The 144,179-nt window shown below is 45.5% G+C and overlaps 1 protein-coding gene across 1 annotated transcript; it reads left to right on the top strand.

Moving 5' to 3' along the window:
• Positions 1 to 42,247: 42,247 nt before the first annotated feature.
• LOC146171869 (low choriolytic enzyme-like) lies at positions 42,248 to 110,521 on the top strand. Its single transcript, XM_084586274.1, has 7 exons — positions 42,248 to 42,409; positions 75,052 to 75,089; positions 88,928 to 89,018; positions 91,302 to 91,337; positions 97,831 to 97,945; positions 104,146 to 104,330; positions 106,811 to 110,521. Exons 1-7 carry the CDS (start codon positions 42,283 to 42,285, stop codon positions 107,065 to 107,067), a joined length of 849 nt encoding a protein of 282 aa, XP_084442400.1. The 5' UTR covers positions 42,248 to 42,282; the 3' UTR covers positions 107,068 to 110,521.
• Positions 110,522 to 144,179: the final 33,658 nt, after the last annotated feature.

Raw genomic sequence — 144,179 nt, 5'->3', positions numbered from 1 at the left:
CTTCGTTAAAGACCGCGTCTCGACGACGAAACAAAAGACAGATTAGAACTGGACATAACAGAATCGGAGGTGGAGCATGCAACTAATAAATTAAACCCCGGTAAATCCCCTGGACCGGACAGGTTCAGTGCGACTTTTTATAAAGTACTTAAACACGAAATATCCCCTGCTCTTTGCAAGCATTCACACGCTCGCAGAGACATGCAAACACGCACATACACGAGCGTGCGCGCAAGCACACACACTCACGCACGCACACGCGCTTGCTTGCTGACCGACGGTCTTGCGATGCCAGCGATCTTACATTCCGAACTCAGGTTGGAAGCCTTGGGTAGCAAAAAAAGAAAAAAAAACGTGGTACGCATGGCGCTGCACTGACAGCACACTCTCCAAAGCAAGACTCCGTCCATCGGAGAGTTCGTCGCACCGTCGCTATGTTTGCTGCTGGTTCCCGAATTAAACAGGCGTGGGAACAGCTAGTCCGGCAAGTAAGACGCGTCTTCGTGCTTATTCTTCGCCGGCGTTGCACGAGGTAAGAAGCCGCCAATTTCCTTCAAAGTTTAAGCGCAGTTTGCTACAAAGTTCACTAGCAATTTCAGTCCCAGTTCAGTACGCTAATGAGGTGCGCTGAGTAGCCACTTCAGCCGCGTTTACGACTTGAACCGCTGCCGTCGCGGTCAAAAAAAAAATGTCAATATTGCGAGCGCAGCGCGTGAACTTTCACCTCTTTCATCTGTATAGATCCATCATCATCATCGTCGCTGACTGCTGCTCGGAGCGTCGCGCGATGTGTGCCAGCTGGTTCTGGAAAAGAACAAACGTTTGTGCAAGTGCTGTCCCACAATATGTTGACCTGTAAAGGCTATCCAATATGGGCGGAGCATTGTAGACGGTTTATCACTGGTTTTGCGCTGAGAGCGGTACGTATTGGCCCCTGGTCTCATATTTTTTGCACGGAAGTCTCGTCGTCGTTAGCCCAATGAAAGCTGTATTCACAATCTGAAAGGGACACAGGAACAAGTATATAATCCGCTAAGTTCCGTCTTTTCTTTCTTCTAACCTTTCAGCGCCCGCCATTCGCATGCATTGTCTCCGTATCAGTGCAACAACATAGACGTCGTTCTCTCTTTTGAACAGCGGGTGCAATAATATGTTGTCATTGAGGCAGATAAATGTCAAAGTGTGAGTTGAGGAGCGCTGTTTCTCGCGCATATTTATCTGCAGTTCAATTTTACAATTCGCATTTTCTCCTTTGCAATAGTGGGCAGCTGTCGCCGCAGGATTCCACGTCCCACTTCCCCTTCCTATCCAGCCCACCTGCACCAGCAGCCACGCGTGAAACCGTTCTCCAACCCATTGAGGCTTGCACAAGGCTTTAGGATAAAAAGGAGTGCGCCCAAAGCTGAGGTCAGGCGTGGCAGAACTGGAAGTTGGCACGGGGGAAGGCACTCGCTGATATACACGTAATTCACTGACAACGCAGCGCACTGGCAAACGAGAGTCGTCTGGAAGAGAGGAAAGGAGGAAACATCGCGCAATGCGAACCGCTGGCTGCAATGCACGCTGCCTAGGAGCACAAAAATCAGCTTCTCTCGCGACCCAATGTAATGAGCTCGATCTGGCGCCGCGATATCAGCCGTGTACCAGGCGCCCAGCAGTGTTTCCATGGGTCGCTGCGCCCTTGAAAGAGACATTCGCAATTTTGGTCTCGCGTACGGGTGCTCAGAGTTCGTTGCTCTAGTTTTCATTATGTTTTTCTAAATTTTCCTCGCCGGCAAGCCGCCTAAGTGCTGTAATGCCGTAGCTTGAAGGGAGGGAAAGGTGCATGATTCCGATCGTCGATGACCGGGGTGGTCGGCTGAGGTAATTGCACGGCGGCAGTGTTTATCACTCAGAGGAATTGCTTGACGTTAATTCCGGAGCGGTTTGTAACATCGCTTCAATGTGACATTGCTGACTTGTTTTATTGCAGGTTGCCCTAAGACATCAGTTATGAGATGGGAACCAAAGTTTCTTGGATTTCATCTCTGAGACCATGCGACCAGATACGCCTAAGAAGACGCCTAGACCCTTCCGAAAATGCCGCGCCTAGGTAATGCAGTGGTTAGGGCGCTCGGCTACTGTGCTCAAGGATGCGGGATCAAATCCCGGCGGCGGCGGCCGCGTTTAGATGGAAGTGAAAACCTAGGTACCCGTGTGCCGTGCGATATCAGTGCACGTTAAGGAACCCCAGAGGTCGAAATTTCCGGAGCCCTCAATCACGGCGTCTTTCATAGCCCGAGTTGCTTTAGACGCTAAACCCGATGAACCAAACCAAATCTTCCGCAAATCTATGATCGGCTCTTCATAACATCCAAAGCGCTCTTTGTTTTCCTGTATCCCTTTGAACTCAGTATGCGCGCTGCGTATAATGCTGCTGAGAATGCAACTGCGCTGCCTTCAACTCAACCGTATTTCATAATGCAGTATTTTCAGAATTATTAAAAAAGTTTATACTCGCAGTTAACGTTGTCGTGAAGGGAAATGTCCATATTGTGTCAGATGCAGAATGATCTTTGAGGGCGATCCTTCCACTTCATGAACGGGATTGTTCGAAAAAATTTGGAGGACGCTTAAGCTTCGCCTTCAAGAGTGGGACGCGATAGCGTTATTGCACCTCGTTCGCACCGCCCACTCATTCGCTCGGTATGCTCTTGAGTCACACAAAGACATAAGACAATGCGCTACGGCGCAGCAATGACTGATGAGGCGCCCCGCGTCGGACTTAGCACTCACGAATCACGCGGTGAGCGCCGAGACACGCAGCGTTCGGCGCGGCAATGAAACGTGCGCCTGAGCAAGCGGAACGAACCAAGGAACTCGGAATCTCGGAGGAAGAAAGCCGGGCAGCGACGCGCCATGAAGGCGGACGCGATCATGGGGCTGACGCCTTGATGGGGTCGTCCTCTATTTCGCTTGGGAGCACCACGCAGAAGCATGATTCCCCGGAAGCAGCTCGGCACACATCACAGGGGACGCTTTAACAGCAGAAGCGCTACAGCGCAGCGATCACGTCAGAGGCGTCCGGCATCAGACGCTGCACCTAGCAATCGAGCTGTGAGCGGAAAGAGGAGCCGCGTCGCCTAAACACCACTGTTCGAGTGACGCACGCTGGATGTTGGAAGGGGAGAGAGCGAGAAAACTTATTAAACGCAAGGGTATTGGGGCATCCTCGCACCGGTACCCGCGCGGCCCGAAGGGGAGAAGCGGGGGAGCGAAGATAGTGATCTAAAGAAAGAAAAGACGCTTGATTCTACAACCCGTGAGGGCATGCACGGAGAAACGTCAGGGGCGAGTGGCGCGCCACGTGTCGGGGCAGCGCCGCACATTGCGAGGAGGGGTTCTTCTGTGTTTGCCGCAAGATGGCTCTGCATGTGCGCAGAGCGCAGAAGAAATGTAGCGGAAACGTACTTCGCTACTCGTGTAACTGCGACTTCTGTAACAAGCTCATAATTACCGATATACACCGCAGTATAACGTTCTACGCCACGTTGCTAAGGCAACACCGCATTCGCTAGAAGCGCTTTTGTACCGCTTTCAAGAATCGCACACGTGGCCGAGTGGTAGCGTCTCCGTCTCATACTCCGGAGACCCTGGTTCGATTCCCACCCAGCCCATCTTGGAAGTTGCTTTTTATTTATGAAGTGCATGCCGGGATTTATCGCTCACGGCCAACGCCGCCGACGACACCGGCTTTTCTGCGACACGAGCTCCTTAACGCTACCGCGTTAAAATTCCACTTTGTTAAAGGCCGCTGTACGGTCACTATTTGGGCGCTGCGCCCGTCCGCTCGAGGACGCATCCGCCAGGTCCTAACAATGGGGCGGACGGAGGCATGCGTCCTCCGCCCGGCTGCCGCACAGAGTTCGTCAACTTCAACTTTTGTCGCATGCGTTCTGGAGGCGCATCGCAAGCTCCTCTTACTTTTTCAAAGATGGCCGCCGACCGAGCGTAGGCGAAGCAAGGCCTAGGCGGACGGTGCCTGTCGATGAAAGATAGACTTCATGTCGCTATTGCTCGTTTATTACGATTATTCAAAGCGACTTGGAAGTTTGCCTTGCCATGTGCACAAGCATCGAGTGACAGTTCCCCCAGTTGAGTTGGCCTGCACCGAGTTGACGAGTGGCCGACAAACCTACGGAAGATTTACTACTACTACACAGTTCCGGTGCCTCGACGTGTTTATTTGGAGCCGTTTGTGATTGCTGCAGGATTTTCACGGACAGCATCAAGAAGCAGCTCCCCGCAGTGAATTAATTCCCTGTGCGCGTATACAGTTTCATAGCAGCGACAATTAGTGCGAGTGTAGCGAAAGTGATACGTTCGGAACGACTGCTGTTTTGCCAAGTTGGTGAAATCGCCTGCAAGTATATCTGTTACGAGTGAAAAGCTCACTGCACACGCTTTGTTTTCCGAATGTTGATATGAATTTTGAGCTGTGCTAGTCGCATTCATTCGTCTACGTGCAGCGATCGCGAGCAATCACTGATATCGTGTTTCGTGTATGTGCTGTGCTTCAGAACTGCCGTGGGTGTGAAGTGCCCTTTCTGAAAACTGTGTTTTACGTGCGCGAAACGATTTTGGCTGCACGGAGAAGCGTCGGGAAGCCGGCACCAATCTGCTGCTTGATGCTTCGTGAAGTATGTTTGCGATGGTTGCTTGTTATCGTTGCTTCGTGTGATGTCTTGACAGATGTGTTTATTGGGATTAATCGTTGTACTCCGAATGCTCTCATTACAACCGTGCGCGGACGGCATTGTTAGTGTTCTTGGCCTCTTTATATATAGGTATGAGTTGTGGGCACACAACCACGGCGGGCTTGTAACCAAGTTTTAGTGCCGAGAAAAAAAAAACAAGAAAAAAAAAACAACGCATTCTTGTTCTGTGAATGGAACGATTACCGTAGAAATGGCTGAGAAAGCTAAGAAGGTGTGTAAGATTTTTTAGGACAAGTGTAATAGATTGGGCAGTGTTATATGGTACAGGAAGAAAAGTACAGACACAATCTGAAATGAAATGCCATCTTATGTGTTATTCAATTTCCCCATTGCAGCAGTATAAGGTTAGAAGGATGGAAGTTTTCTGCACATTGTGCAGGACAGTCCTCATGATATTCTCATAAAAAAACTCGCACTGTGAGCCATAATAATGAAGAGTAAGAGTACTTGCAAGCAAGGTCTCAGTAGAAAACCACCTCCACGAAAGTGTATGGATTCAGCTTTATCATGCAGCTCACAGAGCATAGTGTGAACCTTTGGGTGCAAATACATGGCACAAGGCAAATGTTTAAGCTGCATGCAGTAACACTTCATGAGAGTGATGAATGCTGGTACTCTCAAGTATGACTCAAGGAGCAAAGATTTTAGAGATATTCATAGCAGAAATGAATGAGTAGAAGGTATGTAACACGGTGACACAAACACTTTCGATCCCCATTGAACTCGATCTGCATTCGACTCGTGCAATCGTGCCCGAGCCTGCTTGGATCGAAGCTGTTTCTGAGCGCTCTTGAGTTTTGAAGCACATCCGAGAGCGGGTGTCGCCACCTTCGATGTCACCTAACGCACACAAAGGAAGCTTCTCAGTGGTCATTCAAAACGGCCGTGCAGCACCGGATGCTTCAATGCTTCCTGAAAACCTCAATGAGGATCACAAGTGTTCGCGTCGTAGAGGTGTAAGAAGGAGCAGGTAATTTCAGACTGAGTTTGCTAAGAAATGGGCTGCTACCACACTTCTTTCAAGTGCATTACAATGAAAAACCAAAGGTATATGCAGAAAATAGCATCTCATAAGCTTTTGTACTCTCAAGACAGGCAGTTTGCACATGTAAGCACTTCAGACGTCACGTGAAATCCTGTGAACAGCTGACCAGCGGCATTGTTTTGCAATATACATTTCCCTCATTGTCTTATGAACAGCCAAAAAAAATGCTTTTCATAATGGCTATAACATGCACCTATTATTTACTGCAGATTTCCTGCTCTCATTGATTAATTTTTTTTAATTTTTACTTTTTAATTATTTCGTCGTTGAAATTGCCTGCAAGTATTTGATTCGTTTGAAAAGCTCACTACACATATCTTGCATTCTGAATGCTGAAATAAAGTTCGATCTGTGCAGGTTGTCGTGTTTGTTCTTCCCCCTGTAGTGACCATGCATGCACGGCTTTTTCCTGCAACGTGTCCATCATAAATATTGATTGTGGCTCGTGTGTGCTGTGCCGGAAAACAGCCTTGGGTGCGATGTGACCTTTCTGGAAACTATTTTGTAATAATGAAATGATCTCCACTGTTTGCCTTCTGATGTGACTACAGAAGCGTCGGCACCACTCAGTGGCTTGATTCTTCATGAAGTATAATTCTTGCAATTATAGCTAGATTATAGCAAGCCTGTCTTGTCTGTGCCACGTCTTGTTCTGATTAATCGTTATGTTGTGGGTGCTGGGCATCATGATGGTGCGCCGACAAAACTGTTAATTTTCTTGCCTCTCTGAAAAGGGTACATATCTATGATGGGTACCGAGGGTTTGGTGCTGAGCCAAACACAAGAGGAGAGATTCATGTCCCAATAGAGCACGTGCCGTGTAATCAACTTCTGTCGTTCTATCCTTAGCTCAACAGGTCAAGATGCCACCAAATGAATGGCTAAGAAAGATGGTAAGGCCCATTATAAGACTGTAATGAATTGGGCAATATTATGGTGCTGAATGAAAAAAAAAGTACAATCTGAAAGGAATTTTCAACTTGGCTAAACATTCTTCCAGTTGCAATGATACAACAATATACAGGTACTTGCACACTTTTACCCGGGCAAGGCCCTTGATCACACTGAGGGGAAGATGAATTCAAATAACGAGTTGCAACTGAGCAAGATGAATTTTCAAACAAGTTTCCTTGAGACTAAACCATGAAGGTTCGATAGTGTCAATCCTCTACAGCATGATAATCTGATAGAATCCCGTCGCACAACCACATTACCTTGCATTGCCTTGAGCTGCATAAAGTGATGCTTCTTGAGAATGTTAAACGCTGCTGCTTAGTGTAGCAAGAAAATGGAAATTACTTGGCAAGAACCAAATGTTGAGGAGAACCGGAATGGGGAGGATAAACATTTATTTTCTGGCTTCAAAGACCACTATACAGGTAACAGATGCGAGATGTTACAACTGGGAATATGCATATAACAGCTTAAGTTTGCTGCTACAGACAGGCAACATTCATTTTTTGTTTTTGGTATAGCATGCAGAAATTTGGATAAAATATCCTTTGCTTTGTTGAATTTCTTGGCTTCAACCAGAGCAGTGCAGCATTACTATCAGGCAACACAAACAGCTTGAAATATCAAAAATGCCATGTTACACACATCTAAAATCACTGGAGTGCTTCTAAGTACTCCAGAGATATGGTTGTCAAGTGAAAATTCATGCAGTTGCGTCAGCAGGTACCTAATTAGCAATCTCGGACTGACCGAAAGCTTAGTGCGCTTCACGACTTTGGAACACAGCACCTTACAGCATGTTATGTGTCCTCTCAGAGCAATGTACTTCTCTTTCCCTGTTGAGCTCAGTGGCTATTTTTATAATGTCCCCCTAAATGAAGCTGTCACTGTATACACCCATTGGAAAGACCCCTTTGTATGGAAAATTCCACAGAGCCTGTCTCCACATGCAACACTGCACAAGTGTGAAGAAGTAAGACTACAGTACAAGGCTGCATGCTTGAAGAAAACACAATTGTAATGAATGAGCAAGAGTAGCGCTTTGCCAACTTATCTGTTTATTCAATTTGTCGGGGTGGCGCAGTGGTTACGGCGCTCGACTACTGTTCCCAAAGACGCGGGATCGAATCCCGGCCTCGGCGGCAGCTTTTCGATGGAGGCGAAAAGCAAGGCGCCCGTGTGCTGTGCGATGTCAGTGCACGTTAAAGAACCCCAGGTGGTCAAACTTTCCAGAGTCCTCCACTACGGCGTCTCTCATAGCCAGAGTTGCTTTGAGACGTTAAACCCCACAAACCAACCAACCAACCAATTTGTGATAGAAAAGAACCCAGCAATATAGTCATCCATACTGCTCAAAGGCAAAACAGCATTGTCTGCTAGTCTACAAGGTGCGATCATCACTTATATGTTGTGCATACCACTGTGTATCACTGCTGCATTACAATAGTACCCCCCCCCCTCTCGTCTACTTGAGGACTACGCATTAAAGCAGACAGGATCTCCCAAATGTGAAACTGCATGGACTAGTTTCTATCCAGCTTTAAGGGGAACAAAGTGGAAACGAAAAGCACAAAACCAAGGCGCACAAGAAGCAGTAGGGCTGGCCAATGTTATTCGACGCAGCCCAAAGGCCTGTAGAGTGAATGAAGGGAAATGACATTGGCAGAGAAGGAAATGAACACACTAAAGCGCAGGTAGGAACGCATCCACAAAGCTTCACAGGAATTTGTGCATGATCCTGGAAACATCTAAAAAGTAACATTGAAACACAGACAAAAAAAAATCAGGAATGCATATAGAAACCTACACGCATCTAACACGGGACAGGATGACGTATCATGCAGCATGAGCTCTTCAGGCGAGCAGAATCTGGTGGGGCGATCTAAACTAAGGGCTATTGAACCAGGCACAGACTGGAACCTTCCAGTGGCAGTGAAGCGAGGGCGCCGTTACGCATTCAAGAAATAGTAACTGATCAATAAAACGGCACAAGAACACGATCACAGGAAAAGAAGAGGGATTGAAAGGCGCTCTTTCTTTCCATCTTCTTTTCCTGTGATCATATCCTTGCGCCGCTCAAATGGTCAGTGTGAACCAACTAGCATTACAGCAAGTACTACAAGCATAAAATGGTCAGCACATGTAGCATCCTAGTGGCATGTTTCCATTGCAAGGAAGATGCTGTTTGAGTTACTAAAAGGCACATATGGATGAGTTGCGAATGACTATTACATATGCATGCATCCTCTGGTAGGTATGTAAAGCCTCACTGGTCCATACATTTACATTCAATGCTTTTGTAGAGACAGACTCCCTGACGAAGGATCCTGCAGCGGTTGACCAAAGCATAAAATGTGTTTTTTACGGTACACCTGCTGCTTGGTGATATTGTCAAATGACTCAGAAGCCTCCATATGTGCCTGTAAATACACAAAATTCAGTGAGATGAGCAATCCAAAACACAAAGCTACATTAGATGGGTTTTTAAGCATAGGTAGCATTGAGGAGAAAAAACACTGCCAGTTTCAGTTGATTAAAGAAATAAGTAAGTATACAAAATGCAACCATAATTTCAAACGGTTCGATGGTGGGCATAGCCAGCATTTTTTTAATCAGTCTCAAACAGGCCAGGTGATTGTAAACTGTCAATAAAAGCATTTTTCTTGGATTGTCAAGATTATCCAGCAGCTTTCTCACTATATGCAATTATAATATTGACCTAGTAAACATCTTGCAGTTCAGTGCTGCTTTCCTTGCCTCTCTGTCTTAGCATTCGTTACTTGTTACACGAGCCACCGAGTATAAAACATCTGGGTTTGCAAGGCATTTAGCCTCCCGTGGCAAGGACTCCTAACATCCACACACACTCGCTTTCTTCCATTTTTCTTTTATTTGACAGTTCAGAGTTCCAAGCACAGTTTTCTTTCTCAGAAGAGTATTGAATTCTCAGAGGGGATATTTTATTCGATATCACAAGGTGCAGTTTTGTTGTGACTCTTTTGGAGAACTGCACTGTGTTTACATGCCACTACAATTGGTTTCTGTTCTTTGAATTGTATTGAGGATCTGTGTATTTACTCCACGATGAACTTGATGTATGGGCTTGCAGGATAGTTATGTAAACAAAGCAAAGGACTCGGGTAGGTAAGTACACTAGTCATAGAAGTATAGTATTTCATGTTCACAGACAAGTCAAAATTCTATCAAGTCTGCATGCTGTCCTGGCAACTAAGTGACATGCCATTACACTTGGCCACTGTTCTACAATTAGCCTCTAGACAGTTTTTCTCTACAAGTGGGGACCCTTAGCTGATGCAAGGCAGTGGGCGCTAAGTATTTCTTGATCCCAACTGACCGCTCCGGCCATGCCCTATTACTCTGTCGTGCAGTGATGCAACTTTTCAGTGCTTACTCTTAGCTGTATTGTTTTTAAGTATGAGAAACAGTGAAATAAAACTACAACAGAAGAACAAAACACTCATTCCACACAAAACATCCAATATATACATATTTGTACTTAGAATAGTCATTTCATATCATGCAATGTTTCGAAAACTTTATGGACTCTTCCTCAGCAGCAGCACAATTGTGCCATAATTCTTGTTTATTTGTGCTCAGCACTAACTGTACAAATATTTCACTTGAAATTTGACTGGTAGAGGCTGTCACAATTGGTAACAATTCTTTTTAGTACATGCCGCAGCTGAGTAGCTTGAGCTGTGTTGCATGTTAACACTCAATCGCCAGATTTCATTTGCTACTTTCTGTGTCTGAAATGACAAAAGCAGAGCACACACATGAAACCTAGGAAGACCAAATGGCAAAGGTCAAGAAAAGGAAGTGTATGCTGCACTTGACATGAAAGCACTTATTAATATAGGCAGCACTGAGCACAGAGATGGAGAAACTACTCTTACGTAGTGGGGGGCATGCGAATTGTAGTTTCGCCAACCAAACTGATTATGAATAGCATAGTCTTGCTGCTGAATCAAATATGAATAGTGCTTATAACCAAACTCAATACAAATAAACTAGTTGAGCAGCTATTTTAAATGTATTTGAAGAAGAAACACATTGAATTTTAGAGATAATTTGAACATGCACTGCTTGAATCATTTCCTATGGCATGGATACCATAACAAATGATTCCATGCACTTTTAAAGATTTGTTACTGTCATGAACCTCAACACATTTTCTGCGTGCAAATGCATCTCATATGCAACATCACGGCTGTACGTTGCAGCCAGAAATGAGGATTACGTGGCGAAATGTACGCCACTAAGAGATTGCTACCACCGGGGAGAACCGCACGGAAAACCGTGCTTCTGTACATGTTACAAATGATGTGCATGTTTGTTTATGCTTTTCAGTCTATTTTCTCACAGTAAAACAGGCGTGTTGTAAAATGTGTTTAGGCTGTAATTTCGGATGAAAACATTAAATGACCAGCTCCTGCATCTTTGCCGCGAGTGGAACACAGGCAGGGGAGATATGAATATCCTTTCAATGTATACGTCCGGGAGTACTTAAAAAATTCGTGCCGTCTTCTCCTCATACTAACATAAACACAAGTAGACGGCGAAAGCAGGTGCCGCTGGGGCATGCGTGCGTCTACGCTGTTGCTGGATGATTGCATTGCCGGCGACTTAATCGCTCTACTAATGGTCAGTTCATACTGTTTGTGCTGTATATGCGGGGGCTCAATAACTATACAGCTAGGGTGCAAATTAATTTGATAGCCGACGATCGAGAGCCACCGTTAAGAGGAAAAGGTTCCCCAAACCAGCGCCGCAGCCGTCATATGCAGCGTTGCGACGTTCGAAGCAGCGCGCGCCGGGCGCGCCAATCTGAGCGCTGGAGAAATCCGCCACCCAAAAGATGCCCAAAAGTGACCGTATAGCACCCTATGCGCCTCCCGTTCCGACCGCGTCCGCCAGCTGGCGGAAGGCGGACGAGCGCAGCGCCTCTAAAAACGACCGTACGAGGGCCTTAAAACAGGCCTGCCTTCAAGCGAACCGTGTGTCACGCGACCGTCTGCTTGATCTCGTTAACATGTTGAAAGCGGAAGTAGGTAGCTTTACAATCTTTTGAAGTATGCTGTGGGCGTCCGATAATGTTTGAGTGTGCGCGCAATCACGAAATGCGTAAGCTTCGTACAGCTTCTTTTCTTCTTGTTTTGCGCATTGGAAGGGCTGATCATGCGGCGTCACCGGCAGTGAAACCATACATAGTCTAGACCAGAAACGTATCGGCAGCGCCTTGAGATACCAATTCGATTTTTTTGCACTGTTTTGTTGCAGTAGGTGCGTTGCGTCCCATGTATTGAACAGTTTGATTAGTATTGAGTGCCGACCTCCTGCCTTTTTATCCATTCTGTTTCTTCCATTTTTGCCATCAGTCTACCTTATTATGTATAATTGAACCATTCCGTAACCCGGTGCTCCCAAACTAGCAGTAATTTTGAGAAAGATGAGTTTGTAGAGTTGCCAGAGCCACGTATTCTTAACAAAGATGACCAAGCATACCGGCAGACCGCTATCAGGATACGAATGCACACCGCCTTCACGGCTTAAGGCCAGATGCCACGATTCCCAGGCTGATACGTGCGGAATGAGCAGGTCGTGAGAGAGTATGTCTGTGGGGCTTTACATTGGCAATAAGCTTGTATGGGCCAAAACAACATAGTAAAACAGAATACAATTATGCTGTATTTGGTGCAGTGCAGTCACTATCAGAGCTCGTGTATGCGAAAGCGTTTGACTGCGTAGATCACAGCAGATTGTGGCAAGCTCTCCAAGAGATGGGAGTTCCAATTCACCTCATCTGCCTCCTCAGGAACCTGTATGAGGGGCAAGAGGCCACAGTCAGAACTGGGCATGGTCTTACTGATTGGTTTCCGATTGAGAAAGGAGTGAGGCAAGGCTGCATACTGTCGCCCTGCATATTAAACCTATATGCAGAGTGCGTAATGAGGAAGGCCGGTCTGGACGAGTCTTCAGCTGGAGTGACGATTGCTGGAAAACGTATCAACAACCTTAGATATGCGGATGATACCACTTTAATGGCAGAAAGTGAAGCGGAACTAAAGAGACTTCTGATGCACGTACAAGAAGAGAGTGAGAAGTTTGGGCTTAAACTGAACATTAAAAAAAACAAAGATCATGGCGTCTTGCCCTATCAAGTCCTGGAGCATCAAGGGACAAGAAGTGGAAGCTGTGACAGATTTTCTCTTCTTGGGCTCCAAGATTGCCTCGGAAGGAGACTGCAGCCATGAAATTAGGAGACGCCTGCTTCTGGGAAAGAGAGCAATGGTTAGCCTTGACCGCCTAGTAAAGAGCAGAGACATAAGTCTGCCAACCAAGATCCGTATAACTCGTGCTATGGTCTTTCCAGTTGTGATGTATGGATGCGAGAGTTGGACTGTGAAAAAGGCTGACCGCCGAAGAATTGACGCGTTTGAATTGTGGTGCTGGCGAAGACTCTTGAGAGTTCCTTGGACTGCCAGAAGATCAAATCAGTCAATATTGTCGACTATAAACCCTGACTGCTCATTGGAGGGTCAAATTCTAAAGTTAAAGCTCAGCTACTTTGGTCATCTGATGAGAAGAGAGGAGTCGCTGGAGAAAGATTTGATGTTGGGAAAGGTTGAGGGTCGCCGGAGAAGGGGTAGGCAGCGAACGCGATGGTTAGATGGCATCCTCGAGGCACTGCAGATGAAGTTATGTGATGTTAGGAAGATAGTGAGAGACCGGAAAGCGTGGCGTGACATGGTCCATAGGGTCACGAAGAGTCGGACACGACTGAACGACTGAACTGAACTGAGTCACTATCAGAGCTCGTGGAAGCGATGAAAGCTTGTGGGCGATGCACATAAGTATGCGGTTCGGTTTCTTTCAGAGCGCAGCGCATTAACGCCCGTTCATGCGTTTCGCGTCGTCATCGCCGTCGGCGTTGTCCCTCATAACCGCAGCCGGAGCAGCGCGCGAGTAGGCTTTGACATGACGGCGGGTCAGCGACCCACCGTCATGTATATATATATATATATATATATATATATATATATATATATATATATATATATATATATTGATACGCCCTTAGCGTCGCGACCGAGACGTTCTAGCGGGTTCAGTACGCCAGGTACACACGGCCAGCGGAAAGCAACACAGGTGCCACAAGACGAAGGTCGAACGGGCGCGCACACTTCTTCCTCTTCTTTCTTTCCTCCTTCATGCTGTGCTTGAGACCATGTCCGTAACACTTCCCCCGTCGCAGGCGATACCCTTTGGGCGAGTCAATGTTCAGCACGAGGATGACAGGGTTTCAGACGCGCGACGTGAACAAACTCAGTTCGTGAAGAACATCGGCCACATTTGGCGCGGTGCGCAATTCGAGAGGTGAGGTCACTAATTTTCTCGAAGATAGCATAGGGACCGACAGAGTGCGCGAGCAGTTTCTGACTTAAGCCATGCTTTCTTAGTGGACGCCAAAGCCAGACCATCTCGCCAGGGAGGTAGGTGACGTGGCGATGGTGGTCGTCGTAGCGGGATTTCGAGTGCTTTTGTGAGGCAAGAGTTCTCAGGCGGTCTATCCGGCGGGCTTCTTCAGTCCGGCAGAGGATCTCAGCAATCTCAGGATCGCCGTCTGTGGAGAACGAGAGGATGGTGTCGAAGGTATGTCGAGGAGACCGGGCATAGAGGAGAAAGAATGGACTGTAACTTGTTGTTTCCTGTTGGGCGGTGTTGTATGCGTACGTTATAAATGGTAGCACAGAGTTCCAGTCCTTGTGGTCGGCGGCGACGTACATTGAAAGCATGTTGGTGAGTGGGCGGTTTGTTCGCTCGGTCAACCCATTTGTTTGCGCATGATAAGGGGTGGAATGTCGGAAATGCGTTTGCCACAAACAAAGGAGTTCTTCGACAACATCAGCGATGAACTGACGACCACGGTGGCTGATCAAAACTCGGGGAGGCCCATGGCACCGTATAACAAAGTGCCGCAGGAAGAGGGAGACTTCGTGTGCAGTAGCAGATGGAAGAGCTACCGTCTCACAGTAATGAGTGTGGTAATTAGTGCAGATGACGATCCAGCGGTTGCAAGAATGAGACTTGGGAAAGGGAAAGGGTCCCAAGAGGTCTACCCCGACCTTCTCAAAAGGGGATCTTGGAGGCGTTACAGGATGAAGGAGACCAGGAAAAGTGCCGTTGTGGCGTTTGTGACTCGCACACTGAGCACAGCTAGCCACATACGTCTCAGTGGTTTCACGCATGCGTGGCCAGTAGAAACGTTCTTGGATGCGATAGAGCGTCCGCGCAGATCCCAGGTGTCGCGAAGTGGGTTCGTCGTGCATAACGCACAAAACAGAGGAGCGTATACACTGACGGGCACCACCAGAAAGTAGCGTAGACCAGTGGCAGAATAGTCCTTTTTGTAGAAAAGACTACCCCGTATACAATAGGGACTCGAAGCTGTAGGGTCCCCTGCAGCGGTAAAGAATGGTTGGAGGTTCTCGTCCTTCCTCTGCTCAGTGCAGAAATTACGGGTATCGGGGATTGGAGCTAAAACCACAGCGATGTAATGATCAAAAGTGTCGGCGTCACATTCCATCGTGAGAAGCGGTAAACGTAAGACAGTCCGCGTCAGCGTGCCGGCGTCCACTCTTGTACGAAACTGTGTAATCGAACTCTTGCAAACGGATTGCCCACCATGCAAGACGGCGAGATGGGTCACGGAGGTTTATCAGCCAGCACAGGGAATGATGATCAGTAACCACTGTGAAGAGTCGCCCGTATAGATAACAGCGAAACCGCTGAACGGCGAAATCTACAGCGAGGCATTCTGCTCAGTGATTGTGTAATTGCGTTCAGGTTTGCTTAAGGAATGACTTACGTAAGCATGCAATAACATGTTCCTTGTCGTCGTAACGCTCAATCAGCACAGCACCAATGCAAACACAACAGGCATCCGTGTGCAGTTCCGTTGGAGCAGAAGAGTTCAAATGCCAGAGAATCGGATGTGATGTTAGTAAAAACTTGAGCTGGCGAAAAGAAGAGTCACACTCTGATCATCTGATGTCCACTCGAAGGGAGCGTCTTTGCGGAGAAGGCACGTGAGCGGGTTAGCGATGTCAGCAAAGCGGGGTATGAAGCGGCGAAAATATGAGCACAGTACTAGGAAACTTCAAAGTTCCTTCACGTTCCGAGGTGTTGGAAACCATGCAACGGCCGCGGTCTTTTGAGGGTCAGGTCTGACGCCTTCACGATCAACGAGGTGTCCTAGTACCATAATCTGACGCTCACCGAAACGACACTTCTTTAAATTAAGTACTAAACCGGCATTTTTGAAGCAAAGCAGTCCGGCACGAGAGCAAGGCGTTCCTTGTGCTCATTGACTGTCCGGCCAAAAATGACATCATCGAGGTAGCACATACATATTTTCCATTTTAGCCCACGTAGGATCGCGTCCATAAATCTCTGGGAAGTTGCAGGAGCATTGCAGAGCCCGAAAGGCATTACATTAAATTCAAGCAGGCCATCGGGTGTGATAAAAGCCGTTTTCTCCTTGTCGTCAGGGTGCATAGGGATCTGCCAATATCCCGATCGCCGATCGAAGGATGCCGGACGAAGGATGAAAAGTATGATGCGGAGAACAAACAATATATGGCGTCATCGATCCGGGGAAGGGGATACACGTCTTTCTTTGTTGCAGCATTCAGGCGGCAATAGTCAACGCAAAAGCGCCGTGTACCATCTTTCTTCTTGACCAGAATTACAAAGGGCGGCCCAGGAACTGCATGACTCTTGAATAACACCCTTTTCCGGCATTTCGCGAACCTGCTCACTGATTACCTGGCGTTCTGTCGGCGACACACATTATGGCTTCTGTCGAATTGGGTGTGAGTAGCCTGTGTCAATACGATGTCAGGTACGTGTCACGGGAATGCACCGTAAACCGCTGGACTCCCAAAAATCAAAGATGGAGGAATACTTGACCAATAAGGCCTCTAAAGCGTCACGCTGTTCACTGGTTAGAGAGCGGCTTATCATCCGATGCAGTTCTGAATCAGGGGCTGGAGCGGAAGCAACTTCACCACGTGCATCAGTAACCAAAGCCACCGACGGGGCGTCGCCTTGGCTGCACGTCGCAATCTTCCATTCACAGGCAAAACTACAGGTTGCGAAAAACAATTGATGGCACACAGCCGTGAGCAGCCCTTGACCACCGACAGTAGGCAATGAGGAACCAGAATGTATATATTTGCACAGTTAGAATGAAGCGGTGCCACCGTAGCGTCGAAGGTTTCGGAGGCACGGCTGGAGTACGAAACTGGGACGCACACCATAGACAGGGCTGGCACATTGGTATCCTCTGTTACGCAGAACATATCCTCACGCACGTGTGGCTCCTCTAAAAGTCCAGAAGGAAGGGAACCATAAACGCAGAGTGCCCCAGAGCGGCAGTCGACCGTAGCGCCACACATTCTCAGAAAGTCAATACCTAGAAATATGTCACGCGTGCATCGCGGAAGCACTGCAAACTCCGCTGCGAATACCGTTCCACCTAGGGCCACCGAAGCACTACACATTCCCAGGGGACTGACGCTGCGAACGAGATGAACGCTGTTCCACCAGGTACTCTTCAATAACGCGGGGTCGTTGACCAAACCGGGGAGGAGGCGAGTCGATGCGGAAGCCGTGAAGACCGAGGCGTCGATAAGGACAATCCCGGTAGAGATGGCCTGGTTCACCGCAGTGGAAGCAGAGTGGACGGCGGTCAGGCGCGCGCCAAATGTCGGCTTTGCGTCGGGGCAGGGGACGTTCTTGAAGTACTGCACTGGTTGCACCGAGGGCAGCGGAACTGTAGGCGGCACGGGAATGGGTGGCGGTGGAGGGGGAGCCTGACTCTGCAGGACTTCCGCATATGTGGGACGATTTTCGGTCCCCGACAGCAAAGGCGGGCTCGTAACTATAGGCGAAAGAGGGTTCTTGAGCGCCTGTCGTACCTCCTCCTGCACTATAGCCGAAACGGAAGCTGGCGATTGCTGAAGGGGGTTCCAGAACCTTCTCAGTTCTTCGCGCACGACACTGCGAATTAGTTCACGCAAAGCATCAGGACGCCGCTCGGAAGATGCAAATGACTCTGCAGTTGTGCCAGTATGGAGAGGTCAGTTATAAGCCACAGCACGTTGTTGTAGCACCTTTTCCATTGTGGCGGCCTCCGCAAGGAATCCGTTTACGGTCGAGGGTGGGTTGCGCACAAGGCCTGCGAACAGTTGCTCTTTCAAACCCTGCATCAAGTGCCTGACCTTTTTTCCTCGGACATGGCGGGATCGGCTCGCCTGAACAGGCGCGTCATGTCCTCGACGTACGCTTGGACACTCTCATTCGGCATCTGGATGCGAGAGTGAATGGCACGTTCTGCATGTTCGCGACGATCCGCGCTAGTGTAGGCCTCGAGCAGTTGACGACGGAATTCCCGCCACGATGTTAACATTTGCTTTCGGTTCTCGAACCAGATCCGGGCGCCATCCTCAAGGCTGAAGTAGACGTTCCTTAGTTTGGCAGTATCGTCCCGCTGGTTAAAAGCAGCGACACGTTCGAACTGAAGGAACCAGTCCTCCACATCCTCAAAGAGGTCACCGTGGAAAGACTTCGGTACCCGAGGGGCCTGCAAGGTGTAGTTACAGGCCGGTGCGACGCCCGTTACCTGCTGAGCAGAAGCACCAAATGTCATGGCGGCGGGTGATGGCTGAAACTCCGGAGACAGTCCCTGGAGCCGTCGACTGGAGCGATGCACGGGGGTGTCCAATGGCACAGGGCTGGCGCGACGTCTTTCAGATGGAGACTCTTGCATAGGTGATCTTACCCCGCACCTCCACCAGAATGTCACGTACAAGGTGATTGAGGATATCAAGAATAGGGTTATCTCCGATACAACAGCGGTGAGCAGCACAGACGCAAAACCCGCAAGCGACACTTCGTCGTCCTTCACTCAGTCATGCGCCACCTGGCAACGCTAGGTGGCAATATTATCTATATGGATTAGCTGACCGGCTCTCTGAGACCGGTCTCTCATTTTCGGTGTTGTTGTTTTTTGGAAGTTTTATAGTATTCAGTGTCCTTCTGGTTTGTGTCCTCAACGTGCGACGACCTGGGGGTCCCTGGCCACCGGCGGAAGCATGTAAAGCGACCTCCTAGGCGCTCTGCGCCGTATCCACGCCGACACGAAACACCACCATCAGCTGAACTCCACGCTGCTGTGATGCCAGCAGAGCCATCGGCTAGTTGAGCGCCCCCTGCAGTGGCGGCAGCAGATCGCGGCCCTGCGAACAAGAGACCTCGCGAAGAACAAGACAGCCATGCGCCTTTGGGTGACCATGCAGATGATATGGACCAGGCATCCTTCACGGTTGTCTCTTACAAGAAAAAGAGAGCTACTGGTGTTCCGGTTGTCTTCAGGCCCACCGAGGTAGGAGGCAATCTATGGAAAGCGAACCTTAACATCGTAGCTTCGGCAGTTGTAGCATCGGCTCAACAAAAAGTTTTTAGTCATTGTCTTAACAAGGACGAGAGCTTGATAGTTACAGTATCGAAATTGCCTGCAGCCAATCATTTGCTCACAGTAACTAAGCTAGCTGGAGTGGCCGTATAGGCCTGGGTACCATACTCTTACACAGCCAGCTTCGGCAAAATTCAGGACGTGCATGTAACTTACTCAAATGAAGATCTGCATGAGTATCTACGTGACTAAGGTGTTCTTTAAGCAAGGAGGCTAACAAGTTACATTCCTGAGGACGATGGCAAGTTCAAAGAGGTACGCCGGCGATCTGTTATTTTAGAATTCTCGAAAGATGCACCATTGCCTAAAAGAGTCACGCTTGGTTTCTGCGGTTACCCTGTAACTGAGTATGTCGGACCAGCAACACAATGCTACAAATGCCAGAGGCACGGCTACATATCGAAACATTGTCCCGTGCGATGCAAAGTGTGTGCGGGCCCCCATTCGCACAAAGAGTGCACCTCGAGACGCTACCTAAATGCGAAAACTGCGATGGGCCACACCCTGCTTTATACTGAGGGTGTGTTAAAAAGAAAGCTGCTACACTTGCACGCACAGTGGATCAAGCACCAGGGAAACCGATTAAGTCATGATCCACCACCAGCTCCGACGTTGTTTTTACGAATACGTTAGAACTATCTCAAAATCAGCCACCACAACGTGAAAAAACATTTGATGACACATACGCGGCTGCAGCCAAAAAGAAGCGTGGGAAGACCGTGGGCTGTTCTCCTTCATCGAAACCGCAGCAGCATTCCGCACAAGACACAACAAACAACCCCTCTAGTTCTCAGGCTAAGGCAGTGAAACGTAACAAGAATATCAGCGAAAAGCAGCAAAGTGGAAGCACCGATCAAGAAATCACATGCCTACTAATCCCTATGTTCTTTGCCGCCATAAAGGCTCTTGTCTGCGCTAACTCCTCGTCTCGAGGACTCCCAGAAGTAGAAGCTGTCCTAGCAATGGAGCCGTTGTTGTCGGTCTCTAACGCTTCGCAGGGACGTAATATCTAACACCTGTAATCATAGCCCCAACAGGAAGAGCTTCACCATAGGTCACTATCCATAACAACTTTTGCACATGCACCATTTTCCAGTGGAATTCTCGCGGTTTACGCTCGAAACACTGATTTTCGGCACCTTGTGCGAGCGTACCGCTTCCCTTTCATAGTCATCTCTGAATCGCGCGTGGAGGAAACTTTCAGACTAAACGGATACTATTTTCGTCATTCACAACGACCAGACGACGTCAGCAGATTGTTGATAGGCTTTCGCAAAGATATCCCGGCCTCCTTGGTTGAAGTCCTGCCTCACGATGATAACGAATATGTGTGCGCCGTAACAGTAATTGGGGGACAAGAGTACACTCTTATTGGAGTATACCTTGAGCCAGGCAGCCCTTTCGATGCTTCGAGACTTGTAAACTTCATTATAAGGACGCCCAGTCCACATAATATTTGCGGAGACTTCCATGCTCACAACGAAATTTGGAGAAGCTCACACACATGTGCCCGAAGTGCCAAGCTCGCAGACATTCTCGCAAAACATTCAATTGAACCGCTAAATGACGGCAGCATAACCTATCTCCGAGCCCTGACGACTGCCAATATCATTGACGTGACCTTTGTAACAAGCTCAGCTGCCCACAATTTTGGCTGGTGCGCCGATCTGGAAACACATGAAAGTAACTATTACCCAGTCCTCATATCAGCTGTCTGTGCGCAGAGAACACCAAAAAAATTTCTCATACATTCTACAGACTGGAATGCATAAAAAGACGCTGCAAGCAGAGGAATTAAGGCTGCAACTCGAAATGAGGAACTAATGTCGACAAGTACTTATTTCATAAGACAAGGCACACGAATCACAGCTAGCTTACCCTCTAACGACGAGACATTTCAAAGGCTCTGCGCTATTCGCAGGCGAGCTGAAAGGAAAGCTTTGGCACAAAAAACCTTAAAGACCTTCGCGCCTGCCGACGGGCACAACGTCACATTCGACGATGCCTGGATAAGATTAGTCGGCCGAGATAGCGTGATTTGCGCCAACCAGTAGTCAAAATTTGGCGGATAATTCGCGGTATGCGCTCGCCCCTCCAACAGCTTCATCCTTTCACAACACTAGCTCTTCATGAACGAAAATTAATTAAAGAAGTCTCAGAAGAATACTGCAGACTACTATCAACGGAGTCAGGGCCTTCCGCACACTCCACAGATGGTCAGTCAGACATCCCTCAGGCACCAGTGCCAGCGATGGACCTACCTTTCACATTTGAAGAGTTTTCCTCAGCTATCGCGGAATTAGACAGACGTCTCCGGGTCAAGATGAAGTGACCTATGACGCAATCGCAAAGGTACCTCGCAATTCCCGCCTTCGACTTCTGGAATATTACAGTTCTTCCTGGATGTCTGGCGAGGTCCCCACGGAATGGAAGTTGGCGAAAATTGGGCCTGTTTTGAAATCTTCTAAACAACCAACAAGTTACGCATCCTTCCGACCCATCGCCCTAATGATCTGCGTCGGTTAGCTTATGGAGCGAATAATCTGCAAACGCGTCACCTGGTTTCTCGAGAGCCGGAAAGAGTATTCTCAAGAAATGAACGAGTTTCGCCAAAAACGATTTGCGACTGATAATGTCATCGTTCTTGTCTCATCACTTGAAGAATACCTTCACGTTGGTATTCCGACAGCCGTTTTCCATGACATCAAGGCTGCTTTTGGCTCTGTGTTTCATCATGCTATTCTCGCAGCCCTGGCCAGCCTTTGCCTTGGTGGAAAGCTTTAAAACTGGATTGGACACTATTTACAAGAGCGGCATATTTTTATGACCACTCCACATGGTCCAACTCTCTTTCACGCAGAGGGGTGCATCTCAGGGAGCTGTGTTCAGCCCTCTCCTGCTCAATATTGCCCTTGTATATATAACAAGAAACCTTCCATGAGGAGCACGCAAAACAATGTTTGCGATGATATATGCATCTGGAGTGCATCATGTTCGCGTTATACTACGCAACAACGAATTCAGAAAGCGTTACTGCACATCTCAATGTACTTGGCTCCCCGTGGTCTTCGTTTCTCATCAGAAAAGAGTGTGGCTATGGCTTTCACAAGAAAAAGAATTACTCGATACCCGCTCCTTTTGGGTGGACGTTCACTGTCGTATGTACGATCACGCCGATTCCTGAGTATCATCATTGACAGTGACCTCTCTTGGGAACCACGGATTAAACAACTCCGCGAGAGAATTACTGCAGCAGCACAGGTTTTCATATTCATGGCGGGAACACGATGGGGCAGCAAGTGCCGATCGAAGGTACTGCTTGAAAAGGCCTACGTTGAAGGAACGTGGCGCTACTATTTACCGATGCTTCAAAGATTACGTCCAACAAGCCAAGATTCTTGAAGCTGCGCGTTGACACTGCTGACGAATATGCCTTGACCTCCCAAAGGAATCCTCTACATCAGGAACACTTGCAAAAGCAGAATGTCTCCCGTTAGATTTGATTGCTGCTCAAGAAACTATGCTCACCCGTCTCCGACATATCCTTCAAGGGAAGAAGCACTTCCTAAACCGTGTCCACATAACTCAAGGTAACTCTGGCTTTGGTCAAGCTATACAGCTTCTGCCCCTCCCTACTATTACTCAGCCACGAAATCTACTACCACTCACTTTTCCCCCATGGACATTATCGCATCTAAAGATGAATATGTGTGTTCCTGGCGTGGATGCGAAGACCCGCATGCCACAGGCAGCACTTCTGCAAGTCGCTCTCGCCTACTAAGCCAAGGACTATACATAGTACACCGACATATTCACCGACGGTTGAACTATTCAAGACACTTCTTCCTGTGGCCTTTATGTGTCCTCAACAAACCATGTCCTGTCTTACCGGCTGCAGCGGAAGACATCATCTACGACAGCTGAGCTCCATGGCATCAAAAAAGCTGTTTCCTATATCCTGCTCCAGACCCCCGGCCGATGGGTTATCTTCACTGATCCCATAGCATCTCTGCAAATCCTGAATAACCTGCTGAAGAAAACCAATCATCATCCTGTTTTCCTTAACATCGGGTATCTACATCATTTGGCTATTGCCGCGGTCCACTTCATAACATTTCAGTGGATACCAGCTGCCTATGGCATAAAGCCAATAAAAAAGCAGACGAAGCCGCTCGTAAAGGCCACCAACATCAAAGATACACTCGGACCTTCTTCACGAAATCTGATGCATTCCAACTGGCGAAAATATTTGCTACCGAAGCAACGTATCGACTTTGGAGCTTGCCAACAAATCACTATCAATTTCTTTACTCCACTGACCCACATCTAAGGTCAAGACTCCCTCCGAAATTTCCTCGCCAACTAGAAACTCTTTACCGCCGACTCCGCCTGATCTGCGCATATACAAATAGCTTGCCATACCGTTTTGATCAAATGAGCAGTCCACTTTGTGACAACTGTGGCTCGGTTGAAACTGTGCAACATATCCTACTTGAGTGTCCTGCGTGCGCTGACGAGCGTGCGTACTACGAACATAGCATGGAAAAGCTCTCCCCAGTGCCTTTAACAATGGACATTGGTTTAGGTTCTTTAGCCTGCCCTAGACAACAGAGACTCTCATTGAACTTTTTATTTACGCATTTAAAAGACATTGGACTTTTAGACAAACTTTAAGTTCACCTTGAATGTCACCCCTCGGCGTTTTTTCACGCTGTGAACTGTATAAGCACATTTATCGGACTATGCATTTCATCATGTCATTTTATACCATTACTTCACGATGCACCTTAGAACACATTTATTGGCCGAATTTGATCTCCCCCTTCATTTCTTTTAATCTCCTCACGATTCTTTTTCGTTCTTTTCCTTCCCAATTCCCTTTCCTACACAGAGTAGCATGTCAGCGAAATTTAAACGCCGGCTAAAACCTCTGTTCTTCATTAAAGGGTCTCTCTCTTTATTTTTTATTGTACTCTATTATTATGCAGTGTAATTCGGACTACTATCTAAAAATATTCAATTCTTTGTAAAAGAAAGTGGCCTCCTTGAACTTATTCCTCAATCACACATCGACACACGTACTTCACAGGTTGACCGGCCTAACTTTTAAATGTGCTCTCAAACCGTAAAGGGGATCCCGGTCCTTTGTTGACCGTAAAGGCGGGGGTTTATGACAACTTGCGACAGTGGCATTCCAGGTCCCACCGCCGGCCCACATATACGGAGGTATTGTCTCACAGAAGCCGTAGATGGGAGCGTCCACAACAAGTGTCGCACCTCGCACAGTTCATTCTCTTTACTGACAAAAGTTTCTAACGCTACCAGTGATACGCAGAAGGGATAAGAGCCGCTCCTACCGAATACAGCGCACAGATACCTCTTGCTCCCCAGTGAGACTATGAAGGAGAGGGTATGAACACGGAGAAATTAGAGCGCTTGTTCTCTGGCGGAAAGTTTGTTTCTCGGAAAGACGGAACAAGAACGAATGTGGGGGAAAAGGAGAAAGTGTCCAGCTGTCTGTTGTGTCACGATGTCAAGATATGTCACTGTATCCACTTGAATATTATGTGAATCGTGAGCAAGGCCGCGGGCCTGTAATGTGGAGTCAGTGCAAATATGAACAATATCAAATATGGGTACGAGCGGAAGGGAGGCAACTGCACTTTGTTTCGCCTGAATCCTCAAGGTAAGGGGGGGGGGGGGGGGGCGGGGGGGGGGGTCATTTGTCCGGGCATATGTCCCACAAAAGTTAAGGTGAGGAAGAGAGGAGGGACCGTAGGGAGGGGAGTCGTACTTCCCCGCTGGGCTGAGTGTGGCGCGTCGGTGTATGTTATGCTAATGCCCCTTTTTATTAGTGGCTTTATATTGCACCATTGCGGTAGATGCGCGGCTGATAGCGGCGGCGAAGCAGTGGATTAGTGGAGAGATTTGAAGTTCAAGAAACAGTTGCTTGGTTCGCCTCACGCTGGTGGGTGAATTCAGTGACTATTAAATTCAGCGTACTCTTGAAGCATGAGTATGGGTGTAAGACGGAGAAGATAGTTTTGGGCACGGGTAGCTTTATGATAGTTTTATGTGCGACTCGCGACTCGGACTATGAGAGACGATTTCAAAACTGGAGTGACTGGGCGTGATAATAGACATTTAGTTTAGCGCTGCCACTAACCTCTACCGTCTACCTCTACCGCGCGAGCGTCAGTAGGCATGCGCAAATAACCCTGAACACGAAATATGGCGTCCCCATCAAATTCAGGAGGATTCGGCACGCAGGGGCCAATCAGTGCCTGCACCAATGACGGCGCGCGGTAGCTGCGTGTAGACGCTAGCGGTAAGTGGTATAGTCCACAACTAAAACTCTGTAATGTTGCGCAAGTCACGTGAACTGCTTCTGCGACATAAAATACGCAAACGGATTCCGTATTTGCTGCATTATAAATGTGAGCAACGCCAAATTGAAACGAGGCTTACCGGAAGCTAACTTTCCGGGCTAAAAAACGCGCACTATGTTTCACGCAAATATTTCGAACTGCATTGGCGATGAAGAAAATTTAACAACGGGACTAAACCTTTATGTGGACGGGTTCGAATTTCTTAATATAATGTTGCCCTTAATGTCGAAAGTACGAAAGTTTAAATTAGGTAATTTTAGTTAATTAGTCATATAGTCACTGACCTCTATCATATACATAATATCAACCTTGCTGTACAATTCACCTATGCCGACTGTACCGATGTATTCGTCGTAGGCTTAAATAACTATCTGTAAACAGTTGAGAAAAAAAAAACTAGACGTGCACGAACGTAAACGTGCGCGCGCCGGTCCTTCGGTCGCTACGGCACTGAACTGTTAGTGCCAAAATCAGAGGCAAAATCTTTCTCGCTGAAATGCTTTTTGAATCATGAGGATGATGACCAGTCGCTTTGTATTCCATTCGCAGCTTGATTAACCAATCTTCTTTCTACTTATTTTCGTGTAGAACTGGAAATATACGCCGTGTTCGGCCGCGTACGTCCGACATTGCGATATAGAGCAGTAACAGACCATGGCAGTAGCTTAAATAAACTGCAGCAAACGACGCAGAATCATAATGCTCGATGTTGGTACTCGCTGACCAGCAAACATGCAGAGAAAAATGCTGATTTTGGATTTTAAAACGCTCAAAGTCAATCGAGCGCCCGCATTCTGGAATGTGGCTTCGAGTGGGTTTTTTTTTTTTTTTTTAGGGTGGGGGGGGGGGTGATCCATTGAGATATGCACTAGTAGCGCAGACAAACACGGACAGGCGGAAGGAGCAGTGTGTAGCTGTGTTCGTCTCCTTCCCTCTCCGTGTCTGTCTGCGCTACTGCGCATATTTGGAATGTGCCCACGAAAATCTCGATTTCGCCTCTATTAAACACTTTTAGTAGACCGTATTACGTGTTGCCGTCGGCGTTATTGGAGTTGCGGGACCAATCCCACGGGCAGTGCGCACGCGCTCAATTAGTCCCGATGCAGGAGGCATTCGCTAAGCTGACTAAAGCTGACGACGGCCAATTAGCGCCATCTGGCGCCCTCAAGGCGAGCTGCCACATGTCTGGACCAACGAAGCGCGTGCTCGTTGGCGGTGGGAGGGATTTCGCAACTCCAATAAAGCAGACGAAAACACGCAACACGGTCTTCTAAAGGTGTCTACTCCACCAATTTGAAAGAAAAAAAAAATGTAAAACCCGAAAACGAACAACCCTAAGAATAGGTAATGCATTCCCTTACATCGTTTCAGACTTAGTGCGTTCAGTTCATGTTGCCTAATTAGGACCGAACATCCTGCAGAAAGGCAACAAAAGCATGACTGTTCGCTTCCTTTCCGTTATGGGGTAAAAAATATTTTGTTTCACTTTATTCGTCGAAAACTGGTAAACCTGTTACTGCCCTACACTCTGCATTCATCTCTGAATACAAATATCGCCGCATGGCTCACTGTCACAAAGTGGACGCTGAATTATCAAATCTCGAGCGTCCTATTTTGTGACTACGCACAGCCGGAAGGCGAGCTCCCGTGCCAATTGCACGCAGGCGTTCAGGCGTTACTCATACGCGACACGTGTCCCCAACCCGTGGCGCAGAGTCGTAGCCATGGTAGGTCCGGACGAAATAAGTAACGGCTGAGCATGCTAGGTAACAGTTCATTAACCCTAATGTAATCAAAACACACACTGCGAAAGAGTTCGGGTGGCTCAACTAGTCGTCGTGGTCGTCCGCCGGGCAGGGGAAGGGCAAGGTGGTCCGCTCGAGGGTCTCGGGAGCAGGCGAGACAAGAGACACCCTACCACCGCCAGCACCCGGTTTTATCCCTCTCGGCATTGCATACCGAGCAGTCATCGGTTGCTTCTCGTGACCAGACAGCGAGAAGCAATTAGTTCATATTCGCGTTTGGAATGCACCCTTTCCTAAGTGACCAGCCCGAAGCCGTGACGTCGCGACATTGTATGGAGAGCGAAGAAACGCTAAGTGCCTTCTCCTCCACCCTCTCCTGACGGGCGCCCGTCGTCTCGTGACCCTTCCGCGTTCGTCGCTGGCTAGAAAGGAGAGCGGGATACACGTGTATCCCCACAAAACATCTTCCCGGAGATCTAGCTCATAATAGCGATAACCAATTTTCGTTAAGCTTTAAGTAACTTTACATACTGTGGCACGCTGAACTGGTAAATCGGAATAATATTTTCACCTTCCTCTTTTGTCGCTTACCATCTCTGATGTATACTACCATGGGGTTAAAATAAGTTTCAGAGGTAAAATAAAAAGCAAGGCGGCTCATATCAAGGGATCTCACGGCACGAATACCCCGTTTTGGTCGTACATACTAGCTGGGCTTGCTAAACATTGCTTCTAGCCCTCTGACAGAGACAATAAGAAATTACGTCACGAACATCAAAGCTGGTCCCGCAACAAAGACTGTTCAGCGGGCCGTTTTAGTTCTACTCACGGATAAAAGGCATATGCATTGGTCACATAAATATTGAAGAGCCCACCAATTGTGGCCATGGAGAACAGTTCGCTTGCCAGAATTATCAATCACTTTTCGGAGCACAATGCAAGGACGCTGTGGTCAGCTCGATGCTTACTCTGCAGGGCTTGTCAGGCTGACGCCCCTGAGTGGTGACGTCTGGCACAAGTTTTCCGTAACCTTATATTTCGGCGCAAAACGTCAACAAGGTGAATTCGTGAAGGTTAGGACAAAGAGCCCGAAACGTCAAGCTATACAGAACAGCAGAGGGCATTCAAACTTGCTTTTCGAGGCATTTCCTTAAACTCTATTCTAGTGTGGCGGTGTCATTAGTCGTGGCAGTGCGCGGGGTACGCTTAGCACATTGACCGAAATGCTTCCAAATAACTTATTAACAATAATGTCTTGGTGTTCCTAGTACACGCAACAAGATCGTTGAAGAGGTCGGTCCATCTCTGGTATCGTTGTCAGTAAGAATCCGCAAGACGAATTAAAACGGGCATTTAATCTGACTACATAGTGCATGGGTTTAACAGATAAGTAGATGTCTAAGAACGAAAATTATTATTGTTGTAAAAAAAAAACGATAATTTGACAGACAAGGAGCAAAATCCCCACACCGTCCCCTGGGGAACCTAACAAACACAATACAATAGTAATAGTTACGGGAAACTTACAAAAAGAATGGCAGTGTGTATTTCTTTATACGCGCTACATTCTCTCTCCTTAAAGTATAATAAGAAAATGTATGGGCACTGATCTTTGACTCAGGTACAGCTGTGTCTTTGTTCTGAATATCGCTAGAAAGGATCGTACTGTTCTATTCTTTTCATGTGAACTTCCAGCGACAAAAAGGGAGGGCAGCTGTAGACTTCAGTCGTCGCATGGAGTAGCATGAGCAGGGATATGTAGCATGGGACGCGTCTGATTTCAGTATATTTTTTATTTATTTATTTATTTATTCATACTGTTGGCCAGAGGCCGTTACAGGGTGGTTACAAAAAAGTACAAAATAGCAGTACTGCTATGCTTAAATCAGGTAATACAACATGAATATTCAAGAAATGGAACAACTACAAAGGAAGAAAAAAAAAAGGAGAAATTCATCAAGATGTAATCTTTCTACAGCTGCAAATTAAAACATACATTACAATTAAAAACAAATATACATATTGAAAATAAACACACCATCAATTAATTGTTAGCTGCGCATTTCGAGCCACTGAAAAAAGATCATTCAAACTGGATTCAAATTTATTTATAGTATGTGCTGTTAGTATTTCATGAGGCAGTGAGTTCCACTCCTTTTTTTTTTTTTTTATGCATACAATACCCGCAGCGCCAGTACTTATATACGAGTACTTATATGTATCAATTCGTGCTGACATGGGTTGGATTTGGTCTTGGTGGCTGCTTCTGACTATTCGAGACATGCGCTGCTTTATGTACTATTGTGTGTCCAAGTTGAATGTGTTGTGGCGAACGGGATAGAGAAATTTTAACCTAGCTATTTTTCTGCGTTGAGAGAGTGGCGATAGGTTAAGTTTCTCCAGCATTTTAGTTACTGAGTCGGTTGAACGATATTGGGATAAGATGAACCTCGCTGCTCTTCTCTGAACGTTTTCAATTCTCTCTATGTGGTTCTTCCTGAACGGGCCCCACACGACGCTCGCGTACTCTAATGTCGGGCGGACAAATGTCATATATGTGGCTAATTTTGTTTTTTCAGGAGCGAGTTTCAACTTTTATCTTAAGTACCAGAGCTTTTTTTCAGCTGCACAGCATATGTTATTTATGCGTGCTTTCCAGCTGACGTCATTGGATATGTTTACACCTAAGTACTTCATGTGATTAACACGGCTTATGGGCTTACCATCTATCTCGTAATCAAGAGAGTAGACATTTTATTCTTTGTCACTCTCATGTACATAGTCTTACTGTTGTTTATTTTCATTTTCCACTTGGCGCACCAGTCACTAATAATTTGTAAGGTTGTCTGTAATGCAGTCTGGTCGTTGTGGCTGGCTACTTTGGTGTAAATTAAGCAGTCATCTGCAAAAAGTCGAACCTTGATATTGGAGTCAATCCTGTCAACGATATCATTTATATAACTGAGAAAAGACGGGGCCTAGCACTGATCCCTGAGGGATCAGTGCTAGGCCCCGTCTTTTCTCAGTTATATAAATGATATCGTTGACAGGATTGACTCCCTGAAGTTACGGGTAAAACACCGGATTTTGCACCATTTACCTCCACGAACTGTGTCCTGACTAAGTATGATTGAATCAATTTGATATTTTTTTTTTGTTCCCACCAAGATTGAGCAGTGTAAGTAGCAAATCAGTGTGTGGAACATGGTCGAACGCCTTGGAAAAATCGAGGCAAATAGCATCTAGCCGACCTTTCTCATTAGGCAGACTAGAAAAATCATGTATAGTTTCGGTGAGTTGTGTAATTGTTGACAGTTTCTGGCGGAATTCATGTTAATTGGGTACAAAAATGTTTGCATTCTCAAAGTAGTTAAACAAGCTTTTTGATATAACATGTTCCATAATCCTGAAGCATGCGGAAGTAATTGAAATAGGCCTGTAGTTTTCGATACGCTGTTTGTCACCAGACTTGAAAACAGGAATTACCCTGGCGGTTAGCCAATCAGATGGTAATTGGTGCTGCTCCAGGGATGCAGTGAAAATTATGCAGAGATACTTGGACATTCACTCCGCATACCAGTTTAAGAATTAATTTGGAATACGATCAGGACAACTTTGCATCTAGGTTGAGCAGTAGGCCAAATATTCCCTCCTCAGTAAAAACAACATCCGGCATACACGGCTCCTCAGTGCGCTTCGCGTCGAGGTTTATTGAGAGCGGTTCCGGCGGAAGAAACACAGAATGAAAACATTCATTAGAAAGCTGAACAATTTCCGTGCAGTCGCTAACTGCCACACCAATCGCACTGATCTTTTTTTCACCTCTGAAAGCAAGCGTCCGCGTCCTTGGACGTGGCCGGCTGCTTTCCCCTTCGTTAATATATAGCTTTACCAGGCGAATTATAAAGACTAGGCCAAATGGAGTACCATCACAACGATGATAATCATTGGTCACATAGACGGAATAACACTAAAGAAAATGAGCTTTTATCACGCAGCACATCGCGCAAAAAAAACCTGCCCATGTACCGGACAAAGGATCGTGGCTAAGAAAAGGCGGGAGAGGCGGGAAGTGAGTAAAGGTGGTCAGAAAAAAAAAAAAAGATGGAAACAATTCAAGGCATATTTCTTTAATATCCATCTGGAGCAAAATATTAAATCGACAGCGGCAGCAGGAACTGCTCGGCTAAACTGCATTGCAGGTCTGAGTGCACTTGGTAACTTATCCCTTCCAATACCAGTGAGCTTTCGCCGCGGTTGCTGCCAACTGTCTTGAGCATCCCTAGTGAGATAAGAAAATTGCCTCGTCAGCTGCGGAAAGAATTTCGCGCTGGTATTGCAGCGATGCGCAGTGTAATCGAAAGGGATTTACGTAAAGAAGCCCGTTAGCTATAGATGAAGCAGCGTTGACTTCTGCAGCAAGAATTATGATGACATGTCTGCGCAACTCTCGCCACTAAAGGAAGAAAACTGAAAGATAAAAGCAGAAACCTCTGAGCTATCTATTGAGCGCGACAGCTTAAGGAACATGCCCTTTGCTTTTGAGCTGCGGCTCACTCGCTTTGAGCAATACTCTCGAAATGTTGAAATTAAAGGATTCCTGAGACCGATAATGAAAACCTTCGCGACATACTCCAAAAAGATTACAGAAGTAATCGAAGAACATATAAAACCTCGCGATATTGAAGCCTGCCACCGTATTCCGACTAAAAAGCCGACACGCCCGAATGTTTTAGTGGCGTTTCACAACCGCTCCCAGTGTAACGCTCTCCTGATTAGATCAAAAGACGCCAAAGTTACTACTACCGGGATCTTGTCGCACTGAGAGCGCTACCGTCTATATCAATAAGTACTTAGACCCGGCTCTGAAACAAAAACAAAAAAAAAACTTTCAGTCTGATTGTGGTGAGAAGCAAGGATCCAAAATAGAAGTTTGCCTGGACCTTTAAAGAACGGTAAAATTTTTGCCAGACAAAACGAGACTTGCACGGCTGTGCGCATCACCTGCGCGGGCGATTTAGACAAGATTGTCTAAGGCACTGGTGCTAGTTACACAAGTGATTAATGCCCTCCTCAGAACATTATGGTATAGCCGGAAAACTTTGCTTTGCAATATTTATTTAAAACATCTTACTCGGAACGCTGTTTTCGCAGTCTCTGCAAATGCGCGATCTCTTGTATAAAAACAAGGACATGTTTCAAACTTCCTCAATGAGTGCTGCATCCAGTTCGATTTTATAATGTTCACAGAAGCCTGGTAATGTTTGGACAGAGGAGAGGAGGTGACGCTTCGCGGATATAAGCGCGCTTCGCCTCGGTGGAATCAGCCTGCCATGGCATTTGAATTCACGTTACCCCTATGCCGCGGGCAGGAGCTGCCAACTCGAGTCGCTCCTTTCATATGGGAGGATGATATCACAATCAGCCTGCCAGAACCGCTTGCATTCTCTTTACCCCTACGACACGCAGGCATGTCCATATACGGCTTGATTGAAGCGTAACTTTATACGTGGGCTGGTAGCTTACGCTCTCGCGTCATACCCTTAAAGGATGAGTTTTTAAGTGTCCCCAATAGTGTAGCAGCTTACACTGATAGGGCGTGATAGAGGAATAATGTAGCTGGCAAAAGAAGCTTCCACCGTTGCTAGCGCAATTCAACTATGGTTAACCAGAGTTAAATCCCAACTAATTTTTTTTATTAAAAAGGAAACCAAACATGTGCCATGGTCACCTTGCCCCAGAGAAGGATATCGCTGTTCGAGCCTGAAGCAGAAAGAACTTTAGGACGTTGCCGGACAGGTGGAGCTAGGCGTGGGATAAAAGTCTAAAGTACACAGTAAAAGGAATATTAAACCTTAGCACGCTTTTTATGTAACTACATTGAGTGCAGAGTACACGTTCTTCCATAAAAACGGGCAGACTGAAATTTTTTTTTTAATTTTAGGAAGGCCTTGCACAGAGTTTGTCACCCGTTGCTGCTTCACAAACATTAAAAAGCAAATGTGAATCGAGAGGTGTGTAAATGGATCGCCAGTTACTTACTGCAGCGTTGTTATTGCGCTATAGTGAACGGTGCTACTTCTCCTCTGATCGAAGTCACATCGAGTGTTCCTTAGGGCTCAGTTTCAGGCCCGCTATTAGTTCGAGCTTTTAGTAATGATATTCCTGCCGAGATATTTTTACGTTTGTAGGCCGACGACTGCGTCATGCACAAAAAATAGATAAGAAAATAACAGGATTATCTTGATATACAGACGGACCTCTGACATCAGTGGCATTTTCTCATGATGTGGGAAATAGAAAACGCAACAAAGCAAAAAATGTGTCCACCTGTCCACGAAAAGGAAGAAAAAAATAGTAACCCGTTTCTTTCCCTTTTTCTTTTTTTGAATGCTATCATCCCTAACCAGCAATCAATCTATAAATATTAAGATGTGACTGATGGTTTTAGTGATTGTTTCTAGAATACCTACGTCTATAATGTTTCGAATGGCAACCAGAGCGGAAACTTTCATTGAACAAAATCTGAAATCCTCGCCTCTTGCTCTAAAAAACACTCCTCATGTTTCATTCGTTCGACCGATCTTGGAGTACACGTGTGTGAGACGCTCACAAAAAAAAAAATGCATTCACCAAATTCAAAGTACACAAAATAGAACAGCAAGGTTCGTTCTAGAGTGCTACAAGCAAGGGGAGAGCTACGCGAGATTGAAAAGCGAGCCGGAATGGGAGGCATCCTCCTCACGCCGAAGAAATATGTGCTTCAAAATATTATTTCAGATATATATATATAACATGACCGGCATTAACAAAGACACTTATTTTTAACATCCGCACTACATATACATATAAAGTAAATTATCACGACTGTTAAATACAAGAATGTCGGAACAGAACTAGCCTTTATGCTGATTTTATTTTGCGAGAAATGTAACAGGGTCGAATAGTTTTTCCTGTAAACAAATGTGATGCAATAACGAAGATCTGTTTTCTTTTTCATGTATTAACCCCCCCCCCCCCCCCCCCTTCTTTTTCTTTTAATTGTCCTTGGGTAAGGCAGCAAAGCCGTTCGAAGCTGTCGAACATGGACATCAAGCGTTACCTCGAGGTCCTTTAAGCATGATGGCATCTGGATTCGGATCCCAGTCGCGGCAATGTTTTTACAAATCTTTTTTTTTTTCCCGGCGATGTTCACGGTACGTTCGGCAATGTTGTCAGTCCGCCTGGTGGATAATGGAGCGGCGCAGGTGAAACTTCATGAAGATGACAATGTTCACTGCACAGCTCCAGAGAGTGTAACACCTTTGCTCGAGGCGAGATGAACTTTTCGTGTCCTGGCATACGCTGATGATGTTGCTGTCTTCTGCTGCAATCATGAGAGCGTTTTGGAAGCTGTTAGTATAGTTAAAGCTTTCTGCGAAGCAAGTGGTAGTGCGGTGAATTGGGGAAAGTGCATCGTTATTGGCCTCGCACACAGAGTGTCTTCGCTAGTGTATCGTGGATAGCAAATTCACATAAGCACTTTAGTGTTCCTCTTGTATTTTACGCCGATAGTGAACCATTTTGGCAAAATAAGGTTGCAGAATTGAGAGGAAAAAAACAGCAGGATTTCGTGGATTCAACCTCTCAATGTTTGAACGTGCCGCAGTGTGCAATATTTTCTGGGTCAACAAGCTGTGGTACGTGGTGCAAGTGCTGCACTATTCCCGTCTAAATGTACAAAAGTTGCATAGGATGTTGTGTTTATGTGGGGTTCCTCCTGGGAAAGGAAAAGTCGTACCAATCTGTTTTGAAGCATGCGCGCTGAAGGCCTTGCTTAATGCCACTTATTTGCAGGGCAGTTAGTTAACCACATATGTTTTCTTCGGGTATCCTAAGGACACCTTTTTCTGCATGTTTTTATTCAGTTGAGACTGGGCACATTTTTGTCTGAATTTGTTGTTACATCCCGTAGTATTCAAGGAGTTATCTGTGAGTGTTTCCGAAGAGTTGTACAAGCTTCTCGTTTTCTTCATATATAATTTTCATTGAATTGCCTTAGTCATGTTACAAGGGAAAAACTTGGAAGCGATATATGTGACTCAGTGTTCTCTCCACCATTGTATTGGACTACGTGCAAAGATGTTCGAAAACGAGCTTTAAAAATGGGCATTACACCTGCAGCCAAAACATTCCTTTTCAGACTACACAGTGGGACTTCGCCGGTTAAAGCGTGGTTGAAAGAGAAAGGAATCGTGTCTTCTGGAGTCCACTGTCTACTATGCAAATAGGATGAAACCATTGAGCATATGTTTTCTTGGACTGCTGTGACGCAGTTTCCTTGTGGGACTTCTTCCAACGGACTTTTAAGAAAGATCTTCCGCTTAACTTTCTCGGTAGCAGGTATCTCCCTATTGAAAACAAGGATGATATTCTTTATGATCTTGTAATGGCGTTACACCTGCGTAGTATATGGAGAAGTAGGGTGGCGGTGAGTCAAGCAGATATTGACACATGCCCATTGAGAGAGTACATTAAAGAATGCACTGTGCAGGTATTGTGAAGTTATAAAACGTGTGGAAAGGATTTAAAGTTACGTTACCTCTGTCAAATAGGGCTCACGATTCTTGCCTAAATATTGTCTATATTAAGCGCAATAAAAAACAAAAGTAACGACAATATAGTGCTCTCGTTCATGGGCCGGGGAAGCTAAAGTGTTCGTTCTGGCGAGGGCTCAAAACCAGGCCAGCCGCGCAACGTTTTTTTACGGAAGGTTTTTTTTTTTTTTCGTCTTTTTTATATTCGAGGTCACGTGGCATGCATGCTTCGTTATATGAGTGGTACAGCGTTACACGGGTGGTCACGTGCTCGATACGAGAACAACGCGAAACTCGCAAATGAACGCAGCAGACCTAACGCTCTAGAACTCGCGCGATCTGTGCATGTACTAGATGGTGGTCTATCATTGGAGCTCAGGTGGCGGCTGGCTGCAATTTTTCATTCAAAATATTGTGTTCAATTAAGACTACATGTGGCACCTACCTATCATTGTCCGCACCCTCTCGCTGAATGCTCAGTCGTGGTGGCGAGCATGGCACGAGCCTTTAAAGGAATGCAAGTAGCCTGATCGGCAGAGAGGCAGCCGCGTGGACACGCTGCTTTTCCATCCATGGTATCAAAACTGCCAGGACCGGTTGCCTATGAGTGATATAAGCGGACAAGAAGGAGGAATAAACTTTATTGAAAAAAAAATGAAAAAAAAAAGCGCTTGTATCCTGGGAGGGCTCTTAAAGGTCCAGGAGCCCTATATATGGCCTCCGCCTCACGCCTCGCTCGGGTGGCCAGTCTTCGCTGGTTTATCAGGTCGGCGGCCAGCAGAGCGTCCTCCCAGGAGGGCAGACAACAATGAGGGCAACGAGGGCTTCGCTTATGGTAGAAGTCCGAAATCTTTTTAAAAAGAAAAGAAAACACTCGAGAGTACCTTTATAATTAATTTGTGTGCTGAATGAAAGAAAGTAATTGAATAACCAGTTACTTACCAGACAGTTTTACAGAATACTGGGGTTTAAAAACATGCAACAGGTTGGACTCGCATGCCCGACACTGACATACGAGGAGGTTGTCTTGTTTTTCTTTTACTTTCAAGCACATCAGCGGCTTAACGCAGTGGCTTTGGTTCGCACGCACGTAGAAGGCACAAGCTGCTGTATGTGTCTTTAGTACATGAGAGGAAGAAGTGTGTGACCTGTACAACAGAGGTCTCTTCGCCCCTCTGGTGCTTTACGGAAATTTCGTAATAATAAAAGCAATGTATCTTTTCTTTTCGCAAAGCAAGTTGTTTCTTTAGCAGTCTTGAACGCAGCGCAATTTCAGCAACGCTCGACCAGCCGCATGCATTTGCGCAGTTATGCGACAAGAGCTGGAGGTCCAAATACCTACGTTCGGCATAGCTCCTTGCAGCTTGCAGTGGCCACATACTTCAAAAAACCTTGTTCATCTATCTTACTCTTCCCTCCCGCTGTCACATGGTTATATTTTCATGCAGCGTGGGTTTCCTTTGTAACGCGAAAAGAAGGCCTACATTAAGCATATCGCGCAGGAAAAAAAAAATATATAATAACCTGAAGGCGCTCTGCAACCTTCCATATCACTTTTAGGATCTGCAGACAATATTATTTTTAAACTGGAGTACTTGACCATAATTAAATAAAAAGTTAAAGAGAAAGCAAATAATAGATTGTGTTATTTTACGCTATTGCCAACATCTTGAATTCGATTCATTTCACGCACGAAGTGCCTTTAACTTCTCAAATTTGGGCTCAAGTTACGTAGTGCAACTTGTATTTCTCTTAAATGCATGCTATAACGCCGACTTTACGTCTGTAGATTGCATTGGAACTTGGTGATTTTTCTTCCTATAAAGGTGGCCGCCTATTATTGCTGTTTCGACAATCTTTCTAACGTTATGTACACTGTGCACTCCGCCCAGTCCTTGTAAAATATTGCAGTATAATAGATACTGAAAATATGTCTCCTGAAAATGACAGCGAGTGAATATTATTTAGAAAACATGGAAAATCAGCACAAAGTGCAGCGCTCATTAAAGAACGAAATTGAAAACCGAACGCCTCCAACTCCGGAGTAAAGAATAGGTCATTATTCCATAATAATAGAGTCAGAATTGCGCACCGATATTTCGTTACCTGTTATCTTGAAATTTTGCTGAAATGTTTAAAATATACCTTTTTGTCGCCCACTGTATAGCCGACATGTCAAAATGAGCCTTCACACTAAGAGCATTACCCTGCGCGGCGTCTGTCGCTCCCCCGTGGACAGGTGCCCCTTCTGACGGTTTTCTTTTTCCCCAATGCACCATTGTTTCCACAGACTCTGCTAGTCACCCTGACATCTGGAGTCACCTTGGCAATGTATAAACACTGCCATTTTGTCGCTCTCTGAATCGTTAGCTTTCAGCCTTCGCTCTTCCCTTGTTCACACACCGTTGCAGTCTTGCAGTTGAAGCCGTTATACAGAGTAAGTAAAGATGATGAGCAAACGATGAAGAAACCATAATCGAGAGAAGGTTGTTTTGTGCCCTGCAATGCAAAAGGTTGGCGAAGAGGAAGGGGAAAAAAAAGAACCAAGCTAAACACGTAGAATAACAAGTGGAGGTGTGCCTAGACCAATGTCATGACCTGCCACAGTCACGACGCCTCTCGAAAAACAGAGCAGCTCCTAGAATATCTTCGGGGCGGTGGATCGCTGTGGCCACTTTACAAAGATTTTTATCTCCGTCACGCAGCCAGGATTAAGGTGGCCCAGAGGAAAATGCCAGGCAAGCAGGGAGTACGTGTTCTATCCTCTTGTCAAAGCTACAGTTAATATAGGCAAGGCTACCAGTCATGACGTGATGTAAGCGCAAAAGCCGGACGATGTATAGAAGAGAAGGCACGCAACACATTCACCAGCGCTACTACCAACTGGTTTGCCCTTCTTCACATCGTGGAACACCAACCAGCCCGGCAGCATGCTCTGAAGAGTTATCAGCCGTACCAATGAGGAACAGTACAAGACCGTGAACACAACTTTCAGCCACAGGCGACACAGCTTAACTAATTGAAGTCACAGTATAGGCATGGTGGAAGTCCGGGCTATATAGTCCCAGGCACAGAAGCTGCAACGAAAGTTTGGAAACGCGCAAATTTCTGCACGGGCTTCGCGGCATCAACTCGCGGAGGATGTGTATAGCGTTTACAGCAGACGCTTGCAATACCGTTCACTCCTTCCTTTTATGACAGGACCTGTGGATTACAAAAATTAACAAACGAACATAGTGAAGGCAACTTTTTCAGTCTGTCCCACCATAAGAGTTTGATAAAGTAACCCAGGAATAAAGCAAATCAGGGTGTCGATGAGCCGTATGTAAAAGTACTTAAAAAACATTTAGTGGCTACACAGGAAACATGGCTGTGCTTAAAGAAAGTAACAAAATTCCCATAAAGAAAGGTGGTAGGCAAGGAGGCACGATCTTCCCAGTACTATTCACAGCTTGCTTAGAAGAAGTATTCAGGAACTTGGAATGTGATCAGTTATGTACCGGTTGATGGTGAATACCTCAGTAATCTGCGATTCGCTGATGATATTGCCTTCTTAAGTAACTCGAACGAAAAATTGCAAAGAACAATTGATGACCTAGACAGGAGAGCAGAAAAGTAGGCCGAAAACTTAATATGCAGAAGACCAAGGTAAGGTTCAACAGCCAAAGAACAGACGTTATACAATAGGTAGCGAAACACTGGAAGTAGTAGGCGAATACGTATACTTAGGACAGGTAGTAACCGCAGATCCGGACCATGAAAGGGAAATAACGAAGAAAATAAGACTACGATGAAGCACATTTTGCAAGTACTTGCAGATTATGACTAGCAGCTTACCGGTATCGCTCAACAGGAAAGTGCACAACAGTTACCTGTATTCACCTATGGGGCTGAAACGTGGAGGTTAACGAAAGGAGCTCTCTTAAGCTGAGGAAAAGGCAGAGAGCTATGAAACAAAAAATGGTAGATGTAAAGTTAAGAGGTACGAAGCCTGCATATAGTGGGTAGAAGAAATAACTCAAGTTATTGGCATTCTAGTGGAAATCAAGAAGAATAAATTGGCATAAGCAGGACATGTAGTGCGAAGAGAGAATAACCGATGGTCGCGAAGTATAACAAATAGACCGATCCCACCGGCCAGTTTCACGACGCCGCCGCTGCCGCGGTGCATGCTGGTAGATGTAGTCATTCGGCCGCTCCGCCCGCCTGGAGTGCCCGCGCACCGCGTTTCCGATCGGTTTTTAAAAGCTCGTGTGTATACCCGAGTGCATTGGGAAAATTCACCTGTTACGTTCCTGGATGTCATAACAATAGCACAAGGGAAAAGCAACTCTGGTTTTAAGTGTAGCTTTTCAGCTCGTTCAATCGAAAAGCCGTCGGCGCCGTCGTTGTCGTAATAATAGTCGACAGCTCGTGTTCTTTTTTTTCAATTTCAATCTTTTTATTCATCAATCACACACTCTAAATTTTCTTAATTAGTCATCAAGCATTTACTTTTCAATCCAAGAAGTTTGACATCTTTGAAGCCCCGGTTGTGCACTTTTTCATTTTTCCAACTATTTCAATTAATTGATCAATTACGCACTCTAAATTTTCTTTATAATCATAAAGCATTGGCTTTTCATTCTCAGCATTTTAACACCTTCGAATCCTTTCTCCTATTTTCACTTTTTTAGATTTTCTAAGTAAATAATTGATTTATTAAGATGATTGAAGTAAACAAATGATTAAGATAATATATAGAGCGTGCAATTTCACGCTCTATATTATCTTAATTACAATAATCATGCATTGCTTTTTCATTCTGAGGATCACCCTCCCTTATCTCTCAATAAAGTTTTTCCGTCAGCCAGTCACAATTCTGAGCATTTGACACCTCTGAACCCCCTTTCACCAATTTTTCATTTTTCAATTTCTTGAATTAGGTTATAAATTCCACACTTTGATTTTCTTTATGAGCATCACTAAGGATTGGCTTTTCATTCTGATAATTGCGATGCGTTTGAAAGCCCCTTTTTCTATTATTTGTTCATTCCTCATTTCTTTAATTCGTCAAATAACCAGTTATTACAAGTATTTCTTCAACTCACCATAGCCTATTACACATCAATCAGTTATCAATCACTGGAACTACAAATTGCCATGATATGATATTTTTACTCAGCTCCTGATTATTTGCAACATACGGTGCCGACTATGCTGTCGGCTTTTCTACCATACGAAGTGTATATGTCGTGGCTAAAAGAACAAAAGGACGATTCGAACATTTGCCATGCATGTAACAGTCAGCGCAATTTTCTAAAATATTGATGAATTTTCACGGCGGGGAAGTCTGAAAAATGTGCGATAAGTTCATGTGAAGAGGTGATTCCAGGAGTGCAGTGGCATGCGCGCGCACTGACCAGTCGACTACAACTAACATGGCGGCGGAGAAACCTCCGGGAAACCGGCGCATGCGCAGATCGCTTGGTGGGATTGGTCTATTGGATTCAAAGGAAAGGAAAGCCTAGAAGCTGGGAAAGCAGAAAGTTGGGTGGGTGGAAGAGGTTAAGTTCGCAGGGGTCAAGTGGGTGCAGCTGCGGGTTAGTTGAAGTGATACGAGAGATTCTATGCTGCAGTGGGTATAATCCTGCTGGTTATGATGACGATGATGATGATGATTATGATGATGATCACAGGGAAGTCCTATGGACCTGCGGCTCTCCCCTGCGATCCGCCTCAGATCCGACAGCGTTGTGAAAGTTATGGGCGATAAACTTCCACAATACGTTCTTCGAGAAGACTTTTCTTTTTTATTTTGCAACAGATATTACCCCGTCAAATCATACCACTTCCTTCTTGTCTTTTCGATTCTCGGAAGCCATACATTACACAGACCCAAGGTGAGCATTGCTTATCCCTCTCCTTCTGCCGCTATTCTAACGCAAAGCGTGACATCAGGGCCTGAAATCAGAGCGCTGCCGTTCTTTCATTTTTTTTTTTTTTTGTTCATAACGCGCTGTCAAAAGCGCTACCTGACACCCGCTCTTCACAGACTCGCGGCCACAGAGCTGCGCTAGGCCGGCGTCGGCAACAATGCTGCGCGTGGTCTCGGATAACGTGCCGGCCGGGCCCTTGCTATCTCGCCGCTAATGCACGCGACGATTGTCGTGACGTCACACGGCCATGGAGATTTGAGGCATTGAGTGACGCCCCCGGCTCGGCATAAGTGCAGCCGCCATTCGCTCCTCCGGTCGGTGACTAGAGCGCCCGCGCCGATGGCTGTGCTCCGAGCTTGTGCCTACCTGTACGTCGCACTCACGCTACTCAGAGTTATGTGTCTGGTCGCCGGAAGACCCGTGTGCGCTCGGTCGCGAGTCTTCGAGTACAACCCCGACAACGCAGGTGAGAGCCCGCGTCGCGCGCGTGCTTATCGCGCAGCCTTGCACGTATTGCGGAAGCACGCAGAACGTGAAAGACCGCGCTTCAATGATCCTGATGTCCTCGTGTGTTGTGTGAACTCCCCCCCGCCCCCCCCCCCCCCCACGCGCGCTTGACTTTCACTGTCAAAGGTACTGTCCTGGACGCTTGCCGGCATTGCTCCTCTCTATTTCATTCTTTGTGACCGCCGCAGACTCGAACGATGATTGTCGTTCGCTTAGCTCACAAAGGGCCGACATCCCGGAGAGACGTTGCATGGAATTTGCACAATGCACCTTGTATTCACGCTAGCATTTAACGTTCTTGTCATTTTTTTCTAGGCGCTCATACGCACCGACTCACCTTGAATTCGCACTTTCACTTTTAGAATACCTGCCGTTTATTTCGTCATGATTCGGCGGTGACGGCGGTACAGCCAAAATTCTCGTTTAAATTTGCCGCCATGCAGACGGGCTCTGGTCTCCACCGAAGTACAAGAGTGCTGCTTATAACAATAACAAAAACGTTTCTATCAATGCGGAAAAAATATCCTGTTAATTAGTCCTTGCTATTTGGCAATCGATAAAACATCATCTTAAAGCCTAATATAACCGGTAAAGCGTTACTGTGCGGTCCACAGATGCCACAATCTGCAAATGTGCTCCATTCTTTGAGAGATCTTTCACACATCTGTTGTCGCATTTCGATATTTTAGAAGAAGAAAAAAATGGTTAAAGAAAAGAGCACACTTCAGCAGTGCATTTTGTGTCCGTCTGATTAAGATGTAACTACGATCAGGCGTTGTTGTGTACTGTTGCTTGAGACAAAAGAGAGCCTATCAATCTGCAGGTCAAAGTTCTTAGCGCAATGCGATCTGCCCCTTGTTCACGGACAACAGTATTACAGACTGCGCAAATTCATTCATATCTTCCTCCTCTTCAGGACTGCGTGCCCCGAATGACGGAAACAAATCCATTCCGATTAACATTCACTTCACAAGCAAAGCATACTGATGTTTTGTGAGTGGTAGAAATCCTGTGTACAGGGAATGCTGGTCTCATCGAGTGGTACTCGCAAATCTGCACTTAAAGGGTGTGTGTATGAGTATAATATTAAACAGCTCGGACACAGATGTAAATAAGGCGTCACAGGCGACTACAAGCTAAAATACTGTTGCCTTTGCATAGATTCAGGGCTAGCCTAAACGCACGCACACGGAGGACTTGCAAGAGAAGCATCGAGTGGTCTAGGGAAGAATGAAAAACTGCTAACAAAATACCATCTTTTAATGTGTTTGAGGTGCCACACCCTCACCCTTGCACATATTAAATCAAACGAACCGATCAGTCCGCATTAAAATTTTCACTTGTTATTTATAAGCAATCTATTGTATATTTGCAGTAGTGAACAGCAAGATAAGGTATTTTCAGTTCTTTTTGGCTTAAATATAACATATTTCAGAAATGAAATGCCTGATCATTGTTCCTTACTATATATTGATGCTATAGTGCCCTCTTGTTCACCCTAGAGGCGCTGGAAGCGGACCTGTTTGGCTTCAGTTCGTTTTTTTCTTTTCCTCTGCTTTTATGAACGCCTCCTTCTGTTCTAAATGATTAAATTCCATGATTCTATTGGGACATATATATATATATATATATATATATATATATATATATATATATATCATTACTGCCTTGCTACGAATATTACTCTATCTGTCAACCAAAAGCGTCATACGTGAAGAATTTCTCTTCTAGGGTACTCTGAGTCGAGCACAGGTCAACGCAGAAGGTGTCCAGAAGTGTGAGCCCAGACATCATCAATTTGGCTTTGCAGCCCTGTATTCTTACGAACTACAAGCGAGGCAATCATCTTGACCTTTTTCGGCAATAACCACTGTTCTTAACCCCTCCGCAAAGTACCGTCTTACTTGTTTGACTTGATCACTGCGCTGAGAAACAATCATGATGTTTAACTTTGGTTTCATTGAAACAAATTTTCTTGATGTTCAGCCCACACATTTTACACGTGCGTTCTCACATTCGTTGCAGGGGAAAATCCGTAATCATTTTTACGGTGCTTCCATGCTGTCGTTTTTTTGTTTTTTAACAGTAATCTTTTCGCGCAGCGGCTTTATACCTCGTCTTTCTCATTACGTGGTATATTACGACTACATGATAATGAAAATGTGTCAGATAATAGAGGCACAAATTAAAGAATTAGTGTTTAGGCAAGCAGCATGTGAATGGACGGTGACGAAAATCTGCAATGGGAGCCTGCATATGGGAGCCATAAACGCTGTCAAGTTATGCCCTTATGGCGAGGCTTAAATGTTCCCCGATTTCTTTTTTTCAAGAAAACGTTCGACAACTACTTTGTGCCATTAAGATCGCCTTTCTCCCAGAGATTCTACGAATCCGCCCTTCTCATGACCAAGAGCGCTACGTATTCAGGGAAACGTTAGAAAACCGTGCAAACAGCGCGACTACACCAAAAACATCAGTTTTAATGCTTCTTATCAGTAAAATCTTTTCCTTCTAGTATTGCGCCAACACCAACGGCAGCCCGATCATCCGTTCTTCTCTGTCAGATGAAATGGCGAATGTACGCTACGCGACCCCCTCTTCCATGTGACCAGTTATTGCCATCAAGGAGTGCGTATACGCAAAGCTGTAAACGCTGTCTAGAGCGAGCACAATCCCACATAGAACGTGGATTAGACCGACACGTTGACCTAGGGCTGATAAGGGCCAATAACAAAATAAAACTCGCTTCTTGGGCTCCTTGAACTGTAGAAGGAGCGTGAGCAGACATTTGTAGCAGCGAAATGGCCTAAATATCTAGTCGGAACTGTCTGTTGGCACTATAAGCCGCCTTTCTTCAAGGATTGTTGGATAAATTTCACCAATTCCTCGTCCCAAACCGGTAGCTTGGCTATGAGGGTTGTATAATCAAGGTCTGCAGCAGGTCTATCTCTAATGTCACTAATATTTAGTAACACGCTCATAAGTTCGCAAAATAAGGGATAACTTTTCCCTGTCTGTTTTTACCTTCGTATCTAGATTGATACTAATAGAAAAGAACCCTGCGAACACTATCCACAGTTAAGCGCAGACTCTACGACTACGCCCCGCTAAATGTGTCGCGGTCCAGCAAAATGCACTGCCTTTCATGGTACTTGTTTGAAATAAAATTGTATTGTATTGTATTGTATTGTATTGTATTGTATTGTACCAGATCGATTCATTGGCTCCGCACATGCTTGTCTCGAGAGCACAACTCACCTGCTACCCCGGATAAGAAGGGCGCTTACAATGACCAGTGTAATTAGTAAAACGAGCACTTCCTGCACTTTAGTACAACGAAATTTTGGGCAAGTTGGTTACTCTGCTTCCACATAACTGCAGCGCGGAAAAAAGGCGAGCACGAATGAAGGAAAACACGCGACACAGACAACATTGATGCATTGTTCTTCGAAGGAAGAGGCTCATAACGCAGCTAATGTTTAACTGTCAATGTGTCAGCTCGGCAAGCGCCTTCATATTTTCCACAGATGCTGTCGTCTCCTACGCCTCCCCCAGCTCAAAGTAGCGGGTCATGATATTCAACATTGTATCCGATATTCTGGCATTTCGAAGCAATTCGAACCTAAGATTAGCCACACTTATATACAGCGCTCGCAATGGTGACCTTGTCATTACTGCGCTTCCGTCATCTTCCCTCACAAACAGTTACCTGACTAGATTTTCGCAAAACGACAATTTGCTGCTTCCCAGAGTTAGCACTAATTATGGTAAACAAACCCTTTTGTTTTCAGCTATAACTCTATGGAATTCACTGCCCTCATATGTTAAAACGGTTCGGTCGTATAGGCTCTTCACTAATAACATCAATAACATCGAACTAATTATAACCGCACAGTTATGTTTTTCTTTTTTTATGTATTGTTGTTCTTGTTGTTCATGGATTTTAACATATTTTAATGATCAATTTCTGCCATATTTGTGAATTTGTTTTAAGCATTTTGTTATAGGAGGTCCCCCTGACAGCTTCGCTTTGGGACCTTCTTCTGTACCAAATAAATCATACTAATTTGTGTAATACATTTCTGAAAATAAAAAAACCTGAAACCTTAATAAATGTAACTGTCTCTCCTCTTCATGATCCGGCGCTTGGTATAGTCATGGTGCACATTAGTGTCGCGCTGCGATGTCCCAGAAACATCGCGATGTATTGGGGACCTTTGTCAGCCGCCCTCCGGCGTCGCCCGCAGAAGTGAAGGGGCACAATGGGGGCACATCCGATGGTGCATGCATACACTTTCCTGTTGGCGTGCAAGCCGGCGGTGCCAAGGTTGAGCCGCATGAGGGCACACAGCTAGGGCAACACATAAGGGCTCCTCTGAGTGGCGTTCGGGTGCTGGGAAGCTATTATGCGAAAAGTCTTCGGCGGCAGCCGCGACGTCACCGTCACTGTGGAAGGTGAAAATGAAAATGTGAAGTATGTTGCAGAGTTGTTGTAGCCGTTATTTTGTCCCCTTTTTGATCACTAGTATCAATGACTGCTTTCTTTACTCTTGCATAGCCTTGGTCGCTTTCGGATGTTAAACCCCACAAGCCACAACCACTGCTTGCTTTAACTGATCCTCACTCTTGATACGATGATTACTCTATATCGCTTTCCTACTGCCTTGGAACATCATGCCTGTTGTTTGTACTTTTTGTCACTCCTGTCAGGACCTATTGTGAAATATTGTGACCTATTGTGAAATAAATAAAACAAAATGTGCATGCTAACTTTTTAGCTGCAAAGCAAAGAAGCAGTTTTTGTCGTACTCTCTGCGGACACCAGTACCACGCTGTGAGGGACGCGATGAAGACGGTGGGGAAAGAAGGGTGAAAGAAGACGAGGCGCTGTAACGCACAAACAGAGACATCGTAATGCAGCACTCCGAATCACTTCGAGCACCTGTGATTTTTGCGAGCCCTCTCATCGCACTTCCGCAAAAATGCGATAGCCGCGGCCAGGACGCACTTTCGCGATCTCCTCCTCAATAGGAAAACGCCCCATCCGCCAAACTGCGGCAAAATTGTGTGCAGCAGCGGTGAAATATGCTTGCCGCACATAGAATCGGGCGTTCAATATAGGGGCTGACGGTATCACTGTGTCTGGTCATTAGCTTTCTTCACATGTACCTACTTCCTCTTTACAAAACTGGTGCGCTATCTCCTATTGTCAGGCAACATTCTTAGCGAATATGTTTCAAGGTGATAGTGTCTGTTTGATGCTGCTCTCTGACATTTCAGTATGAGGCATCCCGCGCGAACTGCAATTTTGATCAAACTATTATTTAACTTTCTAGCGCCCTCAACGTCCCTGTCCTCTGCAGCCGATTGATTTATAATATACTGTCACGGAGGTAGCGAGCTTGGAGTCATCATGCATAATGCTAACAATAACAAACCGGAATAAATCGTGCAGTGTTGCATTGAAGTTCAAGGTTCCACGGAGTCTCGTCTGGTGAGGAAAATTCATAGCTACGTAAAAAAAAAAAAAAATACACTCGCCAAAACTTGAAAAAAAAAATGGATGAACAAGGAAATTGACGTTTCGGCTCTCATACGGGTGCCTTGATCACAATGAAGCCAAGTATGGGAAGGCTAGTTATTGAGGGCGTGTGTTGTATTATCTATCATATTCATACCATCAAACAGGTGATAGAACAATGCTCGGAATATAACCAGCCCTTATATGTAAGATTCATGGATAACGAAAAAGCATTTGACTCAGTAGAAAAATCAGCAGCCATACAGGCATTGCAAAATCAGGATGTAGACGATCCTTATGTGAAAATACTGGTAGATATATACAGTGGCTGCACAGCAACCATAGTTCTGCATAAAGTAACAAAATTCCCATAAAGAAAGAAGTTAGGTAAGAAGACAAAGCTTGCTTAGAGGAAGTATTCAGAGACTCGGAATTGGAGAAGTTAGGGATAAGGGTAGATGTAGAATACCTCAGTAATCTGCGATTTGCTGATGACATTGCCTTGCTAAGTAACTCGGGGGATGAACTGCAAATAATGATTGATGAACTAGACACGAAAAGCAGAGAGGGGGGCCTAAAATCAATATGCAGAAGACTAAGACAATGTTCAACAGCCTAGTGAAGGAAAAGCACTTTGCAGTAGGTAGAGAAGCACTGGAAATCGCAGATGAATATATACTCCCAGATTATGGCCAGCTGCTCACCGGTATCGCTCAAGAGGAAAGTATATAGCAGTTGCATCTTACCTGTACTCACCTATGGGGCTGAAACATGGAGGCTAACGAAAAGGGTTATATTTAAGTTGAAAAGAACCCAGAGGGCTTTGGAGCGCAAAATGGTAGATGTAACGTTAGGAGATAGCAAGCGTGCAGAGTGTATCAGAGAAATAACTCCAGTTAATGACATTCTAGTGGAAATCAAGAAGACATGGACATGGGCAGGGCACGCAGTGCGAAGAGAGGACAACCGATGGCCGCTTAGGGTGACAAATTGGATTCCAGGGGTATAGGAAAGTGTAGCACGGGCGACAGAAAGTTAGGTGGGCGGGTGATGTTAAGAAGTTCGCAGCGGTCAAGACGACGCAGCTATAGCACAGGACAGGGCTAATTGGAGAAATAAATATGGGAAAGGCCTTCGCCCTACAGTGGATATAATCCGGCTGCTGATGATGATGATGATGTAGTAGGTATTTGACAATAGCCTATGTAGTGGCGACTGCCTAAATTCAGCGCCACAGTTCCACTGGCATGTGGCGGTTAGCACTGACAAGTTTGCACAGCCCTGGACTATGTTTTCGGGCTATGTGACTGGGCAATATGCGTGCTGCAGAGCGTCTGCAGTCTGGAATGTCACCGCAATCTCTTCGCAGGATGCAGCCAGGAGCCAAGTATTTTTTTTTTTTTACTTCCCAAATCCGAATCACACATTTTATCAAGAACACGTTCTGCACGTGTGGTCAGAATTTATGAGATTCCTCTACACTGCTCAGTGCGTAAGAAAATACAGTGATGACGTACATGTAAGCTGTAGGCAACCCCGAGATGCGTAAGGGATGAGGCTGAAACGGGATCAGTTTTGGCGCAAAAGGCGAAGAGTCATATCACACTGACGAATCTTCTTGGAGCAAATTAAAATATAATCGTGGAAAATAATATGTATATGTATATATATAAAATGAAAGAAGTTAACAGTCGGCGAGGCCAAGGAAAGCATTGGGGATTGTACTTTGTCCTTTTTTTTATTTTTACGTCGGTAATCTCATAAATTAGTAATGTAATCTGTTTAGAAAAAAGATAAACACAAAGTATATATATATATATATATATATATATATATATATATATATATATATATATATATATATATATATATATATATATATATATATATATATATATATAGGGAGGGAGAGAGAGAGAGAGAGAGATGAATCATAAGGAATTTACAAGCATAACGGTGTATTTATTTCAATGTTTCGATCGGATACCAATCTTTATATCCGCTGTTACAAATAAGAGTAATATGCACTGATTATTGTCCACAACTAAAAAATAAAACAGGTATCGCTTGTTACTAATAGCATCATGATCATTTGAAAGTTCTGTGGTGCATGATGTTTTACAAACTTGAGAGGAAGTTCGTATTTGTCTCGGTGTGCAGTATCACTATGGTGACTTCAGTAATACGTGGTCGGTAAGCTACAGGTCCAAAATGTTGAAGTGGTGGACCGGAGGCAGACAGGAAATGTAACTCTGTACAGTTCATTAACAAATATTTTGCATGTGTATATGGTGAAAGTTTATTTCTTGAACTAGTGCAGCACCGTGCATTGCAGGTGATTTTAAATATCGAACAGGGAACGCACCTTTTGCTATAGGGAGGAGTAAAATTTTTGTTCCGTAGAATTTCACTCTTCGTTTAGTCTTGGCACAAATGTTTTCGCGCTCTCGCTATATCTCAAACAACCGAGATAACATCAGTAAATCAGAGCTATTGAAGAGTGTGATGTGAGATGCCATATATATATATATATATATATATATATATATATATATATATATATATATATATATATATATATATATATATATGGTGAAATTGAATTTCATTGCACCGTTTCTGCAGTTAATTAATGGTTGCCGGTGATAGAAACAGCATCAATAGTTAACTTGGCAGTCGATACTTTCATGCAAAATAGTACTCGACTTGATTTTAACCTCGATGCGATGTTCGCTCACTGCCGACCCGGTTTCAAAAGAATCGAGTTTGAAGCCCAGTGGCGCTGTGCTCCGCTTGGTTCCCGAGTTCTTTGAGGATAGGAGACTTTACATATCGTTATCGAAACAAGGCTTGCTGGTTGCGAGGTGTACTAGATGCTAAAAAGTGCATTCCACTAGCTGGAAGATTCACGTGTTCTGCCTTCCGTTCTCAGGCTTATTTAAATTGCTCTGTTAGGCCCGGCTGTTGCTCCACCCTGGATTCCATCTTTGCCTATTGTGTTAGGGTGAAGCCTTGGGTCTCATTTTTCTTCCCCCCAAAGCGAAGTCTCAAGTCCCGGCTACGAGTACAGCTGCCCTAAGACGTGGAAGAGACAAACGGCTTGTGAAGGTCAATCTGGTTCACGCACGTCGCCTTTTATTCCAGATATCGGCTCGGTTGGAGATAAGGGCGGTGTATTCGCAGCTCCGTAATCGTTCCACTACAACGCGAAAACTTCCTCATTCTATGCTGTCTTGCCGCCGCTCTAAAAAGACTCTCGCGTGGACGTTTAGCTGGTCGTGTATCTCGGTAGATTGAAAACACTCCTGTGTGACACATATGCAACCGCGGTCCTGAAAAACATTCTAAAGTCAGAACGCTGGGAAGAATGCTTGAATATACCGATGAGCCCCCTCATAGGCCACAAGTAAGCAAAACGCACCTGCTGGTGCGATTGCTTTTGCGGCGTTGGCGCAGTGTAGAGTCGATTCCGTAAAAATCAACACATGGCTGCATGTTCCTGCAGAGTGTCTTTACTCCACTGTTACTTAAGCTGGAAATTTCACCTCTTTCGGTAAAGTTCAAACTTACGGTAAGCTGCAGTTGTTATCGCAACCCCCCCCCCCCCTTCCGCCCCGCACAGATTCATATCCCTCGCGAGATCTCCTCGCGGTCCTGTTGACTATAATAGTAAACTCATCGCCATTTCCACCTGAGAATGCAGCGTGTTTAAGCCTTCCACAATGTCCCTGGTTTTAGTTGACTGCCCTTCCTGTTGTCCTGAGGAGCTTGGTGACTCCTACACTCCTAGAGATTTGTTTTTCTTTTGCGCGTGCCTGATGAGAGGCTCCTGCTTTTCTGCAATAACATCCCCAGATTGCCTTGGGAACTGATAACGAATCTCCATATCAGCTCCTTCTGCGTGTCTGAAACAAGTTGGTCCCATATTTCCGGTTCTGAATTCATAATGAGTAACACAGTTAGGGCTGCACAAAAATTCATTTGCGAAAAATGCAAAAACGTAATAATTTTCGTGGTAATATGGATGAGCATAGTTACGAACACTACCGAAAGCACATGCAGTAAAACAAGGAAGCATATATCAATAGTACTATTCTGTGATTGCAACAGACGACCGCTAGTCCGGAAGCGGACGCGCTATACTCTCAAAAGCACCGGACAATTTACCTGCGACTGCCTAGTATGAAGCGGAAAACGGCACTGCGGTCTATGAAGTGGTTTATTAGTGTATGCAGCTTGACTTGTATTTAGCATCTTGCAAAGCATGGAGACTGCTTTGTGCGTGTGCAACAAGCTAAGGTTAAGCCTTAAAAAAAATGAGTAACGTTCGTAACTGTGATTTAATCGTGCAAATTCTAGAATCGTGACTAATCTTGGTTTATTCTCATAAGGAGCTGTTTCACACTGCTAATAAATATTAGCTCTTCGCTTCTGTGCACAGTTTGCACCTTCATTTGTGTCTGCTGGCAGCATTCACATTAGTACGCCTTACAGACAAAGATCAGCTCGTGTTTTACTTCGTTTTCAGGTATTTCGAGCAGCGCTGTCGAGAACTGACCTGTTCACCACTGGCAACTTCGCTCCAATAGTCATCGACCCTTAGATAGCATTGTGTAAACTAGCGCTGGCAGCCAGACAGCGTATGAAAAAAAAAACTCCATGGGGCACTTTGTACCACTGAAGTGCGATGAGGCGAAAGCATTTATAGCGCAGTGGTTGTCGAGTTTTATGCGCGATATTTACTGAACTGTGGCTGACTGCGTATACTGACTCTTTAGCGCCTGTTAAATGATTTGAAAGTCTGCCATTAGACGTTTATAATGCTCATTCGTGTATGTGACACATTCTGCGGAAGGACGCACGCACACTTATGAGCCTGTAAAGGCTTTCGCCTTGGCGTTCCTTGGCACACTTTCGTTGCAGTGCTCATTCAAGTGTGGGATTGACGTTACGTCGTCGCTCCTATCGCGCGGCGTATTCATAGCCACGTGACATTCTAACCCAAGCCGCAATCGCCTGAACCGGATTCGATCATTCTTTTTCATCGCGCCACTTCTCTCTCACCACGACGTCATCTCTCCGCCCCGTCTCCCATGACGTCACATTGTTGCTAGGATGCTCCATGACGAATGCAGCGGTGGTTTCCATGGCAACCGCGTTGACATATGACGCTAGACAAGACGAATTACAAGTCTGTTAAAGCGCTCGGCTGTTGATCGGAGGAATAGGGTTCGATTGCAGGCGGAGGATGATTCTTTTCTTAAAGGTTAAACAGGATCCATCATTTTTATGGACAGCTATAGTGCGACAGAAACGCGACCGGACACACTGGCGAGTCATCCAATAAAGGATTTCGCCTTGAAAAGTCGCATAGTACAGTTCGATCACGCTTCACTCCGGACTTCCTCAAAACTGGCCATCTTGACGCCACTGCCAACACACGTTAAGCGCATCGTTCATATTTATGTTCCTTTTCAGCTGCCGCGTACTCCACCCACCAGTGCACTAGACTGAAGTGTTTTGCTTTATCCAATGATCCTGTTAGCCTCAGCAGTGGCAGGGGCTCTGCTCCTAAGTAGTTTTATATAACACAGTCCCAAGACTGCCTTTCCAGCATTTTGACCATTGTGTGTGTGTGTGTGTGTGTGTGTGTGTGTGTGTGTGTGTGTGTGTGTGTGTGTGTGTGTGTGTGTGTGTGTGTGTGTGTGTGTGTGTGTGTGTGTGTGTGTGTGTGTGTGTGTGTGTGTGTGTGTGTGTGTGTGTGTGTGTGTGTGTGTGTGTGTGTGTGTGTGTGTGTGTGTGTGTGTGTGTGTGTGTGTGTGTGTGTGTGTGTGTGTGTGTGTGTGTGTGTGTGTGTGTGTGTGTGTGTGTGTGTGTGTGTGTGTGTGTGTGTGTGTGTGTGTGTGTGTGTGTGTGTGTGTGTGTGTGTGTGTGTGTGTGTGTGTGTGTGTGTGTGTGTGTGTGTGTGTGTGTGTGTGTGTGTGTGTGTGTGTGTGTGTGTGTGTGTGTGTGTGTGTGTGTGTGTGTGTGTGTGTGTGTGTGTGTGTGTGTGTGTGTGTGTGTGTGTGTGTGTGTGTGTGTGTGTGTGTGTGTGTGTGTGTGTGTGTGTGTGTGTGTGTGTGTGTGTGTGTGTGTGTGTGTGTGTGTGTGTGTGTGTGTGTGTGTGTGTGTGTGTGTGTGTGTGTGTGTGTGTGTGTGTGTGTGTGTGTGTGTGTGTGTGTGTGTGTGTGTGTGTGTGTGTGTGTGTGTGTGTGTGTGTGTGTGTGTGTGTGTGTGTGTGTGTGTGTGTGTGTGTGTGTGTGTGTGTGTGTGTGTGTGTGTGTGTGTGTGTGTGTGTGTGTGTGTGTGTGTGTGTGTGTGTGTGTGTGTGTGTGTGTGTGTGTGTGTGTGTGTGTGTGTGTGTGTGTGTGTGTGTGTGTGTGTGTGTGTGTGTGTGTGTGTGTGTGTGTGTGTGTGTGTGTGTGTGTGTGTGTGTGTGTGTGTGTGTGTGTGTGTGTGTGTGTGTGTGTGTGTGTGTGTGTGTGTGTGTGTGTGTGTGTGTGTGTGTGTGTGTGTGTGTGTGTGTGTGTGTGTGTGTGTGTGTGTGTGTGTGTGTGTGTGTGTGTGTGTGTGTGTGTGTGTGTGTGTGTGTGTGTGTGTGTGTGTGTGTGTGTGTGTGTGTGTGTGTGTGTGTGTGTGTGTGTGTGTGTGTGTGTGTGTGTGTGTGTGTGTGTGTGTGTGTGTGTGTGTGTGTGTGTGTGTGTGTGTGTGTGTGTGTGTGTGTGTGTGTGTGTGTGTGTGTGTGTGTGTGTGTGTGTGTGTGTGTGTGTGTGTGTGTGTGTGTGTGTGTGTGTGTGTGTGTGTGTGTGTGTGTGTGTGTGTGTGTGTGTGTGTGTGTGTGTGTGTGTGTGTGTGTGTGTGTGTGTGTATAGCGGCAGTTGCGCGCGCGCGCGCGCGCAACTGCCGCTATTTCGGTGAGCGCAAATGATCCCCGCGCTTTCCTCCCTGTCGGCTCAATTATCTGCCGGCGGTGGATTGCGCCAAAAGAGCAGCTCCTCGCCCACAAGACAAGCATGCGGGCTCATCCGCACCACGCTTCGATTGTTCTTCGATAGGGGAATGCTACGCGGAATGGAAACGAACGCTGCTTTTCCTCTCCCTCTTCTGCTTCGCAGTTACGAGGTCTGAGCTAAAACCTGGCCTGCTTCAACAAACGCGAGTCTACGGGAACGATGCGAATCGGTTCCCCACACTCCAAACGGCAGGCATTCCCTAAGGATAGCCTTGCGAGAATTTTTTTCCTGGTAAATATATGTTTCCCTCATGGTTCGCCGCGCCTAAAAACAGCTCACGTTCATTAGTTGCCCAAGTGGGTTCGACTCCTGGGCGCCACGGCGTTAGCTCGAGCCCAGATTACCTGGATCTTCAGTTGAACTGGAGATTGGACTAATTTCATCCATCGGGTGAAAGACTATGGGCGTTGTTGAGGCATTTCCCTCGCTTCTTTGCCTCAGGACAGAGCGAAGATTCAGTTTTTCCTTGTTTTTTTTTTTTTTGTATTTCCTAGAAAGCAGACTGTGAAGTGAAGATCTGTGCACGTTCACTTTGCTATTTGGTCTCTTCACTCGTGAGACAGCTTCTACGCTCTGCCGGCAAGGCTTCCCTGTGCACGACTTTGCAAGCGAATTGTACTCAAGAAAATGCGGGCACACTCGCCCCACGGTGATAGCGTGTAAGCATCCTGTGTGAATAGAGCTAGCGACAGCATCATCAAGCCTGCTAGCCTGAGCTCAACAGTTTCATTTGTCCCTCTTGTGCGAAGATCAGACCAGAGCGAGTAGCAAGTGGGGAATGGGGGGAAAGGTTAGGAATTAGCGCCACAACTGGAGGGCTTCACACTCGAGTATCGATTTCCGTCCTCTATCTCGCCTTCGTGGAAAGCTGAGCTAATCGAGCGTGCGGGAAAAAGCTCCAAGCAAGGAGTTATCGAATGGCAAATAAACACCTGTCTTGCACCGTCTTATCGAACATATCGATCCCTGACGAAGGTGCTTTTCAATGTGCATGGTGGCCATGAATTACAAATCTATGCACCGCTCAAGTGCTTGTCGCAGCACACAGATATCCCGTGGCATTTTTATTGATTAAAGACCTTGATTAACGCGGCGCACAGCAATATTAGTGCGCGAATTCCCGAATGTCGCACTGGCGTGCCGAAGTTTTTGACCTCGCTTCGTGGATAGAAACGGTGTGTCGTTTCCAATGAATCATCTTTTATCAACATGTAGGTTACGCCTTAGTATGGAGAATACGAAATTACGACCAACGCGCATGATTTCGAAGCAACCATGGACGACTCTAAGTCCGAACGCCGTCGTCACTAGTATTCACTACCGGGGCATGGGTCGTGCAGTGAAATTAATTACGTGAGGTTAAGTGAGTTTCTATACTGAATCCTACGTGACGCAACCCCACGGCAAGTATCATAGCTTCTGGCTAAGTTATCGAATGGGCTTTTTGAATTCAGTTGGCCCTGAATGCCAAACAGAAGAATTCAACAATTCTGCCTTATTATTTGTGTGTGTAGGGGGGGGGGGGGGGGGGGGCAGTGGCTGCGACCTGTGGCTCCTCCTAGTTTATGTGCTAGGGGTGTTTTTTTTTTCTCGTTTATTATGCTGCAATGTACAAAAAGAAATTACTCAAGAATAGTTTGGACTCATAGCCAAAGGGATAATGTTGGATCCAATACAGATTATGATACGATATTGGCATACAAAACAGCAACGATTAATAAACATAGACAATAAAAACAAAACTGCAACAATTCACATTGGATTTCTGCTGGTCGAGGAGGAATGCTTTAGTGTGGGCACAAAATTACTTTTAAACTTTAAATCATTAGGAATTCCATTGAAGATTTGAGCACCATTGAATCCGATTAGTTTACGCCCATAAGTATTGTGGCATGGTGGTGGGTTAAATTTGCGAAGGGCTGCAGCTCTCACGGTTCTGCTGGGAAGTAGGAAAAGGTCTAGTGGAAGCTGGTCGTTAGACATTACAGTCGGATACAGGTTAAGAAAAAAACGGCATCCAGCTATCAAAGGACCCCCCTCCAACCAATTTCTGCTGAGCTATACCATAACGTCACGGCTGACCGCCTTGCACCTACGAGCAGCGCTCGGAACGTGGTTTCTTGGAGTGAGTTCGTGCTGGCAAATAGTTCGTAAATGCTTCGCGAGTTCCAGCAAAAATACATAGCTTTACTCAATTTTACCGATATTATAGTCGTTTGCTCATCATGCTGAGTACAACTGGTAAAACGAGTTTTCGCGAAACCGCTTTGTTATTCCGCGCTTCACTGCATCTCTTTTTCGGACCCAACCGGTTAGGGGAATAAGGTAATAGCGGGCGACAATGCACGCGTTGAGGGCTGGATAAATAGGTGGGAGGTGCGGTAATGACACTGGGCATGCGCACTAGTACTCCGCTATTACATTCACCGCAACTCTCCTCGCGTGCGCAATATCGACCCGCTATTACCCTATTCCCCTAACCGGTTCGGTCCCCTTATTCTAAAACTCGCGAGACCGTGAGCGCGGAAGAACACGTTTTTGTTTGTTTTTTCGTGTGTGCCGAGACGTCCCACGTTTGGAGCGATGCCACTGGCGGGAGGGGGGTATTTTGAGGGCTGTTTGCCGTTTTTTTTTTCTTGACCTGTATCCAACTATAAAGTACTGTAAACTATTGCTGCAGTATTAGTAGCTATATAGAGTTCAGAGGTAGCAATCTTAGTGATGCAGCTTGACGGGGCTTCGTCCTTACAATCAGCAGTGGGCCACCCAGGCTGTATTGTGACGCGTTACAACGTTGTTTACTCAAAATCAGACAGTGAACCATGTTTTCTGAACGGAGCGGTCATTGGCCGCCTACTCCATGAATAAGAATTCCGAAAGGGCATCAGTCTAAGTTCCGACATCATGACATGGTTCTACACAGTCGAGTGCACGTGCACACTGCAATAATTATCCGATCCACGGGCAATTTAATCCATTGTCCTTTCTTTGACGTGCAGAGCAATAGATAGGAACGGCGCGGTCTGGGCCACTCGAGAGATTATAACGCCTTCTTCACACCTGCTTCAGAGGATGTGAGAACACGAGATAAGATTGACGTCAGGAATGCCGCATTGTTCTGTATCTGTTCTCTTCCTGTGGTGAAGAGATTCACTTGTGCAAGGCACCATTATCCAATTACGCTTCTTGTTGTATTTGTATTTGGTGGACAGAGGCTCCGAGGGTGCTAACAAGGTACAGTTTTGCTGTTAAAGTAGCGGCGTCTGGCATTCGCAGTGCAAGAAAAATTACTTTATTTCTCTCAGTTATGCGCAATTGGTAACGGGACTAGTAAGGCAGCGTTAGCTGGCAATCAATACTGATCAGAAGGTACAAAAAGCCCCTTCCTATACTACTAGTATTGAAGTCAAAATATGCTGTTTTAGCTTTTGTATGACGTCCGCGTAAAGGTTCAATTTTCGCTTCTATGGCGTCTGCGTAAAAACTGGATTGTACATATAGTTATTGCACTCTTTCTTTCAGTTCTGCCTAGTACTTGGCTGCATAAAAAACCAAGTCATTGCGCGACGTCGGAGAAATGTCGCCTAGATGACGTAGCTTCCATTCTAACAGTTTGCAACGCTTCGGCCTGGTAGTAGTACCACCTGAAGCACTCAGGTTTGTACATCAGTGACCTCTCTCTTCTAAGGCTACAAAATGGTGAAACGATCCTTGCTTTGCATTCATCGCGCTGTGCTGACCAATGAACAACTATTTTCGACAATTTTGGCAGCCTAGTTTTCCGCCCTAGTGTCAACTTCTATTCGCAAGCTATCTTCGCTCGGCAGGCCACTCTGTGAGCCTGCACACAAAAATTCGAAGGTCTAAATGGAGGCCAATAAAATACTACTGTTTACGTTAGAGCAGCGCTGTGGACGCAAAGCTCAGTTATAACGCGCACGTGTGTTACTGTCCCCCTGCGTGCGTTGTTTCAGCCTGTGTGCGTTGTGCTCGCCGTGTTGTTTCGCGGCGCGGATGAATGCCTGCTTCAGTGTCCCTCAGTCTACATTTGGTGCAGTTAACATGCGGCATCAAAGACTAGTCAACTGCATAAAAACTGTTTCACAGCTCCATTGTTTTGGTGCTCCAACACGAGCTGGACAGAAAGCTCCATAATGCACCACTCTCCGTGGAGACGGCAGAGAGCTAAACAAGGATGCCACTGCGACAAATGCTTTGATCAGTCCACACCAGCTGGTGTTCACTGATCAAAGCATTTCGATTCGATGCTGCCGGCGGGCCCACCGCGCTCGCGTAGACCGTGAGTGCCAGAAGCTTGGTATGGTGAGGAGGGGGAGTGGTTGGCGGGGTATTCAAAATCTTCGTGGGCCTTGGTCTAAAATATCCTGCAGCATTAGGTGCCAGAATAAAAATTATTAACCGAATATGATAGTTTTCAATATATATGTAGTTTCCACTCATCAATCATGGTGCGTGCGCCGGACTTTATATTGTTAATATTGCTTTTGTCATTCATACGGCGGCTGACAGCCATTTTTCGTCTAAGAAACGACTCCATGCCTCCACGCTTCAACATGACTTTACACTGAAGACCTTCAGGAGAGTCCAGAAAAAATACACATCATTCTAGAAATTATTTCCCGTCAATTTAGGCTGGGATGACAGCAACTTTAACAATTCGTACTTTGGGGCCAGAGTAGCTAATAATAGTGCGCAAACTGATTTGCTTTCCTGCTATTGACTTGTGCTAGCGTCCCACCTGCTCCACGTTATTGTTAAATTAAAAAGGAAAAGTATGCAACGTGCGTAGATAAGCAAAATGCGTTGTATTCATGGCAGGATCGCGACTAACGAAATGCGTCAGATGCAATGAATAATGAATACGTTTTGTTGAAGCTCGCACCAGTTGTATGCATAGCTTCATGTTAATAGCAGCTCACAATAGATGTAACCTAGTTCGTATCGGCAATAGCTTTAGCTACTTACCTGACTCATTCGCTTAAACACGTTGCTGTAAGCTAGAGGAAGGATTACAAATTACGTAATTGTGCAGGCAAATTGTCCGCCGTAGCGAAGCTTAAAAATTAGTGAGCCGTTGCCTGGCTTCTCCTAGAATACCTTCCGGACATTGAACTGCTTTACATGGGCTGAGCTGTGTGGGTGTTTGCGCTCGTGGTGAAAGAGCTCTCCTCTCTTTCTCGTCGTATATCGAGTGTGCACGCTAGTGACGCTCGCATATCACATATGCATTTATACTGCCCACTATTGTTATGCGGAAACTAGGTATTCCAATTAAATTGCGGCAAATCGATTGATGCTCGTAAGCAGAATTGTTTACGAGTTTGCTGAAGCTTGCCTCAGGTGTAAGAAAAGGCAGTACTTTCCGGGCGAACGATATAATGTCCCTCTACGACCAGCGGAAATATTGTTGATGAATTTAATAAATGTATAGGCATGAAAAACTCATTATAGACGGCAGGTTGACCAGACGTTTTAAGCGTGTAGCAAGCGTAACGTTTCAAGCGCAACATGGCTAATGTCTAACGCAAAAAAAAAAAAAAAAACACTGCACCTGACAAGTTTCCTGCGCACAAAATACTATGCCTATTATTTTAGTGCTACCTCCACACAAATAAACTGGTATTTATGTCATTCATTGTAAGAAAGCTCCTCGCACAATTGACAGGGTTGCGCCTTGATTAAACGCAGGTTTTTGGCCATCGCGGCCATATATAGTTTCGAAACTGGCGGAAGTGAATATCCTTTCCGTCTTCACGAGCCTCGCCAACACTATGCGCGTACGGCCTCTTACCCGGACAGGTTGATTCACATGGCATGCTAAAAGACTAGACACCCAAAGCAAGACTATTTTGAATTAAAGTCTCGCCGCAGTCTCTCACTAGAATCAGGGGGTGATCACTGTGGAGCTGTGCGCGGCCTATCCAGGGTGAGGCAACGACAGCATTTCACGGAGCAGCCAAGGAAAAGCTGACGGGCCGAAGTGAAAAGGTCGTGCTGCATCCGCTTATCAGCGGGGTCATGATCTGAAGCCCTTGTTTACGAGTCAGCGCAGCGTTCCTTCGGCGATGACCTTCGCTTCGATCCTCCTTGTTTTATGCATCCTAATTGCGATCCAAGGGTGCTCGGCGCAAGGGCCTGAGCTGAGAGAATAGACTTACCGCGCACCGTCAGCACAGCACACGCTGATTGATCCCCGCGTGCGGCGTCCGCCGAAATTTCACAGTAGCGTGGCGTCATCTGTCGCCATCGGGGTGATCTGCTCATGCGTAATGACGCTCGAGCGGTAGTGGTAGGCGGTAGCGGTAAGTGGTAGCGCTAAACTAAGAGTAACTAGTACCTTATACGTATACCGTGGAAAGCGCGGATGGCCCACGCATTCGGCACAATTTCCTAAATGTACTCTGGAGCGATACCTCAAACATACAACGCCTCTTCTTCGCTGATATACTGCATACAGAAGGGGAAAGAAAGGAGTTATGATCGTAGCAAGAAGCGAGAATACGTTAGCCTAATATGTTGCAGACTCGTATTGAACATATATATATATATATATATATATATATATATATATATATATATATATATATATATATATATATATATATATATATATATATATATATATATTGTTACGATGAAATAGCAAAGGGGTGTTTATTTACAGTGATATGGCAGTGGGATAAGGTGAAGCCTACTAGCCCCAGGCACCAACGCTTCGTCTTCTTCTTCTGCCTCACCATCACCATCCCTCATCGTCGTCATTAGCGTGACATTTCCCCCCTACTCAGACGAAGCCCTCTGGGCGTGTTCGTGAGTCGTGCGAGGCTGACACGGCTTCAAGCGGGCAACATGACACAGTTCGGTTTTGGCAGACCGGCGACCCGATGCTGTCAGGCGGGCTATCCCATAAGTTAAATCACTAAGGCGTTTGATAACCACATATGGGCCGTCATAATGGGCCAAGAGTTTTTGATGTAGGCCACGGCGCCGAATTGGACGCCATAGCCAGACTAAATCACCTACAGAGTACGTGACCCGCCGGTGACTGGAATCGTATCGCACTTTGGAACGTTCTTGTGAAGCACCAGACCGTAATCGGGCGATTCTCCGAGCTTCTTCGGCGAGACAGAGGGTCTCAGCCAGGCAGGGGTCTTCACGGCTTGTGAAGGGCAGGATAGTATCCAGAGAGTAGCGTGGCGGTCTGGCGTAAAGCAGAAAAAATGGACTGTATCCAGTCGTCTCATGCGTGGCGGTATTAAACGCATACGTGATGAAGGGCAGTATGGTGTCCCAGTTCTTATGCCCTGCGTCCACATACATGGCTAGCATGTTGATAAGCGTTCTGTTGACGCGCTCAGTCAAGCCATTTGTCTGGGGATGGTATGGCGTCGAGTGTCGGAAAGTTACGGCGCATAAACGCATGAGCTCTTCAACAACATCAGCAGTGAATTGTCGGCCCCGGTCAGTGATGACAATTCGTGGCGGCCCGTGTCGTAAGATGACTGAGTGCAGCAAGAAAAGCGACACCTGATGCGCCGTAGCAGATGGAAGAGCGGCGGTTTCACAGTAACGTGTGAGATAGTCCACGCAGATTACAATCCAGCGATTTCCATCCACGGACTTCGGAAACGGACCTACGAGGTCAATGCCTACTTGATCAAACGGTGCTGTCGGGGTCTTCACAGGGTGCAGCAAGCCAGACGGAGTTGCAGTTGGACGTTTGTGGCGTTGACATTGCTTGCAACTGGCAACGTATTGTTCAACCGTCGAGCGCATTCTGGGCCAGTAAAATCTTTCTTGAGCACGGTGGAGTGTTCTAACCGATCCCAAATGCCCAGAAGTTGGATTATCATGCATAACACGCAATACGTCCGTGCACAACGTCTTGGGAACTACGAGTAGGTATCGCTGGCCGACAGGCGAATAACTCTTTTTCCATAGGAGGCCATCATGCACACAAAAACGGCTTGTAGGTACGTTGGCTTGGGCAAAGAGAGGCTGCAGACTGGTATCATTTTGCTGTTCCGTTTTGAAAACATTCGTGTCGGGGAACGCTGGCTCGAGGGTCGATATATAATTGTCGAAATCGTCGCTTTCAGGTCCAGTCGTGGCCATTGGCATCCTAGAAAGACAATCTGCGTCTGCATGACGCCTCCCGCTTTTGTAAACCACGGCAAAGTCATATTCCTGTAACCGGAGGGCCCAGCGTGCGAGGCGACCACATGGGTCTCGAAGGTTCCGCAACCAACAGAGTGAATGATGGTCAGTTACGATAGTAAACGAACGTCCGTACAAATATGAACGGAAACGCTGCACAGCGAAAACTACAGCTAGGCATTCCTGTTCGGTGACTGTGTAGTTTCGCTCCGGCTTGCTCAGGGTACGACTTGCGTACGCGATAACATGCTCTCGTTCATTGTGCCGTTGGACAAGGACTGCACCAAGACCGATTCCACTAGCGTCCGTGTGTACTTCTGTCATTGCAGTAGGATCGAAGTGACGTAAGATGGGTTTCGATATTAAAAGAAACTTCAGTTGACGGAATGACGCGTCGCAGTCTGGTGTCCAGTTAAAAGTAGAGTTTTTGTGGAGAAGGCACGTCAATGGGTAAGCAACGTCAGCAAAGCGATGTATAAAGCGTCTAAAATACGAGCACAACCCTAGAAAACTGCGCAACTCCTTCACTGTCTGCGGGGGTTTAAAAGACTCAACAGCGGCAGTTTTCTGGGGATCCGGCATTACACCATCACCATTGACAAGGTGTCCTAGCACCAGCGCTTGGCGCTCTCCAAAGCGGCACTTTTTGGAGTTCAGAATTAGGGCGGCGTTGTGCAGGCAATTCAAGACACGTACTAGACGGTCATTGTGTTCTTGGAAGGATTTCCCAAATATCACGACATCGTCCAGATAGCAAAGACAAATGTCCCATTTTAAGCCGCGCAAAACTGTGTCCATAAAGCGTTCGAATGTAGCTGGCGCATTACACAGCCCGAACGGCATAACATTAAACTCATAAAGGCCATCTGGCGTTACGAAAGCTGTTTTTTTCTTATCTGCAGGGTCCATTGGAATTTGCCAGTAGCCAGATCTGAGATCAAGACAAGAAAAATAGGACGCACCAGAGAGGCAGTCGAGGGCATCGTCTATGCGAGGAAGAGGATAGACGTCCTTTTTCGTAACAGAATTTAAACGCCGATAATCGACGCAGAATCGCCACGAACCGTCTTTCTTGCGTACAAGAATAACAGGGGCAGCCCAGGGGCTAGATGACTCCTGTATCACCTTTTTCTGTAGCATGTCCTCCACTTGCTCATGAATGACTTTGCGCTCAGATGGGGACACGCGATATGGCTTTTGACGAATGGGACGAGCCGAACCAGTGTCGATGCTATGATGGGTCCGATGTGCAGGGCGAGAGGTTGGTCCATCTGTTTCAGAAAAGTCAAACATAGGCGAAAAAGGTAGAAGAATATCCACAAGAGTACGGCGTTGAGGTGAGCTGAGATCGGCGCTGATCATGCGGGAGATTGAAGTTTCATCAGCAGGCAAAGGTACGATGGCACTCGTAGCATCTGTGACCAAAGCAACGACGTGGGGCGCATCGGGTCCACAAGAGGCAAGCTTCAATCCCGTTGGTAAAACTGCGGGCTCGGACGATGGGTTGATGGTCCATAACGAGGCACTACCATGATGCACGGATATCATACAGTGAGGGATAATTACATTTTTCTTCAGGCATGCTGAGTGAACTGGGTGCACCATGGCCTGGAATGAAACCTTCTCAAGAAGTGGAACGGACACGGGGACGAACATGGCAGACAAGGGTGGAACTACTGTGTCTTCGGTAATACTAAAAACTGTTTCTTCATCACGGCCACTTTCAAAAAGTGTCGGCAGATGCGAGCCATCAAAATGAACCTCTTGACTTCGGCAGTCCACGGTAGCGCCACAAAACTTCAAGAAGTCCATTCCTAAAATGATGTCATGCGTAGAGTGGGGTAAGACTACGAATTCGGCTTGAAAAATTGCACCACCCACAGACACTTGCGCACTACACACACCCAGTGGCCGCAACGCCTCTCCACTGTGGGCGATTCCTCTGCCCGAGGGATGCGCACGACAAACACACAGTGGGCCGTATAACAAACATATTTAATCTCACAGGGATCTTGTCGTCCGGGTGGCTGCGGGTCGTTTCCGTGGAGAGCCGGGAGGGAAGCGGGAGCGACGAGCCAGGGACCAGGAAGCGCCAGGGACCAAGAAGAGGCGAGGCGGCGGCGCGTGCCTTCTTTTATAGCCCCCTCGCGCGGGACCGGTTATCCCCGCGCGAGCGGGGAGAGGGAAACAGGCACGCGCGCAGGGAGCATTGGGAAGTGGCGCGGCCTTCGAAAGCGCGGCGCGCCACGAGCCCTACACCACTCACACCACAAACCGTTGAAGCACGGTCATATTCAAACATCACTTTGCGTCCCAACAAGCGCCTAAACTGATTACTCATCACAGACACAGTCGCACCCGTATCCACCAAAGCTAATGTATACACACCATCAATAAACACACGAATTTTGTTTTTGAGCATTATAGTTGGAGGGATGTTGGCACACAGCACATTTCCAGCGGCCTCACCCCCATTGGTCGCGCTGGTTAGTTTTCCTGCTGATGATGCTGAGGCGACATGGGGCGCCGTCGTGGTGATGGAGAACGACGCGCACGGAAGGCGGGTGGTGGAGTAACACTTCTATCAGATGCAGGGGAGTGGTCGCGGATATTCTGGTTATGGATGTTGCGGTAATACCCACGCTGAGTATTTGATTGTTGAAAAACGGGATTGTATTGCCGATTGTTGGGTACTGTTGGAAGCGCCGGACGGTTATAGCGAGGTGGGAACCTACTGCGGCAGTATCTGGCGATGTGACCTTCGACGCCGCAGCGGTAGCATATCGGCGGAGAAGGTAGAAAATGCTGTTGCGAATAAGAGCAGGGAACAGCTGGGTGCGTCGTAGGTCTGTCTGAATGCTCATACTGCTCAGGAATCCTGGTAGATCGAATGGAAGATCTATGGGCACTTGAGGCGACGTCATACCTTGGGGCGTCAGGCACCGACGCATTCCGGTTGGCGAAATGCATAGGAGGATAGTCAATGGAAGCTGCAACTTCAGGAGCTTGTGGGAAAGGCTGAACGGTAATCGCTTGTGGTGGTGAAGCCGGCCGTCTAGATACCCTCTGGACAGAGACCTCAGCAGATTCGTGCAGGGGAAGTGGGTTGAGCCGCAGGAGTTCTTCCCGCACGATTTGCCGGATCGTCGACGGAAGATCTAGTTGGGCGTGGTCATCAAGGCTGGCCACGGTAGGCACGTTGGCCAGCCGCCCAAATTTTGGCACAATACGACGCGTTCTCAGAGCTTGAAAAGCGCGGATGTGTTTAATGACATCGGAGACGGTTTCAAGGCTGTCTTTGGCGATTAAAAAGTTGTATACGTCAGCCGCGATACCCTTCAAAATGTGGCCGACTCTATCTTCTTCGGGCATGTTGGAATTGACACATCTGCACAATCGGAGGATCTCTTCTGTATAAGTGGTACAAGTTTCATCCGGCAACTGAGCTCTTTGGGCAAGGGTCTGCTCAGCCCGTTTTTTGCTCGGTACAGAGTCACCAAAACGCTGTTTGATCTCGGTGGCAAACCGTTCCCAAGTTGTCAAATTGTCCTCGTTATTCTCGAACCATGTCATCGCCGTGTGAGTTAGAAAGAAGACGACATTTGTGAGCATGGTGATAGGGTCCCACCGGTTGTACCGACTAACTCGTTCATAATGAAGTAGCCACTTCTCAACGTCCTCACCTTCCTCTCCTGCAAAAGGTCGTGGTTCCCGGTAAGGCTGGCAGGGAATAGAGCTGGAGGGGGCAGGCCTGTCACCAGCCTGGCTTGCAGCGTCGCGGCCGGCGCGGTTAGAATCGCTGTGGTCCATGATGTTTGGAAGCGGTGGCAGTCCAGCAAGGCGGCGACTACGTCGAAACTCCAGTGGTTCTTGCTGCGCCGTACTTGGGGATCGAACGGAGCACCTTCCACCAAGTTGTTACGATGAAATAGCAAAGGGGTGTTTATTTACAGTGATATGGCAGTGGGATAAGGTGAAGCCTACTAGCCCCAGGCACCAACGCTTCGTCTTCTTCTTCTGCCTCACCATCACCATCCCTCATCGTCGTCATTAGCGTGACAATATATATATATATATATATATATATATATATATATATATATATATATATATATATATATATATATATATATAACCGCGAGCACGTGCGTGAAAGAAACGTGGGAATACCACTTTGTAGCCTGTCCGAAGATGCTCCTGGAAGCACGGCTCCCAGCTTCACAGCAGCAAACCGCTCAGTTTAGCTTCTTTTTTTTTTCTTACTTTTTTTTTTCTTGCGTCTTCCGGTATTTGTTCGGGGTTCCAGAAAAACGTGCCCGGAAAAAAGGAGCCCGGAACGACGGTCCCCGGAAGAAAAGTCACTTTTTGCTAAGTCGGAAAAATATCCCCAAACCGGTGAAATGCATGGTAACGCCAATTTTTCGCCTAGCCTGGGGCTCAGCTTCTCAGGGGTGAATTGCTTCGAAAAATGTGTTTGGCCTAACAGTGCTAAAAACGGCCGCAAGTGATCTTTTACACGATGAAATAACAAGAGGACACTAACGACGCCGTGCCCGTTTGCTTACTTGACCTTGCATCTCCTTTTATGATTTTAGCTTGAACCTGATTTGAATTTTGTGTTTGTTTCTCGACTTGTTTTCTCGTTCCACTATAAAGACGTAGGCTGTTATCCTACACGGCGACTTGCAATGGTGTATGCTCATGTGGGCGTTCACGACGGCAACAAAAAAAAAAATATATATATATATGATGGCAGCGGAAAAGAGTGACCATGGGCAAGTACGTATCTGGATCATTTTTTCGCTTCAACAACGCCCCTGACTGAAGTGTCGCCTTGTAGTAGGAGTGTGCTCTTTCATGGCTTGATCTGCACTGCATGATTGTGGCATGACCTGGTACTCCGACGGCGGCGTCGAATTTGTCTCGTTTGCGCGCTGACCACCGACTTCGGAGGCGGACGCTGAAAATGGTGCTTCAGGATGGCCATCCTAATTTCCCTATAACCACCGGCAATGCAGACCGTGGCCACTGGAACGGCTGACCATCGTCAGTTAAAGATCAGTGAGAGTGTTTCAGTAGTGCTTTCTCCTGTTAGCGGGCATTCAAGGCCACTAATTAGGCATCGAGAGAACTTAGTCCATATAGAATGATTAATCTATATCAAAGCCAGCACAGAATGCAATAAACTGCTCATTTTTTACCAACAGAGTTTTAGAAGGTTATATTTCCTGGACAAAATTTCGCCTTGGGGACCTTTTCTCCTAGACTTTTCTTCCGCGGACCTTATTTCCGGGGCCGAATCTTCCGGGGACGTTTTTACCTACACCTGTTTGTTCGAACGCTGTATGTTTAATGTTATTGTGGTTGTCGGAGTATTTTTCTCAGGTGGGTTGGTGGGCGTTTGTTCTCGTCCCATTACAGGTTCAGTGACACACAAACTGGAGCAGTAACGATTTCTCTAAATGTGTCAAGATGGAGAAGCGCCTTATGTAAGAAATCATATTACTCTCGTTTCCCCGCGTGATTATAGGCTGAGGAAAGCCATGATCCATGAGTGCGCTTGGAGGCTCGTCTGATGCTACGACCGCCTACAAGCTTTAATTTACAACAGCGTCGCTTTGCGACGCGCAAGAGACAAACCATGAAATTAGCATATCGATTGCCTGAAATCACGGCGCTTGTGAGCATATTTGTCTATTGCCACGCGTGCGCTTTCTTTCTTGCAGGCCTGTTTCGAAAATAATGCAGAATCGAAAGTGCTCAACGTTGGCACCGATTAAACAACGCTCACAAATGTTTGAGGTTCAAACATTGCACAAATTCGCGACCTTCACTGAATTCTGCAAGCCCAGAGGTTTCCTTCGCAGAAATGTTAGGATAAAGGTTCTGATTATGAGTCAATGAATTGAGACGTCACCCTCATCGGTATTTATGATGACGACCAAGTAAAGTTTCTGAGGCAATGCGTGTGAAAATGGTCTTCTGCGTCTCTCATTGAGACATGTGTCTATTGAGATTTCATTATACGTATTCTGTGCATGCAAGTTAAAGAGACCTGCATGAAAAGGTTTTTGTGGTCGTATTCTAATTTAAAAAAAAAATTGTGCAGGTGGTATATTTGGGTTCGAGTAAACTTTAAAAGCTCTTCATAGACCCTATAGTTCACAAATTTTTTAATCCTCTTCATGACTGCTCGCAACTGAATTGAGTGACCCCTCACCGTGCTTTCCTGGCCGCCTTTGCCAGTTGAAGCCAAAGGGGAATCTGGACGCGCCCTCTCACTGAGCGAAGCCAAGAGACGCTGTCGAGCGCCGTCGCGACCTGTCTCCTTTATTTTCGTTTCTTCCGCTTCGCTGTGTATCGAGTAAAGGGAGAGAATGGGAGCCTTACTTTTGATCGCTCACATCGCCTACGTTAATGAAACTGGCGTTAAATATTTGCTTTATGGAGATGATTGATGAAATACCGATGGCTTCCAAGCGTTTTCTTGTCTTAGTCAATCTCTGTTGTGATCCCTAAAGTGTAATTCATACCTGCTTAATTTAGGCTATATTTTAAGTACTGTTTTTATTAAAACAAATGAAATCTACAGCGTACCTTGATTAACAACTTATTCGGCGTTACATACATGATGTGAGCACAGGAAGGAATAAACAGGACGGGCGCTGACCAGCCCTTTCTTGAGATAGAAGGTGATGAACCGCGCTTTGCGGGCGCTGACTGCTATTGCTCTCACGATTTTTAAGGTATCTGGCTTGTCGGATGAACCACAAAAAGAAGGGCTCACAGTAGAAGTATGTTCACTTAACAAAACACGTTGCTGGGCTAGTTAGTGAAACACGGTTTCTTAACAAGCTATTCAGCGTATACATAAATGACGCGGACACAGGAAGAAATACACAGGACTCGAAGATCTTGATCGCAATAGCAGTAAGCCCCTGCAGAACACGGTTCATCACCTTCTGGCTGACTGATCAGCAGTCGTCGTGTGTATTTCTTCCTGCATTCGCGTCATTTATGTATACGCTGAATAAGTTGTTAAGGAACATTGCTTCATCAACTAGCGCAGCAACGTGTTTTCTTAAACGTACCTTTCCTTATTGTTTATTTACCGTCTCGCAGAAACGCTACATTATTGCTCTCATAAACTACCCTCAACATCCTTGAAACAAATTAGGTAACTTCTGCTGAAATGTTGAATGCTCCAGGACCAAAACTACCATCGCAGAGCGCGAAAAACTGCTCCACCGACACTGAAAGGAGCAGGTAACAAAACCAGGGAAAGTAGGGCACATATACATGCCGCAAGAGTACATTTACTTGATTCGAACTGCTGTGTAATATTGTTTCATGGCTTCAAGCTGATACACTGCTATTTAGAGGCCTCCCGACATATCTTCGGGAGTTTTGATGCGCAAGCATTCTTAGGCGATTCCCAAAGCAAATTCTTATGTCCGTAACGTAAAGCATAACCCTATCTTCATATGTGCGGGTGCGTCCACTTTTAGGGCGATATCTGTCTTCGAAGCGTCTTTGCACATCACATGTACGGCCGCAAACCGAAATAAAGTGGCGCGGGCACCTGGAGGTGGGGTTTGACATAGCCTGCAACCTCGCTCCATTTGCACTCGTGGCGGCCGCAGTGGCGCACCGAAAACAGCGGCCACGCACTTGCGTGTTCTAACTAAGAATTAAGGACCCTGTAAACAAGCGCCACAACGTTTTATGCCTCATGGATTTTACAGCGGCTGAGCGCATACATCATTTCCGAGGCTGTAACACATCTCTTAATGCACATGACTGGTGACATTATGAAACATAAGTCTTGTCAAGCTCTAAGGAAAGTACACGCTCCGTCTCCAGCAATTTTCATTATAACTGTTTCACTGGCCTCACAGACCGCATATTAAGGCCAAAGCCTTTCTAGGCTCGTGGAACGAAATCCCGTGCGCGTGAGTTGTGCGCGAGATCTGTCATATTCCGCGAGATCCCGCGAGATGTGTTCTTCTCTAGCGTTCTTACCATCTGCAATCCCACACTTGAACGTGCGCCAAGAAACGCCACGCGACAGGAATGATGGTGTATATGGTCAAAACTTCCACTTGACAGAGAAAGTGTGACAGATACTGCGCCTTTCCTTTCCTGTAAATCAATTATAATTATATGTAGCACTGCAACGAACACCGATGAGAGGCAAATGGTAAGCGAGGAAGGGTACGCTTTCACCATTCTCCTCTTAAGAGACAACTGAGAGACCATGTAATATTTTTTTCCCGCAGAGCTATCTCGACGCCATTAGTTCTTTTTTTTTTTTTTTTTTTTTTTTTGGGGGGGGGGCGGTTTTCTTTATTTAGTTTGTTATTCATGGCATGGACTATTACGATACTTATTCGTCGCTAAAACATATTTCATACGCACGCAATGTACGACAACAGCAGAAAATATCTCTTGAAATACAACAACAATCTCCAGTAGGAGCGAAACTTTCCCTTTTACAAACACAGCAGATTTGGAGCCATAAGACCTGTGAGGTTCAAAAAAAGCTCATCTACTGAGGATTAGAGACGAGTGAAGTGAACTTTCTTTGGGTGCCTTTCCTATATAGTCATGTTTTAATTGCACTAGATATGCCAGCATTAACTACAATTGCCACTTCGTATTCGTCAACCGAAATCCTCGTATAAGGTCACTCTTCAAAGAAAACGTCACATTGATAAGTTCTCCTCAGGGTATCTGCTAACTGTTGCAATAACAATAGAAAACACGACACATGACCCGTAGTGACGGGTGTTATCAAGCTTATCACTAAACCTTCGTCCTCCTAGTGCCGAAGTATATTCAAGAACAATGATGATAACCTCAAACGTGAAGATTCTTTCATGGCGGGACAGAGCCGCACGTACAGCAACGGGCGGAAAGTAAGAGTTAAAAGTTGTCGGCCTGCACATTTCCAGAGACGAGAAAAATTTGCTATGACTACAATTTTTACAAAACTGCAGTGTCAGAATGAAGTTTTGTACAGTAAACTTATACGAATCCAATCTAGTGGTATGCATGTTCATTTTGGTATATTTGCATAAAAAGTTTACGTATTCACAACATATATTCCATAAAAACAGAAAGTTGCCGCTAAAGTGCGCACGTTTTTGCTGCCGTGTTTAAAGGGATTGAGGCACCAAACTTTGGCGCTATAAGAAGCAATATATTGTTACGCCCGTAACGTGACCACGGTGACCTTCTGGCGAGTTTGACAAGCGAAGTTCACACAACCAACGGATAGCGACACAGGCACCATAAGCCAAGGACCAACTGAACGCGCACGCTTCAATCTCCTCTTCCTGCTTCCTTTTTCTGCTCCTGTTCGAGACTTCTTCATCTCCGTAACAATATGGCATTCCTGTGGTTGTAAGGACACCCAAGGCCAAGTATTGGACACAATAAACGTTTTAAATATATTTTAATTTAGGTAAAATTGTGGCAAATGCAATTTCTCCCAATCGATACCTGTCTATAGCGCTGTAGCTACTGACGTATGAGGTTGAGAAATATCCCACTTAAAAAAATAGTAGGATGCCCAAGCTTTGTCTTAAGAGTAGACGCGACAGCGTTCGCACTCATGGCCTCGTTTGTTTCTACTCTGATGCTATTTTGATCACGCCCGCTTCTTTGTCTGCTATCAAACGACGTTTACGTTTCAGCTCAGCGTCTTTGGCTTTACTGACCAACTCAGCTTCAGCCCTGCGATTATGATCGTCGACAGCTTGCTGACGTTCCAGCTCTGCTTCCTCCGCACACTTATGGCGCTTCGCTTCCCCTTGTAACGTTCGTGCCTCAGTTTCCCACCTTCGATCCAGCAGTCTACCGGCCTCCTACCGAGTGTTCTCCGCCTTCTCGGCATTCGTCTTAAGAATTCTCCCTGATCGTCGGGCACCACCATCCCGAAGAGACACATCCTCAAACGAAGCCGCCGCGCTATTATACGCATCTAGTTGAATGTCAGACAACGTAGCTCTAATACCAGTCGCAGGTCATCTCACGCACTCTAATTATTTGTCTACACCCCGCTGGTTTCCTCGCCTACCAACTAATCAATCAGCCAACAAATCAAACTGAATCATTTTCAATCAATCAGCCAACACTACGTATACCCTCATGCAAGGCGCCTATCGTTCTTCTAGGCTCCAGCGTCTCTTGATTCTACCTTGACGTAGACACGTAGTTTGATCATTATGCACTAGTAGGGTGCCTCGATGCGGGCCCGTGCATCGAGGCACACTATGCACTAGAACGCAGAGGCGCCATCTGGTTTGGCGAAGCCGTATCAGGTCTTTAGTTCCGCTGGCTGCCGCATCGCTAGATTAGAGTTCCAGTGAGTTTACTCCTTTTACGCCACATCTCATGACGGCGCCGCCGCACCCTGTAGCCGACAGGAATTTCACTCTTCCGTGACAAATCCCTCTCAAACCGGGCACGGCGGTGGCTATTCGGAGCAACAAGCCCGGAATGCACATCAAGTTCATACTAAGTGCATTTGCGGCGACGTATACAACGTATCCCATCATTCGGGCACAAAGATAGCTGCAATCTGTCCAACAAAATCGATCCTTACCATTGATTACCTACCAACCCGATATATTACTTTGCCTATATTCTCCTTGAAACTGAATTATTTTCATAACTATTTATATTTGCAGCTGGATCGCCGTTAGCGCACATCATTGCACATGACGCCTCACTGTACATTTCTCTTACCAGAGTAAAGCGTTCGCAAATGATGCCTATGGAGTTTTTCGTCTCGTCACTCTCGTCTAGCTAGTTGGCCAATATGGCCTTTCTCCTTTGTAAATTAAAGATGCAGATATCATCTGAATATACACCTTTTGAACGCTTGTAAAACCGTGGACTGCGCTACATTTAAATGCACTAAAAGCTGGTGGTGGTTTATCCCAGACCTGTGACCGAGAATAATTGCCATTTGAGCAGTTTTCATGATTTCACGCGAACCTCGTGCGTGGAGTACTCGGTTTACTGCTCGTAAAAATATGCAGTAATACATGTAACCACATGATTACTTGAAAATGGCAGCAAGTTAGTGATAGATGAAAACAGACTGAAAATCAACGCAGTGAGAAGCACCCATGAGATCCCAAAATTGAAACAACGAACTGCTTCAGCGACTGCTTCTCGTCTGAAGCGAAAGCGAGGCGCCCGTGCACTGTTTGCTGCCAGTGCATGGCCAAGAGCCCCAGGCGGTAGAAATTTTTGGAGCCCTCTCTCTCATGGCTTGAATTGCTTTGCGAGTTTAACCATATAAGCCTTTAACCAACCATTTTTCGGTTTTGTTTACTACTGTATGAAAAAGTTGCCCCCCCCCCCCCCCCCATCATCCTCAACGCAGATGAGAATTATTGCATTATAAAGCAGCATATAGGTGTTTTAGGTTGAATAATTTTATTTTGAACAAAGAGAAAATGTATTTTTGTTCACTGCCTTATGTTCTTAATTCCTACGCCCTTAGACAGTAATAATCGCCTTGTGTTTCATGGGAACAAGTCAATTACTGCGGTCTACAATGCTCAGCACACCTCGCCATACACTACAGAATGACGACGGAACGAATGCGCTTTATTTATATTAAAATAAAAAAAAGAAAGAAGCGACCGCATTGTGCTAAACGAAAGAGTTCATTCAGCGCTTTTCTTTTTTACAGAGCGCAATAGAGATATAAGCTATTCTGCACCGTACTTTCGAGCACGCAATAACACTCTATCTGCTTACATCTTGACCTAAACTACGTGGAACTGATCGCTCATTTCGCTGCGTGTTTTCTTTTTTCTTTTTTTTTTTCAGATCTAATTGAGGGCGACATTATGCCTCCAAAGCCATCGGTAAGTACAGTTCAAATTATTTCTAAATTTACACATAGGGCGGAAAACTACACCCCCTATTTTTGGTGTCCCTTCTTTATTTAGGCCCCCGCTTGTCACGCACGAATGCGAGTTATATTCGAGGAAATAAGCAAAAAGTGAGAATGTGAACATACACGCCTGCCAATGAGGTCGCCATTCCTTTACCTTCTTAGCTCTCTCCTTTCTGCGTTCCAGTCCATCATCGTCCAAGTGCGTGCGTGTGTGCATTTCTTGTTTGCGTTCGATTGATTGATTGATTAATTGATTGATTGATTGATTGATTGATTGATTGATTGATTGATTGATTGATTGATTGATTGATTGATTGATTGATTGATTGATTGATTGATTGATTGATTGATTGATTGATTGATTGAGTGAGTGAGTGAGTGAGTGAGTGAGTGAGTGAGTGAGTGAGTGAGTGAGTGAGTGAGTGAGTGAGTGAGTGAGTGAGTGAGTGAGTGAGTGAGTGAGTGAGTGAGTGAGTGAGTGAGTGAGTGAGTGAGTGAGTGAGTGAGTGAGTGAGTGAGTGAGTGAGTGAGTGAGTGATGTTCATCAGCGCATAGATATGCGTGCGAGTGTGCATGCGTACGCTTACAATATAGAACACGCAATTCCACACGAATGTTCGTTCCCCACTTGTCGGCAAATTCACACAGACATCGTCCAAAAAACACGGCGAACCTATGTGTATAAGCCCTAACGTGAAGCCAAACATTTGTAAGAGGATCTGAAAATTTATCGTTTAAGCAATATCCAACGCAAGAAAGAAAAGCTTTCTAATTCCATATCCCCGAGTGTTATTAAGATACACTGCTGTCACGAACTCTCCACCTTAGTTTCAACCAGCAGACTAGCGCGACAACCTCTTAGGCTATGTATTTTAATTCGCCACCTGTCATGTTGTATCATCTCAACCATCGCGTTCATCCTATCTTATTATTCTGTAAGCTGTGCGAAATTCTCTTAAACTATAATGAGTCAATTTGTTAACGTGGAAAGTCGGGCCATTCGGTCTTGGCACGACGAAGTAATGAGTCAAGAGGAAAAAAAAAAAAAGAGGCAAAGGGTTTTATTTCTTCTGCGCTCAAGTTAAGCGAAAATTTTCTATGATGTTGCTTTCTCTCAGTCTCTGTACGGAGTACAACATTAGCACAGAAAATTTCTTCGTCCACAGTCCAGTATTTTCTTTATGTGCGCTCGTCACACAGCACATCTCACGCTTGTGGATCGCTGAATGGAGTGCTAACGTTTTCTATATCGCCCACAACATGCATGTTTTTAAGAGTAAACCAATAAATATATTTCTGAAAGCTATTTTGCAATAATGGTTCCTGGGTATCGCCATATTTTTCGCTGAGCTGTTGTGTGCATCAGGTGCCAGCAGCGGCAGAAAAACCGGTTTGAAATCTTCCATAGATTTAACGTCGCCCTCATGCAATGCGAAGGGCAGCATTTCCTCTCGATCTCTGTCAGGCGTCGACCGACTTCGCTTTCGGAGGCGCGCATGACAGGATTTCGCGCTCTCCCACGAGACCGGCGGTGGCAAAGCTTAGCTCATCCACCTCCTCCTCTTCTGCACCGCCGGGGTGGCGCAGTGGTTACGGCGCTCGACTACTGCTCCCAAGGGTGCGGGATCGAATCCCGGCCGTGGCGTCCGCTTTTCGGTGGAGGCGAAAAGCAAGGCGCCCGTCTACTGTGCTTTTCAATGAACGTTAAAAGTACTCCATGGGGTCGAAATTTTCGGATCCCTCCATTACGACATCCCTTATAGCCTCAGTCGCTTTTGGACATTAAACCCAACAAACTAAACCAACTTGGCCGAAGGTGTTATGAGCATATGTTCACTGCAACGTGGAAGATCTTACCAAGCCCATTGGGCAGTTCAGTTATAGGCTTCGCAGCATACGCACCGGTAGAGCCTTGCTTAAAATTAAAAAAAACTTGGTAGCCACAAATACACAGCCCCTTACTATATGACCGTGTAGCCCCAACCTACACGATCTGAGCGAAAATCAAGAGGGCGTCAGTACCAAGAAATATGCCCTGCGGACGCTGTGCAGGAAGGAGGCGATGTCCTGTTTAGGCACTCGACAGGCAGTTCGGGGGAAAATTAGGGGGACACTTAAGCTCCGCCTTAATGGTAGGACGCAATAGCGGTGCCTCAGCACTGAGATATCGAGATAGAGGCGCAATTTGAACAATGAAAGTCGCTTTCAAACCTAGAAGACGGAAGCGCCGTCTGTCTTGGCAACGGCGTATCAAGTCTTAGTGGAGTTGCGGTGGTTGCCGTATGTCGGCGCTGTTGCATTTTTTCGAGACGTTTCTGACTTGTCATTGAAACCTTGCCCTAAAGCTAGGGTACGGCGACGGCTTTCCAGCCGAAAAAATAATGCCCTATCGCTTAAAATTTATGTCATTTACACGAACGTCGCAAGCTACCCGGAAAGCCCGGAATCCATGAACATAAGAACACGAATCGGACCGGCGACAAACAAATCTCTGGTGGTCCCATATACATGCTCTCAAAAAGGGCAGCAAAAGAGATAGCTATTACATTTGACATCCGCTGCATCTCGGGTGACCCGACGAATGAGGACATCAAAATACTGACCGCCATAGCCGACTCACAAACTGCATTGTGGACGTGCACCTCCTGTCTGCTACCAAAAGAAGCCATCCTCCAACGGGATTCAAAAGGCACAATCTTTCTCATTTCAATCATCTGAACACCAGGTCACGCTTCCCTTTCTAGCAACGAACGCACCAACAGGCTCGTACGAGATCCGTCGAGCGCTGTGAGGAGAGGCCAGAGCATTTATAGACGAATACAGCAACATATCACACCACCAACCACAGAACATTTAACATACACACTCATCCTTAAAAATTACATGCACAAATGAATCATACCTTTCCCCCTCTCCACACACATCATCATCATCAGCAGCAGCCTGATTATACCCACTGCAGGGCGAAGGCCTCTCCCATATTTCTCCACTTAACCCGGTTCTGTGCTAGCTGCATCCACTTGACCCCTGCGAACTTCTTAATCTCATCCGCCCACCTAACTTTCTGCCGCCCCCTGCTACGCTTTCCTTCCCTTGGAATCCACACACATACACATAAATAACTCAGCAGAGCGGATGCGGCATTGTGCCACCAGTTTTACACGCACGCTTCCCGCCCCAAAATATCAAGGTTGCTGCCGTATGCATGCAGCAGCCCTATTCGCCTCCACACGTACCGTACTAAAATGTCCCGATCACGGTGGTCCCGATATACCGGAGCGCCAGCCACCCATCCTCCAACCATTTTCTCCAGGTGGCGACAGCCAACGAGGATGACGAGCAACTACCCAGAAATCTAGTATCGATTGAATAATAGTTTTCCTACGCCGACAACTGCGCTACTTCTAGTACAGCGTTCTGAGCACCTTCTGCTGCGGCGCCATACAGTATTCGGCGTATTAAGTGCGATGCGCCGGCCACCTGCACATGTGTACTGAAAACGGTGAAGTATCGCGGAGTTTGGATCTGCATAATAGCTTTTGAAGTAAAAGCCTTGCCTGTGTTCCGAACGGCAGCTTTAGGTGCACAGGGAGGCAACAAGGTGGCGGCCTAATGCTTCGCTAAGGTTTCTGAAGCGTAGCGTGCGAGCTCTATAACGCGTAGAGCAGCCAAAGTTGCGGGTAGCGCACAGCGTGCTGTTCAACTGTGAGAGTAGTAATTAATAGCGGCGGCGGCACACGTCACGAAAACGCCAAGGGAGGCCATGAGCGATCAAAAAAAATTGGAAGCGAGTAAAGCCGGCCACATGTTTAGCAGTCAGGACCCCGGCTTATAACCATCTGCAAATACCGATATCTATCAGCCATCCGAGAATGTTTTTTCTTCGATGCATTTCATGCTGACGCCTATGCTGTCGACGAGGAGATGACCTTTCTTTTTTTTTTTTTTTTTTTTTTTTGGAACGTTCGCTTCTATTAGCTCGTAACTCGGTTTGGATGGATGGGACGGAATATAGGAGCGTCCCCTTTGAAACGGGGTGGTAGCAGTAGCTATCATGCTCATTTTTCTCCATATATCTTAATTATTGATTTAGAATGGTTAACTAAACCATCATTCTATTTATTAAATTTTGCTCCTACATTACTAACATTATGTCACTTCTCTGCTGTTAAGCCACCAATCTTCCAGCCGTTTTTTGCTAGTTTCCACCGCCGGTTTATTCACCCGGCCACTGTTATCTCTAAATCCCAGAGCTTCAGGAACAGTGATTGCGCCTGCATCAACTTCCGGATGGATACCATTGCATTCGAGTATAATATGGTCAATTCTTTCCCTGGAGTTTCCACATACAGCACATGCGTCCTCTCCATTGTTAAACTTCTTTTTGTAGCTGCGTGTTCTAAGGCACACTGATCTAGCTTCAAAAAGTAGGGCACTGCCTCTTGAGTTATCAAAGAATTCTTCCTTCCTGATCTGCATTTTTTACTTTCGATATAATTCCACACTCTGTTTTTTTTTTTTTTTCATCGAATTTATCCAATTTTTACCTTCTGTGTTTTTCACCTGTTGCTTAATGCTCTTTATTTCTCCATCCTTGTTACTAGCATACTTACTAGTTAGTTTCCTAGTTCTTTTCCTCCATTGTGAGTCAACGCTTTTTAGGTACAGGTATTTAAATACCTTAGCTGCCCATCTGTTACTGTCCAATTTCCTCAGGCGTTCCTCATATAATATTTTACTCTGAGCTTCCCGTACTTCGAAAGATGCCCAGCCCATATCTCCCTGTACCGCCTCATTGGTAGTTTTGCCGTGGGCACCTAGTGCTAATCGTCCAACGGATCTCTGATTTGTTTCTAATGTCGACTGTACCTCTGATTTTAGGCACAAAACCGCATTTCCGAAAGTAAGTCCGGGCACCATAATTCCTTTCCAAATACCCCTCAATACCTCATACCTATTGTATCCCCACAATGCCTTATGCTTCATTATCCCGGCATTCCTTCGCCCTTTGGCCTTAAGTGATTGCTCATGCTTTCCAATGTATGCCAATCCTTCGTTTACCCATACCCCCAAATATTTATATTGTGCTACTCTAGGTATTTCAAGGCCTTGTATTTTAAGACCCTGATCAGTTGAGCCGTTGAAAATCACCAGACCCGACTTAACTGCGCTGAAACTGAAGCCTAGAGCGTCCCCTTGGTCTCCGCAATACTTAACTAGAGTTTGCAATTCTTCCAGACTCTCAGCTAGCAGCACAATATCGTCTGCATACATCAAACCGGGGAGGCGCTGCTCTACCGCCTTTCCACCTAATCTATATGACAGGTTAAAACCTAGGTTACTGTCTTGTATCCTCCGTTCCAGGTTTATCATATATAAACCTTATAAAGCATGAACAGCACCGGGGATAGAGGACAGCCTTGTCTTAATCCTTTGCATACTTTGACATCCTCCGTACTTGTTATCCCTTCCCACGTAATTTCTACTTTGTTATCCCGGTATATTTCCTGTAGGAACTCTATTATCTCATAACCGATACCTTCTTCTTTTAATATGTTCCACAGGAGTTCCCTGCTTACGTTGTCGTACGCACCGTTTATGTCCAGGAAGGCTAAATACAAAGGTCTATTTTCCACTCTAGATATTTCGATGCATTGGGTAAGCACGAACAGGCTATCATCTAAGCGCCTACCATTTCTAAAGCCGTTCTGAAGTTCTCCGAGTATCTTGTTACTTTCAACCCATGCTTGCACCTTTAATTTCACCGCCTGCATGGCTAACCTGTACATTACAGATGTTATAGTAATCGGCCTGTAGGATTTTATGTGCATCCTTTCTCCTTTCCCTTTATAAATCAAATTCATTTTACTCTGCCGCCAAATTTGCTTATTCGTTATGACTGTTTCCAAAGCTTTTAGCAACGTTTCCTTACTTTTTGGACCGAGTTCATTAATCAGCTTGATCGGAATTCCATCTATTCCTGTAGATGTGTTTTTAGGAATATTTTTGTCTGCCTTTTTCGAGTTTAGATTGGTCAGTTCTAAGGTGCTTTGTATTCTGCTACCTTGTGTTGCTTCCTGATTTGCGGAGATTACCCTATCGTCGCTCTTAAATGACTCGGCTATAACTGATGTAATGTAGTTCACTCCGTTGTCTCCCTTTAAACAATTTCCCTCGTTATCTTGAATCCGATCTTGCTTTCTTTGATTCTTCTTTCCTAGCCAGCTTATATGGTTCCAGAATTTTCTTGCTCCTCCTCTAGAGGCATCGTGTATATCAGCCATCCAGCGATCGGTGGACTGTCTTATTTTACTTTGGACGAGGGCCTGCACTTGAAGTTTCTTTTGTCGATATGGTTCCCATTTTCGGTCGATTTCCTCCTGAGAAGCCTGTGCTTTCTTTGCCATTCGGTGTTCCTTTGAAGCAGCCCTTCGTTGTTCAATAGCTTCCCTGATTTCCTTATTCCACCAGCTCCGTGGCTTTCTCTTTCCATTCCAGCGGTTTGTACTTTAACCTCCTGAATTTTACTCCTTATGAGTAGTTCTACCTGTTCATAATCCCAGTCTTCCATGGGGCTTTTCTCTATTGCTTCTTCTATGTCTGCTGCTATCTGCGCTATTTGATCGTCGTTTAATTTTGCGTTTACGTTTTGTCTAAGTTCCATTTCTCTTTTCATCAAGGGCCCCATCTGCAGACTAATACGTTTATGATCACTTCCCATACTACACTCCCCTTCTTCGTCTATTTCCATTTTTGTGACCTTGCTATAAATTTCCTGCGACATTAGACAATAGCCAATGGTCGTCTGCCTGTTGCGGAATTCCCACGTGATTTGGCGTCGTCATCCGCAGCGCCATCTGGAGAGAAGGAATTCCCACTTCATTTTCAAGGAAGATGGTGGAGAGAAAAATTATTCAAAGCGCCTAGTGGCTTTATCTTCCGCTTCTGTCTATAGTGTGGTTCGGTAGCGCTTTTGATTTGCCTAGTTGAAGCGTGTTTCTTTACTACAGCTGGTTTGCTTAAATTTACAGGGGTAGGATTAAAGAAGGCGGGTACGAAAGTCTTTGTTAATTGTGTCAGTGTCGTTGTAAACAGCGCAGCCCTCGAAAATGTTGGTTCGAAAGCCACCGCCGACGAAAATGTGTACAATAAGCGTCCCCCGACCCGAAACCAGGATGCTCTCCTACGCTCGGAAGAGGCTCCGCAAAGTTACCGCGCTATGCCCGTTCTGAGGCAAACTGAGGTTCGAATATGTGAGCCTGAGGTGGTTCGTGTTACCATGTTCGAATTCCTGCGCCCTAACCAGCGTGCTTAAACGGACGTGCAAGTTGACGGCCACTACTATAAATGATCTTTCGAAATAATCTCAGTGTAGCACTGCAGTCCTGGGCAAGTCCGGATTCACTTCAAGCTGTCTCACTTTGCGAGCAAAAAAAATATATATAAAGAAAGAAAGGCACATAACGTGTCTGTGAACAATTATTTGCAGCACAGCACAACAAAACTACAACGTTGGCGTAACACACTTGTAACGTTCCTGTAAACTAAAAAAAAAAAAATTATTGTACATCACCTTACGATTTTTATGCCTGTACTAAAAGACTGTACTAAAAGACTTCACACTTAACTCCCACTTAGTGCTAATGATGACCCGCAAGCCGCAGGTGCTCTTACTTATGTGATCCTTTTTCGAACTTGACAATCCCAGGTACAGGCTTATTCGAGACACCTGTCCATGAGCCAAAAAGGTGGAATAAGCATCTCACCCGAAAAAACCCGAAGTTGGGTGATCAGTTAGATGATCATGTTCTCAGCACCATACCTGTGTTTAGCGACGTGTTTTGTCTCTTACATTTGTTAGGAAAAAATACGCAGAATTCGAAAACAACCACACGTGAAAGAGAATAAAGGGGGATTATAGGATATCTAATCAGGCCCAGTCTCGAGAAGACAGCAGAGAAATTGCACAAAATAAAAATGCATTCATGGGAATTCAGCGGAAAACAACTTTTATGCAGACGGTGCATTGAAATCGCAAAGATCTACACATTCAACCTGCAAACTGCGCCCGCCGGCCGGTCGAGATACGCTGATTTTAGCGCATATTTTCCAAATAGAGACACGCTAGTTCTACTTTTCTCCACCTTCTTGCGAATTTCCGTATTCGTTTCAAAAAGGAATGGCAGTCAAGACAGAATATGCCGGCCCATTATTCCTGTTGTTCTCAACATTTTTCTCATCGCTATCTGAAAACGCTCTTCGAGTCGATTAGAGCGAGGCACATGAAGCTCCGGAGAGCAACATTCTAGGAATAAAGAGTGCACTTGAGACAGCAGGGCGATGATGCTGCATGGTGTTGACTTTTTTTTTTTTTTTTTTTTTTTTTTTTGTCGGGAAAACCTTTTAATTGAGCGAAACATTTAAAGCAAAATCCTGTACACGATTCCGCACCAGTGAAGTCGAGCCACTATCCCGCAGTCTTTGTGTGCGATTCCTTTGCAAGCATAGTTCTTGGTTATATATAAGTAGAGAAGAGACCATGAGTGATTTTTTCTTCAATTATTTAATATGGGTGCACCTTTCGAAACATGGAACCTAGTTCGCGCACTAGATTTCTTTTTTTCCAACGCATAACATCAAACAAGACAGAGACGTTGATCTAGATATTTGTCCAAGAAACCCACTTTTTCCAATCAGACACGCAACGACCGCCGGCATTACAGCTATAGGCTGTCGATAATGACACCGCAGGTAATCATGCGTCCTTCTGGAATAATTCTGCTTGTGTATTTCATCAGTCGCTTTGCTGACACAAACATGGCTCGTTCGTTTTCATTTTGCGACCTGCTTCTTTTTCAGTACATCACTCATGATCCCAGACTGCCTCACGAAATTTGTGTCTTGCAAAAGGCGAATATGAAAACGCGTAACAAACTCGTCATTTAGGCTTCTTTTTCGCAAACAACACAAGACCCCTTCTATGGTTAAGATAGGGAGCACAGCCCGTACGCTGCCTTCATGTGAAACTTCATCTGGATCCATATGACATGCCTCTGAAATATCTCAATTACCGTTATGTTGTCTTAAAATGTTTCCAACATGTTCGTTGGCTTTCGAAGCAAATACTTTCACTTTCACTTTTCACGTTCACTTTTTATTTCTTGCAATGAAATGAGAGAATTTCTTGATGCAGGCAGGCTATCATGAAGTGTACGTTATCAGAGTATAATTATTTCTTGAACACGAAAGTTCTGTCATCTTTTGAGAAGCTGCGTCACCACTGATTACATTGCATATTTAATACAGTTAGCCAATGCATACAAAACTCTCAGTTAATTATAACGATCATATTGCCATATTGGTATAGTATTGGTAATAAATAAAAGAAAACTCTGTTCATACCGGCGTCATACAACAAAGCCTGAATATCATGCGCTTGTCTCCAACCTCATCAATTACACCTAATATCCAAACTGAAATCTCTACAAAACAAAATTACGTGTTTTGCTGCAAGTGACCATTCTTGGTGTTTCAGCACTTTCATGATTAGGCTCTAGATACATCTTAAGCTCTTAAAAATTAAGTGCAGAGCTCATCTTGCAATGTTTCGACATAGTGCAATGTGCACTACAGGACCGAGAACATTAAACTTGCCGCTCATAACTTTCCTCACATCGACAACGACCATAAAGCAAAAACTGCATTTGAATGAACACATTTATTACGGGTCGCAGTGTTTCATCTAGCAATTAGGGAATAAGAGGATGAGCCATCTTTCCAGAACTGAATGAGAACTTTTTCCCACCCTCGCTATGTTTTTGTCACTGGTTGTTATGTATCTATAACTCTTATTTTTACGTTTACCGCAACCCTGCTGCTTGCACACAACTGTGTATACTGGTGTGTACATCGCACTTATATATTTTTGTCATTTTCTTTATTTTTGATATAGCCGCTACTGTTAGCTGGCGATGACACAATCAATGCCCTGTGCCCCTACGTAGTGCCCACTTGGACATTTTGGGCAAAAGAAATGAAATAAAATCAGCCAGATTAGGCTTTCCCATTGCTCTGCGAAAGGTATTTGACTGCCTTCTCTTTCACCAGCAGGGGCACTTGTAGCCCAATAGATTTCTCAGTCTCTTCTCTGGCACCTCTTCTTCCGCCCACACATGTAGCTTTGTTAAAGAGCTGCACATGGTAATCAACTTCGTTATAATAATTCAACTCGACATACTGTGTCTGCTGAACTGTAGTGGCGAGAAGTAGCTGATATTGGACGAGAACAATAAGTATAATGCCATGCATAAGTATATATACACAATATATATTATTCGAGGTTAGCCTAGTGATTATAGGAAAATGCGTCAAGTTAAGTAGTCACACGTGAAGGAAATGCTCAATTATCAGAATCGATCGGATATACATGCTAGAGGGCCGTCCCGTAATTAAATGTCTGTAGCCACTCTTACTTTGTTGTTAACAGCAAGTCAATCCGTATTTCATATCCCCCCACTATAGAATAATCACTCCCGCGCTAATAGGTTCTTCCCTTCGGCCAATTTACGCTAACGCTTGTGGATCTTGAGTGTAAGTCATACACCAGGGGGTCGGGGCTTGAGAGCTAGGAACGCGCAGCGGAACTATCACAGTAATGTTTGTAACGTGGTCATGTTTACTTTCACGTGGCCTTGAATAAACGGTAGCAATCAGCCGGCGTGATAAATCGGGCACAACACACGCTTTGGAGGTTCTGGAGCAAATCTTGGCTAACTTTAACTTCGACCAGTTTCTGGAACGTGGCGGTGTCACGCTCTACTGGCGTTACACCGCCACCTTACCATCCAGTCGCAAAATAAGGGAACCAGAATCCTGCTTATTAACCACGACAGCGTCAATAAATATGATTCTGATTCTGACATGGGAATCAAGTCATGTCAATGAGATGGGAAACGAACAATGTACCCTTGTATCTCCAATCAGAAAACATCTGCATGGATCCAAAGGGCCATGCAGGCATGTTGATACGCCTCGCTTAAAGCGGCGCTTTATGTCTACATCTGGGGGCCGTGCACATAATGTGACAGCTTACGACTGTATGTCAATGAGAATATGTGAGATAAAAGAGGCACGCACTAAGGAATTAATCAGATCGACCTCTTTAAAATATTACCAGTTTCGAAACTTCCCATGGGGCCCATGCATCAAAAAACAGAGGTTTTGATTGGCCGAAATTCAACTGCATACGAATAGTGGCGGCGCCCGCGGTCATTGAAGTAAACTCTAAGGTGTCAATTTTCACATTTTTGATAAATTCACAACCACCTGACCAAGAAAATCAGCTGAAGAGGTGCATTAGTAGAAATGTTTAGGGCTTCTAGATGGCGCAACACTTCATAAGCACCCGAGAAAGTATGCTGAAGCTGGTCACTTTTCGAAGTGGAGTTTCCTAACTGGTATGGTCATAAAGGTCTAGGAATTAGTGACTAAGCGAGCAGCAAAGTGCACGCACGCGAACGCGGATTCGTAAGGGGAACCGGAAGACAGAACCTATCAATACGCAGTTAGTCCGGGTAAATTATCAGCTGAATGCAAGGTTTGCGGCCAAAAAGCAGACCTCTACCATATGGTATGGGTTTGCCAAAAAAACTAAGCCATACTTAGTAAAGAAAACCCAACGTGGGCGAACTGGGAGGTGGCCCTGTCTAGCTCCGACCTTCCGCCACAAAGGACCTTGCTTGCGAGAGCACGGGCAGCGGCATCAGCCAACGGCAACCCGTACTGAGGACCCTACCAACCCCGCCCTTAACCGATAACCCATTTTCCCAAATAAATGTTTTATACCACTACTCCTACTAATGTTGTCGAGTCATACACCTCGTCCACAATGTTTTTCTTTTTTTTTAATACCATGAAGACGTCAGGTAGGCCGTAAGAAAGCCAGTGGAAAGGGCACCCTTATATTATTTGAGGTTTCCGACTTTCTAAGCCGAAGCCTTCTAATTGTATTTAGACGCAGCATTGTGGACTCGGCTGTATAGATACCATGTGACCGATAGTGACGCACGTAAATATTGTTCCACCACCTAGGGTAGGTGTGAACTGGTAAGGAGGCTTGAATATTCAAGAAATGGAACCTAGCCAGAAATGACAACCCTACGTACTTTCCACGGACCTTATCAGCTTCCGAAGCATGTGGGAGACGGCAACAGACATTGTCGCGTGAGAACATGATGCTAATTCCACCTGTATAGCATACAATAACCCCCACTCTTTCAGTAGTATAAAATTTCTACATTTATAAAAATTGTTTATCCGCGCGCGCGCGGATAAACCCTTTGTGTGTGTGTGTGTGTGTGTGTGTGTGTGTGTGTGTGTGTGTGTGTGTGTGTGTGTGTGTGTGTGTGTGTGTGTGTGTGTGTGTGTGTGTGTGTGTGTGTGTGTGTGTGTGTGTGTGTGTGTGTGTGTGTGTGTGTGTGTGTGTGTGTGTGTGTGTGTGTGTGTGTGTGTGTGTGTGTGTGTGTGTGTGTGTGTGTGTGTGTGTGTGTGTGTGTGTGTGTGTGTGTGTGTGTGTGTGTGTGTGTGTGTGTGTGTGTGTGTGTGTGTGTGTGTGTGTGTGTGTGTGTGTGTGTGTGTGTGTGTGTGTGTGTGTGTGTGTGTGTGTGTGTGTGTGTGTGTGTGTGTGTGTGTGTGTGCGTGCGTGTGTGTGTGTGTGTGTGTGTGTGTGTGTGTGTGTGTGTGTGTGTGTGTGTGTGTGTGTGTGTGTGTGTGTGTGTGTGTGTGTGTGTGTGTGTGTGTGTGTGTGTGTGTGTGTGTGTGTGTGTGTGTGTGTGTGTGTGTGTGTGTGTGTGTGTGTGTGTGTGTGTGTGTGTGTGTGTGTGTGTGTGCGTGCGTGCGTGCGTGCGTGCGTGCTTTAACACATTTCAATAATTCAGCCATTCAGTAGTATATGCACTCCTTTAAAAGCCACTTTTCCCCTTGCTTGGGATGTTGACATGGAATGGTTTAAAAGCGAACTATGTCAAAGCGTTCACGTCTCCGATACCATTGCCTCGCAGGGGTCGGATTCCACGTTGTCTCCCCCCCCCCCCATCCTCCGAGAACAGAGCTTAACGAAACAGAAACACAGGGGGAGAGAGGGGTGAAAGCAAAAGTGTAGCAGCATTTGAGTTGAGCAAAGAAAAAAGAAGTATTGCCTGGAATAATTTTTCTTCCCTTCCTACAAGAGTCTAAAATTAACTGCGTCTGTGAAAGCAAAGAAAAAGAAAGAACAGTGTACTTAGCAACATGAAAGATAGTGTTTTTCCTAAGCACTTTGCACTGGAAAGTGCTGAAGTGAAAAATAATATGTGTAGAAGATGTACAGCGTGATGAAGAAAATGCGATTTAACAGTATTGGTTGCTCGTTTTTTTGTTTTTTTTTTTTTACAAAATCCGCCTTGCCACTGCATATTCAAATTTTGCTTCACCGTCCCTTCTTCGTTTCAGTGCAGCGTGGAGTTCTAATTAATTCTAATTAGAGGAGCATCGTAGGCGGGGAATGCATTTTTATATGCGTATGTCCGGAAGCAGCCCCCCTCCATTGCGACCCGCTAAAACCGCTGAACGATGGCGGGTGGAGGCTTCACATGCACCTACACACACGCAAACACAAATACACACAAATAGGCGCACACGCAAGCACTGCTATAAGGCTGTTAACGTAAAAAAAAAAAGAAACATTAATTTTTGAATGTTTTATCTTCATGCATGCACGGTTTCTCGCCTTGATTTTTCATCTAATCCACGCACGTATGTTTCTCTTAGAAACAGCGGTTCACCTCCTACGCCGTCATACGCGACAGTACTCGCACGTGGCCAGATGCAACTGTCTTCTACAGATTCGATCCAGCAACTTGTAAGTTAAGTTTGTGTGCCCCACGCTTTCTGCTCAGTGTTGACAGGTTTGCTATGAAGAATATTTGTGAAATCGCGCAGCGCTTCCTTTACTGTACGGCTCCCGTCCAGCCCTTTGTGACCGTTATCTCGGACACCTACAGAGTAGTGTTCTTTTTTCGCACTGGCGTCCAAAAAGACGGGCCAGATTTGTATCTTAGAAGTTACTATGGTCATCTTCAGAAAACCACCGCAAGCTCCTCACTTCTTTGCGAAGGTTAATCTCCCTTCACTTGGCGACGTCCAGCCAATTCTCTTTGCAAGTGATGTATACAGAAAAACGTTCGTAGTATTGCCATCGCGGCTTTCAATAAAAAGAAAGCAAGAGCCTTTTTTAAAAGACCGTATCACTGGTTTTAGCTGGTCTCAACATTCAGTGAGTCTGTTCGCTCCTCTGACGTGGAGAAAAGCTAGGATAGTAGTATGGAAGGAGAAAACGGAGTTGACAAAACGCTGAATCGAAAACCAAAGCTGTTCCTTCAGCTGTTCTTTATGAGGGGGGATTAGTGGATAAAAGGGACAAATTATGAAGAAAAGAAAAATGACCAGTGCGTATCGGACCATTACCCGGAGGACGGTGTCACGATCAACCCCACGAGAACAATGAAATTAGAGATAGCTAGCAGCTGCGGCTAAACTCAATTAAGTGGATATCGTAATAAACACCTGTTTATTTCTTTCAAAGTAAGATTATCTCTCAAAGGCTCCCGCACTAATGACTGTCCAAAGCTAACCGCAGTACCCCAAGATATGCCGTTACGAAAAAAAATTGGAGGCTTATGAAGGTTAAGCCCAGTGAATGCGAAGCAGCTGCCTCAGTGTGGATGGGGCTAAGTAACGGAGACGTGGTTTTAGGTTAATCGTCGTAGGCATCTTGACCGCATACACTCCCGGCGCAAAGACGCTGGCGCGGTTGCGGGCACAGAGACTGACGCGACGGCGGGCGCGCGCCGCTTCATCCCTGGCGTGACGTCACATATCACGTGATGCAGTGATGGTGGCGCCGCCGCCGCGAAGCGTGGAGGCCTCCGCCGGGCGACATCCGACGGCGCGATATGAGGCCCCATCTGCAGCCGGTGTGACGTCATCACGTGACGTCACATCATGTGATCTCACTTCAAGGTCAATGGTGGCCACCACCGGGAGGCGACCGACGGCGCGATATGAGGCCCCATCTGCAGCCGGTGTGACGTCATCACGTGACGTCATGTCACGTGACCCCACTTCAGGGTCAATGGTGGCCACCGCCGGGCGTCGCGCGAAGGCCCGAAACCTACGTTAATATGCTTCGCATAAAAGTGAACCCCTTTTGTAAAAACACAGTACTGTCAACCAGTGGCAACCACTGGAAAATTTTGCTTGATAACAAGCGTACAGATTCTCAAAGGTTCATAAAGCCATACTACACACCTAATACCCGAGCTGATAAAGTACTACAACATGAACGAAATTCTCGCTCAAACTGCTTGTGATTGTAAACAGCTGCATTAAAACCGTGAGCAGTACATGGGGAAAGCGATGAAGAGGAAAAGATTGGCACCGGTTTAAATATGCTTGAACCCAAGAGGTGGCTGGATTTCGCAAGGTATTGTGTGATTTTGCATTCAATTTTGGATCCTACTCATTGGGATTTTTTCAACAATAAATGAGTTCACGCTGTAGCATAAATTCTGGTGAAATTATACTTTCCATAAGATCTCCAACGATATGTGACTTGAGGTTGTAGTATGAAGTCAAATTTTAATTTTTTAATTGATGATAATGAATTAGGACCTACAATTGGTCCAGTGCAGTTATGCTCGACGTAAACCACAAAATTATATTAACCTGATATTGCTGCGTAAAGCTGAGTTTTTATTCACAAATGATTAATTATTTTTTGTGCATAGTAACTAAAGATCTAATATACTACACATAACCTACCCAATGATATAACACGTGTTCCCATTATACTCAGCCTAAGCTACCCAACGTATACATGACACTTGCGCTGGTATGCTGAACTGAAAGTCAAACGGATGCAGTCCGCCGTTGCTCGTCTTTTACATGCTCCGTTGTATGACGCTGCTCTTGAAAAGGCACCTGCTCAGGGCATGACGATCAGGCGCTTCAATTCTAGTTCATTAAAAGAGGCGCTCGTTAAAACTAGAAAATGCGATTTTCTCTGTAAGCAAATGACGTTAATAAAATACGTCACTAGTAATAAAACAGTAACTTTTTGTTTTCAATAATTTATTTATTGCAGTTCCTCCAATTCCCGAAGGCGATGAAGACGACGGTGGTAAGTAACAAAGAAATGTTTAAGTGTTCATGACTCTTTTACACTGCAGAATACCGCAACTAAATCTTTATTTATGTCGTTCGGGTCTATCGTTTAACAAACAACCTTTGGGAGACTTGTGGCAAAATTGAGTTCCTCTCATACAGACGGTTTTTTTCTTCTGCCGGCGTTCGCTCCTCTCCGTAGACTATAGGCTCGCTAGACTTGAGTTACTTCTCTTCCGATTCTCCTCTCCTTCGGCGCAAGCTCCAAGGGATACCCCCTGAAACCAACGTGCGATTTTGTACACGACTATATAACTTCATCAGGTAGATTCCTCTGCTAGATTGGAAATTCATTGTTCCTTTTGATTTTTTCTTTAAATTTGTTTAACACTCATAATTATCCAAATGCTCCACTCCTTGTTCACATATCTTTAGTATCTGAAATGCACCCTGGCCAATTCGCCGCCGTGGGTATGTGCCATTATGACTGAGGATATCATCATCATCATCACTGCAAAGAAAGACATTGAACGGCGACAACACATTGTGCAGTTGGAGTACAACTCTGGGCTGAAGCGTCAGGGGCGTCAGGTGCCCCACAGATGAGGCTCTTCAACTAATGGCGTATAGCTAGGCCTCGAGATCGAGCAGAGTCGCCACCTTGCGGCTCAGCGGCGAAACCTACTCAGTGTGGATGCGTTTTCGCGTCGCGTGCCAGCCCGCAGCGATTTACGCGCGCGCATGCGACGTTTACAAGAGTGTTTTCTTTGTTTCGCGGTTCCTGTGTGCTTTTGCTTACCTATATGCCTCTTGCAAAATAAATATGACATGCTCGAAACGGACAAGTATAAAAATATATACTTGTCCGTATCGAGCATGTCATGCTTGGATAAGGACATCATCCATCGCGGTCTTCGGCGCTTGAGATCCTTTGACATGCAATGTCTCAAACGAACTGGTACTGTCGTTACCTCCGTGTCAAAGCAAAAAAGGTCGTTGCCGCCAATAAAAGTTAATGCAAACGCTCAGAAATTGCATATTCCCGTTTCTGTTTGGAATACCGCAGCTGCTAAAACATATGCCACCGCAGACTGCTTTATATAGCAGAATGCAGTTTGAACAGGCCACTCTATGCCTGCTATGCCTTCTGTGTTCACGATAGAGTTGTGTGAGTACTTTTTTTTTTTTTTTTTTTTGCTTTTAAACCTCTGTCGCGGTGTCTGAACGTTAAGGGCGCTCGGCTGCTGATTTCGAGAACGGGGGATTCAATCACAACCGTTTCGAAAGGCGCTCCTCTGATGTGGGATTTGACTGCACAATAAACAATCCCACGTGGTAAATGTGGTGTTAATAATGAAAAAAAAACGACACCAAAACCAGCCTCTGCAATCATCCGTCATAGCCGATGCCGCTTTCATGCGTTAAACCCGGGCCAATATGCATTTCTTTTTGTTGTTGTTGAAGGCTTCTGTGCATCCGTAAAAATTTTAGTGAGCACATTTTGCTTTAGAGAAATGCTCGAATGTTTGGGAAACATATTCCCTGCGCCTAATTGTTACCCTAAATATTGCATAATACACCTCAGCAAACTCGTCGTTTCTGACAAGGGGCGTAAAACAGCTTCATACGGGCTTAAATATGTGTTTAGTTCGGGAATAAATACATCTTTATAGTCGCATGATAAGATGACCTCCATTTCTTTCGATATAGTTTTATATCCGGCCTCTGTTTTGGAAGCAACCCTAATATTTTACTTCGCATAAGATTTAGTCACTGCTAAATAATTAGTGATAAAGAAATTTTCAGCCTGTAAAATTGCTTTCCAGAGCATGACAGTGCCCATGCGCAGTTTATAACGATGTCTTCGCAGCGAGTAATTCGTAGCTTGCACTTTAACGTTACTGAAAATTAATCGCTGAATATTTTAAATTCTGTCAAGTGTGTAAACGTTCTCTCACACGGTGAAATTTATTGGCATTGCAAAACAAAATAATTACACTACCAATTTACCATTATATATTAACATCACACACATCAGAAATCCCTTATACTTTCCTCGGTTTCAGGATATCATTTACAGTTAAAAATTTTAGTGAGCACATTTTGCTTTAGAGAAATGCTCGAATGTTTGGGAAACATATTCCCTGCGCCTAATTGTTACCCTAAATATTGCATAATACACCTCAGCAAACTCGTCGTTTCTGACAAGGCATGCAGTATTACAATATCACATTTTATGACAGTAGCCGCAAAAAGCATCTCGGCAAATTCAATCCACTCAGCGCTGTACACGTGAGCAATCAGCCTTCCTGTGCGGCGAGGTTTCCTGTATAGTGTCGGCGTGATCTCATTTTTGGGGAATACATGTGCGTGGTTGTCTGGGCCAGAGTTGATGTGCATTCAGTCTAAAGCAACTCGCCATGCAGTGCGCTGCCAGTGCTACATTTAACCTGCTTAATCCTCGAGTCAAGTACGATACAATGAACCAGCTTTCTCAGTTCAATCTAAACAACTACTGCAGGTATCTGCGTGGACTTGACACTAAATTCGCCGGTCTCACTCGCATGAGACACGCGCAAACTGTTTAAAAGTCGATAAGAAAAACAAAGCTGTCATTAGGCAGGCCCAAGCATTAGGCGCGTGAGCGCGGTACAGCGCAAGAAACGTGTAAAGTAAATCCAGAAGACTGGTGGTTGCGTGCTTTGTTTTCCTAAAATCCGCGATTCTTCTGTTGCATTGGCGAAATCCTCGGATTTTTTTCTGCAATATTGCAGAAATACTGCAGAAGACACGTTTTCATCGCCAACAAACCCGCCGTAAACTCGGAAGCAGACCTACGCAGCGTGCGTTTCTGCGAGCGCCGCCGGCTGCCGATCCACACTACCGGAGTGACGGTGGCGCCACCTCTAGGTCGATCTCGCGGCGAATAGCTATTTCCACGACTTCCTGGTCCACAGCTTTGCACCTCCTGGAGTGGCATCGCTGATGGATGACATGTCGCCATCACAGTTCGAAACCATTCGTTGCACGGTCTTCCCTTGAGGACCTCTGAAGCTGCGTTCTTAAGCTGTATCCGCATATAGGCTCTCGAATATTAATTGGTCGTGGTGCAAAAACCAGTCGCGTCATTAATTGTAGTGACTGGGGTAAGCATGCAGTTGCACTCATTGCGATATTTTGAGATGCAGTGAAAACTTCATGCTGCTTCCGTGAACGATACCTCTTTTATAGCAAAGACCCGGAAATAGCAATTTAGAATATAGTGATTCTATCGATTAGGGTATTATATGGTAATAGCCAGGCACCAGTGCGCATGTCTCCATGCCACACCCTTCGCCCTTTCAATGCAGCATTCCCACACGTGCGCATTTTGTCCCTGCGATTCTCCAATCCCCCTAATCGATAAGGTCTCCCTATTCTAAAACTCGCTAATGACGCAAAAACTCGATCCGATGGAGCCGTTTCCATGGCGCACACGACGGGAGCCCGACTTTTCGCCCCCTGTCACTACTCGACGTCAGTAGATCGTTGCAGCGCTGACTAATGCTGAGAGCAGTGCGACGTTCTAGCGCCGGGAAGTACAATGCTAAAGCGCCTCCCCTTCCCACCACCTCACGTTAAATTGGGCTTTAGCGGTTCCGGCGCTTCTCGTGAGTTAATACATTTCGGTCAATATCTCAAACCGATTTAGAAAATGCAAGAACAGGGTTCGCTCACTAGTTTTCATGCTCCGATTCGACTTGAGGATATTGGACTCTAAATCCAAGTTTGAAATGTTGATTTGATAATAAATAGCTGATCGTCTCAGAACTAACTAGTGCCACGGACATAATGCCCGCCGTGTCGTACAATCTACCTACACATGAGCATTCTCGTATCTGTCACGGCTATGACGCGTCAACATTATTGACGTTGCCTTCTGCCCTTCTACCTTACCCTTCCTACCACAGCTGGCGATCTTCGCTGTATGGTTGCTAACGTTTTTGATAGGAAACTGCCACTATGACGTTGATGTCTATTGAGTTCTTCCATATAGACTGTTGAAAGCATTTCAAGGAGATTACGCTTAAGGCCGCGTTCTCCAGAAACCCCGGCGTCGGCGTTATGAACGAAAAATCACGGGCATGGCAATGACAGAAGATTGGTGGCTGTCATGGCCAGGCACCAGTTGGTCTTGAGGTTGCCTCACGTCACGTGACTCTGGAGCTCGGCGGTACATCATTACCACCTTATGCGCTCAATCGACCCCTGTCTCAAATCGAGACTGCCACCCAGACTTCCTGGTCATTCTGGAAGCTATTTATCATTGTCTTAGCCTAAATGCTGCGTTTACAAACGGCTTACAGTTCCGTTTAGGTCAAGTGAACAGTGGGCATTGCGACAACTGTGGCTGAGTGCAAACAATGGAGCATATTTTGCTAGAATGTCCAGCGTATGCAGCGGAACGTGGGTATTATCAACACCTTATATAATGGCTCGCTCAAGTACATCTAACACTCGACTGTGTATTAGAAGATTTAGCTTGTCATAGGCAGCAGAGCCGCGCTGCGAACTTTGCATTGGGTTATTTAGATGGCATTGACCTTCTAGAGAAACCCTGATCGCCTCGTGTTCTTTACACTGCGCACTCCCTATGCAGTGAGCTTTGTAAACCGATTTGTAGAACATTGCACTTCATCCTGCTATCATGCCACTTTGGCGCATCTCATAAACACAATGGTACATTGTCTTACTTATATTTTAATTTTTGTCAGTTTTTCCATCCCCTACATATATCTCACTCTGTCTCTTTACTATGCAGAGTAGCAATTCAGCGTATTTAGACACCAGCTAAAATTTGTTTCTTTTTTATTAAGAGCTTCTCGAAGAAGTAGGTACTGGAAACTTAATTTTTGGAAAATTATTTTTGATTCACTTGCATTGAACTTTATTTACACGAACAGGCTGCTTTGGTCAAGTGCTGCCTAACTTCTGCAAGCATTAGTGCCAGATCAGTTTACTTCACAGAGAAGTCAGTCGTCTAAAACAGACTACGACAAACGAGATGGCACACAAACTAGTCCGAGAACTCACACATCGGGCTAGAGGAGTGCCACCGAAGCAAGACAAACAAGCGAATCTGACAAACTACATCAGACAGATGCTCGTCATGTAGTGAAACGAGATAACTAGATCATATAATATTAGAATGTGCGAAGTCACCAGACAGGGCTAAAACATAACAAAAGACGCCTTGGAGACCCTTCTGCGAAGCTCAGACCCAAGAGTCCAACGAGAAATTGTTCGACTGGCCGAAGGTGCCGCCGACTGGCCGGCAACTAAGGCGACTGTCCCAACCTGCGTGGTGTAAGCGCGGGTAGTTACTCTGTTGAACAAATAAAAGTACCCCTTCTCTCTCTCTTTCTGTAAGGGTAAGCTATGAAAAGAGAGAAGAAAGATGTACAGTAGAATAACGTGTCTTCCCACAGGCAACTGAGCAACGTGCAATAGTTTCGCCAAAAAAATTTGGTACATTTCAGAACGCGAGGCTCAACGCATTGTTTCACTAAGCTGAAAAGAAATTGGCAGGAAAATAAGATCACAGAGAGATAAGCTTTTTTTTTTAAGTTCGGGTAGACGTTATAAAGAAGAGTCTTCTCAACTTGCAGTCAATATTGCAAAGAGGAGGGGCGGACATTGTGTAATGTAATTTGGGAGAGGTATGGGCACAAAAAAAGCAAGTTTCCTCGCGCTACGGAAAAAAAAAAAAAGAAAAGCTTAAGCTGTTTCTAACACAACGTGTTCAAAGGCAAATTGTGGAATTATGAACTGCCTGAAAGGATGGGAGGTGGCGCGATTCGTGTTCCGGCTGCAGGTGGTAAATGGTTGCCCTCGAAGAACCGGCACGCCGGTGGAAGCCGGCATCTTCATTCACCCAAAGGAGCGAGGCAGGCTTCAAATGAGTGTGCTGCGGCATAGAACACCTGCGAGTTAAGGGAACGAGAAAAGAGTAAAATTTACACCATAAAACTGCAAGCATTAAAATAAATGGCACACCGTACAATAAAAGCTACGAGCGCGGGGCGACATCTGCCAGAGCGGTGTGGCTGGCCCGCGAGCCCTTTGGAAGGAGAGAACCGCCGCTTGGCGCTCGTATAGTGCGAAATCGCTGCGAACATCCTGCGACATGAAATATGAATCCAATGACAGCACTTCACTCTTTAAACCACAGCTCTATTGAAGTAATTTTCTAGAACTATACAAAAATTCTTTAGCAGTCACGGCTTGTTTTTTGTTTTTTATTTTTTTTTTTTGTTTTTAACACAAGCCAAACTAACATCGACATTACACTAAGCGCAGTGTGACGGGTGCGCATTCAGGTCCGTTAGAGCATGTTTCGAAGCGGCGAACTCACAAATCTCTGCTGCTGCATAATCTCGCAATAGCAACACAAATCCACACACCATAACAGCTTTTTTGTTGTTGTTTTTTCTTTTTTTTCTTTTTTTTTTTTTTTTTTTTGCACGCAGATGATTACGGCAGGTACCTGATCGAGGATGCCATGAAGCTCGTCCAGGAGAAAACGTGCGTCAAGTTTGTGCCGCGTACCAACCAGATAAACTACGTCACGTTTGCTGTCAGAAAGTGAGTTCCTAAGTTTTACGCGCGTGCTTTGCGGCCCGTCGGTTCCATAGCACCGCCGCCTCACCATGCGTCCTTCAGAGGCACTGCGGCCACACAGGCACATGATATACAGATTCTTTGGATACCTTTTTTTTTTATTTGTCATGAAGCCCTACCGGTCATGAAGGAGGGAAATCGTGCCGTCAAGGTAGCAGCTATAAGGCGGGAGCAATCAAGCATCTCTGGCTACTCTGCTTTCAAACACCCTTGCATGCACTTGTGGGTACATCTAAGTGTTTCAATGGTGTCGTTTTATTAAATTAAAAGAAAGCATTCGAGTGTGCGTTCTTGCGGAACAAAAAGCTTTCGAGGATACTTTGGCGCGATCGTAGAAGTGTTATCTAATGCAGTGGCGGGTGAACGGATTTCTACTGCTGAAATCACTTAGCAACTGTCCTAGCTTTCAAGATGGGCCTGTGCGCATTGCCGAGTAAAAACAGTGTAGGGATTTAAACATCGCTAGAACTTAGTCATACGAGCGAAAGCTGTGATTAGCATTGTTATGCATTGGTTTGATGGTTTGTATTACCGGGACGCACAAGGTTCATCAATTAAAAGTAGCCGCAATAGCTTCTGTAACACCGCCTTTTCAATCAGCGATTATTTTTCTTGGTGTTTTTTCTCAGGTTTTGGGGAAAAGAAATCGCAGTATACTTTTAGATGGACACTACGGAATGGTGGACACCTACACTTAATCGGGTCGAGATCACACGACTTTTTTGAAGGTCAAACAGCCGGAAAGTTTGACCTTCCATGGCTGATGCATGACGTAGTGAAGGTTTCGCTCCAAAAGGCACCTACAAATGATGCCTACACTACACGAGAAAAGGATCCAAACGAGGACGACGCTGAAACTTTGCCGTCACTTTGGAGATATCTAACTTGTGTTCGCGTCCTTTTCCCGCTGGTATTTTTTCTCAGATTAAAGTACCCGATTAGAGTATAATGCTAAAAAGAATCCTGCCGACTGACCAAGCGCTGTACATTTGGAAGCCCCAGTTCTCGGTCGAAGTGGCAGAGTCCATGCTGCACCACGGCTCTAATGCATTCACAATTGTCGCAGTATCAATTCCAATAGAAACGCTGGTGTCAAACATCCATTTGAAAACGATTGCAATCCTGCAGTAGATGGAAAGACGTATACAGGAGGCACCCTGCGCAATCAACCATGTGCCATAGGGCACCTCCCATTGTCGCGCCTGAGTTCCGTTTAATGAGGCTGCGCGATCATTTTGTAAGGGAATACCACTTATACCAATTTCGACCGGCGCCAAACTATAAAAGTCGTAGGATTCATGCTGATGCCAGAAGACTGCTCTTAAATGCGCTTCCAGCCGGGTCACAGAAGTAATGACTGCTCTTTAAGTAGGTACGCAGCCCTTTCGGATAACTGAATTCAGCTCGGAAAACAAGTTCTCGCATTTCCGACAGTTAAACACATTTTCTTGAAGGGCATAACTACGACAGTGCATGGCTGCACCATATCAAGGGACCTAATATTTTCCCACTAAGCTACAAATTGCTCTCTGCCGTACGAGCAGCGTTACAAGGCGGGGGGGGGGGGGGGGGGGGGAACGTTTGCAACGAACCTGAGGCGCACAAGGCAATGGACAATGACAAAAGCACCTTCCTTCTGACAGCTTAGATATATCCGCAAAATATTTACGAGTGACGAAAAAGAATCACGCAATTTCTAACAAATAAATCTATTTTGGGGGCACACATTAATACAATAATAAGCGTATACTGGGTGTCCTAGGTAACTTTAGCCAAAGGGTAACAAATACACTTGAGGTAGGCCAGAGAAACCCCTTGTATATGGCTGCCAGCCATCTCGCTTACCGCAGACAATTTTTTTTTATTTTGTAATTAGTCTATTAGTATATAAAATAATTTTCCTAATTTACTAAGTATTGCCTTTAGACAATAAATGTGGTTTGCAAAGTTGGAGAGCACCTTCTGAAACACCCATTTCATTTATTTCCGACAAATAATGCCTCGCGTGTGTTTTTCCAAGGTCCAAAGAAAGCCCGCGAAATACAAAAACTATCACATGACTAACGCATTCGAGCACCATGATTGTGGTGCTGCCAATCGTGGTTTGAGTGAACGAAATTAGCTGCGGCGGTGCCTCGACACTCCAGCCCCAGCGGTAGGCTGATATGTTGGCGATAGTTGCAGCCAGCGCGGTGAGCTCGCTGTGACTTGCACCATGATGAGCGCCGTCTGCTTGAAGCGGACGGAGAAACCACCGCAGACATATCGGCCTGCCGCTGCAACGGGGTAGTGGAGTCAAGGCCGCAGCTTATTTCGTTCACTGAAACAGAGAGTAAAACGTCAAAAGTTCTTCTTGTTTTCTTCTAATCTTCCGCACCTCTCCAAGGTGCTCCTCGATTCGGCAGGCGACATGTAGTTCACACGCACAACACACGCACAACACACTGAGACGCAGGACGACGAACTTGCCGTAACAAAACGAAGATTAACTTTATATAACAAGAACACGAAGCACAGGGTACAGAGCAGCACAACCGTGGCGCGCTAATGCACCAGTCACGTGATATTCTTTGTATTTCGCGGGCTATCTTTAGAGCCGTGAAAAACGATACACGTGAGTCCTTCTTTATAGTAAATAAATCAAATGGGGGTTTCCGAAGGTGCTTTCAACTTTGAAAATCCAATTTTTGTATAAAGGCAATAGCTAGTACATTAGAAAAATGATCTGAATAAGTTAACTGCAAAATAAAAAATATATGGGGTGCGCCAGACGGCCCGCAGCTGTATATAAGTGGTTTCTCTGGCCAACCTTAAATGTTTTATTTTTAACGCTTGGCTAAAGTTAGCTTGGACACCCTGTATAATACACTTGAAAAAATAATACCAAAGTCGCCATCCTGCCCCTAGTAGCGCTGATAACGCGCTGTTTTGCAGATTATTTTATGTGGCAAGCAAAAAAGTAGTTTCTAAACAGGGAAGCTGCGTTTTTCTTGTGCCACCGAAGCGCAGCGGAAGCTTCCCTTTGATTAGCATGGCGTGCTGGCATCGGTGTTAGTAGTACAACAATGCGCAACTTTGAACACCTGTAAAACATTGAGGACGCGTGTCAAAGGCGTCATTTTATAATGATGGAATGAACTAGCCCATAATGGAGCACGCAGCTGCAGCTGTCATGTCACTTGCCAGCCTCTGCATCAGCAGTGTTTCAAAAAGCTTTCAGTACAGGATTGGCACAGTTTTATATTTCATTTGTTTTACCTTCAGGGTTTTCGTATTGCAATCGAGGTGGGGTAGTAAAACAAAGCCAAGTTCCAGACTGGTTCAAATCGTGATTGGGTCATAACTCTGAACGGCATTTTTTATTTAAATTGCTGCCGACTGCATCAGCGGCCAAATTCTAAATTTTAGCATTACCGGCACGACTATCACTTCGGTGCAAATAATATATGCCGACGCGGATACTCGCATATACGATATAGCCCCCTCCCCTCCTTTCCCAGTTTCACGCCTTGTTGTGAGCCATTTCACTAATCCGTGCCACACGCAGTCATTTGGCTGGTGCGGTGACACAGGATGAACTGTAGATATTATGCGCTATTATGCTTCATGTCCGGACGTCCCCTGAAAAAAACAAATATATATATATATATATATATATATATATATATATATATTTATATACATATATATATATACATATATATATATATATATATATATATATATATATATATATATATATATATATATATATATATATATATATATATATATATATATATATATATATATAAGACCCTTTTTGCAAAGTAGAAAAAAATGTGCCCAAACGGGTGATGTCATGTATCGTAAAGTGGCTTGGCTTCTCAGGGATGAATTGCTTCGAAAAAAGGTGTTCGGCCTAACGTAGTGTGAAAAACGGCCGCCTTTACTCGATGAATTAGCAAGAGGACGATAACGATGTCCCGCGTGTATGCTTATTTGACCTTGCATCTCATTTTATGATTTTAGCTTCAGCCTTACTTGATTTATTTTTTTTTTTCTCGACGTGGTTTCTCGTTCCACGCACTGTAGCTCCTTATTGTACTATAAAGACGTAGACTTTGAATTTACATGGCAAGTTGCAATTATGTATGCTCATACGAGGGCGTTCACAACAACACAAAAACAGAAGATGGCAGCGGAAAAGAAGGACCAAGGGCAAGTGCGTATCTGGATCATTCTGCGCTTCAACAACGTCACTGATTGAAGTAGGAGTAGGAGTAGGAGGAGTGTGCTCTTTCATGGCTTGACCTGCACTGCATGATCGTGACATGATGTCGTATTCCTACAGCGGCCTCGTATTTGTGTTGTTTGCGCGCTGACGACCGGCTTCAGCGGCGGACGCAAGGAATGATGCTTCAGGGTGGCTATCTTAATTTCCCTATCACCACCGGCAATGCAGACCGTGGCCACCGGAACGATTGACCCTCTTCAATGAAAGTTCTACGAGGGTGTTTCAGTAGCGCTTTCTCTTGTTAGGATACTAATCAGGTATCCAGAGCGTCTATTGTCAAAGTCTGCACAGAATGCAATAAACTGTTTTTTTTTTTTTTTTTTTTTTTTTTTTTTTTTTTTTTTTTTTTTTTTTTTCTGCCAAGTGGGTTTTAGAAGGTTATATACTCCGGACAAAATTTCGCCTTGGGGACCTTTTCTCCTAGGAGCCGCTTCCTCGGGGGTCTTTCCTTCCGGGGACCATTTTTCCGGGACTCAATCTTCCGGGAACGTTGTTTTGGGGGGACGTTTTTACCTACACCCAGTGGAAGTAGAGTAGGGTGTTCGCAGAAAGGAAACAAGTTGTATACCGCAGACAACGGGTTAAGTGGAGAAAAGGTAAAACGGTGAAGTTAGGGGGAACGTTACGGTTGAAATCAAGAAACCCCCGACATAAGCCGCGGTTCGAGACAGATAAAATCTTCCTGGGGAAAGTCAGCAAAAAGGCACGAAAGAACAAAAAGAAGGCGAAATATGTATTTGTTTGTAATCCAGGACGGAACGAGTCAAGAATGAGCTGTTGGTGAGTGAGTAAAAAGAAGGGTATGAGAGCTATTGCCCGAGCTTATCTGCCAGTGGATCTTGAATCGATTGGTTTCGCGCATTTTCGAATTCAAATGCTGCCTTTCGGCCACGCGCCAATACATCTTTTAGCACTGAGTCAGCAGTCTCGAGAGTGCACAGTGTCCATTTAACTTTGTTGACGAAGTGCCGCGAAGCTGACTAAGAAGTGCGCAGGCACTTCTTTACATCCGTCATCTCTCGAGTCTCAGTAGAGCCCCAGAACCAGGACGCAGTCCCTTAGTAATGAGGACTCCGAAGGCACCTCCAAGCGTCGAAGGCCAGCCTGTGTAACGGTCAGCTTTCATAGAAGAAGCATTGCTGTTCGTCCCAGAACATTCTTGCTGTATTGCATTCTAGGAAAAAGGTTGCGAAGAAAAGTTTAGGGAGGGGGGAGGTCCAGCTCGAAAGCTACAGAGTCAACGTTTCGACAAGGGGATTTTTTTCCCTTGTCGAAACATTGTCTCGGCTTGCGAACAGAGGCTCCCCATCAACCCTTGTTCAGTTCCCTTTCACACTGCGTAGCCATGTTTTTCCTATCCGTATACCACAGATATTCAAGAAGACGCACTGAAGTGCTGGCATGCTGTGTTTGCTTACATCCAGCTTTGTCATAGCATCGTAGATAGGATATTCATCCCGTTTAGCATCAGTGTGGCCAGCTGAGCAGGAAGGCTATAAATAACGTCTGTCAGGCATTGTCCATCATTTCACGTTGCGGTAAAAAAAAAATATCAAGAGAACATACGGTATTTTTTCCAGTTAAATTGCTATAGGAGAAAAGACTGCAGGTAATGTGCAACCTTCCCAATGACGGTAAGGAATAAACGAGGTGTCATGTGGGAAAACAAAACGTGCAATTTAACACCTGGAAAACTGGATGCCCCAAAAGGGAATTGCCGAGTGAAGTCTCGTGGAACGTGTGATTATCGTTGCTCGCAAAATGATCCGACAGCAACACCTGCCTTCGGTTCCACAAGACCTGATAAAGTTATCTTTGTGCGTTAAAGTGGCAAGGAATGGTGCCTTACAATGATTGCTCTTCGTGGCGCTCTTCTTTGCCGGTGCAGGGGGCGCTGTGCGTCGCATGTGGGGATGGAAGGCAAAGAGCAGATTTTGGCGCTGGACCTGAGCTACTGCCCCGGAGTGGGCCAGTTGGCGCACGAGCTGCTGCATCTACTCGGTTTCTTCCATGAACACAGCCGGCCAGACAGGGACCAGTACATCAACGTGCTGTGGGAGAACATCGACCCCGGCGAGTGCTCCCGCTCTGCTATTACTTGCTTATAATGTACAAAATGTTTGCAGCCTTTTAAGATGGATGGCTGAGAGGGTAAAGATAAGAGTTAACGACAAGATTGCGCAGAATTCAGCTGACCAAAGTTTGCACAAAAAAAAAGAAAACAATTTCGTCGTCTAGGCGATTGGAGTCACCCTTGGAAATGCATATGTAGGCCGCTCCACCAACGGTGGAAAGCTCAGAGGGCGATAAGGAAAAGGGGCAAGGTTAGTGAGATGCTATAGTTTTTTAAGAAGCCCCCCCCCCCCCTTTTTTTTTTCTCTCGCTTACACGGCATCCATTGGTCAGCATACTAAGTTTCTCCCCCTCTCCTCATTCTAATTTGGGTGCATTAGTGGTCACTGTATTTTGAGATGAAACAGTTATCACTTAGATGATTGGACTTCTATCCGTGCAAGCTCGTGTTGTTACGCACTACGTGTAGAAGGAATTGTGAAAATTCTCCGACCGAAATGCGTTTAAATGCATTTCACTGAGCAAATAAAATGCTGCGTCAATCCTCATAGTACCCAAATTGCACGAAACATCAGAATCATCTAGTTACTAACCAAAAATGGACGTTTTAGGAGTCTCGTAGCGACGAAGCAAATTGTCAAAGTCCTTGGGAGTGGACAGTTCTCACTCTAGTCAGTGAAAGTCGGTTCACTATAAAAGATCTTTCTCTTTCTCTTTTTTTTTTTGTTTTTGAGCGGAGCAGTGAAAGCCAGTATTATGCAAAAATAGTCCGTAAAGGTACAGCTGAGCTGAATTGCAAAAGGGATGAAAGGTATCTATGTGCGGCCCCACTTTTAACATTTTAGCGCCCAAGTTTTCTTTTCGTGTTTTATTTATTTATTTATTTATTTATTTATTTATTTATTTATTTATTTATTTATTTATTTATTTATTTATTTATTTATTTATTTATTTATTTATTTATTTATTTATTTATTTATTTATTTTTGCTTTCAGGACTCTGAGGGCATTGGTTTTAATTCACATTTAGTTGCAAATCCTTAACCTTGGACAGCGTAGCCGAAGAATTGCGTTAGTCTGCGCGTTGTTAACAACAAGCCCCTTTCAAATCTCTCCTTACATGACATGTGAAATCTAAGCCCTAGCAATAAAACGGAGAGTTGAGCTAGTTGGTGCAACACACAGCGCAACAGATGAAGAACGAGTGAGTAGACGGGAACAGCGCGACTATCAACTACTTGATTTATTGAAATAACACGTATATGTACAAAATGTTGGGACAACAAAGTACCCATGTTCGCAGATAAAAACAACAATTCACTTCAACCAGTTTCGTCAAGGTATGAGATTTCGCGGGGATGCATGATAACCAATAGGGGGTGCTTACGCACGTATCAGAATTCTTGTGAATGAGGTAGGCCTCTTTTAATTATCTTGTTAATTTTTTGTCTACGCTCGTACGTAGCAAAAATCAAGCGCGCCTGCATTTTAGCTGTTTACAGGTTCACTGAGCGGATGTGCATTTTTAACTGCGCCACGGATGATCAGCAAGCTCCCTCTGTGTAGTTCGCCATTGGGATCGCGGCAGCCACAGCAGTGACCACACAACAACTCCAACAACAACAAAAAAAAAGGGGGGGGGGGGGAGGGGCATTTGAAAAGGGTATTCGTTGATAACCGTTGTTTTTCAAAAGAAGTAAGGTAGCGGAAGCGAAGGGTAAGGATAATAGAAAGTCGCGGTCAATCTCACACACGCGTGCACAAGCTGAGGAGTCGTCGATGCGCGGCAGTTTGCCCATATCAGCATCGCAGTGCTGCAAACCGGGCGGAATTCCACGGTGGGTTTGCTGTGATTGGATTGCAAAACATTTATTTCGCCAGAAAAGGCAGAATGCAGATGATCCGTGATAGGTGGCTATCAGTCCACGGTTGACAGCGACCTGAGTAGCTCATTCAGTTACCCGGGTTTGAACTCCCAGGTCTGAGCTGGTGAACACGGCCTCCCATTTCTTGAGAGTAGGAACTTGTATTAGAGATTCCGGGGGCGCCTCCTCTTTACAGTTACACAATATGTGATCATAAATGGCTATTTCCCATAATTCACCACATTCCGGGTCATAATCGCCAGGGTAGAATTTTGACAACAGGTAAGGAGTCATAAAAGATCGCGTCTGGGGTTTACTCCAAGTGGTCTCCTACTCCTTATCTAAGGCTTTGTCTCGAGGAGGAAAATATTGTCATTTCAAGCTTAAAATGCCGACATTACTAAACATTTGCTGCGAAGATTCGCGCCGGATTTTGAAGTGGAGAAAAATGAGGGCAGGAGGACAACGTGACGCGTGAACGGAGTGAATGCCATATCGGTAGCCCGAATAAACGGCACTTAGACGTGGCTTGTGTGCCTTCCTCTACGCGTTCCAGCTTGTCCGTTGGTGCACCTGCTTACGTCGGCCTTTTATTTTCCTTTTTCCCCCTCACAGATGCCAACCAGAGCTTTTGGCTGAAGCCTGAAACCGAGGCAGACACATTGGGCCAGCCATACGACTACGAATCAGTGATGCACTACCCGTACGACGCGTTCTCCATCGACATCGACACGCCGAAGCCTACGCTTTTGCCCAAGTCGGCCGATGTGAAGCAGGAGTCACTGGGCAAGGCCTACACGGAGGGCTTCCTCACAGAAACAGACATTAAGCAAATCAACATTCTCTACAGCTGCGGCAAACAACCGTCGTAACCATGGACTATAGGCCATTTTAGGTTCAAATTATTTAATTCGCGCAGGAATGGCAACCGATGCAGCACAAAAATGCAGCGCAAAAATGGCGCTGCATTTGATTACTGCAGGTTTGCTATTCACATTGCTACGAATGACAACGTCAGTTGAGATACGGCGTATAAAGCGAGTGTTTCGCTTCATGTGTGTGTATCACGAAGCGCTCAGCGTTTTCGCCGAAAAAATTCATCATGACTCCTTTGAACACCACCGGGCACGAGTATTAACAGCTGTCGCGAACATCTGTAATGTGTCGAGATTTTGTGTTTTTTTTTTTTTCATACGTTTTGTTTGCTGTTTTCTCTGCAGAATGTATAGCGTACGAATGAAAGTGGGATTGACCGCTCATACTTTTCTGCACGGGGGCGTGTTGCTCGACAAGGAGGAATCGGTTCAGCTGTCTGAACGTGGTTTCACTGGATATGTAGAGGATGCCTGCAGTTTCGTTACTTATTGTGACAGCTCCAATGTGTTGCGCGTACCTTTTAGGCTTCCTGTGAGATTTTCTAGCTTGGAATCTCATTAGAAGGTGGTACAGTTGTGTTTAGATGAGCTGACTGTCTGAACTGTGATGTTTTGTGAGAGGTACTATCAGCGCCGAATAAAACCAGAAGAGAACAGCTGAAGGGCAAAAGTAAAACCGAAACCTTTTTCGGGAGACACCGAGTATTAGCGCTGTTAATCGGCACTTCCATGGCTCAAAGAGGGCTGTTTCGAATTTTTTAATCAATCTCCTCCTCCAATTTCTTCATCACTAACCAATGTTTTTCGCGTTTTCCTGCTCGCGTTACGCGTGCCTCCTTCGCGTTTAATTTGACGCTAGTGGTACATATTGTGCTCAACCCAACGACATATATTTATTTTCTATGCTTGCTTGACGCTGGGTAGAGCTGGTTTTATTCCTTCCTGCCACCAACGCTTAGACACACCATGCCAAGCACTTGTTGAGACCATCAAGAATGGACAGGTAGCGTCGGAATTGAGGGGTGAAACATATTTGGTTCTGAGATATCTTAACGCGTCAAACGAGTAAATGACCGTTGCTCCATCGTTGCTGTGACTTGGAAGCGTTGTGTGATTGGTCGACACACAGGCCGCCACAAGGAGCCCCGAATACTTTGTTTTTTGTTTTTTATATACAAAGCCGCGTTCCGTACCGATTCTTTTAGATCCTGATGACAGCGGAAGTGGGCTTTCCGGCAGAGGGCGCTAAGAATACGAGCTGAGTATGATATGAACAGAATTATTAATTTACCTTACAAAATAAGGCAATCGACAGTGTCTTCACAGCGCATTTCTGCTATATAAAGTATTAAGGCAGATAGACGAGGTCGTGGAATTCTTCTGTTTTAATTCCTTAATCGTCTCCTATTTCACGTCATCATTAGATGCCTGAAATTCACGGCAAGTACATCTCCGTTTTATCGTTATTATTATCATCATCATTAGTCGGAGCATACCCGCTGCAAGGCGAAGGCCTCTCCCATATTCCTCCCACTAACCCGGTCCTGTGTTAGCTGCATCCACTTGACCCCTGAAACCTTCTTAGCCTCAACTGCCCACCTAACTTTCTGCCACCCCCTGCTACGCTTTCCTTCTCTTGGAATCCAGTTTGTTACCCTGAGTGCCCTAAATTACCATCAGTTATCCTTGTTTGTTTTCTTTTTTTTTTTTTGAACTACATCTCCAGTTCATACCCATTCCTTCTTGATTTTCACTAGAATGTGAGTAACTCGAATTATTTATCTGACTTACTCTGCAGGCTTTTTATCTTTTAATGTAACATCTACCATTTTTAGTTCAATATATCTCTGCGTTGTCTTCAACCCTTAATGTGCGTCAAAAACTCTCCTAGGAAGAGAGAGTATTGCTGATGCTCGTTGCTTTGCAGACCCGTGCAACAGATCTGCAATTTCGTGCGAGCTAGCTGAAGCTATCATGTCCCCCTGGATGTTATTCAAAGCAAACGAATTCCCGTGGAAGTAGCTTTTTACCGGAGTCTGCGATACAACGAATATGGCCCTTGTCGTACGTGTTGGTGAATGGTGGCCTTTAGCTGCCTACCGTTGCTCTGTCCGAGAAATAAATTGCATTCCTTTTTTTTTTTTCTATTCGAAAGTCCCGTTTAAGCAGACCGCGGACGGATGCGCAGCCAGTTAAAGATTTACCTGCCAGCTTGCAGGAGGCGCCACAGGTGTAGAGCACCCAAGGCTCTGTAATGCATCAGCACCTCAGTAGTACCATAGTAGCGCCTATCCACGATCGAGGGTGAGCAATCGACACAATCATTTCGATTATAGAGGTCGTGGATGAGGACGCAATTTTTAAGGTAAGAGCCAGTAGTGAAGCCTTCTTTCACGACCGCACTGCGCCGTTCAGCTATTCTAGTGTCCATGTAATTTAGCGGGGAGATGGTGGAAGTAATTTTTTGTTTCTCTGACACTCCTAATAACGCAGAGTAGTCAAGGTCGCGAAACAATGTCGCTTGGATGTACCTACGACGCTCCCAGGGTACTGACAGAAGGAACAAAATGTATCATCCAGTCGCGCAAACAAGATTTTAACCTGTTTAAGATAATAAATCTTAATCTTTATTCATATTCAGCAGCTTTCAATAGAGGCATGTAGATGTGAACATTTGAAAGGGCTGAATGTAAAAAAAAAAAAGAAAAAAAAAAACATGTCCAGGGTATTCGCAGGATATTCCGCATCGATGACACCGCTTGCATTGCATATCAAAGCAGCGATTTACGCGCTCGAAAAACGGCAGGCTCGAATGCTTGCGCGTAGGCACGCTGCTTGCAGGCTGGTTTTCCGAGTGTCATGAAACAAAATAGTCATTCGAACTGTCACTGAAACTTTCTTTTAAATGCTTGTGACCTTCAGTGATGAATTCCATTTTATTTAGTGTAGCTCAAGATATATACACGAGTGTGATATAACCAGGAGGAACGTATATAACGCATACGATTGCGTGGATTCATCTTCAAATGAAGGTTTTTCACATGTATTTCTATGATCATTTCATATTGCTGGAAGGGCTCCCAGGAGCCGCGCCTTGTCACCGCATTTTTGCAGGGTTGTATGCAAGGCGCTGCTTTAACTGCGTATTTCGAGTCAACTTTGTCGCAAGAAGAAAAGGAATAAAGAACGAAAGCGGATAGTCTTCCTGTTTGGCTAAAAAAAAAAAAAAAAAAATGCGTCGGATTGCGTCCTGCACGCGAGGAGCCAAGCAGGTCGCTGTTTCCAATCATGTAATTTCGCGTATTGTTTGTTTTTTGGCGCTAAGAGTGTTGCCTTCTCAGGTGAAGTGAGAAATCTGTGTTACCTCTGTATGTAAACAAGAAAATATGCTGTATGTATATATATATGAGAAAATATACTCTATGTAAACAATAAAATATACTGTAACCAAGCTATACTGTCTTGTCTTTCATTCTTCTATCCTTTCTGATGCAAAAGGAAAATGCATTTCTTGCACGCGCGTCAAACTCCGGCTATAAAAAAAAAATTAAAAAAAACTCGATTAGTTCAAATTTCCAAGTACTGAAACTGGTTCGGAAAAGGATGGAGGACCGTAACTGGTTAAACAAAATTAAGCAGCCTAACCTCGGAAACATCACATCACATCACTTTGTTACCTTAAAGACCACCAGTTCCGGGGTATTACATAAGGGGTGGGTACACATATGAACATATGAACATTATGTACAAAATAAGCCGTTACAAAATATGGAAGGGGAGGTGATTCCAGCAATGTCGTGTGGAAAGCCATTCCATTCTACGGCTGAGCGAGGAAAGAATGATGCCGCAAACATTGTACTATGGGATTGTGGACGGGAAACTTGCAGGGGATGACCAATACGGGGTGAAATGCGTGCCGGAGGGCTGATGTAGAGCGGAATTTGAAGTGAGCTGCAAAGAAACTTATGAAACAAACACATACTGGCGATTCGACGACGACATGCACGATTTGTTAGACCGGACTTAGCTTCTAAAGGTGAAATACTGGCATCGTATGAACAGCAGGAATGAATGAATCCAGCGGCTCAATTCTGTAGGGATTCAAGTGAAGTTATCGGACAGATTTGGTTTGGACTCCAGAATAAGGGATGCATATTCTAGTTTTGTTCGTATCAGTGACTTGTATGCGAGAAGTTTTACGTCTTGTGGTGCGTGGCGCAAGTGCCATCTTAAGAAAACAGGAGATCTGTTAGCTGATGATAAGATGTTGGTGATATACGCATTCCAGGTTAGATCTTCGGACAAGGTTACGCCTAGGTATTTATAAGGTTTGATTAGTTCTACTCGGACGCCTGAGATTAACTAGGGGAAAAGAATGGAGTAACGTTTGCGGTGGAATGACACGTGCTTGCATTTTGTTGGATTTAGTTCCAAATTGCATTACGTGAGAATAAATTATATGTTGCGTGATTTTGCCTGGCACACTAGTTAAAGAATGAGACGACAGTTAAGAGGAACTCTTTGTTACCTGATTTGTAGACTAGAATCGCCTTTCCCACTGTCCAATCACTAGGTATGTTACCTGTGTGAAGTGATTGCGCGAAAACTAGTGAAAGGTATAATGCGCAGACATGCCGAGTATTTTCTAAGAGTTTGGAAGTGATTTCATCAGTACCCGCTGAGGATGACTACTTTATGTTTTCGACAATACAATCGATCCCATACGCAGAAAATGTCGTTGGCGGCATTGGGGATATCGGATGAGTAGCTGCAGCAGATAGCGACACATTTATTTATTTATTTATACAAATATCTCACAGGTTCCAAACATGGAACATTGTGTGAGGGGGAGGGGTTACAGTATCAAAAGGAACAATGGCACATAGTTTAAAATACAAAAGTTAACAGTAATACAGGACTGGAACTGCAAATAAGAATTAGAGCATGCATGGGAAGCAATAAACACAGGATTATGACATTATACAATAGTTAGCGGCATTGGACGAAATCAACCTGCACACAGTGAACGCAATATAAAAAAGTTATTCTGACTGCAAAAAGGTACTCAATTCGTTTTTGAATTTTAGTGGGTCAGATATGTTAGCGATGCGTTCGGGAAGACCATTCCAACCCTTTATAGCCCGTGGCAAGGCAGAGAAGTTAAATGCATGTGTTCGGCCGAATAGACGTTGAAAACTTATTTTATTATTCAGGCGGTGGGAGGTGCGAGTCGGTCTAGTAAGTGGCACTGTTGATGCATGGTGACTGTAGATTAGTTTATGTAGCAAGCAGATAAGCGCGATATCCCGACGTGATTGTAAACTTGTGAGCGATAAGGACAACTTGATGTTAGTCACGCTGGTATGGCGGCTGTAATCATGGGAAATAAAGCGTGCTGCACGGTTTTGAATAGCTTCTAGGGATTTGATTAGATACTCTTGATGTGGTGACCAGATGGCTGATGCATATTCTAGTTGAGGACGAACGAAAGTTATAAATGCGAGCTTACGAGTAGAAATAGGTGCGCTATGTAGATTTCGCTTTAGATAGCCGAGCGTGCGCGATGCTTTGGCGGTTATATTTTCAATATGCGTCGCCCATGAAAGATTTTCGGTAAGATGAACGCCGAGATATTTATAGGAAGGTGTGCGGGTTAGTGAAATACTGTTGAGTGAATAATCGTAGGTTGAGAGGGAATGCTTCCGACTGACTGTCATTATTTTGCATTTTTCCGTGTTGTGTAATTTGCCATGATCTGCACCAGTTAGTTACGTACTCCAGGTCCTGCTGAAGGATGACATGGTCAGTGAGAGAACGGATTTTACGATAAATTATGCAGTCATCAGCGAACAGTCGAACTGATGATCTTATGTGAGATGGGAGGTCATTAATGTATATTAAAAATAATAAAGGACCGAGGACGCTACCTTGAGGAACGCCAGATGTGACGTCGCTAAGGGGTGATGAAAAGTTATTGAAAACAGTGAACTGCTTGCGAAATGACAAAGTTTCTAATCCAAGGGAGTGTTAGGTTGTCTAAATTAAGCAATGACAATTTAACTATGAGGCGACAGTGGGCGACGCGGTCAAATGCACGAAAGAAATCAATGAATATGCAGTCAGTCTGGCAATTTTCGTCCATGTTCTTAAAGAGGTCCGTAGTAAAGTCTATTATTTGTGTGTCACAGGAGAACCCTTTTCTGAAACCGTGTTGGTGTGGGAAGAAGAAGCCGTTTCGCTCCAGGTGGAAGGCAACGTTAAGATGCAATGATGTGTTCTAGTAATTTTCATGGAACACTTGTTAGCGATATGGGGCAGTAGTTACTGACAGAGTGTTTGTTACCAGATTTATACACGGGGATTATTTGACCAATCTTCCAGTCATGCGGAATTTCGCCAGTTTCTAGTGACTGTTTGGAAATATGACAGAGGATGAGGCTAGAGGCATCTACAGTGTGTTTTAGAATTTTGGTATTAGTTCCGTCTAATCCTGAAGAAGTAGATATTTTGAGACTTTTGATTAGAGATGCAATGCCTTCTATAGTGATGTATATTGCACTCATGAAAGGGAAATCGGTTTCTTGTGGGCTAGGTAGGTTGGAATAGTCTTCGTTAGTGAAAACAGATGTGAAAAAATCAATCAAAACTGTTGCACACCTGTCCTGAGGAATGGGGCATCCGGTTGCATTCAGTAAAGAAATATTGTCAGACGTGCGTGATGGGGGGGAGACGGTTTTCCAAAATTTGGCTGGATTATTTTTCATGAGCGATTGAAGATCATGTGACAGAAATTTGCGCTTCGCCTTACGGACGGCATGGCAGTATGATGCTTCACATAACTTATATTTTGTTTTCGAATACTGCGTGCAAAGTCGCTTCGCTGATTTAAAAAGGCGTTTCTTCTTGTTTTTTAATGTACGAAATGATTTGTTAAACCAAGGTTTAGATACGTTAACACGAAACGTTATTAGAGGAATGTAATTGCGCACGAGTTCTGTCATTTTTTCCTTGTACAAAGATCAGTTTTTGTTAACAGACCGGGAGGAAAAATCGCGAAAAAACTGTTCAGAGAACCATTCCAGACCACGATTTAGAGCGTTGAAGTCAGCCTTGTTATAATTTAGGATTTGTTTAGGTTGAGCGCGACGTGAAAAAAAAAAAAAAGGAGCACTAAGTGATAACTGTAGAAGTTTATGATCGCTGAATCCTTCATCAAAAGTAATGTGCCTGACCCTGTGCGGAGAAGAAGTTAAAGTAATGTGCCTGACCCTGTGCGGAGAAGTAGTTAAGATAAGGTCTAAAATATTAGCTTCTCGTGTAGGATGGTCTACCAACTGGACAAAAGAAAAGTCTAGTGTAAGTTGTACGAATTTATTGTAAGCAGAGGAATTACAAGATAAGTTACACCAATCAATGTCAGGGTAATTAAAATCTGCAAACAAAAAGATGTCAGACTTAGGAAACTTATTTCTAATGGCAATGATATTGTCATGAAGGTCGGGCACAAACTTAGGGGGACTGTCCGGAGGTCTGTAGCAGAGGCCCAAAATAGAGTTACCCAAGCGGGATTGTATTGCTACCCATGCGATTTCTACTGCACTAGGGATATCAATAAGAAAAGACTGAATGTTATCTTTAACTGCGATTATTACTCCACCACCTTTTTTGTTCGTCCTATCTTTACGGTAAATTTGAAATTTATTGCTATCTGGCAGAACTTCTTCGCTACTAACGTCAGGGCGCAACCAAGTCTCTGTTAAAAGCAGTACGTCGCAGTTGCTATTATCGAGATATGAACATAGTTCAGTGCGTTTAGGGAAAACGCTACGTATGTTAGTGAATGACAAATGGAGCGGCGGACATGGAGTGATATCGCTAGTTGGCCGGACTGGGGTATTGATAACTCGATTGGTTTTACGTCGTGGCTATCTTGAAACTTCGGTTACTTGGTTAACATCAGTGTCATAAATGTAGACTAAATCACCCATGCGAAGTTTATCAACACTTAACTTGTAGGCGGTTTTTTTGGACTTCGCGAATTCTAGCAGTTTTTTCCTGGCTAGCCGTGTATGAAACGAAAAATCCTCACGTACAGCCTAATCGGTGTCCTTAAACTTCTTCCCATTTTCCAGAATGAGATTCTTATCCTTAAAGAAGGTAAATTTAACGATGATTGGGCGGCATTTGGCAGCGTTCTTTAGTTCTTTCTTTCTTTAGTGAAATAAGTTTCTTTAGTAAAAACGGATTAGAACGCAGAGCTAAACATGTTTGCACATTCATCGTCGCTGGCCCTCCTGCCCTAGTGCATTAGTAAAAGGAATAGTGCGTGTCTGGGGGGAGTTTTGTACTTACCAGAATTTTCGCGGGTTGTGCAATAATATTCTCGGCAGATTTATTCCAAAAACTGTGCGTTTAGCGTTTCGGATATATTTCAAATACACGTCCTCGGCTGCATAATACTTGTTCCACGCGCATACGTTAGGGTTGCGTTTAGCTGCACGTAATAGGCGCTTTTTCTTATTTTCAAGCGTTTTAAAAGATTTAGTCAACCATGCCTTATTTTGGTTAACACAAAATGTTATACTGGAAATAAATTCGGTCGCTAGTTCTGCAATTTTAGTTTCGAAAGTCAGCCAGTTTTCTTCAACGGATCGGTTCTGGAAGCTTGTTTCAAAGATTGGAAAAAACGTTTGCAGTTGGTTATTGATAGCTTCGTAATTCTGTCGTACAAGCAGATCGTCTTATGGGGACAATAGTTTTCATGATCCAAAGTCAGCCACAAAAGATTACGTGTAAAGTCAGACGGTGCGTTATTAAGCTGACAGTGAAACCCACGCGCATACGCATAAACATTATTGCGAGTCGATTGCAGGATCAAACTTTTGCTGTTTCGTGTAACCTTCGCGGATGCTCTGCCTGGATGATATCGGCGCTTTGCAATCGCATTCGTGACGGCACGTTCAGCGGAGTTTTCTTTGAACACAGAAGAGTAACGGGTTCTTTGAAGGCGCGTTAAGAGCAGGAGCTTTTGCAACCTTCCGACGAAGGCATTCTTTCTGTTTTTCATGCCACGCGCAGCTGCGCCTATAGCGATACGACCTAACCTAACGTCTGCAACACGGCACCGAACGTCTAGCGATACGGCACAACCTGATGGTCACAGCACCAGTAAAGGATGAAAAGATTTCCAAAACGGTACTCAAAACGCACTTGACATGCGCTATCAACAGTTCAGAAGCGGTTCGCGGCTCAAAGGCTCGAAATAAGGACATATTGCGGCAGTGTTACTGGCTCCACCTGTTGTGCACACGTTAAACTGTTCATTTTAAAACACGACGACCTATGCCGCGAATTTTGAAAGTGCCGAGACGTCACTTCTTTCACACAACAGATGTCGCTCGCTTCCTTTCGCAGGCAGCGTTCCGGACTTTCGGTCTATGGAGGCGCCCAGTTCGAAAATAGTTAAAAACACTTCGCAACTCGCGCAACTCTGTTTTGGCATCTTGCTGCCACGCGGCATGCAGCGACTGGTATAATTTAATAGACGTGAAAGAGAAACGAAGAATCAAACTTTGGCAGTGGTATGGTATGGTATGGTATGGTATGGTATGGTATGGTATGGTATGGTATGGTATGGTATGGTATGGTATGATGCGTTATTATGTAGCATGGTACGATGACATGACATGGTATAGCACGGAATGCATGGTGTGGTATGGTATGGTATGCTAAGCTATGGGGTTATGTGTTACGTTGTGTTGTGATGTGATATCATGGTGGTATGGGTATGTCAAGGTGTGCACAGGGTATGGTACGGCCGGTACGGTATAGCTTGACATGGTATGGTGCTGTATGGTATGGTATGGTATGGTATGGTATGGTATGGTATGGTATGGTATGGTATGGTATGGTATGGTATGGTATGGTAAGGTATGGTATGGTATGGTATGGTATGGTATGGTATGGTATGGTATGGTATGATGCGTTATTATGTAGTATGGTACGATGACACGACATGGTATAGCACGGAATGCATGGTGTGGTATGGTATGGTATGCTAAGCTATGGGGTTATGTGTTACGTTGTGTTGTGATGTGATATCATGGTGGTATGGTATGTCAAGGTGTGCACAGGGTATGGTACGGCCGGTACGGTATAGCTTGACATGGTATGGTGCTGTATGGTATGGTATGGTATGGTATGGTATGGTATGGTATGGTATGGTATGGTGCGTTATTATGTAGTATGGTACGATGACATGACATGGTATAGCACGGAATGCATGGTGTGGTATGGTATGGTATGCTAAGCTATGGGGTTATGTGTTACGTTGTGTTGTGATGTGATATCATGGTGGTATGGTATGTCAAGGTGTGCACAGGGTACGGTACGGCCGGTACGGTATAGCTTGACATGGTATGGTGCTGTATGGTATGGTATGGTATGGTATAGTATGGTATGGTATGGTAAGGTATGGTACGGTATGGTATGGTATGGTATGGTATGGTATGGTATGGTATGGTATGGTATGGTGTGGTATGGTATGGTATGGTATGGTATGGTATGGTATGGTATGGTATGGTATGGCATAGCGGCACATACGCTAGGGCAGCACAGTAGTGAAGCGCCATTTTGACCGCCTAAGGTCCTTTGAATCCCGCACTATCGCACATTTCAGAAGCAATTTTGTTTTCACTATTGGTTCCTTCAAGGTGCAGCTATCGTGGACGCAATGAGATTTCGTGTCCTTGGCGTCATCAGCCGAACACATGACCCACAAGGCATCTTTGCAGGTGAATATCCCAATGGCTTGGACCACAGTAATACCTTTGCAGCGTTGAGGTGTCACTACAGAATAATATCGGCGAAAACTAACGTGGATGCATGAGAGTTTATTTTGTTACGGGTGCGGACAGCACAACTCAGCATGAGCAGCGGCGCAGCGGCATGCAGCGATGATAAGCACATAAGCCTGCACCAAAACAGGTGTTGCCGCTTATGGCATGCACACGTCTCCGTTGCCATGTGTTGTGAATTACGTGCCGTACTAAAAATGCGCTCATTTTTATAGAGCTTCAAGTATTTCAAGTAGAGTCAGTGTCAGTGTCCCGTGCCGATGTAGGCGGCAGCTGAAAAGGGATAAAAAGACCATCAATAGGGTTCATTAATTTTAGCTTGTATAATGTTAATCCAATTCAATTTTAAAATCTACGGGAGTTGCGCACGCCAAGAAAATCAGGTTTTGAAGCGAAAAACTTCGCTAGGCTCGTCAACACTGCGCTTCGTGTGAGCTGGAGCTCCAAATTTGCCACTTCTGCGCATGCGCGAAACCGAGTGGCGTCATGCATGGCGCAGCTGTGGCTCCCGTCGCCGCTATAGTGCTCTAGAATAATATTCTACAGCACTATACCACCACTGACTTCGTCGCCTGACCTTTCGCGGCCGCCGCGTGCTACTGCGCATGTGCGCCGGGCTTCTCCTTGCCGATAAGGCGCTCTTGCTCATAGAGCAGGCGCGGACACTCTCCATGGAAGGAGAAGAAGAAGCAACAGCCGAATGGTTCAGAAACACCGATCCAGAAGTGGTAGCTGGGGAGTTGGCTAAAAAGCAGCGAACACATGAAAAGCGCAAGGCTAGACGAGCGGCTGAAAAGCCAGAAGTACGAGAGGAACGCTTTTCGCTTCGAAATATCCAGGCTTAACCTTAGCTAAGCCGCAGCTAATTTTTTTTATTTATTTCTCAAATATAGGCTTGTGTTGATGCAAAATCGTTCAATATTGGGCTGGGTTGTAGATTTCGAGAATTGATACATCGGTAATCATCTGAAACATTGCGGTCCGCATATAAGCTTGACGGTAAAGCCGCAGATTACGTTCAGCCATCGTTTGACGCGTCCCTTTTATCCACTATTCCAAGGCGTTGGCCAGTCTTGGCCTATTTTTCATTTAGCGGGACACTTAAGCTCCGTTTTTAAAAGTTTATGAGGGGACATCTTTAATGGCTGTCGCCTTCGCCTCCGCTTACGGAACTCGTTCGCGTACGTGCATTTTGCACCTTGTCTTAACTAATTCATTAATTTGTGCCTCTGTTGTTTCAGATGAACTTATTAGCATACAGTCATAAGCAACCATATGATATGAAAGGTCACCCGGCTTTGATATAAATAGCCGCTTAACTAAGCCGCACGGACGCACCGATGTGGCCAAGGGGTCGCGTGTCTGTCTACGGTTTGGGGCCGGGTTCGATTCCATCTGACCCTGTCATCTCAAAGGATCAGCTTCTTCCAATTCGGCCATATCCTGTAGTCCTATGACGCCACACAATCCGCCGACGAATCTCTGCCGAAGCATATCACCACCCGCCACAGGCTCGTGATTTTTCGATCGCAACGCCGACACCTGGTTTTCTGCAGGTCTTAAACACCATGGCGTTAATACGGCACTAGTTGCAATAGGTTTGCGGCTACGTGATTGCCAAGAAGCATTTCCAGCCATGTCGGTCGAGTTTAGGCGGTGGCTTTGAAGCTGCTCAGCGTGAATCATTGCCGAGGTGTGTCAGTCACCAGAGTGCTCCCACGGTCTGCTTAACCTTTGGTGCCAGGAAGCTGTTGCATTCAAGGAATCTGATCTCACTGCCATGCGCAATTGAGGTCATAAAGAAAGAGAAATTGACTAACAAATATTCACAGCCTTCGAACAGAAATATATGCTGCAGTCTGGTTAAGGGCCGCGTAGTGCGCTTTCAGAAGCTATCATTGGGAAGTGCGATGCACAGCCAGTACAGCCATCATCAAAATATTGTGGGGCACTTTAGACGGCGAAAAAAGTTTTCTTCGCATAACCTAGCCATGGACACTTAAATGACAGCACTTTGGAGTGCTGCCGCTCTAGACTGCCAACTGCGGGGTTTCGATTTCTGGTTGAAATTGGCCAGTCGAAATTCCATGCTATCGCGACTCGGGTGTCCCGCAAACTTCTGACGACCTGCGTACGTCTAGCACCCCCTCCATTCAGGAACTCCGAAAGTTCCTTTTCTTAGCCATTGTCTAATGCTCAGTAGAAGAAGAGCGTATAGTGTTGCTATTATGTAGAATAGCTGGCGACGCTTAGCTTCCCAATTTTCTGAGACAGAGTGGTCCCTTGACTTAACAACACAGATTAAGGCTTCAAAACTTATCCTAAGCTCCTAGCATCGAGGCCAGCCTGACCAGACAGAGAGGTTTATCACTTCGCGGTTATGGTAGATCTTTGGCGAACGAATTGGCATGTACAATAGCAGTGGTAGCGCGAACTCTGAAACCGTACAAGCCGGTTGTGTGACACTCTAATCTAAAGGCAGATGGGCGGCTTGCACACGTTGAGTCCTGCGGGACCGGAAATTAGGATTTCTCTATATTCTCAGGTATGACTAGGTTGACCCTACTAAGACGCACTGTACCGATTCACGCATGTACTTTGCCGCTCCGGATGACAAGTGCGCCGAGAAGCGAGATGAACTCATGCTTTTCTCCAGATAGCATTTATTATGAAAAAAAAAAAAAAAGAACCCAGTCGCAATGCGCGTCAAAAAATATCGGGACAAGCAGTAAGAAATTACCCCAGTAATGCAAAAAATGCTCTTTGCCCTCGCACTAAAACACGCCTCCCGAATATGCATTTTTCGGGATGCAAATGACAGCCTTACCCTTGTTGACACGCATTTTTAAGCAAGGCAGTTAACAACAGTTCTCAAGTTACGAAAATGTTGCCCAAAAACAAAAGGTCTATGCAACAGAAGATTGCACTGACGCTTCGCAAAATTTCTGTCACGTCATGCAAACGACTATGGGGCAAGCCCTAGCAATACACGGCGAATCGCACCGCCCCTTAAGGACCCTATTTGCATTGAGTCATCGTTTGTTGGGCCTCATCAGGTCACTACACTTTGCATCACAGCACAGGCTGTCTCTTTCTCCCCGAAACGCCTTTGTCATTGCTGTCGAGTTTCACAAGGCTCACGCAACTATTTGTGCAACCTCGTTTCCGGCGTATTTCGCTCGCTCTCTGCTTTCCTTCGGCGACATTACACATATTGACAACCGAAACGCTAGTCTTGTTCGCCCAGCGCCTATGCGATATGCTTCGCTTCGTAGGCAAACTATGGCGCGCTCGGCTACTTTTCCGACAGCCTTCCTTCGGGGAAGTCGTTACAGGGTGGGTCAAGGCGCCTCGTATCAAGTGTACCCATTACACGAGCATTTTCGCACAAAACACGTTACGAAAGTCATTCCTCCCACCCGTCGTTTGTTTCTAAGATGATCTCAGACGACAGTGATCTCGGCGTGTGGGGAAATCAAACCTAGACGCTTGAGGAAGCCGGCGTTCGCTGAATATTTCCGCAGTAGGTTTCGCAGGTATCACAAGGCGGTGAAAGCACGATTTCTTGTGTCGCTCTGCCCACCGCAGGGAAATCTCGCCAACAAAATGAAGCGCGTGGTTTCAGCGCAGTACATTGAGCGATGTGAAAAGGACAGAGATAAAAAACGAGTACTTTCCTACTCCTTCCAAGGTTTCAGCGCAGTACATTGAGCGATGTGAAAAGGACAGAGATAAAAAACGAGTACTTTTCTACTCCTTCCAAATGTTTGGCATTTCTATCCAATGCAGGCGACACCGAAAAAAGAAGCTTGCCTAAGCCATCAACTCTCTACTGAATATTATTTACCATCATGCTACAATCGCTTGATTTAAGACTTGTGTTCGGGGCGTCGAAGCCCCGTGAGCGAGGAACCTCTCGATTCGGTTGCTGGGTTGAGATTACATTTATGGTACTTTGGAAGAGAGGGGAAGAGAAGGAAAGAGAGAAGCGCGAGCGCCTGTTAAGATGGCATTTCTTTTCGTTGCCCTGGTCGCGCACATGGTCCGAGGACGGTCCAGTTCCGAGGCAAAGCACGGCTCGGGTTACGTCGGCGCGGGCAGGGGGGACCCCCGCTGGTCTCTACGAAGCGGCCGGCTCGCAGCTGCAAGGAGGCATTGCAACTGGAGGGGCCGTACGTCCGTATGCTAGGAGGCGGTGTGGCAGTGCGTCTGTTCGCGTACACAACAAAGACAATTAAAATAAATTTACTTACTGTGATTGCACCATAATTTTTTTTGTTAAAGAACATTTAGCATTAACTACAGAGTACGTCTAAGTTTATGAGACGTCTACAGGGAGGTAAAATGCGTCTGCTGACGCCTCTTGGGTCCTGAATTTTCGGACAGTGGTCGCTAGGAAAATAGTTTGGAATCGTAAAGTAGTCACTCTAAGTTACAAGTTCAATACCTGGATGTTGGGTTTTGTTAATAAAATTACGAGAGCCTTCCTGTACGATATACTACAATGCCAGAGAGTAAATAAAAAAAGAAATCTCGGTAAATCGGTTAGCTTGGCCGGCTGGGTTAACTGCCGACATACTGCTGTGTTCCTTGTTGTACGCAAAACTAAAATAAGGATGGTGAAGAAAAGAAGCAGCAAGTTAGATCCCTTGACTTTTTTTTTTTTTTTTTTTTTTGGCCTTATGTTATTTTGCTCTCGCATGGTTCTCGCGCTGTAGGCGCGCTTTCGATCAGCTGCGCGCCTCAACTGTAACATGGTAGCTTAATTAGCCTGCTTTGAAAGATTTGAAATTCGTCCTAGGTGGCAAGGCAGACGACGTATATCGCCCACGGAGTGTTACATGTGTCTGGAGGCGGACTGCGCATCGCCTTTTCGCGTAAAAGATCTGCAAGAGTGTTGTTCCTGATTTCCTTGTTGCGCCAACTCATCGGAACTTTTACGCTTTTATGCATACAAGCTGTGAACAGATTTTGCCCGTATGTAAACGTCCAGGTATCCAGATAGAACACGTTTCGGCACTCCAAAGGCGCCAGACTGTTCTCTTAATTTCCAGCGCGAAATTCTAATGGCTTTACGTGTTCGATTCATCGATGAATCGAATATAGTCGACTACGTTCAGGCTTGAGTTACTGAGATGCGTCTCCAGAACTAGACTCGCAAAAGGTATGACGCAACGTATACGTGGCAGCAACTGCCTCTACCCTTTAGCTGCTCTTGTCTAGCGCGAGTATTTTTGCTGCTGCAGGTGACGGAGATCGCGGCGCCGTTTTTTATTTTTCTTTTTGTGTGTGTGTGTATTAGTCCAAGATTTTTTCTCTGAGTTATGGGAGGTGCATCGAAAAGAAGTTCCGCCTTAGTTTGGACCACGCCGGTTTTGTTTTCTTCCACTTATATTGCTGAATAATGCCGCTTTTTCTTTTAACCTTCATGACGCGCCATCAAAAGAGTGTAATGAGGTAGTAGGGACTGAAACTGTCAACCGTTTGGCACTATCGACAGAGTAATATCGCTTGTAGCGAGCCTTACCGCGCCTAGCAGTGGATGTGAGGTTAGCGACTGTGGCTATCCTATAGAAACAAGGATGACAACACAGATATCTTCCAAATTGTCTAAACATACCCAGCCCTAAATGCATGCATGACATTTTTTTGTATGCACATGATGCTGGGCACTAGTTACCTGAATCGCTGCTGGCAAATGATGTTTGTTGTTTTGCATTATCTAAAAAAAGAAGTGATGCGTCCCAACTCCAAAGTGATGAAATTTGTGTTCTTTCAGATTTCAACTTACTGCACTCCCCATAAATTAGGTCTTTGCAAAATATGTTCGGCAGCTATAAAAAGGAAACTGCCATTCACACGTTAGACACCCCGTATATATGTTTGCTACGTTTTCAGAAAACAATTTCGCGAAGAATGTCGTTATAGTGTCGAATAATGCATGAGAGTGCAGTGCTATCAGCTTTTGCATTCAAAATCTTAAGCCAAAAAATCCACTACAACCTCGTTCTCCCCCCCCCCTCCCTCCCCCCCCCCCTCTCGAGACATAGAAAATCAAAAAATCAACTTTTCTCCATTGTTAGAAACTGGTGCAGACTCTGCCCATCCATGGCATGGACAAAGCAACGAAAGAATGAAATACTTTAATTCCGTCAAGAATTAGGAAATAAAAAGAAAAGAAATGCAGCATTGGAGAGGAGAATGGCTTTGCTTCAAAAGCTGCGCTTTCCACAAAACATTGCATTCCTTGGTCCTGGGAAGGACTGGTAGTATGTGTAATAAATAAATAAATAAATAAATAAATAAATAAATAAATAAATAAATAAATAAATAAATAAATAAATAAATAAATAAATAAATAATACGCGTCCACGAAGGAGCTTGACATTGCGTACGGGTACAAGGCAGACCTCTGCTATGTGACTATGCGGGGCAGCATAGTCATTGATTTTCACGAAATAGAACCAAGATGTGACGGCAACAGGAGCTTCATATCTGAGGAGGATCAGCGCGCAAGGAATCACGTCGTTGACCAGTCACGTTTCGCCGGCAAATTCACGTGGTTGGGGGGCTTTAGCCAGTAACATATAGAATATGGGTTCTGCTATATGGCTGATTACACGCTAACGAGACACATCAGCTGCTAAACGTTCGGACAGAGGAGTAGTGCGCGCGCTTCACTGGAAACTGTGAAGGTCCATCAGAGCGCAGTGTTTATTAGGCGTCAGTCCTATATATATATATATATATATATATATATATATATATATATATATATATATATATATATATATATATATATATATATATATATATATATATATATATATATATATATATATATATATATATAAAGACAAAGTACAATCCCCAATGCTTTCCTTGGCCTCGTGGACTGTTGGCTTCTTTCCTTTCCTTTCCTATGTATATATATATATAAAAGCTCCTTCGTGTACGCGTACAGTACTGTGGAACGGCAATGATCGAGGCCGACCTCAAGGCGCAGTAAAAGGTTGAGCTAGCCCGCGATGGACTCGAAAGCTGACGCAGCGTAATGACATCGCAGGCGTGTTTTACACCCGGATGCAATATCAAACTCTATTCGAGCAGTGTATTAAGGAATGCACCAGAGCAGCAACGAGGGTTTTGCCGTTTGTGGCTACGTTGATGCCGCCGTTCGCAAACTAGTTTTGGCAGTGCAGTATCGTTTCACGAAGTAAGATTGGAATGTAGGCAGCGTGGACAAGTCAATAGTCTATTATTCCGTCAGTTATTGCTCTGAATGCGAACAAATAACACGGAAACCACAGCACAAAACAGACGCAGCTAGCGCAACGACAGCAGCAGCTCAGCCGACTCACTCAAACCGTTAACGTGGCATCGCGTAGCGCGGTTCGCTGAAGGTCCGATAGATGGCAGCAATTTTGCATAAGGTCTATTCATAGCTGTTCAGAGTCACCTATGGTAATCTGCAGTTTTTTTTTTTTTCCTTCACCAAATTTAATTTAATAGCAAAGACTAATTAGCAATTTTGAACTATTGCCTTCAGTGAAAATGCGTCAGCGCAAAACCTGTAGATCGCCTAGAGAAACAGCTAGTTACATTGTTTCCATCTCGCTACGAGTTACGTAGCTTTATTTACAGGCCTTCAAAAATTGCCGTCACGTGACCAGCCGTTATTTTAAATCATTCGCCAAGTCCGTACACCTAGCTTCATCGCAGAGAGCCCCGCAATGAATAGCTCGTAATCTGGGATGAGCCCCGACGCTTTGAAGTGACGCCGCTGTCACGAGGAAGTTTTTTTTTCATTGCACCGGGCATCGTTTTCGGCTGGTAAAAATATCACGTTATCTAAATGTTAGCTTCGCTGAAACAACACAGCAAACCGTTTTTGGAGGAGATCTACAATTTTTGCATTACTAGAATCCGGCTTCGAGACTCGCCATGAACGCGAGCTTCGCGAATCATTCCAGATACACAAGCATAACGCTGTTTCTTGCGGTCTAAATTAAAACGTTGGGAAGTTAATCTGTCTCTCGTCATAACATCATTGCTTTACACTATCTTATCCCACTACCTGTCACTAGATGCTCCGTTTAATCTACACTCACCTTCATTTCTGTCCTCTCTTCACCAGTTTGGTTTTTTCGCTTGTTTATTGTACTGCCTGTCGCCGCAACCACATCGCAAAATACCATCAAGTCACCTCGCACAACACACGACGCCTTGTATAATCTACACTGGTCTTCATCACAGTTTTAATTTATCAAAAAAAGAGAATTGCATTTCATCTTCTTGATGAACTTGAGCACGCGACCAATCTTCTTTCGCAATGTCGTGTTTGAAATCGACTCTGTATAATGCTGTAATCACATCTGACTCTGCGGACTGACACATCACTTCTGTCTTTTCATATTCTGATATTGTCCAGCGCTGCAATCCGTCGACCAAAATGTTCTTTCAACGTGCACGTGTACTTATATAAGCTGTGTTTTTTGTCTGTACCGCATCACTCTGAAGGAGGCCAGTCCCTGGCCGAAAAGTGAGAATAAAGAAAGTCGTTTTCGTTTTTCTACCGTATATATATATGCCAGGATCAACAGTCGGCCCACATTAAGTGATTTACCTTTTCGACTCCTATAGTTTGTACCACCACCACCATCGGGCGCTGCGCTAAAACTTTTTACTCGCACTACGTTCCGCTGCGAGGTTGCCAGCGGAGCGGAACCCGTAAATACGCTCAGCTAAATGTCCCTATTTGGCATGTACCGCTTAGCCCATTCATAACGAACCTGACTGATCCGCGGTCTGTATTCGTTACATCCGAAGTTCTTCGCAAGTGTACCTGTTCTCATATAGCAAAAAAGGGAAAGGGTCATGCAAAAGTATCTGTTACTATAAGCCGCACCCTAGCAGCCTGCTTTCTATAGCTCTTCAGCGTGCCGATACCCTTTCTGTAAATGCGTCGCTGTGGGGGATGCGATATTGCAAAAAAATTCGAGGACACTTTGGCGACTAAAGTGATGAAAGGCGAAAGCCTGAGGGCTGCATTCTGCTACGCGACTGCTACGCGCTATGCTGCTACGAGTAAAGCGAGCGACTACTCTCACATTCTGCGAGTGCATTTATTCAGTGAATTCTGCTTGGCAGCGACGCGATCGCGCTCTTTGTATCTTCGCAGTTGTTCTATGTTTACTGTCGTGTGGTTGATTTTACCAGGTGCGCGGAAATTATTAGTAATTAATTAATTACGCAACTGGCACTAATCAATAATTGCTAATTATTAGCAATAAGTAATTAATTATTATGCAGTAATAGTTAGTCATCGGCGATTAGTAATAATAACGTCATTAGTCATTAATTAGTAATTGATAATTGATTGACATATGTCCATATAAGTCACGCATTCGCGATTGTGGTGGTGTTCTGTGATTGGTCGAGACCTCCATGACGTCATCCCGTCTCGACTAATCAGAGTCGCCGCAAAGCGTGACACTTCTGCTGACGACAACGATGAGGCAATAAAGGCTTTTGCCCTAATAGAGAGCGAGGCGTCCACGTCAACTGCTTGTAATGACGCAGGGGCGAAGCCGTAAAAGCCGTAATGTAGCGCAGGACTTACGAGTAAACCTTGACTAAAGCGCTACAGCAGTGCACTGGGTTTTAAATAAAGCGACATCTCAACGCAGCTGCAAGATTCTTGCGCGGAAGTGAGAGCTGCTTAAACCTACTAACCAGAAAAAAACTGGCACTTCACCAGAACATAATCGGGCGGTGCTTAGAGCTCACTCATCGCTGATTAGTGCACACTACTGGGCCGCTCCAGCCAAGGATGACGGAGAGACTTATGTGTGAGCGCTGCGTGTGCAACGCGGAGGTCGGGTTGAGCTGGCGGCTGACGCTATCCGACCGTGAAGGCTATCAAGGCATAACTCGCGACTTGTAATGGAATTTCAAGTCATTGTCACTCTTTCACCGTATCGCTTTCAACGCTGTGCGTGCCTCGCACTTGTCATGCTTTTCCCAGCCGGCACACTCGCACGCCCCAACTTAAGTGCGCGCTTGTGTGGCCTCTGCTACCCCCAGTTTCAATGCCAAGATTTTGTTTTTAATGCGAGAGCATTACTTCTCTATGCTCACAGATATCTGTAAGCAGACCGCGTCCGCAGGCCGCGTCAGCAAAATCGTGTCCGCAGCAGTTGTGAGTAATTGAGAAGTGGTAGAGGTTAATGAGTGGTGTCAATCGATAGAGGGTGATGTAATGTTGCTGTGGAAGAAATAATTAGGCTAAGTTCAGCGGGAATTAATTACAGGCAAAAAATGTAAAAGTTGTACACAGCAGTTGTGAGTAATTGAGAAGTAGTGGAGGTTAATGACTGGTTTAACTTGATAGAGGGTTGCGTAATGTTGTGGCCAAAAAATAATTAGGCCAATAAGTAATTTAGGTAATTAATTAAAGTCAAAAAATGTAAAAGTAGAGGCGAAAATAGTCTCATTAGCCATTGGCTTGGCGCCCGATTTGAATATATCAAATACTAAAATAGTTAATCAATTAAGGTGACTTCAAGGATGTGACATCACGCAACCTAAATTCGAGCCAAAAAAAGGGCATAGGGATTGGCGCGCATTTCTAAAGTACCAAAGACTAAAGTAGTTAAGGCAGTCAGTTAGGGTGACGTCAAGGATGTGACGTCACGCAGCCGAAAGTGGAGCCGAAAAAGGGCATAGGAAGGCATTGGCGCGCAATTTGAAAGTACCGAGGACTAAAATGGGTAAACACGAAGTGAAATAATCTAACGTCAAGGATGTGACGTCACGAAACCGGAAGTAGAGCCGAAAAATGGCATAGGTAGAGATTGGCGTTCAATTTGAAAGTACCAAAGACTAAAGTGGGTAAACAAGAAGTGAAATAATGTGACGTAGAGGATGTGATGTCACGCTACCAGAAGTAGAGCCGAAAAAGGGCATTGGAAGGAATTGGCGCGCAGTTTGAAAGTACCAAAGACTAAAATGGGTAAACAAGAAGGAAATTAAGCAACTAGAAGCAACCAACAGCAGCATCCGTGCTTTCGCATTACTCCAATGCAGATTCTGCAGTGGTCATTTAGTGACGCGTTCGGTACTTACAAATCCCTGTCACCTTGGACGCATGCGTTTATTTTCATGGGGGCGGAGCTTGCCACTATTTTTGGGGGTCACGGGAGCTAGTACGCGCTCATCGGTTTCCGTGCTGGCTGCTGGTGGTGGTGGTGTTAATGGTTTATTAAAAGAATATTAAAAAAGGAAGGAAAAATTGTTGCCGATCGCGGCAATCGCAATCGCAATCTCTTTCTTTCTTTCTTTCTTTCTTTCTTTCTTTCTTTCTTTCTTTCTTTCTTTCTTTCTTTCTTTCTTTCTTTCTTTCTTTCTTTCTTTCTTTCTTTCTTTCTTTCTTTCTTTCTTTCTTTCTTTCTGTCTTCCTTTCTTTCTTTATTGTTTCCTTTGACACTGTCGAACAGGAGGTCCAGACTAAAGGTGACAGAGCACCTGACAAGAAGCCCGACCCCCTTACACAATGTATTTAGGAAAAAAAACAGCGACGTTTTACAATGTTCAGCCCAGCAGTCGTCCTAGACTGAGGCAGTGGAAACCAAAACAAGAAAAGACTAATCACTACAAGAATGACATGCCAATACAGCAATTTGATTGGCTATAGTGTAACACGTGAAAAGAAAAGTATATAAATGATACACTGAAAGCATGCCTGCTGCAGTAGACCAATGCACACAATTGACTCCAATTAGAGATTTCTGTCTTCACGCAGAGACATGCCAGCTCTCACGTATCCAAGGCGCAGCAGCACAGCTTCATCATAACACAACACAATTGCAGGAAATAACAAGCGCATAAGAAAAAATTCTCTTTTAGAATAATCTAGTCATGAAAATATAATGCTGTTATTTACAAGAAACAGCCTGCAGTATTTCTTAAATGTTTGTCTAACTTTATTAAAATCTATCTGTATATCGTGTCAGTTAAAAGCATTCGTTATTTCAAAGGGCAGTGCTTGTCTTCCATAGTCAGTTCCAACTTATGGAAATTTTCCTTTTGGGTTTCGGATATTGCATGATATTGCATGAACTGGAGCTGTGAACTGGGGAAGTATGTAACTACTGTTGACGGATCTAATGCAGTAATTTAATGAAGTAAACCTGGTCGGACTTCATTACATTCTATCTGATAAATAATGAATGGCTATGTTCTTAAAGACTGTTTATTCCCTTTGTAATCTTCCAGTATGAGTAAAATTTGGTTTTATAACATGTTAAGTTTGCAGTAGCTAAAGCTCGTTGTCGTCCACCAAGTCAGAATACCATAGCTTATTTTGTGGGCAAACTAACGAGTATTATACTGTTTGTTTTAAGCGTTTGGGTATAAGGTCTTGTTTTTTATAGAAGCACCCAATCGTGCGAGACAGGCTTGCTTTAACTTGAATAACATGTGCCTTCCATGAGAGTCTGGCTGAATAAGGCACAGAGAAATTTTTACTATGTTGCCTGTTTTAGTGTTTCAATCGAATATTAACCGAGTTACAGTCGTTTTTTTTTCTTTGGCTTGAAAATTATATACTTTGTTTTGTATCTGATATCTTAAGCTCCAGAGCTCCAGCCGGCGGGAAAGAAGGAGGAGGAGGAAAGGCAGGGAGGTTAACCGATAAAAGAAACTGGCTTGATACCCTGCACGGGGGGAAAGGGTGAGTGGATATAAAAGTGATGGGTAAGAGAGGGATGGGTGTAGTCAGTATAGTCCCATCATAGCATCATATAGAAAAGGTATAAGTAGAGGATAGTGAAAAAATACAGAGGGGAGCGATAGCAAAAAATGACGGGATGAGCTTTGTACATTAATTATAAAATACAAAAAGAACGAGTTCCCGTCGATCGCGCGCAAGTGTCCAAGCACTGCCCAAAATAAGTGCGAGCAGCTACCGCGCAGTATTTACACAATGCATGAACAATAGGCTGTATACTCATAGCCGCGCGCACGTTTTGTCCTATCGAAGACCAATCGCGAGCGCGACACCATGCAGAAGCTGCTGGGGTGGTGCGCCCGGCAGCAAGCCCGCGCTTCTCGGCAAACGGGAATTTGACGTATCATCCGCATTCGTTATAACCGAGTGGTGTGGTTACGAGAGTTCGCTCTATCTGAGACGTAGGAACATCAGTCCTAATAGATATCTTGACGGCAATTATACCTTTCTTGGTTATAATGGAGCGTTATTTGCAATGCGGCCTTCATAAGTTGACTTGACCGCACCACGTGACTCCCGCCATATAAAAAAAAAAAAAAAAAAGAAAGGAGTTCATTGCGGCTACCGCATTTTCTCCTTGATGTTCTATAAACTTGTTTGTCGCTCCCGACGCAACGACAGATAAGTTGCGAGAATTGCGCTGAAGTGGCTCGAGAGATTTCTCCCAGCGAGTGTACCTCTGAAAAAAAAAAAAAAATGAAAACACATGTGTGCTTCCTCCCATGGAAACTATACACACAGCGTCATAACGCGTTTTTTTTTTTTTTTTCGTCTCTTTTCTGCGTGCGTTACAGCTCTTACCAACTTTAAAAGCAGCGTCAAGACAAACTTTTGCCATCACGTGCAAGCTGGTAACATAGAAGCGCAGCATCGCAATATCGAAGCCGGCGCCGTAAGGTTGGCGGTAAACAGGAAGCAATGTTGAAGTTTCAAGGACAGGGCTCCAGAAATCTGTCTGGTTTCAGTGACGACGACTACAATATTTACTAGCTTCTCAGCCCTCCTTCCCACGGCTCCTTTATTGCGGCCACGGTACAGATGCGAAGCCCTACTGAGAAGCCTTTCGACTTCGAGAAAAGTCTGCGCAATTAATAAACGATCAGCGCAAAAATCACAACACTGTGTCGAAATGGCGCTCTTCATTCTCCATCATAGACTCATTTTCCTCCTCGCGGCTCCTAATTAAATAGGGAGCTTTCATACAGAAAACGCGGCTCACCGGCTCAATACGCTGCATGCATTTGGTGCCCCCGTTTCTGCGGAAACGGCATTCGTCCGTCGCTGTCGCGTATAGCACAACGGCGCATCGTTAGCGCGGCCGATCCTGAGAATCGCGACATCCCGCTCTCAAGCGAGGTAGACGTTCGATTACAGAGAACTCTTCAGACGAGTTTGTTTTGGGAGGCTTCCGCGAAAGCCACCGGCAAGACGTAAATCCTTTTCTCAGATCGGTTTCGCCCCGGTTGAGGCAACGGCATGGGTACGACCGTGAGCTTCAGTGGCGTTTGATGCAAAGGAAGAAACCGCATCCAAGACAAATTCGAAACGAGGAACGCTAAACGCGGCTTGATTATTTCGTTAACGCCGTTCTGCGCGAAATCGCTGTTAGAGATGCGGCTCCTTCTGAATTTCAGCAGAACGCCTATTTTGGTTTATCGGGCTCGCAATACAGCAATGTAAGATACGCACCTCAGAATCCCGGCCTCGGCGGCTGCGTTTCGATGGAGGCGAAACGAAGTGGCGTGCGTGTGCTGTGCGATGTCAGCGCACGTTAAAGATCCCCAGGTGGTCGAAATTACTCCGTAGCCCTCCACTACGGCCCCCCTTTCTCTCTATTCACTTTCACTCCCACCTTCATCCCTTCCCTTACGGCGCGGTTCAGGTGTCCACAGAGCAAGTGTGACAGATACTGCGCCTTTCCCTTCCTGTGAACCAACCAACCAACCATGAGAGACGTCGTAGTGGAGGACTCCGGAAATTTCGATCACCTGGGGTTCTTTGACGTGCACTGACATCGCACAGCACACGGGCGCCTGGCTTCTCGCCTCCATCCAAAAGCGGCCTCCGAGGCCGGGATTCGATCCAGCATCCTTGGGCGCAGTAGGTTGGGCCAAAACTGAGCTTTATTCAGCTAGACTTCTGAAATCTTTTGGAAGGCCGTAAGCGTCAAATATGTGTGAAGTTGAGCTCATAAACTAAAAGTATTCGCAGAAACAGAACGGGAGCAGCGTTTTCTGGCACTCATTTTCGCCATTAGTTACTTTATATATATTTGCTTCAACGTGAGCTTCTTTGCCTGAGTCGGCGACGCACACTGAGCGTTAGATTTTAGTTGTGACGTCACAGGCCAAAGCATATATATTGGTAGTGCGCGGAAAAACGGCGAATCAAGAAAAATGGTTAAATATACGCTGCCTCAATTCACTAAGTTGAGGCCAAATAAAAAGAGAGGCTATATTTTACAGCATCGCTCACATGACAACAAAGCGCAATAATGGCTGCCTTAAACGCGAGAATAACCGTTTTTCTGCGTCTTGCTCATATCTCCCGCGTGGCTTGTCTTACCGCCAGAACAGTTACAGTTAGTGAATATGTTGATGTTATCTCAGTGAAGCCTCCACCCCATAGAGGCAGCACTCACCTTCCCACGAGCTTTGGGGATGTCTATACTTACTTACCCAATGACACCCACAATCCACTTCCCCACGCCTTTTTATCCTACAAAAGTGCCAAACGCTACAAACTACATAACCCACTAGAAGCCCACGAAGTAAGGAAAGGCATGCCGAAACACTCAAAGGGAAAGCCAGTTTCCCTCCAAAGGCGCTACCAGCCAGCCACCTTCACTCGTTGCCTGCTCAGCCACGCCATCATCGATCCACCTCCCCACTCCAGATTTACCCATCCAGTAAGTCACTCACTAAACAAAAAAAAAAAAAAAAAAAGACATCCAAGGATTGTCCCGAGTAAATCCAACTTATGCCACAGCTGTCTCGCATAAAGTTCGAGGTCGAACTAGCAACGATTTCTTCTGATGCCTTTGCCTAGTCGCACATCCTTTGGTGTTGAACGCGCGTTTAGGACCAGGGGCAATACCGTCTCGTTGTCGCTGAAAACCATGCAGAGCAAAGACCAAGACGAGGAAGACTTAAAGACGCAGGCACTGAATGCCTTCTCAAATACTTCGATTTCCGCTGTGTACGGCCTCAGGCACAAAATGTCTACCTCACTCGAGCTTCTGTCGTCGTGGTTCTTCCTCGCTTTCTATTCGTGCCGTGTCTGTTATTTATGAAACTGTCTCTGTGTCTTCACACGTAAAGTTGGTTCATGCATTGGTCGGGGCTTCAGCTGTCATTGTGTTTACTCTCCCCAGCGTTGACCAGTCACAATATTCACCCTATCTACTGTCTCATTGGTTATCGAGAGACACGACAACCAAGCATACACTTTACTACAGAGATAAGACGAACGTCGCAATGCGTCCAGGTGCAGGCAAATAGCGATATCTGTGATGGCGACAGCTAATCGTCCAGCCAATATTTAATCCGTCTTGGTAGTCTGGAATGCAGCGAAGCCTTGCCTGGCTGCGGACTGTCATTGTAAATGTAAGCGAACACTTGCTCCTTTTCGTTTTGCTTCTCTCGGTATGTGGCCACTCGTATTTGCAACAAGTGTGGTCACAGGCATAAGTACGTGCGAAAAGCGCCTTGAATTCGACCCAGATTTCGCGAAGCTGTTCATACATCTACATACGCCACGTCGGCTTGTGAGCAGTGAAGGCCGAAGGCGCATGCTGAGACTTGTTTGTGGTCAGGACAAACACGATGAAACACAAAGCCAGAGCGAAGCCGCTGGTCTATCCGGAAACCCGTTTTTCAACCTCTCGTACAAATTTGGTCTCGTGAGGTGTCTCTCGACTGGTCTGCACGTTATTTTTCCCTCGTTTTATCGTATCCAGGCCATCGGCAACTGTAAAACACAACATGATGTTGCCTCGTAATGAAATGACGTCAAAAATTCCGCAAATTGATTCGATGTTCACTTGTATTCAGCTTATGAGCGGCTACCGCAGCGCACGCCCACGTAACGTCCCACAGCTGGCGGTGGTTAGGTGAAGATGGCGGAGGGGGGAGCCTAATCAGTAGTGCAGAAAACTCGCAACAGGAAAGCACGGCGCGGACGTAGGCAGGGTCGCGGAAATGTAAGGTCACATGCCCGGCCGGTGGCAATGCTGCGAGGAGGGATTCGTGGTCGTGTGTGGCTGGAGTACGGCACTGTGGGAGGGAGAGAGCGGACGCGAGCGCATTCTTGGAACGGAGGCAGGAAGAAAGGGGCCTGTAAACAGACATGACTCACGTTTGTCCTCTTTCATATTTGCATCCCGACGTGACTCGGTGCCCGTCGACATTGCGCCTTCTTCGGGGCTTGCAAATGAGGGGAGCTATATTTATATGTACGCACAGCCGCACGCACCGCAGCTGCAATTTGTCTTTCCATTTTTTTTTTTCCTGCAGTCCTTTTTCTCGGCAGCGATAGTTGAATAATTGCAGGCTTATTCAAAGGTCGCATTTACGCCCCAGTGGAGAGAGAGTGCGTTGCAGGAAAGCGACTCTCGCCTCTCTTCAGCCTCCGGCGTGTTAATCCCCGCGCGACGAAAGAAGCTGGGAGAAAAGCCTGTTCAGAGACTCCGTGCATACCGCCGGCGTTTCTTACGGACGCATTGAGAAACCATCAAGTTCTCAGTACGTCGCAATGTCCAACATGCCGTGTGTAACTTTCGCCGCTGTGAGCCGAAGCTGTATTGCTATGGTGTGAGTGTTAATGCACTAAGTGTTTTGAGTGGGATTTGACCTGTATTTACTGATCAGGCGCCACGTACCTAACGTTACCTCAAGGTGGCGAATGTCTACTTTTGCAAAAAACGAGTACAAAATCAAAATCCAAGGCGTGTGTAGTTCTAACTCTGGTTATTTACCTGTCGAACGGAGAAAGCAACGTCGTTATCAATCGCGCCGAACTATTGGCTCAAGCATGACATGCATAGGTGGCAGCCCACACAGAGGTGGTGAAGTTATAATGAAAGGTAGCGAAGGCAAGTGGACACCAAACCTGACAGGCCTGTTCACAAAAAACGGAACCACCTTTTGCAGCGCCGAGAGACATGAATTATAAACGCACCCGTCCCCGTGGTCAGGGGCGGTTCGTAAGTTACGTCGCGCTCTCTACGCATATGTGTCCACGCAGGTGAATGATATAACCGCCGCCGTAGCGTAACAATTGCCAGCCTTGTTAAACGTGCAGAGGTTCTGGGTTCTGGGCCAAGCACTGTATCCTCTTTTGCATTGCCAGCGCTCCAAATATCCCAAGAGTGAGGGGAAGCCCCGTCCTCACCCCATGGTAGTCTAGGACTTGACACGTGCTATATACAATAACGCCACTGTGTGGTGCACTTAGTGAACTTACTCGGTGACTTGTCTGTTTTCGTTTTGACGGAGGCTGGACAGGTTGGCGTCCCGGCAGAGCGCGTATCGGGCGGGCACATTCTACGGGGACTTCACGGGCGAACGAAGCTCGAGCGCAAGCCACTTGGTGTGCCACGCTTGTTAGGAAGTGGCTGCATTGCGGAACACTACACCAACAATCAAACCAACAAATGTCTTATTTTTAATTCTCTGCTTTTTAGACAAAGTTACACAAACGCAGGGCGGCAGGATTCAATAGAAGAAAAACTAATAATTTTGCTTGTTTTTTTATGGTTGTTCGTTGAAGAGGACGCAGGGCAACACAGCTGCCGAGGACGTTGCTAAGACAGAGAACACAGGGAACTAGTCCTGTACTTTTATGCACCTTTTCTGCATTTGACCCCTGTTCTCGTCAGCAGTTGCGTCGGATGTGTCTAGTGTGACACACTTGCTTCACACTTGTGCCTTGTTTTGTCGCGGTAAGCGCAGCCACCTTAAAGCTATGGCCAACCATATGGAACAGAATATGTTGTGTGGCGCTCACACTGTTCACTTGCTCCTGAAAGTTGCCCTATATGACAGTAAAAGCGTCCGTTCTTTTTTCCAGCGGCCTTTGAAATAAAAGTATCAACATGTTCCTCATACAGGATGGTGGTACGCACTTAGCATGTGTTCCGAAGCCTGGCGTAAGTTGCGAGAGACGTTTGTAGAGGAAGGTTGGTTGAATACAAATTGGCCTAGTCGAGGTCCTTTAACATGCACCGGCCCTGCACAGTACACGGACGTTTCTGTATTACGCGTCCGTCAAATGCAACCACGGAGCCTCCTGGATACGATCATGCAACCTCGCCCTCAACAATAGCGTGCCAATAGGCCACACGGACAGTTCAGAGCGTTCGGAAACGGCCAATTGGCAACACTCCGTTTCAAGAAATTTCAATGGGCTGCTTTGAAAGAAGGGTCGAAAACTTCTTTTAATCCCTCCGCAGTTGCGAACACGCGAAACTGAGGAGCAATTACCATATCTGAGAACAGAATTCTCCCTTCTGGTACTTACGCCTACGTTATTCCTGGCTAATATGCCAACGTTTCAACTACTTACGGTATTCGTTTAGAAGATCAAATACCTTCGGCATCCATTCCTGGTTTCTATCGAGCCACTGCAGTAAAGACTTAGCGTAAGCATAATAGGCTTTGTACGTCGCTTTCTGCACTTTTTGGTTAGAAACTGACTGAGGTAACCAGCATCTGGGGAGCTCGCAAGTGGCTGCGAAAGATGCGCCAAAGTTGAGCGCATCTTCAAAGAACGATAGATTAGCCTACAACATTGTAGTGAGCGCTGCAGAACTTGGCGAGTGTTTCGTATGAAGTGTTCCCTGCGACACCATGCACTTTGAATGGAGGTGCGTTTTGAAGCGAAAAGCTTCACTAGGCTAGTCAACTCCGAGTCTCTCGTGTGCTCCGTCGTTAGAAGAAGCCACAGCTGCGCATGCGCAAACCACGTGACGTCACAGGAGAGGCGCAGGGGGTCGGAGCCGCCGCTGCCGCCGCTACTACGCCGGTTGACCTTTACATTTTAGGAAACGTAGCGCAAAGAAGACAAGGACAAAATGAGGGATACACACACGAGCGCTTACTCACAACTGATTTTTTATTAGAAATACTAACAGAATATATAGGGTACAAAAAATGATCAAAGACATGAAATAAAGGAGGTGAATTGACAAAAATGTGGCAAAAAGCAAGTCTGCAAAGATACACAAAACACGTGAAAAAACTACTTGACCACTGATTCAAGGTATGTAATCTCTCAAATGCACCAATTCGCCCAATTCAGCATTCTTGTGCGGTTGACCTTTAGCCGGCCGGTGCCGCGCGCTTCTGCGCATGCGCGGCTGTGGTCGGCGCTGCTGCTGCGACTCTGTCGGTATATATATAGAAGCGTTCTGAGAGGAACGTCGGAGGTATTCGCTATGGAAGACGATGCTGAAGTGGCGGCTTGCAATTTGGCTGAGAGGCAGCGATTAAACGAGAGACGTAGGGCTCAACAAGCTGCTGAAACACCACGATAGAGAGACGCTGAACGTCGTTTGACTGCGCCAAGCAGGAAAACTAGCGAAGATTCTGAACTGTCGTCGTGCAGAAAAGAAGAACGAAATGAAAGGCTTCTTTTCGCTTCTGATATCCAGGCTTGACCAAGCTAAGCCACCACCATTTTTTTCTCAAAGAGAGAGAGAGAGCGTTTGCGAGAAAAAAAAAATTCTATACAGTCCTGCATATTGCACGCATTTTCTGGCAAGCCCGTGCATGGAGGAGGGCAAATGACAAGTATTAAGCGTGGCCGCTGTCTTGACTTATATTCCGGAATTACGCGGCTGGATTAAAGAGTTGCGCGAGGCAAACGCTTTGCAGACTTTCGTACCTATGCCGTACCATATACCGTAGTTACTCGAATGTAACACGGTCACGACTATAACTCGAGAGCCGCCTGTGCAGGAAAAAAGAAAGCACACGAATGGAACTGAAGAAGTGATCGGGTAGGAGTTGACTAAGAAATGTTTCTTAATAAATGACATTCCTGTAGCTCTGCCTGAAAGGAAGGCGAGGCCGCATTCGGGCAATGACACATTACAGCGGTTGCTACCGCCTTTTATATCGCCAATGTTTCCCACGCTCCTTGTTTCTCATGAGAGTCTGCAAAATATTCGGACCTAAGACTGGTGCAGACATAAGCATAGAGCCCTACGACGCCCGTCTTCGCGTCGACTGTCCGTTTCAGAGATCTGTTCATAAAAAGAAACTTCTCGCAGCCACTTATCGTTGGCGCCCAACGGGTCCGCAATCCTTCGGGACATTGCGTCGAACTTGCAAGCCGTGCGCAATGTCAGCCGTCTCCATGGTCGGTGACGACTTCCTGACTGCTTGTTGGCTGCTTCAGTATGTGACGATACGCGCCGCTCGTTCAATATTTCCTGCCAAGAGCTTTCTTTGGCCCCCCAGTACGGCATATTCTATTTTGTCTTTTCTTTTGCATTTGCCGAAATTAGGTCCGAGCTACACAATGCATCAACCAATGTAGGAGTAATTTATACAGACTAATGTTCCTTTCTCACCACACACTATTCGATTATACAACGCATAGGTGACTTTTGACATCAATTTTCTGTGAAAAGAAGCTCGCGTTACATTAGAATAAATACACTAGGTGCAAGCTCTACCATGCAATGGGCAATTGCCTATACCCTTGAAGACTTTCAAACTGCTAAAACCTCGTGGGAACGCGAACACCAAGCACTCATTTATTTATTTTTAAGTTGTATGTGAATTACTTTGAGACAAGCTTGCCCGCACTTTGTCAGTCACAAGTGGACTTCAATTCAAATTGAGACTGTTGATAAGCAGAACTCTGGTGAGTCAAACTTGACTTGGTCCGTTCTTGCCCGAAAGCAGTACACAACTATCGTCGAACTTGGAGAACATTTTCGGAAAACTGGTCCACTGTGATCATTGACTCCCAACAGCATGCTGCGTTCAAGTAAAAACGACGACTTGAAGAGGCGTTCTGGACTAATCATAAGAGTCGCTGTCCCTTCGCACAGAACGTTTCAGGCTCTACTGGTTGTCCACTGCTGTAGGATATTCTATACCTGTTGTTTTTACAAAGTAATTTGGATCTTGAAGTGAGCCTTACCTCCTTGCAAAATGTCCACATCTCATGTTCATGTGCCGTAAAATCCGAGCTTGTCCCCTTTCTTCGACGATGAAATAAAGCACTGAAATTAGGACGTGCACAATTTCAAAATTACTTGATAGCCCATGCACGCCCTCGCCTTGCGTCTAACTCAACATTTAGTCCATTCTTCGTCACCGTCCCCCCGGAAAAAAAAAAAAGGAGGAAGTAAGGCGAAAATTAAAGCTTCATCCCATGAACAAGGCCTGGAAAAGTGACAGATATAGTGTAGTAGCAATACTTTGATAGGTTTGCATGTGCGGTTATTGAGTTTTGCATATAGCTTCTGCAGCCCCTCCCCCCCCCCCTCCCCCATTAAATCACTAAAATTGTGCAGTTCCTTATGAAGAAGGAGGGTCTGGCTTTAATAGAATTTCAAATATTTTTCAAGTCAATTTACTTTTCGTAAAATTTCAGGGAAACAACGTAAAATCGTAAGAGGGGTCGACATTTTTGCATTTAACCGAAAGTTCAGAATATGGGGAAAGTATGGAGTAGATTCCCTTCACTTTCCGGGATGATACAGCTTCCCTCTCCCTGGAGCCTACGATTTATTTATTTGTTACTTAGAAGATACTGAATATTGCAGACTCTCACAGTAGGCCTAAGCAGGAATAGGATTGCCAAGTACCTAGATAGCCCAGAATGGCAAGGTCATGTCACAACGATAGCATATTTTCATCGGACAGCCAACAGACATGCATCATATAGAAAGTTTTGGTGACGGCTGGAAGGCCGGAATGGTCAAAGACGGCTCGTCGAAAACTCCTTGCTTGAATGAAATTGCTTGAAATTGAAGAATAAGCGCGGCTGCAGCAATAGAGAAACGCAGTCTCGCAGTCGCCATGGCACTCAGTGTAAAGATGAGAGCGAGCTTTTAATGTAAGGTGCCTAAAACGCAGCTAAAACAAATGGGGGACACTTACGCTTCGCATTAAGGGTATTACGCGATAGCGCTCTTTGTATCATCATAATTGTTTGCGCACATGCACTTTGCTGCTCGGTTATTCACCAACTCCTTTATTTGTGCCTCTAACACCACACACGTATGCATTAACATAGAGTCGTAAGAGAACTATGTTAAAGGCCACTCGCCATATATACCTACGAAGCTGCGCTTAAGCCAAGTCGATACGACTCGATTGCGTGGCTTTGGAGCAACGTGTTGTACTCATCACCCAAGGGTCCTGGAAGGTTCGATTCCTTTTACATCCCATTTCAAATGAGAAGACCGCGTTGGCAGCCGCTGCCACGTCATGCGGTGTCATGACGTGTCTCACGAGGCAATCCTATCCGAACTCAATAACCTAAACTGCGGCGAACGCACCTTCCGATGCGTCAAGAATTTTTTTGTCCAACCGAACGGCAACGATAGGAATGGGTGACATGAGATCGGATCTTCAAGACATGCCAAACAAGGGCACGCCACAGGGATCGGTCATTTCCCCGCTCCTCTTCAACATCGCCATGATTAGAATCGCAAGGGCTCTGCAACAGGTTCCGAACATTGGATACACCCTGTATGCTGATGACATTACGATCTGGGCAACCATCGGCTCTCTAGGCCAGAAAGAAGAAACACTTCAAGCAGCCGCAACCTGCGTGGAAACAGAGGCCTTTCGATGCGGGCTCCAATGCTCCCCAGATAAATCTGAAGTCATCCGCATACGTGGGTACCACTATACACCACCAGGCAATCTTAGCATCCTCCTGTATGGGGTCCCAATCCGGGAAGTGCCACTCATACGAATCCTGGGTCTCTGGCTCCAAAGCGATAGAAAAGTAGACCACGTGCTCCACCTCCTCAAGAATACAACACAGCAGATCTCTAAAATGATCCGCCGGGTGGCCAGAAACAGAAAAGGCATGCGGGAAGAAGACACGATCCGTCTGGTGCAGGCGCTGGTCATCAGTCGCCTCTCCTACGGACTACCTTACCTCACCCTGCTCCGAAGAGATCTCAACAAAGTAAACGCAATGATACGTGCAGCTTACAGGAACGCGTTAGGCCTCCCACCATACACCTCCAACGTCAAATTGGAAGCTCTTGGACTGCACAACACATTTGAAGAAATTCAAGAGGCTGTCCTCCTGTCCCAAAGGGAACGCCTTCTGTCAACTGAGACTGGCCGGCTCATTCTCGAGCGCGTTGGCTATCCTTCGGACGTACAAGCTATACAGTCAACGACTAACATTCCTGTTTCGTACCGGGCAAGAGTATATGTGTCCCCGCTCCCAAAGAACGTGTCTTCAGTCCACAACGAAGGCAGAAGACACGCCCGAGTGAATTATCTTAAGCGTGCAGTGGAACGCAGTCCGAGAACTGTCTATGTGGATGCCGCTCTATACGAGCATACATCGAACGCAGCAGCAGCCGTGGTGGGGGGCTCTTCATACACAGAAGTCTTCAGCATGTCCATCCCGCACTGTACTATCACAGAAGCGGAAGTGGCGGCGATCGTCCTGGCCATTATCTACGGAGACGCGACCAATCGAGAGCTGCACGTAATCACCGACTCACAAGCGGCGTGTCGGCTCCTTCTTGCAGGCAGAATACCTAAAAAATTAGTTCGCTTCACAACTAACCCATTGGCTACAACTTCACAGCTCAAACATCAGATCACTTGGGTTCCGGGGCACTCTGGATTGGAAGGTAATGAGGTCGCGGATAGGCTAGCTCGAGGTCACACAAACCGAGCGGCCACCAATCCCGATCTCAAAACCAGCATTCCTGTCCCAGCGACTTACGGCGCGCGACTTAAGTGCCTACGGGAACAACGTAGGATTTATCCCCCTCCACACAAGGGTCTAAATGCACAAGAAATGCGGGAATGGAGACAGCTCCAAACCAACACTTACCCCAACCTACATCAATACAACATAATGTTCCCAGAACACTACACAGACATATGCCCTTGGTGCAACGAGCAGCCCACCGCCTACCACGTCACATGGGGGTGCACAGGCCCCCAACCTCCACACATAAACATGCACCATTCGGAGGCGCAGTGGGAGGCCACTCTGCAATGCTATGATCTAGAGACCCAGCCAGCGTAGGCTGGTAACTCAGGCAAGAGCGGCAGCCCAGGCCACTGGGGTCTTGAAATGAAGACTCCACTCACTGCCACGCCCCCCCCCCCCTTATTTTTTTTTCTTTTTTCCTTTCTCTTTTCTTTTTCTTTTTGAAATAAAGTTTTCTCTCTCTCTCTCCGCCGAACAATCAGTGCCACTCCTTGTCACCTGCTAATTACAACCTAGCAGGACCATGCCCATGATTTTTCGTACAAGGCCGACAACGCCGGTTGTTCCGCAGACCGTGGCTTTAACGGTATAGCATTCTATCGTGGCGAATGCAACAGGAGGTAGCCGAACAGACGTTTCTGAACGTGTCCTATGCACCATATCTCTTTTCGAGCCGTCTCATTTGGTCCGGCCCAGTCACCGCGACCATAATCCTCCAATTCATCGAACCACCACCCTACAGTTTTATCCCGAGATGTAAGTAGCTCCAGAAATGCCTCTGAGGAGTATCGAAGTCGTCGTTCTCCTCCGTCATTCGTCAGCGGGGGAAGAAGTGGCACCAAGGATGTATTTCTGCAATGATCAATGGGACGGTTCTCCCATGGCCTGCGTCCGCGAAGGCAGAGACGAGTGACAGATGGCCAAATTAAATATACCGAATTTAAGCGTTGCGAAATCAGCCCCTGGACTTTGCAAAAGCTGCCACGCGTGATATATCTATTGTTGCCCTCTAATACGTCTACGTGTGTAAGAAGCCAGCGCCACACAAGGAGTACGCAGGAAGATGACGTAGAGAAGGAGCGGGAAAAACGAACGCGGGGCGCATTTAGAACGTGCCACGTATAGAAAGGAGGGCGGGCTTTTTTTTTTTCTTTATTACCACCTTGGCAGCACAAACAAACACAAAATACATTTACATAATAACATGATAGAATGGATTAAATGATTTTAGTTTGTCGAGCACTGGCAGCCACTCAGGTTGAGGATTTTGCTGCCCGAACACTTCCTGTGTGTAGATGATGCTTTCAATGAAATACTGATAACAATAATACGTTCATGTCTTACATCCATTCGCGTGCGCCAAACATTCTGTATGCAGAGCAACATTAACAGGTCGCAAGGCACTTCACCTGGTTAGAAACCTGGTTTGGTGAAAGGAGTGCGGGCAGAGTATGACAAGAGAGAAGAGGGAGGAAGAGGCTGGCGACAGAAGATTCGGCTGGGTGGGTCTGCTGGCGACCCGAGTTACC

This window comes from Amblyomma maculatum, unplaced genomic scaffold, assembly GCF_055883805.1.
Source record: "Amblyomma maculatum isolate TAMU_Amacu unplaced genomic scaffold, ASM5588380v1 scaffold_18, whole genome shotgun sequence".
Lineage (NCBI taxonomy): Eukaryota > Metazoa > Arthropoda > Arachnida > Ixodida > Ixodidae > Amblyomma > Amblyomma maculatum.
This window is presented reverse-complemented; position numbering and strand designations above follow the sequence as displayed.

What these genes read in the sequence shown, in the direction of transcription:
- LOC146171869 (XM_084586274.1), top strand. Translation starts at nt 42,283, where the DNA reads ATGGCTGTGCTCCGAGCTTGTGCCTACCTGTACGTCGCACTCACGCTA. An exon ending in TTATGCCTCCAAAGCCATCG is followed by an intron (nt 75,090 to 88,927) that starts GTAAGTACAGTT and finishes TGTTTCTCTTAG; the next exon opens with AAACAGCGGTTCACCTCCTA. An exon ending in AGGCGATGAAGACGACGGTG is followed by an intron (nt 91,338 to 97,830) that starts GTAAGTAACAAA and finishes TTTTGCACGCAG; the next exon opens with ATGATTACGGCAGGTACCTG.